The sequence below is a fragment of the Crinia signifera genome, chromosome 3 (assembly GCF_055691185.1).
Source record: "Crinia signifera chromosome 3, ASM5569118v1, whole genome shotgun sequence".
In the NCBI taxonomy this organism is placed as follows: domain Eukaryota; kingdom Metazoa; phylum Chordata; class Amphibia; order Anura; family Myobatrachidae; genus Crinia; species Crinia signifera.
The window spans coordinates 170178200-170322378 of record NC_139219.1 but is presented as its reverse complement, the minus strand read 5'-3'; the positions used below and the strand labels follow the sequence as shown (position 1 = coordinate 170322378).

Here is a 144179-nt window from a genome sequence, read left to right as displayed (position 1 = left end):
TTCCAATACTTCACATAAAATTCTGTACTTATCTATATTTTTCCTTTATAACTATTCCCATCTTTATTTCCATTTCACTTGGATTTAATTATATATTCACTTCCAATTTTTTCATTTTTTCATTTTTCATTTTATTTTTATTTATTTTTATTTTTATTTTTATTCTTATTTTATTTTATTTTTATATTTATTTTTATTTATTTTTATTTATTTTCATTTACATTTTTTATCCATTTTTTTGAGTGACACCTTGAAGATAAAGAACCCATGAGGTTCCCACCAAACACTATGACGACACATCCGTCAATTAACTTCCTGTTTTATCATTAAAGTTTGAATAAAAAAGCGGAACTTTTAAATAGCCTGCATCCTTGAAAAAGTGCCCGTGCGGCATGAAACGCGTTGGAGCAGATACACAAGCCCTCCTGCCTGTCACATCTGAAGTACCCTGCAGCAGAAGATCGTGGAAGCTGTGCCGGGACGCCGGCGAAGAACTGAACCCGACAGCCGCTTCCCCGCTGCCATACGGGAGAAGGTAACAAAAGCCGCGACGTATCATCGCAGCCTCCGTGCTGTACCGCCGGCTGTAGTTAGTGACTACAGGATCAGGGGCAACTCCACTTAACCAAAAAGGAGTGTAAACATTGGTAAAATCCATAACTTTTAACGCACAATTCTTTACAGGTGTTCACTCGCATTTTTATTTTTATTTTCATTTTTATTTTTATTTATTTTTATTTTTATTTTTTATTTTTATTTTATTTATATTTATATTTTTATTTATATTTTATTTTAGTTTCAATCATTGTCTATATTCCTAATTTTCTCTATTTACATTTCTATCTGCACTTACTTGTAAAGTGCACGCAACATAGAGCGCTCCAATACTTTTACTATTACAACCTGATATATAGCGGAGCTGCCAATACAATTACGAGCGCGGTCCACATCTCATTTTTACGTAACCCTGATATATATATCATAAATGGACAGATTTACAAAGGCTGACTGTCTTTCTCCAGCTGCTCTTTCTATTAATGATAGAAAATGGCTGAACTGTCATGGGCAATATTTCTTTATCTTATTTATTTATTTTTTTACAGTTTCTTATATAGCGCAGCATATTCTGTTGCGCTTTACAATTGGAAACACCAGTGATTAAACAAACTGGGTAGAAACAAACCGACATAGAGGTAGGAGGGCCCTGCTCGCAAGCTTACAAAATTTACAGTTTCTTTATATAGCGCAGCATATTCCATTGCACTTTACAATCGGAAACAGTGATAAAATAAACTGGGTAGTAACAAATCGACATAGAGGTAGGAGGGCCCTGCTCGCAAGCTTACAATCTATATTTAACACCAAAGCAGGGAACAAAAACACTGTAAAAATAACGCACATTATTACTTATTTGTCTTTCAGTTTCCGTGGGTGTTACTTGTGTACATTCACGGCTCCCATCACATGCCATATGTAGTGGCATGCGATGCGATGCGATTTTACCGTGTTTTTATGCATTTTTGTTAAAAATCGCATGCGATCGCATCGTATGCGATGGCATGAGATCGTATGCGATCTGATGCGATGCGATGTCATTTTTCACTGAAATTATGGACATCAGTTGAAATCATGTAAAATGCACCCCAAATGTCATTTTTCACACTGTACCACCCCCACTATCAACGCCAACCCGAAGCGTAGCAAGCGGATACCTTCACAGGTATCCGTGTCCCCTCGCGGGCTTCACAGGTATCCGTGTCCCCTCGCGGGCTTCACAGGTATCCGCGTCCCCTCGCGGGGCTCGCTGCGCTCGCCACGCTTTGGGCTCGGTGGCTCGCTGCGCTCGCCACACTTTCTATTCTCAACTCCACGCCGACGTGGATAGTGGGGGTATGAAAAGATCGTAGGACGCGTACCGCCGCCCCTCGCGGGCTCGCTGCGCTCGCCACGCTTCGGGTTGGCGTTGATAGTGGGGGTGGTACAGTGTGAAAAATGACATTTGGGGTGCATTTTACATGATTTCAACTCATGTCCATAATTTCAGTGAAAAATGACATTGCATCGCATCAGATCGCATTTGCCTGAAGGACCTTATACACCGTATACGATGCCCATCGTGGGAGCCGTGATTGTACAGAAGTACCCCGTGGGTTATTTTCCAGTTGTGCGATCCTCATGCTTTCTGGCCATAAAATAGTGTGTGTCTTACAAGGTGTTCTATTGCTCATTAGACTATAACTAAAATTGTTTGCTGAGGGTAATAAGGCATGCATTGTTTCACTGTATACCCTATTGCATTGTTTGCATAGTTTTAACGACATTGCACAAGACACACATTTGTGATACTAAAGACAAGTCTATGGATCCTGCAATCTTGGAGTCTGACACTTGGTGGCGTTGTGAAGCACAAGGAGGTCCTTCAGGCAAATGAAAGGAAAACCTATTTGCTGAACATTAGCACTGTGATTTACTCACATATGCGATTAGCCCATAGCATCCAATGAGCTTGTAGTTATCATGTATCTAATATAGTCTATAGAATTATAGATGGACACTGATTTGCTGCAATGGGCAACTTCTCCACCTGTCTTCTATAAAGGGTTGATCTCCCGCATATTCTCTATTACCAACAGTTTGGCATGGAAGACAAACTCCCATGTCATCAATAGGTTTAACCACACACCCACTCTGAAGGGGCTATTACTTTGATTATGGTAGCCTTACCAGTAATGTGACTATAATTGCATTCTTACCTGATGACTGAGCCACCGAGCTCCAAAATGTTGTATCACTAGCACATGGATTAAACAATGCAAAGTTTTTTTTCTGCAAGTACAAACATCACTGACGTCTCCCGTCGGCTTCGTGGTACTAGGCGCCGCTGGAGGCACACTTTTTACACCTGAGTGACACAAAGAATATACATAAACAATTTTTTTTGTGTCACTCAGGTGTAAAAAGTGCGCCTCCAGCGACGCCTAGTACCATGAAGCCGACGGGAGACGTCAGTGATGCTGAGGAGAGTGACGTCATCGCGACTCCAGGGAATGGCGTGGCAGAGATCGCACAGCATGGTGGAGGTGGTAAATGCATTTAAATGTTGTTTGTCTATCATACAAGTGTATGATAAAATTCCCGAAACGTTGCCCACTAGACCAGACTAAGGTCTCTTTATTTGGATGTCTGAGAGTGCCGGGTGCGGGGATCATTGTCCCACCAGCGGGTTGTATACTATTATTTGGCAGTCAGAGTACCGTATCACCCACGGCGTTGTATATATATATATATATATATATATATATACATGACAATATCGTCCTGATATTGAAACGTTGTCCTAATAAAAGCTACTTTTTACTTCAATGATTCTGGCTGGAGTGCTGCACACCAAGAGTTTCTATATCGCTATTTGCCAGTGCGGGCTCCACAGACGATTGGCTACGGAGGCAGTGCTTGGCAGTTTGTACATATATATTAGATCAATTTTCATAGGTGCTGCGGCACTCCAAATTAGAGCTTATATAACTGCGGTGCCCTCCGTGAAGTACACCTGCCGACTGCAGGTGCTTTATGCAGAGATGTGTGGACGGTGACACTCAGTGTAAAACAGCAAATAATGACCAGGAGACCTTGGATTAGGAATCCGACGTTTCAAACCCCAGTGGGTTTTTTATCATCTCTCCATAAAGCACCTGCAGTCGGCATGTGTACTTCACGGAGGGCACCGCAGTTATATAAGATCTAATTTGGAGTGCCGCACCTATGAAAATTGATACATTGGTTCAGGGGTTTTTTGCCTGAATTACTGGAGGGCACCCACAGCTGATTAATTGGAACATATTTAAGACTTTCATTCTGCATGATCGACCATTTCCCTCTGCACTAACATTTGGTGATCGTGATACACAGTTGGTGGCTTTGCTCTCACCAGTACACCCATGGAAGCTCCTAGCATGGGTGTTCCGTCCTTTACTGCTGATCTTGCAGCTTCAGCTCAGCCTAGAGTGGAATTGATGCACGGAGCGGTTTTTAGCTTCTCCGACACGGATTATGAGAAATTACTTTTCAAAGAAGATGTGGAGGCTGGACAGCCAATACCTGACAACTTGCAACTTTATCATGAATTATTAAATTTAAAACGCAGAGAAACTGATTATTTTTACCAAGGCTTGACATTATCCGATTACATCAGGGACAAAAAGATCCCCAGGGGTTTTCGCATAAAGAATGTGCCCACCCTGGTTCGATACAGTATCCCATTTTGCCGAACCTGGACCTCAATCCTCAACAATTCTCAAGTGCAGTTTCGACTTGATGCTATTATTAATCGAGGAGGTTACAAGAGAACTCTCAGTAACAAAGGGAAAAATTGCAGCCTTCGAGAATATTCATGTACCTAAACTGTCCAGCGACTCCAGCACTAACTGGATGGAAAAGATGACGTTACAAATGGACAAATACAAAAAGGATCTAATAGCTTACAACAAGGGTGTCCAAACTTTTTGCGACCAGGGCCTAGATTTGGTGAGGTGAAAATGTGTGGGGGCCGACCATTCAGCTTGTCATTCTTTGAATCATTAATCACATCAGAATGGTCCCCCACTCTGCCCCCATTCACTTTATGTCCCCCAGCGTGCCCCCATTCACTGTATGTCCCCCAGCCTGCCCCTTCACTGTATATTCCCCAGCCTGCCCCCATTCACTGTATGTCCTCCACTCTGCCCCCTTCACATTATATTCCCCTGCCAGACCATCCTTCTCTGTATGTTCCCCAGCTTGCCCCTCCTTCACTGTATGCCCCCATTCATTGTATGTTCCCCACTTTGCACCCGTTCACTCTGTCCTGTAGCTTGCCCCCCCTTCTCTGAATGTCCAGGGGTTGGACGCACACTCACCCGAAAGCTGCCAAACGCATCTCACTGTGGCAGCCGGCACCTCCTCACTGCTGAAGACAGAAAGGTAAAGGCGTGCTCGCCGGGACCCCACCTTTAGTGTCCTGCACTGTGCATCTTGCATCTGATGCTCCACCTGCTTCTAGCTGGAGGCTGCGGGCCACTTGAAATGACGGCACGGGCCGCAATTGGCCCCCGGGCCGGACTTTGAACATGCCTGGCTTACAAGAAGAACAAGAAAGACCGCGTTAACAATGATTATGACAAACATTTAGTTTACCCATGGCTCACAGGTGGCGACACTGTACCACGTTCATATAGACGAAGGAAATTCCAACATTTTCAACACAATATCCGCTACACGGAATCCTCCAGGGAGGAGGGGTCCTCCGCTAGTGAATTTAAGGGTTCAAAAAACCCCCGCAGTCGCATCCCAGGGGGGGGGGGGGGGGGCGTACCCGCAATCAATTGGCCTGTGGGAAAAAAACCTACACCCCTCGTGGGGGCCAAAACAAAAGGACGCAAAAGAAAACAGAAACCACCTGTCAACAAGAAATAAAAGAGCCGATCTTCAATTTGTCCTTTACCCTTTAAGAAGGGTACTTCTTAAAGGGTTGAAGGTACTTATGTAATATCTGGACTCCCGTTTTTCTTATGAGACCGCGTCCCCTCGCGGGGCTCGCTGCGCTCACCATGCTTCGGGCACGGTGGCTCGCTGCGCTCGCCACACTATATAAAATCAACTCCATGCGTAGTTGGATAGTAGGGGTATGAAAAAATGGGGTGCATTTAACATGGGAGTCCAGATAATACATAAGGGTACTTATGTAGTATCTGGGCTGCCGATTTTTTGATTGTATGCCTTAAGTTAAGGCATACAATCAGATGCGATGCGATGCGATATCGCATCGCATCGCATCGCATCGCATCCGATATCGGATGCGATGACCCGATTTTTCCATAGGAATCAATGTTAAAATGATTCCTATGGAAAAATGGGTCCTTTTCATACCCCTACTATCCAAGTGGGCATGGAGTTGGATATAAACCTGTGGCGAGCGTAGCGAGCCACCGAGCCCGAAGCGTGGCGAGCGAAGCGAGCCCCGCGAGGGGACGGTATTCGTCCCCTCGCGGGGCTCGCTTCGCTCGCCACGCTTCGGGCTCGGTGGCTCGCTACGCTCGCCACAGGTTTATATCCAACTCCATGCCCACTTGGATAGTAGGGGTATGAAAAGGACCCATTTTTCCCATTGAATTCCATGTTAAAATGGACTCAGTCCATTTTAACATTGATTCCTATGGAAAAATCGGGTCATCGCATCGCATCGCATCGAATCGCATGGTCGCATGCGATGCGATGCGATCTCCCGATCCGACCCGATTTAGAAATCGGCAGCCCAGATACTACATAAGTACCTACATAAGTACCGGGTTGAATTTCGGGTTGGGATCATTTGGTCTACAGCATTATGGTCGACAGTCGTTAGGTCGACACCATTAGGTCGACATGGGTCTAGGTTGACATGGGAAAAGGTCGACATGGTTCTAGGTCGAAAGGTCATTAGTTCGACAGGTCGTTAGTTCGACAGGTCATTAGTTTGACAATGTCTAGGTCGACAGTCAAAAGGTCGACATCCGGTTTTTCACTGTTTTTTTTAACAATGTCAACACAGTTGACATGGACACAGTTTAAAGTGCAGCACACTTTAAAAGTGCGCTCGCGATGCGTCGGGCACGGTGCCTCGCTACACTCGGCACACTATTTTATTCTCCCACCATGCCCTAGTGGATGGTACGGCATGAAATACCGACTGACGGCACATGTTGGCTCAAAAAACAATGAAAAACTGGACATTTTGACTCCCAAACTAGACAATGTCGAACTAATGACCTGTCGAACTAACGACCTGTTGAACTAATAACCATTCAACCTTTTCCCATGTCGACCTAGACCCATGTCGACCTTTTCCCATATCAACCTAATGGTGTCAACCTAATGACTGTCAACCATAATGCTGTAGACCAAATGACCGCATCCCTGAATTTCATCCCAACCAACAAAGCGGATTATTTTCAAATCAAGGTCGAACAATTTAAACTTAACCGTAAGGTCTCTTGTACCTTGATAAAAAACCCACTGGGGTTTGAAACGTCGGATTCCTAATCCAAGGTCTCCTGGTCATTATTTGCTGTTTTACACCGAGTGCCGCCGTCCACACATCTCTATTTATATTAGATGCATATCTAATAATAACAGTTGTTCTATTTTAAATAGACATTAAGTATGGTTTACAGATGGATATAAGCTTATCGAACACCAGAGATGCTGCCAGGCCAAATACCCCCCGGACGTCAATTCCCCTCGCAACCATACAAGGGGATGAGTCACTAGGACACATCCCCTGGCATGTCTCCTCAGTAGGAGAAATAATTTAATGTCACCACGTATTGAATGATTTCTCTGGGCTTCGCAAATAAAATTCAGTGGAAACTGAATTTTAGTTGCCAGTGCCGGGACGAAGACAGGGCGGGCGGCTGACGTCCTGTGATGTCAGCCGCCCGCCCCCGGCACACATCACCCCTTCCACGTAGCCATGGGAATGCCTAGCATTTTCATTGGATGTCCACCCCGATCCCTACTGACGGTTCAGCGACTGTCATTGCCAAAGGGGACCAACACATGCTCCATGCAGATGCACAATCCCACAACCATCGGGTCCAAACTCGTTATTAGCAGTAATCAAATTAATGTGATAATTCCCCTTACACAATGAAAGGTTTTGTTCTAAATACATGGAGTAGGACCTACTTTTACTTACTATAAGGTCTATGTACTAAGTCTTAAATCAATATGAAGGAAGTAGAAGGAAATAAAGTACCATCCAATCAACTCTTAAGATTAATTTTTTAAAGTCTGTAATATGGAAATTAGGAACTGATTGGCTGGAACTTTGGGACATATGTACTGAGCCTTTAAGAATGATAAAGTGGAGAAAGATATAAAGTAGCAACCAATCAGATCCTAGCTGTAATTGTTTCAAAAACAGCCAGTAACATGGCAGTTAGGATCTGATTGGTCTTGTACTTTATCTTTCTTCTGGATCACTCTCCAATGCCCCTCTTTATCTCCTTCAACTTTATCTCTCTGGGAGGCTTAGTAAATGCATCCAAATGTGATGTAGACATGCAATAAGGTTGTAGCAAAAGAGTAGTCAGAATAGCTAATGTCACTTAAAAGTCACATAGGGCCTTATTCTGGTTGGTGCGGCCGGGCCGTACGCGTACGGCCCGGGGTTTTTAATGATCTGCGCATGCGTACATTCGCTAATGCGCAGGCGCGAACACTCCACAACGCTTACGGACGGGTCTCTACGTGCGAAAAAACCTATACGCGAGTGTACGGGCATTGGGGGCGGCATAGGGGCGTGATGAGGGGAGCGGCCGAAATAATGAGGGAAAATGGGCGTAAATATGGGCGTACACGGGGGTGTGCACCAAAAATGAGCGGTGCTACTACCGCACGATCGACTAAAGCACCGTTCATTTCGGACACAAAACAGGCGGCCGCCAACCGCCAGCTCAAACCACCCCTACAGATACCGCATGCCAGCGTGCGCCTGGGTTAGCTAATTTACGCTGATTACTACCAAACACATACACCTGAATGTAATAACCAATGCTGCAGTCTATTAAGTCCAAACCATGATTTCACTACCTGCAAGCCACACACAGCACTCAAACACATTGGAAGCTTATCTTTCTATACTTCTCTACATTTAAAGGTTTGTTTAATTTAAGGTAAGAATCTTTTTAAGACCTGCTTATATATGCTAAGGTAGGTATTTGTTAAACAGTTATACACATTCACTACGTGCTTTCATAGACTTTACACAGTAGCACACTCAATCTACACAAGTCGACATGTGTCAACGTGTTCACTCTAATACAAACATAGGTTTTGTATTTATGATACAATAACATAAACCACATCTAACACCTACAAAGGATGTTTCAGCAATGTTTTAAGCCCATGGCCACTATTTTGCACATTAATTAATTCAATCAATTAATTAATTTTCATAATTATAGTTGAAAGGCAAGATTTGCCGGTCCATATATGTGAAGGGTATGTCAGCGTACACGGACGTACGCTCACTCTCACGAGCGGTGACATAAGCTGACTTTTCTATTGAAAACAATAGGGACCCGTCCGTGCAAGCTGGCGTACGCTCAGATAGCCGCAAGAAGTCGGTAGGAAGACGGCCGAGAGACGTCCGTAAACGGTGGTGTACGCTCAATTGTACGCCAGTTGTCGGAGTGTAAGGGCTGGCCCGTCCGTGTACGTTGGCGTACGCTCAATTGTACGCCACTCCCTTTTGCCGATGTTTCTGGCCGTACGAATGCGGCTGAGTTGTGGGTGGACTTAACCCCAACGGCCGCGTATGGATAGCGTACGTTAATAGCGAACGTACGCACGTTTGGCCGCTACGATCAGAATAACCTCCATAGAGTGTACAAAATCAGCATGCAAATGGAGAGCTGAGTCAAATACAGGATTACCCAAATCAGGAGAACAAACATTGGAGTGCTGGGGACTAAGGAAATGACCTAATACAGAGAGAGGCTCAAATAGACTGATTCATTTATGATGTCTATGGTCACAAGACCTCAAGTATAAAAAAAACTAAATGCAGTGTGATCCCGCATAGAGATGAGCAGGATCCTAGCCAATAAATGTTCGGAATGGGGAAGACATGAGTAGCTGTTAATGAAGAGCAGAGGATTGTGCTCATTAGCCGATTCTTAACTCCATTCTTAAAGCACCACCAACAGGTCATATTTTATGGATTTTTGTCATCAAACACTGGTGAGTTACACTGTCAGTAATTATCCTACCTGCTCCCACAGACAGAAATACTCAAAACGTGACCTGTTGGGAAAACTTCAGGTTGAGTTTAGGGGCCTTATTCAGATTTCATCGGTACTGCGCGCATTCGTACGCAGTACCGATGTTGTGCGTCTGCGCAGGCGTGTTTCTGGGCATGTGCAGGCGCATGGTGCGTGCACCCACGGCGACCTTTTGGGTCGCTGGGTGCACGCACCCATGTCAGCGAGGGGGGGGGGGCGGAGATGGGCAGGGAGCGCCGGGCTGCCCCATTACTATATGGGAACGCCCAGCGTTCCATGGGCGTTTCCATGAGAACGCTGGGCGTTCTCATGGTAATGAGGCAGTGACGCTGTCACGGTCGGCCGCAGCAGCACACGGCGGGTTCGATACTCATCCCTCCGTGCCCGCCGCCGCCTGTCCGTTCTGGGCCTCCGGAGCGGGTCTCTTGCTGGTTCCAGGTCTGTTGGGAAGTGTGGCTTACAGGGGCGGTTTCCTGTGAGTGCTAGGGGAGTTCAGACTGGGGCGGCACCGGGAGGCCGGCGCCGCCATCTTGGATGTGGGCAAAATGCAGATTGGACGCCAGGTTAAAGGTTTCCTCCTTCTCTGCCCTAATTAACCAATGACAGCCGCCCACTATGTATTTAGGGGATCTGTCTTGGTGAACTGGTGTCAGTGCAAAGGTTTCCTAGCCTTGTGCAGTTGGAGACTCCTGGCTTACTCCTGTCTTCTGCAGCCTACTCTTCAGTCCTCCCTGTTTACTGACTCCAGGATCCCTGACCTCTCGCTGCCTTCCAGGGCATCACCTGTGGATCTCGTGGAGATTACCCGTGGGGCTCTTGCCTACTGTGGACCCTGCCGGCTTCTGTTGCACCGTCTTCCGGGATTTACAGCTCCTTAAAGTCATCCAGTCACAGTCCTCTCCATAAACTCCGGCTCCATCGTTCATTTCTTCCAGTGTGTTTTTCGTGAGTGATACAAGAATTATTGTATTTATTATTATTCTCCAAAGACTTTGCTCAGAGACAGTATTGGGACTTTTTCTTATTTGCCTTATGTCAAGCCATTATTGAATAAGAAGATTTGATTTCCTTTATGAACCCGTCTATAATAAAACCAGCTCGCTTTAACCCTAACTCGTCTGGTCCTAAAGTAATTCCTGTGCACCACACGATCCAAACTAGTCCTCCATCTGTGACAGTTTGCACTGACCCAATGGAATCGAGTGGTGGCCAGGGGTTACCAGCAGACCTTCTTCAAAGGATCGTAGGACGTCTGGAACAATTAGAGTCTTCTCAACGGCAGGTGACTCAATTCCTGCAGACCCTTACACCCCCCCAGCCGGCAGCACCTGTCTCTCCAGCTGCATCCACAGCAGCCGCTCTTGCCTCTTCCGTGGCCGGGCCTCCGCCTGTGAGCACGTCAAGTCATCTTCATCTGCCCACACCTAATAAGTTCGATGGGTCACCAAAGGCCTGCAGAGGATTCCTTAACCAGTGCGACGTCCACTTCACCCTCCAGTCCTCCAGCTTCCCCACACCCAAATCACAAGTCGCCTACATTGTTTCCCTTCTGACCGGACCAGCCCTAGATTGGGTGTCACCTTTATGGGAGAGATCCGACCCATTGTTATCCGACTACTCAGGATTCATCTCCACATTTCGCCGAATCTTTGATGAGCCTGGGAGAGTATCGTCAGCAGCATCCGAAATCCTGAGGGTGCGCCAGGGTAACCGTCCCGTAAGTCAGTATGTAATACAATTTCAGACTCTGGCCTCTGAGCTAAGCTGGAATGAAGAGGCGCTCCTATCAGCCTTCTGGAACGGCCTGTCTGGTCGACTGAAGGACGAGCACGCTACCCGTGATACTCCCACCACCTTGGATGAGCTAATATCCCTCTGCAATAAGGTAGATCTACGGCTCCAAGAACGGCAGATGGAGAGAAGTCGATCAGATCGCCTCAGATTTCGTCCCTCCTCCAGTACACCGGCACCAAAACCAACCTTGTCTCCTGGCCTTCCGCCAGAGGAGCCCATGCAAGTAAACCGGTTCCGACTATCTCCTAAAGAGAGAGCTAGCCGAAGAAAGGAGAACCTGTGTCTGTATTGTGGGTCCCCGGCTCACTTAATCTCTTCCTGCCCTCGGCGGCCGGGAAATGATCTGTCCTAATCGGCAAAGGAGAGGCCAGGTTGGGAGTATTAAGTACCTCTCCTACTACATCAGAGTCCATAATCCTCGTCCAGCTCACACTTCCTGAAGGCACGGTTCCTGTAAAGGCACTACTTGACTTGGGCTGCGGGCAACTTCCTTTCGGCCAAATTTATTGCTCAGTATCCTCTTCCAGTTTTTCCCTTGGAACAACCATTATTCTTAACAGCAGTTGACGGCAGCCGGATTCCCCAGGGACAGATTACCCACCAAACGGGTTCGCTATCCCTTCAAATAGGACTTCTTCATAAAGAGACTACAGAATTTCTCGTTATTCCAAAATTTTCCCATGTCCTTGTATTAGGAATGCCATGGCTAATCAAGCATAATCCACGTATCCACTGGGGTACCATGGAGATCGAGTGCTGGGGTACCAATTGTTTTGCCTCCTGCCTTCCTCAAGTTTTGCCACTCCACCAGACCCGGTCAGATGACCCCATCGCTTCGTTGCATCCACAGTATTCGTCTTTCAGAGATGTCTTTAGTAAGGGAGGCGCGGACGCTCTCCCCCCTCATCGCAGTTGGGACTGCCCCATCGAGCTAATTCCCGGGAAGACTCCTCCCAGGGGCCGTACCTACCCCTTATCCATTCCAGAGACTGAAGCGATGTCTACATATATCCGAGAGAACCTACAAAAAGGCTTCATTCGTCCTTCCACCTCTCCTGCCGGTGCGGGGTTCTTTTTTGTAAAAAAAAAAGATGGCTCCTTACGGCCCTGCATCGACTACCGTGGGTTGAATGACATCACGATTAAAAATCGCTACCCCCTTCCTCTTATCACCGAGCTGTTCGACAAAGTCAAGGGGGCAGTAGTCTTCACCAAACTGGACCTACGCGTGGCCTACAACCTCATCCGGATCCGTTCGGGGGATGAATGGAAGACAGCCTTCAATACCCGTGACGGGCATTATGAATACCTGGTGATGCCCTTCGGGTTATGCAATGCGCCCGCTGTCTTCCAACAGTTTGTCAATGACATATTCCGGGACATGCTGTATCATTCGCTTGTAGTCTACCTCGACGACATCCTCATTTTTTCTTCTGATCTTTCTTCTCACCAACAGACGGTCAAGGAAGTCCTCTCTCGACTTCGAAAAAATCATCTTTTTTGCAAGCTTGAAAAATGTGTGTTCGAGGTGTCTACAATCCCTTTTTTAGGCCATATTCTTTCTAGCACAGGCATCGAGATGGACCCCATCAAAGTCAAAGCCGTCCAAGACTGGACCATGCCAACCACCCTGAAGGGAATTCAACGATTTTTAGGCTTCTCCAATTATTATCGTCGCTTCATTCGGGACTTCTCCTCCATTGCCGCTCCTCTCACAGCTCTCACTCGGAAAGGTGCAGATCCCGCTCACTGGCCTCCTGCCGCAGTTCAGTCTTTTCAACTTCTAAAGCATGCATTCACCACCGCACCCATTCTTCTTCAACCAGATACCACCAAGCCTTTTTTTTTAGAAGTCGATGCTTCCGCTGATGGAGTTGGAGCTATTCTTTCCCAGAGAGGGGAGAGTCAGGAACTTTCTCCATGTGCATACTTCTCTAAAAAATTCCTTCCCGCAGAAAGAAACTACCCAATTGGAGAGCAAGAACTTTTAGCTATTAAACTGGCCTTTGAGGAATGGCGGTATCTCCTTGAGGGGGCACAGCATCGAGTCACAGTATATTCTGATCATAAAAATCTCTCTTTTTTACGTAATGTACAGTGTCTTACCTCCCGACAGGCTCGCTGGTCTATGTTTTTTGAGCGCTTCAATTTTCAAATCATTTATCGCCCCGGTGCTCAAAACCAGAAGGCAGATGCGCTGTCCCGATCATTCGATTCCTCTACAGCAGATTCCCCTCGGTGTCAGGCAATACTAAACCCAACCGTCTTCGCCCAAACCAATGTCACCCCCATACCACCTCCGGGAAAGACTTTCGTTCCTGCAGAATTGCGAGAGAAGATCCTGACATGGGCTCACTCTATACGCCTCCGAGGTCATCCAGGTACTCAAAAGACACTTTCTTTTCTTCAGCGATCCTACTGGTGGCCATCCATGCGAGTAGACGTCTGCAATTACATCTCTTCTTGTCCTCAGTGTGCACAGCATAAAACATCCAGAACAGCTCCAACAGGTCCTCTGCGCCCACTACCCATTCCGAGACGTCCTTGGACACATCTGTCCATGGATTTCATTTCAGAGCTGCCACCTTCCAAGGGACATACAGTGATATGGGTGGTGGTCGATCGCTTTTCGAAAATGGCCCACTTCATTCCTCTAAAGTCGCTTCCATCGGCCCTAGTATTGGCCCAACTTTTTATTCTTCACATCTTCAAGTTACATGGTCTTCCTACAGAGATAGTATCAGACCGAGGAGTGCAATTCATCGCCAAATTCTGGAGGTCCTTGTGTTCTTCCCTACAAATCAAATTAAAGTTTTCTTCTGCCTACCACCCACAAACCAATGGACAGACTGAACGAGTCAATCAAGACTTGGAGGCCTTCCTCCGCTTGTACATCTCTTCTGCACAAGATGATTGGGTAGACCTGCTCCCATGGGCAGAATTTGCTCACAATGACTCTTACCATTCCTCTACTGGAATCACCCCCTTCTTTACTGTCTTTGGTCAACATCCTCGTGCTCCGGAGTTCGCAAGTCTCCCTGCAGTAGAAGTTCCAGCTGCAGACTCCTTCCTACATCAGTCTTCAAAGATCTGGTCTGGCGTTCATCAGTCCCTTCGAAAGGCCTCTATCCGCTATAAAAAGTTTGCTGATAAGAGAAGGAAAGCAGCCCCTCGCTTAAAGGTCGGAGATCTAGTCTGGTTGTCCTCCCGTAACCTCCGGCTTCGATTACCTTCCATGAAACTGGCCCCGTGCTTCATTGGTCCCTTCCCGATTATCCGAGTCATCAATCCTGTAGCATATAAACTGAAATTACCATCTTCTATGAAGATCTCCAACTCTTTTCATGTTTCTCTTTTAAAGCCTCTACGACTGAATCCCTACCATCCTAAACCACCCAAGACACCCCCAGTCTCTACTGAGAAAGATGCGGAGTTTGAGGTAAAAAAGGTTCTGGACTGTCGCAGTCATCGAGGTCGTTTACAGTATCTAGTGGAATGGTCCGGATATGGTCCAGAGGAGAATTCCTGGGTTGACTCCATCGATCTACATGCTCCAAGCCTGGTCAGACAGTTCCTCCGGAAGAATCCTCTCAAGACTCGAAGGTACCTTGCTGGCACCCAAAAAGGGGGGGGTACTGTCACGGTCGGCCGCAGCAGCACACGGCGGGTTCGATACTCATCCCTCCGTGCCCGCCGCCGCCTGTCCGTTCTGGGCCTCCGGAACGGGTCTCTTGCTGGTTCCAGGTCTGTTGGGAAGTGTGGCTTACAGGGGCGGTTTCCTGTGAGTGCTAGGGGAGTTCAGACTGGGGCGGCACTGGGAGGCCGGCGCCGCCATCTTGGATGTGGGCAAAATGCAGATTGGACGCCAGGTTAAAGGTTTCCTCCTTCTCTGCCCTAATTAACCAATGACAGCCGCCCACTATGTATTTAGGGGATCTGTCTTGGTGAACTGGTGTCAGTGCAAAGGTTTCCTAGCCTTGTGCAGTTGGAGACTCCTGGCTTACTCCTGTCTTCTGCAGCCTACTCTTCAGTCCTCCCTGTTTACTGACTCCAGGATCCCTGACCTCTCGCTGCCTTCCAGGGCATCACCTGTGGATCTCGTGGAGATTACCCGTGGGGCTCTTGCCTACTGTGGACCCTGCTGGCTTCTGTTGCACCGTCTTCCGGGATTTACAGCTCCTTAAAGTCATCCAGTCGCAGTCCTCTCCATAAACTCCGGCTCCATCGTTCATTTCTTCCAGTGTGTTTTTCGTGAGTGATACAAGAATTATTGTATTTATTATTATTCTCCAAAGACTTTGCTCAGAGACAGTATTGGGACTTTTTCTTATTTGCCTTATGTCAAGCCATTATTGAATAAGAAGATTTGATTTCCTTTATGAACCCGTCTATAATAAAACCAGCTCGCTTTAACCCTAACTCGTCTGGTCCTAAAGTAATTCCTGTGCACCACACGATCCAAACTAGTCCTCCATCTGTGACAGACGCGGGTGTGTGGGCCGGGTAGCTGACATCACCGGATGTCAGCTGCCCGCCCATATCACGACAGCGTGCACGCTAAACTAAGTAACTCAGAAGTCACTTATATAAGCGTGCACGCTAAACATCATTCGACGGTCACCGACCATCAAATGATGTGGGCGGACACCCCAGCAAAGCGAATGGATGTTTATGCAAAACATCCATTCGCTGCTGTGCGGACGAAGCCGCACTTTGCTGGGGCGGCAGGGGGGGGGGGGGGCGTGCGTTCGCCGGGCGGGGTTTGCGAATCAACCTGAATAACCCCCTAAGAACCACTGTTCTACAAGAAATTCAGTCGATTCAAGCAATACATATATATATATATATATATATATATATATATATATATACACATAAACCACTTTGACCAAGGGTAATGACAACACTTTGATAGTTAAATGTAAAAGATAAAAATCTAAATAAAAATAAAGGCTTAATACTTATTTAAAGTTATTAAAGAAATTATTGCTCCAATTGTTATTAATGGACAAACATAGCACAGGGGGCATCAGTGGCCACCCTATAATACATGGGTATGTTACAACCCTAACATACAGAGAACATTAAAAGTGTGTGACCACCATAAAGAGAACATTGGTGAGTGATATACGGTATATAACAGAGAACATCGGTGAGTGACATATAGCACAGAGAACATTGGTGAGTGATGTATATCACAGAGAACATCGGTGAGTGATGTATATATAACACAGAGAACATTGGTGAGTGACATATAATGTAGCACAGAGAACATTGGTGAGTGATGTATATATAACACAGAGAACATCGGTGAGTGACATATAACACAGAGAACATCGGTGAGTGACATATAACACAGAGAACATTGGTGAGTGATGTATATATAACACAGAGCTAATGATGTGTTCTCTTCCCCCAGTCAAATGAAATGGAGCTTTGCCATGGCTGATCTGCCTAATAACCACCACTTCCACAGCAGGGATGCTTATCAATGGGTGAAAACCATCAATGGTTTCATGCCATACCTAGGAATCCAGAAATAGTTGTGCAGTGCAGTACAGTAAGTGAGGAATAGGCATATGTTGCTTTCCCTCCCATCCCTCTGACACTGCACATCAGGATTGAAGTTGTATTTGCAGCTTCCCCTAGATACCCCCCTCTATCCAACACTCACATACCCCCTAACTGCACCCCTGGTAGGAAGACAATGCAGAAAAGTACACAGCATTTAATAGGGGTTCAGATTAATGCATAAAACGGTGGCATTAAATGTACCTCTATATGAAATTAAGGGTTTTTTGTATCCAACTTGTTTAAATGTATTATTTCATTATGATTTTATTTAAGCCTTGGATACATGCTGAAATAATTGGCTTTGTGTAATTTTTCAATAAAAATTAGCTTTTCAATAGAAGTTGATATTCAGAAAACATAATTTAAGCTATTTTCATTTTACTCCCCTTTCTTGGAATAACTCCAGATGAATAATATCTTCCCAAAACATCTGGACATAATTTCATAATAAGGGAGGTTTGTAGGAATTGTTTTTATCATAGTGATTCTAAAAAGAGATTACTGATATCATTATCATTATATGGCACATGCCTAAAAACGATAGAACCAGCGCTGCAACCATTATAGATGCAATATAATATATAAAACAATTTCTTTACATTTATATTAACTATAATCAAAGTGACAAGGCAAGGCTGTATATTTCATTGCTATGATTTAACAAAAGCTGCGTTTTCCACAGTGCTTTGTTCATCAATTATTATTTGCAACATAATGGGTGTTTTCAGGGGGGAACTTACAAATATTAAGTATACCCAAATGTTTGTACATTGGATCAGAGACATCTATTGCAGTTTTCTTTCTATAGCTGCATTTTATCTTCATTTACCAAGCTCATAACTAAATATAGCAGCTTACAGGCTACATATTGCATAAAGCTTCTGGGAGAGAGATTGAAAAGATCCCTCCCCAGCACTCATGACTCACTCTTTAATTATAATGATGGGTAAGACTATAAGGGAAGATTATACTGTAATGCATATATGTACACAAGTTATTTCTGCAGAATGGGATATTAGATGTGAAGACAACAGACTGCACAAGACTTTGGGGGAAATTTAATAAGATGGGAATAAGACTTCACATGTGATGTTGCTGTGGGCAACCAATCAGAGTCTATTTCTTATTTATTTAGCACCCTCTAGAAGATAGTAGACAAGATCTGATTGGTTGCCCATATCAACATCACATGTGAAGTCTTATTCCCATCTTAGTAAATTTCCCCCTATATCAGGGGTTCCCAATCTTTTTTGAATCACGGCACCCTAGAGTATTAGAATTTTTTCACGCCACCCCTAAGCCAAAAATAAAATAATTAGACTGGGTTTATATGTGATTCTTAAGGTCAGTTATGTGGTAAAGGACAGGATTTGCTTCTGTTTGTACACCATTTATGATTGGCAGCCACCAGCACTGGTTTTGCTCATAAATAATGAACCATTAATAATCCTGGACCACCAACCCAGGGCACCCCTGCATGTGTCCCGAGGCACCCCAGGGAGCCACGGCACACAGTTTGGGAACCACTGCCCTATATGTTAAATTCAAGGCATGTTCAGTGGGTTTAAAATCTCTCCTTGGCAAACACAAAATGATTGGTCCTTTCCAATCTGTCTGATAGACATTCTACCACGCCCATTTTACATAAAGTTTAATGCACATTTGATATCCAAAAATTGGTCTGTTGGGATGTATGAACATAATTTAATAACCCAAAATCTTCTATATGTTCAGATCCAGTAAAAATGATCTGCTGTCAAACTTCCACTTGATTTACTAATTGAATTTAATTTCCTCTCCTTAATTAATCAATTAATTCATCCTCAATCAATTATTTCTTTTAAAAAAAACCTGTGTCATAATTTAAAAATACAATTTGCTGAGCATTTCAGATGTTACAATCCAATTGGGTGTTTTGTTTGTGCACTATCCAGTTAATAAACTATTGTGCACTGTGATTGTTTTACATTTTCAGTTCTCCCAAGCTTTGTAAGAGCCACAGCTACAGGCTTGTAAATGTACCTGACTAAATAGATCACAAAAATGTTTGTTATGCCATTTGAGTCCAATTCTCAATAATGTCCTTTGTACCTTTGTAAAGGGATCAGATATCGTATGGTACCAATACAACTGCTTATTCCATGTCATCAGTGTTAAGCTAGGTACGTTTCGAGCATTACCAGGCTGAATAGCCAGATGATAACTGGATAGGTGTGTATGCAGGAGTATTTGAGCTCAAATGCTCCTTATACGGTAAACAATATAGCATGTGTGGTAATTTGTCCATAGACTACAATGGGCTACTGCATCTCAGAATAGCAGTAGCTGCGGGACCCGGTATCCTGAATTTGTTGCATTCCAGATATTGGTAAATCAAGAAACTTATGGGGGATATGGACACTGTATTTCGCACATAGTCAACTGAATATAGTAAAAATCGCAAGTGCACATAGTCAAAATCGTGTCTATGCGCTTCAAGGGGAAATCGCATAGTCAAAATCATCCATAGCCTATATCTCACCATGCGTATGCACCTTAAAGTTAATAGTATCAAGTAAAAACAGATAATAAAAAAGGTAGAATGACTTTTAAAACCCATAATGGAATATACTACTGTAGCAGATTTGACAGTGGTGCATACCAGAAGCACAATGGACCGTCATAAGGGAAGTGGAATCAGACAAGTGGTGATGGGCCAAGAAAGGTGAATTGTTCAGGGATGGCCATAGCAGACTAATGTAATCACAAATATTCTCATCAGACAGGTGGTGCGACCACCATATAAAGCATCCGCAAGTCAAATCTTGATGGGTTACCACTTGCAGCAGGCTATATTCATTTTAAAACAAGGCATTTTGATCTCTCAGTTTGTATTCTTCATAAGAATGTATCTCGCTATTACTGGTTGAATCAACAGGCCATTCTATTCTTCTGAGATATCAATGGATTGCAATCCAAAACTCACACATTGATTGGGTCAGTGGGCAAATTACCTCCTGGGAAAAAAAGTTGTTCTCAAAGTTGTTTGTTTATGCCAGTTTGTGTTACAGGGACTCCTGAAACAAAACTTTCTCCACAATACTCTTCACTTATAGATCAGTTCAGCAAATAGTCAGCTGAAGTCCTGCTGTCACTCAGAGTATGACTGTATGGTGGATATAATTGCAGGTTTCAAATTACTTAAGGGATGACTGATTTTATTATCGCCTCCTGAGTTCCAAGCATTATCACTGAAAGTATGTCGAAAGGTTTTATTCAACCTTCAAAATCTCCCCTAGAAGCTGGTCTGTGCTTATTCTGAAGAAGGAAGGGGAACTTCGACCCATTGTGGATTACAGGGGTCTACCGTCTACACAACATTACTGTAAAAGAAAAAAACAGTACCCGGTTTAAAGGGATTATAAACCAGATGCACTAAACTTGAAAAAGTGATACAGTGGAGAGTGATAAAAAAACAACCAATCGCTCCTACCTGTCATTTGTCAAACAAAGACATGGCAGGTAGGAGCTGATTGACTGGCTGTTTATCATTCTCCATTTTATCATTTTTGAAGCTTAGTGCATCTGGTCCAGTGTGTTAAGTCTACACTTACAGTATCACTGAGTTAAATTAAAGCAAGCTTTTTTTTTTTTATGAAATTGACAATAGAAAGGCTTACTATCTTGTCCAGATAAAAGAGGGGAATGACTGGAAGACTGTGTTCAGTGTGAACAATGATTATTATGATTACCTGGTAATGCCATTTGTTCTGAGCAATGCTCTAGCAGTGGTCTGAGGTTCTTTAAATGAAGCTTGGAGTGAATTTTTAAACACATTTGTTTATATTTTATTCAAAATTGCAAGCATGATTTCAGTTTTGCAAAATCATTAATTAAAGATTATAAATTGCAAACAAGTGACATATTGTGAGACATTTTTGGGTCACAAGGCTTTACTATGGACCAGTCTAAACTGCAACCAATATAGTATTGGATTCAGTCAACTCATTTGAAGACATTACAGATACTGTATTTGCTATTTATCATAGAATATTTAGCCATGGATTACGTAGACTAGTTTCCCCTGTGAATGTTTTGACTAGGAAAGGAGCTGATCATTCAAATTGGGCCCTAGAAGAGGTTAAATCTTTCTCAAAAATAAGCATTTGGCATGGCCCCAGCATTGATTCATCCAAACCTGGGAAGTATTTTTATGTCAAAGTAGATTCCCCTGAAGTAGAGGTAGGTGCAATTTGGTCAGTAATTGATCTAAAGCAGCAGTTCTCAGACTGTGGTTCCTGACCCCAATGTGAGTCCTGACCATCTCAGCATTGGGGTCACGGCTCCATGTTGCTGACAGTCAGGCTGATGACTTCTCTGATCTATTTGAGCAGGGAAAAGGGGGTTTGGGGATGTAGTTCTGCACAAGAGTATTGGTTGGGTATTTGCTGATGTCCCCAGTTTCTAATTGCTGTGTTGGAATTGCAATTGATACATATGTGGGGGTGCTGCCAAAGACACAGGATCGACATATATATTAAATAAAACCAATGTTAATTGCTACATATGCATGGACTCCATTACGTAAAACACGAAATTTTACTTGTGCATACTCTTAAACTGCAGTTGTCTGTAATACCGGCTGGTGCGGCTTGTACGTCTGTCCAAGTGACTATAATAAAGCAAAGTGCATGTAACGACAAACGCACAAAATCTTACTGTGCAGGAGTGATTGTAACCCAATAGAGGGACCTGACTACATACACACTGTCAGATCACCCATACAGTTTCTCCAGCAACAGTACCCAACAGTGATACACCTTGAGGGAGTACGATCTAGGATAAATTGGAATCCAATAGAGGGACCTGACTATATACACATTGTCAGATCACCCATACAATTTCTCCAATGACAGTACCCAATTGCAATACATATTGAAGGGATACGGCTAAATATATCACTTATTTTAGTGACAACCAAGAGGAGGAATCTCACGCCACGACCCACTAGTATAGGACACACACACAGCACGTGCATCATTTTAATAATTGTTCATTGTTTTTGTTAGTCATGTATGTAGCTCATATTTCACCTTAATGGCCTTCTTTTTATTGATATCATTAAAAGTAAATTTTTAAAACATTTACTATTCTTCTTCAGTGCGCCAGCAAAAAAGACAATCCTTTTCTGTCCTTTCTTTGGACTTCTCTGATCTTTCAGTCAATGATCCAAGGAGTCTGAAAATCCATTGAATTATTTGTTTCACAGACTCCTACGATAATGTTGTGACTCCCCAATACTTGTCATGCATGTGCAGTCTGCTGACCACACATATGGTGACCAGTATGCAGGAACTTGCTGGAGTCCTATAATAATTTTTATTGTGTGGGTCCCAGAGCAAAATAGTTTGAGAACCTCTCAAGCTGCAAATCCCTCCAGGCGTGAACCAGTATAAATGTTCTTGAGCATCCTCTAATCTTGAGAGAATGGAAAATGAAGGGCTGCAAGCGAAGAAATAAAACATCAACCAACTTATTTTATTCTAATAAAATGGTACAAATGTTGCCATGTTCAATAAAATCATGTTCAATAAAGAATGTAGGACATTTCTGACACACTAGTAACAAAATCACAGAAACACTTTTTACAGAGACTGGTCAGAAATGAGGAGATAAGAAAAAGCGGAGAGCACTTCAGCGAGATCACAGGGACACAGAACAGTGAGCGGTGAGCCAGACTCTCAAAAAACATTGAATACTCCTCTATTTCTTTGGATGTTGATTTTACATACATATATATATATATATATATATATATATATATATATATATATAAGCTCATAGTTCCGGCAGCACTGTTCAAACGATTGTATCTTGCTCCGGTGCCTCCACATCCTGATTTGCAGAATGGACCATACATAACACCAGGGGTTAAAGTGAGGGGGAACGGGGTGGAACTGAGTTCCAACACCTCTAATGGAGAGGAGGAACATTTTTCATCTCCACGTTGGCCCTACACAGTAATTCTCACAGAAAAGCATTCTAGTTTGCAGGGGGGATGCCAAAAACACTACCACTGGCCCTGTGTCTGCCTAATGGGAGTAGGTGAGGGGGTGTAAATAGGTGGCATAGAGAAATAAGTTCCCCCACCTCTGCATGACCACTTTAAGCCCTGCATAACACCATAAGAGTTGCAGTCAGAGACCAATAACATGCATGAAGTCAAGTGCCAGTTTCAACATTTCATTTCACAAATGAAAACTTCATCAGGATACAAATACATATAAAACTCAAGCTCACCTTATACCCCACCAATGTGTTGAAGGCACGAAATCCCCACTGCGGTCAGTGGGACGCCGTTCCATGACGTCATTATGCCCGGCTGGTGCTTGTCGGTCCATGCGCCCGGGCACATAGGCATGATGATGATGTGTCTCCCTGACGACAAAACAACAACAAAAACAGAGTGATCAAAGAAATAGAAAGTAGTATCATAACATACCAGCATAGAAATACAGAATGTATTAATTATATTCAGCCTATATTGTACCTTCAGCTCAAGAGGACATTAAGGAATACCGGGAATATACTTCAAAGAGTAATTTGGGGGGGCGTGGTCTGACCACGGAAGGAGCAGGTAGCCTAGTCTTGCAGCTGCTGCAGGTTTTATCCTAAAAAACCTGCCCACAGCCCTCTCAAACAGCCTGGACTTACCCTCCCTCGCACATCCAGCCGGCGGGGACGCTCCGGATCCAAGCGGCACGAACAGCGGTGATTGGGGACGCCTCTACCACCCTCCCGTGATTGAGGCCTACTCTAAGCTCCAAGCCGCGGCCTCAATTTCTGCGGGTACCCGGCGGCGGAGCTCCGGAGCCGGATCGCGGCAGTTCGGGGCGCCGGGACCCCTGGAGACCCCAGAAACGGGGGCACAGCGATAAGCGGACCTCCCCCTGACCCAGCGCTACCCAAGGGGACCTAGGTGAGTGACCTGGAAGCCCCCACAGAGCGGAGGAGCCCCACTTCTCCTCTCCATTATACAAGCGGCGGCCATCTTGGACCAGCTATTACAGCCGCAGCAGCACAGAACACATTCCCCACTGAGACCCCACAGTGCCTGGCAACCATCAGGGGTTATCCTCAAGTGCAGGACCCCACACAGCACAGTTTTGCCCCAGCTGCCCCTCACCCCAGGGACCCAGTGGGGGACATACTCATAGCGGGTGCAATTTGCGGTTGGTGGCCAGTGCTGGCACGGCCACCCCATCTGGTCCCTCGCTATACAGCAACCCTCCTACTACACTGTCCCCTAAGTCCCCCACTTCCTCAAAAATGACACCTTGTATGCTCTAGGGGATGCTGACACTCACCACCACTCCGCTATGATTTGTATCTAAACCGCGGTGGCAGTATGCCAGCGGACCTACTCTAACCTAACGACAGCTTAGCGTGTACCTGCATTTGAGCCTTCTTCAAGTCAAATCACCCCGTCAACCGCCCCTTAACTTGCGGCAACCATGCCCCCTAAAAAAGTGAAGGATACAAGTGGCGTCACCCCAGTTAGCTTTTTTAAATCCTCATCTCAATCGCCTAATCCAAAGCAGGCTGCAAACAAAGGTTCCTGTACGCCTACTTTATCAGCACACAGCGCACCTTTCGAGCCTAACATGGCGGGCAACAGTCAACAACCATCAGTAGGGGACGATGCCCCCCTTACATTGGGACTGATGAAACAACTATTAGCCTCATTTAAAACAGAAATATCCGCGGACTTTAAATCTGCTCTCCAATCCTGCCAGCAAGATATAGAGGCGGTCGGACGCCGCACGGACCACATCGAGAACAAGTTGGATGAAGTGGTCAAATCCCACAACGAACTTCTCGCCCTCCACGAAGGAGTCCAGGATGAAGTGAGGGCACTTCAATCCAAGATTTGCAACATGGAGGACAGATCGAGACGCAACAACGTCAAAATAAGAGGCATCCCTGAATCTGTCCCCAACTCAGACCTAACGCAATATGTTACAGATGTGTTCTCCAAACTGATGCCAACCACACAGATCGCAGACTTTCTTTTAGATCGCATTCATCGCATCCCAAAAGCCCGGAACGCCCCCCAAGATGCTCCGCGTGACACGCTTATGCGCCTCCACTATTTCCACATCAAGGACTCATTGCTCAGATCCGCTAGACCATCCAGCCACTCCACTTCAGCCCTTGGAGACCTCCAGATCTTTGGCGATCTGTCCGCAGGTACCCTGTCTCTACGCAGGTCGTTTGCCCCGGTGACAAAGGCCCTCAGAGAAGCGGACATTCCATACAGGTGGGGTTATCCCACAAAATTACTCATTCGGAGAAATGGTTCTACATTTGTTGCCTCTACACCCTCTGAGGGCTTACAGCTTCTGGCTTCCTGGAAACCTGAGGTGGGCCCCGCGAGGAGCCCTGAAGATCTGCGCCTCACCCAAGACTGGTCAGTGGCAGGCAGACCCAATTAGCATTACGTCATGCCCTGAGGCTTGACCCTGTTCCTCAACTACAATGGATCCCTACTATAGAATAGCCTATTATGTTCTATGACTAACTATGTTCTCTTTCTAACAGTTTGTCTTGACTCAAGTTGTGTGATTTGAAATTGATTGGGACCTTTACGGCCCAGTTGGCTTATATGCTACCGCTCAGTTTTGTTTAGTTTAATATTGTTAATATTGTTATACAGTAACTTCTGACGAGTCCTGTGTCGTGGCCCTCCTATAGAATAGAGTAAGATCTTAATGCCTACGGTTATCCGCTATGGTTCAAACACTATAATGGCAGCAGCCCCTCCTCCCCCGGCCCTCGGGGACGGTGGGGACCACGACGCAGGACCGTCTTTCCGCCCTTTTTATGTCTCATCTCCTTCCCATTGCTCCCACAGGAGTGTTGGTGATGTTAGCTACCCCTTCACGCCCCTATTGTGTCACCTAAGTTGGTGGCCCTCTATAGCCCCTCTATGGAGCTAATTTACCCCTGTCAACCCTCCCCCTCCTATTGTTTACTTGGCTCCTTTTTTCACATCCCCCTTATTTTATTTTATTTACCTTTAAAAAGCACACAGTTGTTCTACTTTTACATGATGAGATTAGGCTGTGAAGTAACATGCCTTCCCCACCGATTAAATGGTTAAACTTCTATCACTGAACGTTAAAGGCCTTAACTCGCCTAACAAGAGACAGGTGGCCCTGAAGTACTTTAGCAAACAGAAAGCCCATATTGTCGCTCTCCAAGAAACCCACTTCCTCCAATCATCCCCTCCCCAATTCTCCAGCCCCTTCTATCCCCACAGCTACCAATCCAACGGGCCTAATAAGAAAGCGGGTGTCGCCCTTCTGATCTCCAGGTCCTGTGACTTTGTATTGGAACAACAGTTCACTGATCGGGAGGGCAGATACCTCATTGTCACCGGGAAACTAAACAGTAAACAAGTAACATTAGCAGTCCTCTATGCCCCTAATTCCAAGCAACTCCCTTTCTTAAGGAAATTCTGTACCACTCTCTCAACATGTCGGAAGGGGCTGCTTATGATTTTGGGAGACTTTAACCTAGTAGTTGACCCCTCTATTGACAAAACTGTAAAACTCAATAAGCATGGTATCCGCACAGAGCCCACCCAGTCCTCCGCTTTCCGGAGAATAATACACGAATACGATCTCTACGATGTATGGAGAGCCAAAAACCCTAATGTAAGAGATTATACCTTCTTTTCCCCAGTCCATGGTACTTACTCCCGCATTGACTTAGTTTTTTCTGACAAATGGGCCCTACAATTGATTACTAAAGCTTCCATTCTGCCTGTAACATGGTCCGATCACGCCACATTATGCATACATTGGAATTTGTCCTCTGCCCAGCCCCCCCCCCAGCACCTGGCGCCTTGGCGAGTATCTTTTGCTAGATATGGAGGCACAACAGATTATCTCCGAGTCCCTTTCTCAATACCTAGAAACCAACTCACCAGATGACACGTCACAATTTAATTTCTGGTGCGCGTTAAAAGCAGTTGTCCGGGGATCCGCGATTCAGGCGGCGGCCCGCATACGCAAGAGAGCAGCTACTCACCAGTTAAATGTAGAAACCCGAATGGCAGATATGGAGGCAAGACACAAAATGTCCCCCTCTGATTCTAAGATTTATAAGGACCTACTGCGGGTTAGGGAAGAATGGAATGTCATAGCTTTACAGGAAGTGCATAGATCCCTATCCAAACTGAAACAGAAATTCTATATACAAGGTGACAGAGCGGGCAGACTCCTTGCCAGAAAGCTAAGAGGGAAACTAGCCAAAGACCGAATACGATCAATCACAGACAGCAGAGGCTATAAGGTGTCTAACCCAGCGGATATAGCTAATGCCTTTGCTGAATATTATTCTACCCTATACAACCTGAAGGCAGACCCAGCAACCCCACAGCCCGCAACTTCCGCTATAGATCAATTCCTTGCCCAGATTAATCTCCCTTCCCTCAGCATGAATGCCCTCCACACACTTTCCCAGCCCTGGTCAGTGGAGGAGATCAACTCTGTTATTAAGTCACTCCCGGCCGAAAAAGCCCCCGGCCCAGATGGCTACACCAACAAATTTTACTCCCGTTTTAAAGATACCCTTTCCCCTATTCTGGCCCAAATGTTTAATGAAGCATCCACGTTGGGCAGCTTTCCAAAAGAAATGCTTGAAGCTAGGATAGTCGCTTTCCCTAAACCAGGAAAGAACCCCGCCATTATAACCACTTATCGACCCATAGCATTGCTCAATTCGGATGTTAAAATTTATGCTAAATTGATAGCCAACAGACTTAATCCCCTGCTCCACACCCTCATTAATCAGGACCAAGTGGGGTTCGTGCAAGGCAGACAGTCACCAGATAACACTAGGAGAATAATCGATTTAGTCGAGGCCTTCTCGGGGTCGGGCGAACAGCTGCTGCTGCTGTCCTTAGATGCTGAGAAGGCCTTTGACAGGCTACATTGGGGCTATCTACATGCAGTACTTAGTAAATTCGGTATAACGGGACGCGCCTTGACATCCATATCTGCCTTATATTCTTCCCCATCAGCCAGAGTATTTGTAAGCGGTCTACTGTCCTCCCCCTTTGGAATCTCCAATGGTACTCGCCAAGGCTGCCCCCTGTCTCCCTTAGTGTTTGCTCTGGCAATTGAACCACTTGCCGAAACCATAAGATCCTCAAATTCCGTTAAGGGCCCGGAGCTATCGGGCGTGACGTATAAAATATGTTTATTTGCAGACGACGTCTTACTCTCCCTCATTGACCCAGAGTACTCCCTGCCTAATCTTCATAAGATCCTGGATGAATATTCCGCTGTATCATATTACAAATTAAATGGATCCAAAACTGAGGCTCTCCCCATAAACTACCACCATGATCACCTACAATCACTAAGAACTAAGTATCAATACTCCTGGCAAACCAGTAGTCTTAAATACTTGGGAATTCACATTACCCCTTCAACTAGGGATCTAATACAGGCTAACTATGCCCCGCTCCTCCATAAGATCTCATTGATGTCAACCGATTGGATGATGTTGCACATTTCTTGGCTAGGCAGAATCGCGGCTCTGAAAATGATGATACTACCTAAAATTTTATACCTATTTAGAACCATTCCCCTCCTGGTTCCTATGTCCCTGTTAAATAAATTCCAATCTGCTTTTACTAAATACATTTGGAAAGGCGCTAAACCCAGATTGGCCCGGAGGATTCTATCACTCTCAAAACGGGAAGGGGGGGTGGCTTACCCTGACCTGCATAACTACCAAATCGCTAGTATCCTCTCTCAAATAGGTGCTTGGTTTGCGACAGAAGACCCTAAAGTGTGGGTGTCCCTGGAACGTAACCTAATGTCCTCTTGTCCACTCACAGACTGTCTGTGGCTTCCCATTTCAGTAGATATTCGCTCCCTGACACCAAGTTCTTCTATCATACACACTCGCAAGGCATGGCTGGAGGTGGCAAAATTAGCCCCAGATATAACACTACCTTGTTCCCAGCTGTCGCTCCCAGCCATAGCCTCCCAGATACCAAACCTCTCCTTCACCACATGGGACACTCAGGGGGTCTCAACACTCGCGGAGGCTACGTCCTCGGGAACTTTATTAACATTTGCACAACTCCAATCCCAATTCTCCCTCTCCCATAGGGACTTCTACAAGTTCTTGCAGCTCAGACATTGGTTGTTTACAGTAACCACAGCTCCCCATGTCGTACCCACACTCCCCCGGTATATTCTGAATAAATTGACATGCGTGGGCAGTAGGGGTGGTATCACCTGGTGGTATAACTTACTGATGGCGCCATCGAGCTTCAAAAAATACCCATCCTTGATAAAATGGGAACAGGACTTGAAGGAATTCATTAGTGAAGAAGAGTGGCACCAAATCTTTCAAATCTGTTTTAAATTGTCTAAATGTATTACACACTCCGAACAATTCTATAAACTACTTCATCGTATGTATATGACTCCTGCTTTACTACATAAATTCAGTCCAGCTAACTCGAATCTCTGCTGGCGAAACTGTGGCCACGTAGGCTCCCTATTCCACATATTCTGGGAATGCCCATGCATCTCGGGATTCTGGGCCGCGGTTTTCGCACTTGTCTCAAAGGTATTGAAAACACCCATCCCCCCGGCCCCGAAAGTTGCTATATTCCATTCGATAGGTGGGCTCACCAACAACGATAGATATATTATGGGCCATATTCTAATCACCTCTAAGATCCTAATTGCGCAATGCTGGCGCTCCACCAGAATCCCAACAATCCCTCAAATAGAACAAGCGGTCCAGTATCACTGTGAATACGAGACCGCAGGAGTACGCTACTCTTCCGCGACTACCAACCCATTAATCAAATGGCTTAGCTGGACTGAATACTGGACCTCTAAAACTTGACAGGCCACGATAGATCCCACACTGTGATGATTATCTATGCGCTGTTCTCCCCCAACAGCTTACTCTATGTATGTATAGTACTGTTTTTGAATAATCCCTATAGTGATAGAAATATTGAACTGTCTCAGAACGTCTGTTTCAATGTGTGCCCCCCTTTTTATTTTATTTTTATTTTCCCTCTCCCCCCAATACATGTACTTCCCTACCCCCCTGCAATTTAATGTGTAAAACTAATAAAAATTAATCTTAAAAAAAAAAAGAGTAATTTGGAAAATAAATACTAATTAACTCCGACATTATGTATATAAGCCTACGAAAAAGAAGTTTAATCAATAAATAGTATAAACAACCAAAACTTAAGAAAACATAAAAATGTTAAGAAAAATAAGATGAAAAAGTACTTATAAAAATGTAATATTATAATCGTACTGCAAGCTATGCCATAAGTATAAATATAAGTACTAAGGACTATGAAGTATAATTAAAAGCAGGCTAAGATGGACCAATCTGGTCCATCGTGCGATAACGTAAACTTGATAAATTGTGTCATGCCTGAACAAAATGCTGAGCAACCAGTTGAAAGCAGAAAACTGGAGCAGCGCACAAATTTTGAAAGAGCAATATAAAAAAGGTGAATTATAGATTGGGCGATCTTTAACAAATTTTTAACAAAACATAAAAAAGTATAAAAACAATGTGGATGAATATGCATGGGTTAAAAAGAATAATGGGCATGGGCACCCCAATGAGATTTCATTACTACCGGAGAGTCCATTCCTATAGTACTCCAAATGGAACTGTGCAACATAGGCTGGAATAGTTACCACCCTTAGCAGGAAAGCAGGGAATCAGTTTGGGGATCCCAGATATACAAAAGTTGTGTCGGAAGTGGGTCAGCTGTGTGTTACTGCCACTTGGTATTCAGCCTCCAGATGATGGGAATGTGCAACCTGCACAGCATCAGGGGTCTGTTGGATAAGCAGCCGTCAATACGGTGTCCATCCAAGATGACTTGGGTTATTCAGCGGAGGAGGAGGCAATTGGCAGGTGTTTCACCCATGGGGAAGGGAATGGGTGTAATTTTCAAACAATAATTTACCTTATACAGCAGCTAAGATGTCTCCATTTGTTTGTGTCAATGGATTACATGCATGTGCTTCATCATTTTCTTTACTTCCCAATTCAAAACCTTATGATATCAGAAAGACCAACGGCCAAATGTATTAAGATGTGATTTTTTTGTGATACTAACAAATTTAAAATGTTGGACTTTCAGCTAACAAATGCACCTGTAATAGTGCAACTTTTTCCAAAATGTATAAATTGATTGCTGGTGATTTTCTTAGTAACGGGAATGTGCCATTTTTTCGGCAAGGTGAGTTTTTTTAGTACAGCGAAACTGCAGGTTTCTTTTTTGTCAAATAAAAAAAAACAGCATGGGTCCCATCCACCCCACAAGCATAATTAGCCCGGGGCTCTTTGAGCAGGTCCTGGTTGCAGAAATAAGGAGGACAAAAAGGATTAAGGGTCCCCGTAGTTCCAAAGCCAGCACTGAGCTCTTGGGCTGGTCCTGGTTCCAAAAATATGGGGGAAAAAAGGAGTAGGGCTCCCTCATATTTTGGAAACCAGCCCCAGGATCCAACTGCCAGCAGGGTATTGCTACAGCCAAGGGACACTTTTAACACAAGTTCCCACGGCCAAAGCATTATTGCTTTGACTAGTCAGCCCAGGGTCGCTGGGGCAGTGGGGGCCCCCTCAAATGAAAGGGATCCCCCAGGCCACTCCCGGCCAGGGCTGAAGCCCGGGGCTATCCCTGGCGACCCCTAGGCCATGGATGTCAGATTAATAGTATTTTTGGTGTAAAAGATAAATAAATAGCATTGGGTTCGGCTGTGGAACTAAAAGTCCTAGCAAGCCTCCCTCGACATGGAGGGATTTAGTGAACCACAAGTCCTTGCATGCAGGGCATTAAAAGGCCCACTGAGACTTGTAGTCCCACTGCTAAATTTAATTCTAAAATAAAATAAAAAGACACAAACACCGTTGAAAGTATATTTTTTAACATACATGCACACCCACATGCATACATACATACAAACAAACATACATACATACATTACATACTTACATAGGGTCCCCCATAGGTCGGTCATCTGGCCCAGTAGAACCTACTGTATATGGACATGTGGGGAAACAAATTTACTCACCTAGTTCTGGTGTAGATCGGACCTCTTGGGTCCAAAGTAGGCATCTGCATCCACAGGTTAAAAATAACAAAACAAATAATACGAACCAGCTGACTAAGAAGCAGCATGTATATTTACATGTGCATAGAAGGGAGTTTAATATGGCAAATCAATCTGACCACAAAGTTAATTGGGGTCACATTGTGGTCTCCTTCATTTAACTTTGCAGTTAGGCTGAATTGCCAGTTCCCATTATAGGAGCCCATGTTAAACTCATAAAATATGCTCCTTTGCTGGGAACCACAATAGGAGCCTGTGTTAATTTCCTAACATGAGCTTCTATGAGAGGCAAACAGCTTATCAGGTGCGTCGATCCTCTGGAGCTGGCACCTGATATGCTGAGGGGAGTCCCATTGACTGACATCAGTGGTATTCCCCTCAGTATTGGGGAGGAGCTGCATGTGTAAACACACATGCAGCTACTCAGTTTGTTGGATTCAGGTTACTTTAGACCCAACAGACACTGATCTACAATGGAACTAGGTAAGCATCATTCTTTTCCCACAGGTACATTTGTGATTCTGAAAAAAAAAAAAACAATTATGGCAAGAGATTTAGGCACTTGAGTGAGTTATTTCTAGAGAGCAGCGTCTAGGGGAAGGGGTAGTCAATCCCTTCAATGATAAATGGACAAGGAATATGTGTAGAAGCGCAAGTAGCAGCAGTAAGAACCAAATAATAGTGGGATTGTCTGTATTAAAAAAAATAATCACAATTTATTAATCTACATTAAGACACAAATAAAAATGTACACACAATAAAATAAAAATAATCAATAAAACTCGTTAGCTGTAGTTTTGGGACAAGATGACGTGGGAGTAGATATATAGTTTTGTATGGCCACTGTTGCTGCTGCCCTACTCCGCGGGCCTGAGAAGCATGTGATGAGCTCCACCAATCAGAGCTCAGCACAAGCCTCTCAGCCTCTGACATCTTGTTCATCTTGTTCAAAGTCACATGGGACTTAGGACATTTTTCTGGTTGACTCGCATAGCTGAGAATTTCACAGCTTTGCGAGTCCACCAAATTCCGCCCCCCTCGCATGCAACGATCCCCCACAGGCATGCAAATGGAGGTTTTGCATAAACATCCATTTGCAGCCTTGCGTGCGGGGACAAAATCATTTGATGGTCGCCAACCACTAAATGATTTTGCAAGAGCTTGCAGATCTAAGACACCTCAATGGTGTCCTAGATCTGTGAGCACCATGTGCAGGAAGGGGGCGGGCAGCTTACATCCGCTGACGTCAGCTGCCCACCTCCCGCTTGTGCGCCATGGGCACATTAGCATGGGAATGCCCAGCATTTTCATAGGAACGCCCATGAAATGCTGGGCATTTCCATGGGTGCAGCCTGTTACCGCCACCCCACACCCCTATCCCGTACTCAGGGACGGCAACATAATTCTTGGGGCCCCATACACTGATATCCTCCCCCCACCCCCTATGCTGGAACATAAACTGGAAGTACCCTGTGCCCATTACTGGATTGCTGCGGAGGAGGGAGGGAGGGAGGGTTAGATTGGGATGGAAAACTAGCCTGAGAAATTTTTGGGAAGCAGCCCTATTTCTGCAGCCTGGGGTACAGACCCCCTTAGCCCCCCTCCTTTGCAACTAATTGGAATCACCCCATAGAGATGTGGACTTGTTTTGTACAGGTTGAGTATCCCTTATCCAAAATGCTCGGGACCAGGAGAATTTTGGATAATGGATTATTTCGTATTTTGGAATATTTACATTTTTCAGTGATGTATTTTGTGGTATCTTGCATTGATGCTGTATAAACACATCAACCACATGAAATACACACAAATGTATTTTATTTGTGCATAAAACAAGGTTTCAAAACAGGAAACAAAATTTGTGTACAATCTCAGGCACTGACTTTGAATGCCAAGTAATAATTATCTTGCACATATTTAGTGCCAGCTACATATCATGTCCTCAGTAGTGCTGTTACAGATGTCACCAGTAAGTTTTTAGCAAAAAAAAATTAAAATTCTCACTTTCTGGAATGTATGGTTTTCGGAATAATTTGGATAACGGATATTCGGATAAGGGATACTCAACCTGTATTAGCTATTTAGTTAAAATCCCAAATTATATTTTGTGTGCTAGAAATGTATGATTTGATAAGATTTAGGGTGCCCCTATTTTACATTTTTATGGTGCATACATACTTTTCTATGCCAGTGATGTGCAGATTTCTCACTAGGCACAAAAGGCACGGGTGGCATCTGCTGGGGGTGGCACACCAGTTACTGGTTCTGTATGTCCGCCACCTCCCACAGCATCTTCTTTGCTTTTTACCTGGTGGGTAGCAGCTTTTAAGCTCTTTTGCCTGACCACCGCCCATCCAGGGCATTCATATTGTCTTCTGAGCTCTTCACATTTTGTATGGCTGTCAACCACCCAGGACTTCTAAGGCGGCTTGAATCTTCAGTAGCTTTTCATTGCTTCTCCTCCGCCATTGGACTGCCTCTCTGGCATTGTGCTGGGTAATTTTTACCGATATAAAGGGGCGGAGTGGTGACAGAGCCCTGCTTGGTTTGCTGTAATGCCACAATGAAGCAATCATGACTCCCTACATCATTGCTCCTGGCCCCCTTATATTTGCTAATATTAGCCAGTCTGATGGCAGAGGAGTAGCAATGAATTTCTCCAGAAGATACAAGGTGCAGGGAAAGACCCAGATTGGCGGCAGCCATGCAAAAGAGTTTAAAGGCCGCTGCCCACTGGTTGAAGAGCTCAGAGGGTGTCATGGAAGTCCTGGATGGGTGGTAGCCATGCAAAAGAGCTCAAAGGCATCTGCACCCCAGATGAAGGATGCAGAAAACCACAATGTAGTCCTGGGGGAGGCGCCGTCCACCTCATCTCTCTCTCTCTCTGGGAGGGTTTCATGGGTGCCGAGGGGCAGCCTGCCTCTTAAATCCACCACCTTTGCATAATGCCCATATATGTGTGTGTGTGTAAATCTGGCTCTGATATTAGTCAGTGCTTCCCTAGTCATTTATATCACCACTGTCCAATGATGGTGTATGTGTAGTTTACCGATTCTCCCCCTACTATGTGCTCGGCTTTAATGCGTGCACATCTGAATCAGGTTTGACCTGGATGTATTAGCTTTCTGGGATGAACCTGGCCTGTGATCAGAGAACTAGGGGCCACTGTCTAACAGCTCAATTGTTCCTACTCTTAAAGAAGACATAAAATTATATAATAAGCATACAGTACATACTACAGATCTCTCACCAATACCACATTATTTTCAAGTGGTCTCAAGCTTTACTATACAGGAATGATTTTCTTTTCTAGTACATCAGCGGAGACACAGCATACAGAATCATGTACAGTGTTAAGATTGTCTAGAACAGGATAGATGGAACATCATATATTTATTTCCATGAAAAGACTCCAACAAAAATATGCTTCTGAGATCAAAAGTTATTCTTTCTTTATTGTAGTTGTTCAACCATCTACAACACAGAAACATTGCTTCTTATTTCAGACCCACCCAATTACGGCTTTCAGACAAGCCATGTGAACAGGGGCTAGAGAACTGCCTTTACAAAAGGACATTATTTCAGTTTGAAGACATGACTCCTATTTAAAACATAATCCTGATTACCCTCTTAGTCAATTATTTTGTAACATCCAGTGGTAGAATAGAGCAGGAGATAGCTCAATCTTCACAGCTGCTTATTTGACACAAAGGAGAGAGAGTTAAAAAGCCCCCAAGCTTCTTATAGTGTTTCACTTCATGTGGTAAAGTACCCTCTCCACAAACAGTTTCCTGCCTATAACCGCTAATGTACTCCCAATTAAAACATCCAATCGCAAATGCTAACAGAATTTTGCACAGCAAATTAATCTGAAATGCTCCTCGGAGTTCTATTGATGAAAATAGTGTTTCAGGTTGCCCTAGTATAAATCGTAACGGTGCCCTGAAACCTTTTCAGTCTGATTGTTGTACAGATAAATCAGTCTCCATGAGACACATAAATGATGCAGTGTCTTTTAAAATTAAGTCCTTCAATAATTCCACACTGGTGTCTTTAAGGGCTCATTCTTCAGGACACAGAAGGCGTGATTTTTTTTTTAGCAAATTGAACACAAATCATTGATCTATATAGCGCACATCATCTCTCTCTCTATATATATATATTTGTCTAGTTTCAATTTGTGTTTCCGAAACACTGCCATCGGTTGGCAGCGAGTGAAACTACATCTCTTTCTCTCTCACACAAGTACAAACACAAAGGCAACCACAAGGTAGCAGATTAGCTTTAGAAGCATTTGCTTTGAGCAGGTTTACTAGTTTTATACATAACAGTCTATAGAGGAATGTAATGGCCATCCCACTGTGTACCTGTGTGAACATGTATACATGAAAGGGGATGCATTTATAACATAATTATATATTTGTGTACTAAATATCATTCAAAAATAAAGCTATGAATCGCCCAGGATGGTACATTTCCCAGTAATCCTTCTTTCTGTACATAGCATGGGATAAAGACCTTATACATAGGGGGATACAAATTGACCGGAAGAGCCATTGTGCCATGATTTCACAATGTTCTACCAGCTTAGATATTAGTGAAACGCAGTATAAACTGTTCACCAGGTGGTATAGATGCCTCACTTTGCTTCATAAGTGCTACCCTTCTGTGTTGGATGTTGGAGATGTGGTGGGGAAAGAGGCACCCTAATGCATATCTGGTGGGATTGTCCCCGCATGACCCCATTCTGGAGTAAAAGTAGTGGGGTACACTGTTCCAATGGGCCTTATCTCTGGCTCCTTTCACATTCTAATCTCCTTGTGACTAGATACAAGAACTCCCTTTTAAAACATCTATGCAATGCGTCCAGAGCAGTGGTACCTGTGCACTGGCGTTCTGTGAGAGCACCCACGATATAGGAATGGTGTCAGAGAGTGGATTTCTACATGCATATGGAAGACATCTACTTTACTGCTCTAGAAAAACATTCCACATATGCCTCCACCTGGTTACCGTGGCTTGAATTTGAATCCACAACAGAATACATTGCCCTAAATCCACTTCATCGCACATGATGTAAGCTCTAATGAGAATTACACAATTCTAGCCACTTGTTTTAACATATCAACCATCCTGCCTGTACCCTGTCCCTTGTTTTCCCCTCCTCCCCCCCCCCCCCACCTCCTATACTTGTGTTTATTATTGCTATAACTTGTTGGTTTTGCAATATATACTGTCTCCTGTTTGTTTTTTATTTCATAAGTGCGAGACGAATAATCATATTGCTTACTATCTTATTTTTGTGATGTGTGACATATATGCACTTTTGTTATATTTGTTACTTGAAAACTTTAAAATAAAGAATCTATAAATAAAAATAAAGCTATACAATGGAAAATGCTTACCGAGGTTTTGATGTATGAGACAGCCACAAAGGCCAACTGTCAGACTGGCCTTCAGTAGGACAGACTCATCACAAGGAACTGAGCATGGTACCCGATCACATATGGAATTGTACAGCTGATTTTACATTTATGGTGTGTACAAACAGTACAATCCAGCATGAGATTTTTACTATATAGTAAAAATCGCATCAATATCGCATGCTGATCGCACAGGTTTTTTACCTTGCGATCCCGATGCGCGCTCCCAGAAACCCAGATAGATAGGGCAGCAATGACTATATAGCCCAGATCTGTACTATAGAGTCAAAATCGCATGCATGTCGGGAGGCTTGCCTTGCGATTTGATCCGATGTAATCTGATCACATCAGGATCGAATAGCAAGCCTAATCGGCCCTGTGCACACACCATTACAGATCAAACAGTAAGTGTTCACTCCTTTGGACTCCATTGAACACACTTTGGGGTTGGAGCATGTCTCTGACTATACATTCAAATATTTGTTATTGTTTTGCCTCAATAACAGAGTGTGCCAATTGAATTGGGAAGAATCTGCCATCAAGAAGACAGTGAGAGATACTTACAGCTTTAAATCCCTACTCTCAAAGTTATAATAAGTAGCCTAGAATTACACAGTGACCTACAATTTCTAGCTTTTTTATTCTTTATATTATTGTAATATGATTATAATACTACTTTACTTGTATCATGTGCTAAAAAGGGCAGATAATAACTTTAATAGTATAGTCCCCAAGTTTGTGGACTTGAAGAATATTTATATATATATCTTTCTAATTTCAATAAGCATAGTAATAAACTTTTGAGTCACATGTACATAAGTCATAACGGCTACAAATGTATTTTTTCTTCCTAGTCTATACTGTGTGTGTGTGCATTGCAATCAACAACATGCAATACCATCATCATTTATAACTGCATCATGTATAGATGCATTACTGAAAATGAATATTTAATATTTTAATTAGTCTTATGTATTTAGGGATATTTCCTTTATCTTTGTTAGTAAAACATCTGAATTATCTTTATACAGTTTATACATACGGTTTACATTTATCAGATGGTTTAAGAAACCATGCTGGAATTAAGCCAATTAGCTTAAGTCTTCTATATTGCCATGTAAATCATTTGAGTTATAAAATTACAACCCTGATCCTACCAACGTTTATACGATGCAGTACATTGGTATGTGTATAGAAGTATGCACATTTAGCAGGTGCACGACTTATGAAGATTGCTGCTGGATCATGGGAATCTGTGACTAATACGATGACCATGGAAGTTTGTGGGAAAATATCATCTTTTAGATGCATATCCGGATAGAAGAAATTCTGGGCAATACCCTAGACAGTGTTTTAGTTGCCATTTCTAAACAACTCTTTCTCATAGGACAATGGTATACCATCGTTGGTGGCGTTGAGGATGGGGAGGGCAGAGCATGTGCTCTGGGTGCCGTGACATTCCTGGTAGACTGGGGGGTGTTGTTGCTCATCCCTGACAATGGCCATATGCTACCGCCGGCCACCTTTTTCCTTCTCGAGTTCAGAAGCAGCCGGCGTATATACTTCACATGGGAAGGGTGGTGGCCTTTAAGATCTTTTGCATGACTGCCGCCAGGGCCGGACTGGGACCAAAAATCAGCCCTGGCATTTTGAGCACACTGGCCCACCTGCTGGGGTTGTGTGGCCTAATGGAAAGAAGGCATGGCATTACAAAGGGGCGTGGTATTACACATTATACTACACACCGTAATGCCCATTACACATTATGACACACACTGTAATGCCCATTACATATAAGGCTACACAATTTGAGCCTCCTCCCGGGTTGATCTTGAAGGCGCCCATGTGCGCTGGCTCCACAAAGGTGTTCTGCGCCAGACTCAGCTCTCTCTCCTGCATCTCCACTGAGGCTGCCACTGCCACCACTGCATGATGGTGGTGGTGATGGTGGTGCCGGCCAAATGTGCCCACACCCAGGGCGAGGAACTGCAGGCCAGTGTCCAGCAGCATCTGTGACAGGTGTGCGGCTCCCGCAGGTGTGCGGCAAGTCGGGCACTGGGGCTGCTCACATACAGGGTGTATGTACTCCGGGTAACCCGCACACCACTATACGGACAGGTCGGCCATGGTCACACTCTGCCCGGTGCTGCGGGGTCCTGCTCTCTCTCCTCCTGAGATTCTTGGTCGGGGCACTGGGCTGAGATCCCCCCAGCTGAAGGATCGGGCGGCAGATGCTCCTCTTCTTCTTTCTTTAAGTTGCTGCTGCGGATGGTGGGAGGAGGGGGTTGGCAGGGGGATAACACATATAAGAGCTGCTGCAGGAGCAGGACATGCAGCTACTGAGCAGGGGGGGTCCCGGTCATCGGTGTGCAGTGCTCTGCTCTCGGTGGGTCGGGCTGTGTTATGTCAGGAGCTCCGATGGTTTGTGTGTGTGTGTTGTGTAATAACATTAACAGGGCTTGTACTATGTTTGGTCCATAACTTATAAATAAGCTTACTCATACAGTGTTAGGGGCCTGTGTAGTAATATTCGTGGCAGAGCCTGTGATAATTAATAGTCTATCTTGTATGTTATGGATGCTTACATAGTTATATCTACTATGTTTTAAAACATTCTGCACAGCAGTAATTTGCAAGAAACATTGTCCCATCCTGGTAAAAAAACAAAAAAAAACAAGTGGCTCCTCCAAAGTTTTTAACACTATAGGGGCGCATTTATCATTGTATAGCGATGCCGGCGTGATGACACCGCCGGGCATCGCATTACGGTATCATCTGATACCACCTGGATGTATCAATTTGAGGGCGCAGGGACAGGGCTCCGAAAGGAGCCCGTCCCTGCGAAGCCCTGACCCGGAAGCCGGGGGGTCTGCGCATGCGCGGTTATGCACTGACCCCCGCCGACCCCTATGACCGCACTGCCCCGCTCGGCAGTGCGATGTGTAGCTTATCAGAATGGCGATAGCCCAGGGGTGCGATGCTGGGCTTCCAGATGTTGATACATGGGGCAGCTTCGCATCCCCCATAGAAACCTATGGGGGATGCGTCCGGCGGCGCTGCAGGGGGGAATCGCAGCAGGGATCGGAGATTCCTGCTGCGGTCCCCTTTAATACATTTCAGTGATACATAATATTTGCGGTTAACCCCCGAAAACGGGTGTTTTCGGGGATTTAGCCGCAAATGTTACTTGATAAATGGGCCCCTATACATGCACACAGGAGAACAACTACAAAAGCTTTCTCCTTGGAAAATACATTCCTAGGGATAAAGCAGAAGATGGTGTCAGCCTCTGGGGCTGAGCTCCAAAAAACGATGCCTTTTGGAGCTTTGTTGAATGGGTCAGGCCTCAGTCCCCACTATGAATAATGGAGACTTCTTATTATAATAATGTCCTACATGAGCACAGTGCTTATGAAAGGAACATCAGCTCTGGAAAGCCCTATGTACTATGATGTATACTGTGCTGTGATGCTATTTGATTTGGAAGTCACTAGCTCTGTGACAGATCACTGTACAGCAGTTAAGTCTTCTGACAAGTTTTGTACTAGGACCCAGAGAATTGATATTACTTGCAAGCTGCAGAGACACCACAAACTGGTGCTGGCACTAAAAGGGTTAATACTTAGATATTTATTTGTTAGTAGTGAGTATGAAAACTGGCTCTTCCTCTTCTCCAAGGTACACAGATATTTTGTACATGACATTGCACCTGGGTTGGCCAGTACTCATCAATCATTTGTGATGCAGCCTTCCTGTTAAAGAAACAGTAGAAGAATAAAAATCATACAACATTAGAGAAACACATATGTCATATACAGATTACCAGGTTATAGCTGGGGACAATCCCAATGTCTTACAATGTCTAGTTTATGTATTACACAGGAGCCCTGCTTGGTGCAGTATATATGGAATCACCTGCAGATCCAGTCTAATTATTATCTGTGGTTTGGGGTTCAATAAACATTACTATTACTGAAGTTCAGCTCATAGACTTTCACTACACTGCAACGCATATCTATAAGAATAATGACTAGGTACAGAAGGTAAATGTGGTTGTAGTGATGCGGGTTATTTGTGCAGTGTGAAAGGTGTATTAGTCTATTGCAATTTGCAATTTACCATCAGTTGCAATATTAATAAAAAAAAAAAGTTTGATGCTCTTTCTGAGGACAATATCACCACAAAAGTAAAGAAGATGGTACTCACTCTAAATGTGGGATAGTGGTAACGGGCGCTTTTCAAGTCAAAAGGCCCATACACAGTGGGCGAATTTCAGCTGAAAGCAGCTCAGTTTTGTCTTTGGGCATCATTCAGCTTAGAAGATGCCTAGTGTGTACGGGGCAGCGATGAGTGCTGATCGCTGATGTGCGCTCCCACATCATCGCTGGCACCGCCACTCATCTGCTGGTATTATTGCCGGGAATAACTGCATGCATTCATTTAAGAGGCTCTCTCAGACTTCTGCTCTTACTCTTGGGAGCCTGATGTGCCCTCCCCATCAGCAGCCACGCAGGTGGTACTGGCAGTGTCAGGCAGTACACATCGAGTCCCACCCCAATGCTGCTCACCTCCTACCAGCCTCTGCTGGTGTAAAATGAAGTCTTCAAATGATGTAGCTGGTCCCTACAATGTAGCCTAGGCATGCTGACACTTGGCCATATCTATAATACTGATGGATATAAGTCATTTTGCCAGCTGCAGGCAGACTTCCAGATCCCCAATACACATCTTTTTAGATATGTTCAGCTCCGCCAGGAGGAATTGGTAGATAAAAGTACAAGATGCTATGTTTGTAACTTCTGTACTATTGCCAAAGTATGCATTGCTAGGACATGGATGGCTGCTATTGGCCCAATGCTCACTTCTTGGATGTCCTTGGTCAATGACACTATCACTCACGAAAAATATACAAAGTTGTCTAGAAATGGGGAATGGAGGCTCCGTTTTTGGGGCAGGGCTGATTTCACTAAGCCCCGCCCCCATGACCAGAAGCCACATTAATTTGTGGGTCCGTGGATGGGGGGAGGGGCTAAATGACGCGGTTCGCATCATTTAGCCCCACCACCTCCCCGTGGACCCGCAAAATTCAGAAATTTATACCGCGGGGAAGGGCGGGAGCAGGAGCTGTGGCCACAATGTGGGAGACTTGCCCACCTTCCCGGGGGGCCGGGAGGGGGCGCCGATTTGCGGGACCCTCCCGGCCATTCCAGGAGGGTAGGCAAGTATGTCCGAACTTTTTGGTTGGTACTTTATCTCTGTCCACTTTATCTCTCTCCAAGGATAAGTATATCCCTTATGCTGCCCATACACTTATGCAATCAGATGCAATGGGACATCGCAATACGATGTCCCATCGCATCTGATCGCATCAAGTGGTGCCTAGTGCAGAACCCGATGTTGTATGCCATCTGTGATGGACATCGGGTGCTGCGGGGTACTACCTGGCTGGTGACCGAAACTGTCAGGTGGCGGGACTCAGCAGCGGCAGCATATGACTTTGAAATACTGGACGGCCCTCTAATTGGCCGAGGCCGCTGAGACTGAGAGCTCTCTCAGCCAATCAGCGGCCTCACATTCCGGCAGCCACTGATCTCTCTCTCTCTCTCTCAGCGGCCTCAGCCAATCAGAGGGCCGTCCAGTTTCTAAAGTCATCTGCTGCCTCCGCCAACTCCCGCCGCCTGAAAGCTCCACCGCTCCGTTCCCCAGCTCACGCTAAGGTACCGGCTCCCGCTCCTTGTCCGCCGCCGGATTCCGGTCCCCATCCCTGCCCCGCTCCCCATCCCTGCCCCGCTCCCGCAGCTGATTGCATTCGAGTACAGCAATGGAGTCATCTGCCGCCGGGCGACAGCCTTAAGGGGGGCACTGGCTCCATTGCCTCCTGATGTTCCAAGCCAGCAGGGACAGAGACTCTGCAGAAGCGCCACGGGCCCCAACACAAGTGTATCCGTAATTGTATGATGCAGCTGGGTCCCGGTCCCCGCTCATTAGGCATGAGCGGCGACCCAGCCAGCAGTGAGAGGGTCCCCGCCCCATGCATATCTAATGAGCGGAGACCAAGGCCAGAAGTTGTACTTTCCTGTCAGCCACTTGCAGCGTCCAGGGCTGTGTGGGGAAGATGTGGTCAGCAGCACTGTGCAGCGTGCACGGAGTGAGGCTGAGACGCCTGCTGATCCCCGTGCTGATGTGACTCCGGGTCTCACTTTCTGACTGTAGTCTCCTGGGCCCAGCAGTGGCTGTTTGCATGTCCAGGGCTGTGTTCGGGATGCTGCGGCCGGCACTGACTGCTCTGCCACTGCACTGAAATTTCGGAAATTTGTTCAGAAAATGGGCAAAACCATGTGCACTGCAGGTGGGGCAGATGTAACATGTATAGAGAGAGTTAGATTTGTTTGAGTTATTTTGTTTCTGTGCAGGGTAAATACTGGCTGCTTTATTTTTACACTGCAGTTTAGATTTCAGTTTCAGCACACCCCACCCAAATTGAATTCTCTTTGCACAGGTTACATCTGCCCCACCTGCCGTGCACATGGTTTTGCCCATTTTCCAAACCAAATTGTGCTGAGCTCAGATCTGAATAAGGGCCTTATTACAGTAAGTGGCTCAGGCTGCACAGGAATTGTTCAGATGCTGTACTATAGTTTTAGTGTTCCTGCACATTACAAGAGTCAATTAAAAACCTTTATTATGACACCTGTTTGCACAATGCTTAACAGTCTTTCAACTAAAAACTCAATGTAGGCATGATTCAGGTGGCTGTAGCAGCTCACATAGGTTACACAACAATCAGTTAAACAACCCTGTTGCCATAACTTTACCTTTCTACCAGTCCCAAATGTGTCTTTCCCTCCACCCATCTGTCTGTGCCCCTTCTCCTACACCCATCTGTCTGTGCCCCCTTCTACTCCACCCTTCCCCCTCCACCCATCTGCCTCCTTCCTCTTCACCTGTCCGTCTGTGCCCCCTTCTCCTTTACCTGTCAATCTGTGCCACCTTCCCCTCCACCTTTGCCCCTTCCCCTCCACCCGTTCGCCCCACCTGTCAGCCTGTGCTCCTTTCTCCTCCACCCATCCGCCTGTGATACCTTCTCCTCCACCCGTCCGCCTGTGCCCCCTTCCCCTCTACCCATCCACCTCGTTCCTCTACACCTGTGCCTCCTTAGCCTCCACATATCCACCTGTGCCCCCTTTATCTCCACCCGTCCCCCTTGCCCCCCTGTCCACCTATGCCCCTGAAACCTTCTCTTCCTCTCATATCAGTGACACCCTCTCTTCCTCTTTCTCTGTCCAATCCTCCCTGACACTCTCTCACTCCCATTTGCAGCCTTCTCTTTTGCACCTCCCTACCTCCTGAAACCCTTCCTCTGTCCCTCTGATGTCCTTTCTCTCTCATCCCTTTATCTCTCTTTCTCCCTGAAACCCCCTCTTTCTTTTCCTTCCCTATTTTTCCATGAAACCCTCTTTCTCTCTAACTCCCATCTGTGTCCTATTCTCCTAAGGGGAATTGTACTGACAAAGGATGAGGTAGGGGCCTTTCAAAATTTTGTATGGGGCCCACAAAGTTCTAGTTATGCCGGTGCGGCTAAGGCAGCAGAGAGCAAGAAGCCAGGCAAGCTGTCGGCATGATTAATTATTATGATTTTGTATTTATGTAGTAGGCTGTGATGTTATTGCAGGGGGGGGTGGGTGGGGGGGTATATCCAGGAGTGAGCATAGGGCAACAAATTGTTTAGGGCCGGCTCTGTGCATCATATTTAATAAAGTGGAGGTGGCTGGGGGGGGGGGGGCACACAAACAAAAATCTTGCCTCCACTGAAGTACAGTAACATCAGATAGTATGTGACATGGGATATTTTTGTTTGTAAAGTCCTTCATGCTGGTGCCCTGTTCCTGTGGGTAAAGCACACCTTAGGAACCTGAGCAACATCTATGCAATTACATAGATAGATAGATAGATAGATAGATAGATAGATAGATAGATAGATAGATAGACAGACAGACAGGCAGGGCTGGATTTGTGTCTAGGCCCGTGAGGCACCGGCCTCAGGGCGGCACCATTTAAGGGCGGCAGGCAGGCTGACATTCTGTTAAATAGCAGCATGGCACAGCGGGTGGGCAGCGGCGCGTGACGAGCGCCGCCACAGACATGAATTATCGCTACTCTTTACCTAGCACGGCGCCCATCGCGGGCATCGCGGCCATCAAATGCACTAAAAAGGCATTGAACAGTAAAATCGCGTCCAATCACACTTTTAACATTGATCCCTATGGGAAATCGCGGGCATCACGTCGCACCCGATTTTTTAGTGCATGCGATGGCCGCGATGCCCGCGATTTTTTACCCCCGATGACCGCGATGGACATCGTGGGCGCCGTGCTAGGTAAAGAGTACCGTATTATCATATGTTGGCGGCAGCGCCGCTCGTCACCCGCCACTGCCCACCCACTCTGCCATGCAAATTACATCACCGCTTAGTGGCTGGGTCTGACGGTCCCCCTGTGTATCCAAAAATGGCTCAGGCTCACTGCTGCTGGCGCCCGCCCATTGGCTACTCTACAAACACACAGTCTATTGGCTGCGTATCCAGCAGCTGAGCGGCACGCAGATCCTCCCTGCACTCAGTCAGTCACAGTGTGAGAGAGACTGACGGAGACACTGCTAATCACTGTACTAATAAGTGCCTCCCTCCGGGTCATCTGTACAGTGAGCAGCCCAGAGTGCTTAAAAAAATATATAAATAACAATGTTTATACATATATGATTACATTAAAATAGGGGGGGAGACACAAAAATGTTGTGCCTAGGGGTGGCCTGACCCCTAAATTCACCCCTGCAGACAGACAGACAGACAGACAGACAGACAGACAGACAGACAGACAGACAGACAGACAGACAGACAGATAGATAGATAGATAGATAGATAGATAGATGGATGGATGGATAGGGACCTGAGGAACATCTATGCAATTCAATTGCTGATTTGGGAGCTAATGTGCAGATCTCACCAATTTTAAGGTGGAGATAGATAGATAGATAGATAGATAGATAGATAGATAGATAGATAGATAGATAGATAGATAGAAAATATTTGTAATAAAAAATGAGGTACTTATGTAATATCTGGGCTCCCGTTTTTCTTATGAGACCGCGTCCCCTCGCCACGCTTCGGTCACGGTGGCTCGCTGCGCTCGCCACACTATATAAAATCAACTCCATGCGTAGTTGGATAGTAGGGGTATGAAAAAATGGGGTGCATTTAACATGGGAGCCCAGATAATACATAAGTACCAAAAATGATATTAGGCTTCAGAAAATATGTATCATAAAGAGAAGAGAAATAAATTATAAATAGGGATAAGTAATTTCTGACAATTAATTTTAATAGTTTCAAATATACTTCATATAAAATGAATTCATCCATGGATTTATAAATATTAGAACAGGCTCCCACTAGCACCAAGCATAGATGTGTCCAGTAGGTGTGGAGGCATGTGACTCTGGTCTTTCTCATAGATGTAAGGGGCTGCGCTGCCTGTAGGGAGGAAAGGCAATACACTGTAGCAGTGACTACAGTAGTATCCCTTCTCCTGCTGGACTTTCACCTGCTGCAGCACTGCAGGACAATGTATTATGCACATACTGTACTTGTAGTAACATACAGTTACATTCATGTATGGTATAACAGCATTGTAATATGTTTCGTTTATACGGTGCGTTGGCACATGATCTGCACATACCCATACATGTACATGTAGTATTGAGATCAATGCGGAGAAAAGCTGCTCATTCATGAGAGAGCTAATCCGCTATGTGTATCTTGAACTATTCACTCATGTTATAATGACCTCTCTGGTCCTAAACAACTCAGCTATCCATTCACAGTCTCCTCATCTTCTGGATTTCCCTTTTTGTAGAGCATGGAAGAATAAGGAATACACTGGGAAGAATGGACCCTCAGTACAGGGCAAACTGCAGGGTAGGAATTTCTCATGTCCCAGTTTGGGAAATCAGTGTTTATATATACAATTGATTAAAACAAACTGTAGGAAATAAAATAGATTGCTGCATGGGGTAATAAACATTACATTAATCCTATTAGCATCCTACACGTAACCAATTAACTTGTCCCAATCAGTACAAGCTTGTGATCCTCTGCGGTACTCCGTGTGGAGAACGCTAATGAAATCACTACTACTGATCATCTAATGACATTCATCTGTAGCATGGCTGCTCCTAGGCTGGGAGGGGGCAGTAACCTATGCAATAAGCACACCGAGATGGCTATTATACGGTCATGTACAAACAGATTAGCAAGACAATAAAGAGGCAGATGTTTAATGATGTCAATTATAAAAATGTATTGTGTGTATGTCCATTATTTTACACGATTGTAGTCTATATAAAATAGTTCTAATGAGAAGTATCCTTGACTGATTTAAGCCACATTGCACTGCATTATCATTATTATTATTATTATTATTAATAATAATAAGTAGTATTATTATTATTATCATTATTATTATTATTATTATTAAGTATTATTATTATTATTATTATTATTACATTACATTAATTCAAACTGTATTAAATGTAAACCTTATTGTAATCCTGGGACAGCGTTCTGGGTCCTGTGTGTAGCAGAACCGCACTGGTCAGGGATGGGCAAACACGCCTTGTTCCTTACACATTTCTGCACACAACAGTCTGACTTCTCCCAAGTAATGAGGGTAAAATATTCAAAGAGTTCATAATCTTCTCTGCATATCAATTACATCCCCTAATTGGCACACTAACATTTAGATTTGTTATTTGCATATGGTAGTTCAAATTAAATCTATTAAATGTATTAAGATAAATGATGATTGAATGTTTATTTAGATCGCAGGTTTATTATGAATACTATGTATATAAAAAAAAACTCAATGTTTCATTCATAAAATAAAAATATCTGTGTTCACATTTCTACCATTGAAGTTTTCATTTGTAACTAAACAATATGTAAAAAATATTGGGATAAACCCCGCGAAATTCACATTGACACATTGACATGATAGGTGTGTGTTTCTATAGAATATAGACACGACAGGTGAATATTAATCACATTTCAGAAAAATAAATACATTTGGAGAAAAACTCAAAATGAGTTAGAAGATGCCATTGTTACTGTAAAAGAACATTAAAGCAGCCAACACAATTGTCCTTAATTCCTTATTAACAGATGAACCATGTACAAGTGTAGGATTGCTGCCACTCTCCACTTCACTCACACTATATTTATCTATATAGAGTATTTATATGCTCTTATGTGGCAGATGTGACACGCAATGCACTCATTTCATCCATTTCCCTTGCGTTTTCTAACCACGAGAGTACATAATAAAAATAACAAATACAGCTGAACACAACTCTAATTAATCACTGCTTACTGATATATATATATATATATATATATATATATATATATATATATATTGATATTGACATATATATATATATATATATATATATATATATATATATATATATATAGATATAGATAGATAGATAGATAGATAGATAGATAGATAGATATAGTTTTCTTGCAGATATGTTGTCACTGTTAACTATGAGGCTTGACATTGTAGAAAAATAACTCACTGTAATTCACTACATTATAATCCTTCCTAAAAGACTTCGGGTCCGGCCAGTGTGGGTGTAAGGGGGTATGACGCCCACATACTGTCCTATGTACGTACTGATTCCGCATATGATACAGCCGTTTACTATCTATACACCCCTAGTTCCAAGTGTGTAGTTGTAGTGTGTAGTGTGTAGTTGTACAATATATCAGTCCATGCATAGTGTATGTGATGATCCAGATTTTTTTTACACAATTAGGAAGGAATAAACTTTCTAAATAATTACTAAATGTAATTGATTACAAAACATACTTCTCCGTTTGCCAATTCGTCTACACTAAACACATGTAGTTGTCTAATGTGGTGTAGACACGTTCCAAGCTCCGTGTCGTTGTACAAACCAACACAATCTTCTGGCGTTCTGTAATATAGGGTGCTGCTAATGGCCAGGACCTACCGAGATGTAGGTGTATACTGTACTAATACATTATGGCACCTGCTGGCAGCAATGTTCTATGCAAAGGGAACTTACTAAGTAAAGGGACCTTGGCGCTAATTACTATTGTGCCGAATACATTGTAAGGTATTGTTGTTTTTCACGAACAAGACTATTTATAATGAAGTCACGTTGTATTGTATGTGAGAGTATTGGTATATGTGGGCCTATCATTAGCTCCTACACGGCACTGAGTATAATAAGTACACTTTATAGAGTACTAGATACTGATATACACTATGCTGCCAGCAACAGCAATAAAGGGTTTATATAATGAGGTGACAATGCTTTCCCTGAGGGGGGGTACTGGTGACAACATACAGAACATGTACCTGTATGATGTCAGTGAGTGACAGCTGCGGGAATGCTGTATATATGGGAGGGGGTCAGGCACAGGATACACGTACGGATCTAATAGTGTTTCATCATCTGAATATAAAACTTCAGAGAAGTTTCCCTGCTGCTGGTGTGTATGAGAGGGTGGGGGGCTGTGCACGGTGCCCCTGTAATGTGCTTGGCACTGACTGTGGCAATGCACCATACACTAGCAGTACATGCAGCACAGGGGCTCTTTCCTATGTAAAGTGCAATACAGATACATTATAATGTGTATAGATATCATGCCACATAATGAACTGTGTCTGTAGGGGAATGGTATCAAGTTGAAGAAAGCACAATCAGTCTGCCAGTTAGAAGTAGTGAGAGCTATGGCAAACATAGTGGGCATATATAAGGGGTATGTATGGCGCCCTGGCACAGACAGTTACATAGTACCTGAGACATCATCAGACTTCCCATCGTGAGATGAGTGACCAGAGGGCAGCAGCAGGAAGATATAGATGGCCACAGCCCACAGCCCATTACTACTGTACCTGGCCGGCAGTGTGACAGCTCTCAGCCAGGTAGCGTGGTGCCTGGCCGCAGGCTTTCCTCTGGGAGGTCCATTCCTAGCATCGCCTCCCCGTGCTGGCCTGACGTCACGCTGCTCTGTGCCTGGGGAAGAGCAGGGGGCATTTGTCTCCTCCCCAGTGTCCTGTCACTTTCTCCTATCCCCATTTTATTCCAAAAGCTGCAGCCTGCGGCTCAAAGCACAAAGTCACTCAGAGCACTGAACTTCTGGAAGCCTGAGTCCTCTCCACAGAGCCGGCCATTGCCTACTGTGCCACTCTGCTCCTCCACCCACAGAGCTCAGTCCACCTGGACACCTGCAAGCCTGCTATCGGAAATAAATGCTATTTTTTATTTTTGCTGGCAGTGATTGGCATAATCGACAATTGTGTGATTCCCAGAAGCCAGTAAATTCTTTCATTCCTTTCCCCCCTTTCTGTTCTGGGATATCTGTAGACCGTAACAGAGAAAACTGTAAACTGTTACAAGTGGGGGGTTTCACCTGCGAAACTCCTTATTACTATTTTTCAACTAATCACCATTGAGGGAGGATGCTTGGATTGGCCCGGCGAGGAAAGCAGTGAGCTCTGGCGTGCACCTGTCACAGGACCTCATCAGGACCTTCTGCAGAGATCTGACAGCATGAGCAAACCTGCAGGATCAACAAGTGGGTAACAGAAATGCCTCCTGCTGTCTTCTGAGGATGATGTGTGTAGGACAAGTCACTGTGTACTGTACCCCCTGATCTGTAATATACTGTACGAGGGGCGGATCAGGTTATCAGAGTATATGGAGATGGCCAAAGTTACACTTTAGATAATCAGCTTCATACAGCCAACATTTCCTTATACTGTAGAATGTTACAAACTTAACGTACTTCTGTACATGTAGTTATAGGGTATAGACTAATAAGTTTGATACACACATTTGTTGTGACTTGTTATTTGTGTTGTTTTCTAAAGAACAAGCAAAGAGTCTAAAAACTGCTCACATAATCACTGAAAGCCGATTTACATTCAGTCTATTGCACACGGCATCACTAATTATGCCAAACAATCCCAGAATAAAAAAAAAAAAAAAAAAACTTTAAAGTCACATTCCTCTTAATCCTGAATGTAGGCATATTAGCACTGGCAAGTCTCTGTGTGCCTGATTGTTTATTGCAAATGTCGCTGCTAATCCTGTGCAAAGTGTATCTGGACACTGGTGGAAGTGAAATAAGGATTACATTGCTGACTTTCTTATAGCACTGAGATGCCTGGTAAAGCAATGTATTATATAATAATGCAATAGAAAAGTTACGCTGGTGTTTTAAATACCTTTCAAAAGATGAGTCATTAGGAATGAATCAGAAATGAAATGCTTCTTATTAATAATCCCTTATTTCATTTAGCAAATCAGTGACATAGCTAATTTGCTTTATATTACACACCGTAAGAGGACATCACTAGATTGTTCTCATTAATGTTATTGTCATTATACTACATTTTTATAGCACTGGCTATTATCTGATCTTATATTTAGTATTATTATAAATCAGTGTAATATTAATATATATATATATATATATATATATATATATATATATATATATATATATATATATATATATATATATAAAGTAGGCATATGCACTATAGGTCCTGTGACTATAATATTGAGAGGGGGACATCCTGCCACAAGCAGACCTGGCCAATCCATGTTCTCAGGAGAAAGTCAGGAAATGTATGCTGGTCTTTTCCCCCCAAGGCAAATACAATACGAGATGCTTTTATTGGTAGTAGTACGAAATCACATGCAGCAGAACAATATGCACACATTTTATTTTGATTTTATAATCTAGATAGATCGATAGATAAATAGATTAGATAGATCGATATATTAGATAGATAGATAGATAGATAGATAGATGCTTGCAAGTCTGTTGGGTTTCATTCCAATGATTATTAAATATTGTTCGGAAATAACTGGAACGCACACAGGTGCATTGAGTAATTAGTGAGGGCCATAGTACAGAGCCAGTGAGGCTGGCTGGCTGGATGGTGTATAGCTATGTGAACTGATCTCTGCTTGGGTGGTAATAAGAACCCAAACAGCAGTCCTTTAGACCCAGACTAACTTCTTTCAACAGCCCCTGATGGTAATTACAGTAATCTAAGCTGCCATATATCTTTAAGCAATTATAACACACAAAAAGTCTCCAAGCTCCCCCGCTGCGGGATGTTAAAAACGGTTTCCCAGTTCAATAAAAATCTGTTTTCTCTCGTTGCACTGTCAAGTCCAGACTGCCTGGAGGAAGAGATGTTGCTCAGACACAGGACCCCTCCAAGCCTAATTAATCTCTTGTCCCCATTAACTCTGTGTTTGTTTAACATTAATTATTATTATTATTATTATTATTAATAACACCTACATGTTGAATCCCAGGTTGCCAAGCACGGGTTGAATAACCTATCAGAGCCTGACAATTCTTACTGCAGCCACTGTGTAAGGGGATGACCTTTCTGTTATCTGTGACTGCTATGATCAGCATGGGCTGGGGTCAGTGCATGCTGTGTCTGTGGTAGGGTCCAGCCTGTGCTATGACGTCCCATGCCGTACAAGCAGTAATAATGCAGTGTGAGTGTGGGGTTCAGAAGGTGGAGTTTCTATCACTGGAAGTTAAGCCTGCAGGAGGGGGGTGAGTGCTCTCCCTGTTAGCATTGTGTGATACCAGAATTCCCATGCTACTCTTTTTGACGGGTCACTGGTGAATCAATAGGTAGGTGGCAAAAAGACCTTGTAATTACACATGAATATAAAGAAAACAAATCAGTTTCAGCTCTCGGTACATAATAGGTAGCCTAAATGTAAGCTAATACATAGGACTTGCCTATGATAAGTCTACATTTCTCTTAAACATTTATTACTGATATTAATGGTATGAAAGTTTCCATGAAGTAACTTCACAGCCCCCCTTCGCTCCCACCCAGGAGTAATCCCCCTTTTCCCTAGCCCTGTTGTATATAGCAGCTGTCGAGTTTCATTTAGTAGGAGTTGTGGCAGCTTGTGCTGGTTGGAGGCAGTCAAACGAAATTCAATGGGGAAATCATTAAGTTAACACTTTAGCTAATGTCTCCCTTATCTTACTTTGGGAATTGCCTTGTCACTGCCGGAGGGTACAGTCTCCTGCACTCCATCCCCCTGTGGAAAGATGCTCATCTGTAATGCTTGGCACTCCATCTTCGCAATGCCCCCTCTGCCTTCTTTGAGATACTGTGCACTGATAGGACACCTGTCTCTCAGACGAGCCTTGTGTGAGTACAACATGTCAGTGGCTTTATACAGTATGTACTACTTCACTTTACATGTGTGTCTGTATAATCTAGACATCACATAAATGCAAATGAAATATCCTACGAGTCACCCATTCATCTAAAATGTGTTTTAATCACTTGTATGTAAATGACTTGTCCTGATGAACATTACAACTTTACGAGGCTGCAATGCATCGTCTCACAAATGATCAGCAATTGACAGTTTTTACTTTATTGATTCCCAAAGTTCTATAAACATATATTGGCATAGAGATACAAATAAAAGTATCACATAAACACTGATGATAATAATAATAATAATAATAATAATAATAATAATGACATTAATGATGGCTTGTATCCAGTGCCAATGAAACAGCATATACTGCACCTGTTTTGGCTCATAGTAAGGCAAATGTGGTTGTTGTTTGGTTATTCACCTTCGTGTATCGTTATTACACGGGTGCAGATAGAGCACTATTATCATTTAGAATTATGTTTACTCGCAAATCCTGTGCAACTAGTTTTGTGGTTATTTACCCGTGTTTTCTGTACATAGAAAATTAAACACCTATTATTTTTAAATAGACGCCAGTCAAGCAAAATAAAAGTCCCACTGATTTGGCAATGCATTCATTTGTACATGTAATATTACAGTTCATTAAGATTCAGCAACTTCAACAAGTCCCCTCACTATGCTGCCTCTGCTGCTAATTGAATAATCATGATACTGTATGTGTTGTATTTGGCACAGAGAGCTGCGAATGGCTAGAAAGAGTAATGCGACCTATATTTTAAAAAATTAATATACATAAATATTTTTAATATTTAATTATTACATTTTTTGGGAGGGGGGCAATTATGCAATTCTTATACAAACGAGACAAAAGCTTCTCTGTACGAACACTTAACAACAGTTTTCAATGACAATATATCAATTCAAATCTTCAGAAAACATGAAACATTTATTACGTTTAATAGCTGAACATCATATTGGGCAGATGTGTGCTTTTTCCACAGATGAAGCTGCCACTCATTTTCTCCAAGTGGGAACATAATCTGCGATTTACATTTTTTGCGATAAAATTAGCAAAATAAAAGTGGGATTTGTGAAACTAGATATCCCTCTATAGGAGCATTATCAACTCTACCAAGGTTATTGCAATGTCAAATGTGTATGAATGATATAGTTTATATGAACAATCTGTATTTTTACACATCACCTATGTAGTCAAATGCGATAAGAATTTATATATAGGCAGAATATAACTGGTATACATACAGGTGGCACATTGGCAAGTGCTTCAGCGCTTACACATACTCTGAGTGGAGGTTGAATAGATACACTTTTTTTTCTGATGGGGGGGGGGGGGGGGGGCAAATAGTCAACCTTTGGAAACGGTCTATAGATTACTATATTAATATTAACAGATGTGTCAGTTGTATACAAAATGTAAAATTATATTTAGAAAATAACTTTCAAATTTGAGAACTTTGCAAAGTGTATATATTGGAATACACTGTAATCATTCAGATGCTGTTCAGTAGGAGCGAGGATCCCTCACAATATAGGTGGAGAGCGATTATATCGTGCGATATTAAGTACAAGCCAGTCTGCTCCTGGTATTCTTTTTCCCATCAAACACAGCCTGTAAAATGTAAGATAGAAGCTGATTAGAAAGTACTTTCTCAATGATTTCTCTCTCCATGCATTGATAAATAGCACCCAATAACAGCATCATTTCGTTCTTATATCCATTTTTAAAGCACTGCAACAAGTAGCATACAGATGTTCATAAGTACAGTATATCGTGCGACTGAAATAATCATTTTAATAATAAAAGACACATGGGGTGGATGTTCATAGAAATATAGTAGCATGCAGAAAAGAACCGCTCAACAAATGTTCCAGTTTAACCAGAACTAATTTGATATATTAGTATAGCAGAGTTCACCTTACACCACATCAGAATATTGTTTATGCTTAGCCCACATCGGCAGTAATATCGGCAGATGCAGTAGTGTAGCCAAGCCTGAGCATGATCTTATGAAGTGAATATGATGAGTTTTGGTAACCGTGGCTGAGGGAATATATTATAGCATAGTTTATCCATTACAGATAAGTGGCCAGAGCTGGTTCTTCCCCAGCTGGGCTTGCTGTACATGTGCTCAAACCGACTTTATCGCCCAGAACTCTGTGTGTGGCCAACTCGCACCTCAATAGTATTTCTACTTTTGTGGCAGTTGTAGGGTTTTACTTAAATATCAAACAAAACTACTCAAACCCTAGAAGTACAAATCACACACAATGATAGCATTGCACCTGAAGTCACATATGAAGTACAGACGTATTTGTAAATAAAGCCGATTTATTGTTTACGATCACTTTATAGGATTTCCTAGAGAAGCCTTTATAGTGATCAATCTGCTTCAATCAACTGTTTATAACAACACGGCAAATATATCGATCTGGACGATACGTATCAGCTGCACCAGAGCAGACATACAGTAAAGCCGACTTTCAACAAGCAAAGTCAGTGCAGCTGATGGGTTCCTACCTAGAGACCGCACTGGGGATTATTTACACTAACTCACTGCTGAAGTGTCAGTGTGCTAGGTCTCCATACCAAGCGATCATCAATAAGTCTAGCATCAAATATACATGATCTAGAACAGCATGCCAATCAAATGTCTCCTGTTTTACCTGACGCTCATAAGAATGATATAATAATGAGTGTATGGAAAGCTGTAAATACATATTTGCCCCAGGGTATTTTATTATGAATTTCCATAAAAGTGCAGAAAGATTATTACACATGCTGAAAAGTATATTTAATAACTATGACACCATATAATAGCATTTCCATTTTTCCCAAATGGGGTAACAATAAACAAACATCATAACAGTATAAATTAACAAGCAACATTATGCCAATAGAAAGTGAACTAAACGAAATAAATAACTAGTATCAACACTTAACACTCACAGTTAAATTAATTCATCGTAATAATCAAATAAATAATGGGGTTTTAGTTCATGAATTGATCAATGCATTTAAGCTTGCAGTCCATCACCAAGGGACCCCATTTCACTGCAAGTCCTACACTAACAACAAAACTGTAAGGGGCCCATTTATCAAGCAATATTTGCAGCTAAATCCTCGAAAACATCCGTTTTCAGGGGTTAACCGCAAATATTAAGTAACACTGAAATGTATTAAAGGGAGACCGCAGCAGGAATCTCTGATCCCTGCTGCGATCTCCCCTGCAGCGCCGCCGGCCGCATCCCCCATAGGTTTCTATGGGGGATGCGAAGCTGCCCGATGTATCAACATCGGGCAGCCCGGCATTGCACCCCTGGGCTATCGCCATTCTGATATGGCGATAGCCCATTGTAGCCTATAGCTACACAGTGCGGTGAGTGGGGTCACTGGGGGGGGGGGGTCAGCGCGTAACCACGCATGCGCTGACCCCCCTGCTTCCGGCTCTGGGTATCACAGGGACAGCCCTGTCCCTGCGCCCTCAAGCGTCATACATTATTATTATTATTATTATAATTTTATTTATAAGGCGCCACAAGTGTTTCGCAGCGCCGTACAAAGGAACAATACAGGGAGACAAAACTTGGCATAACATTGAATAAATAACAAAAATACAGTACAAATAAAGAGCACCACAGTTCAATACACATTACAGCTTAAATGTAAGTAGTGAGGACCCAATCAACATACAACTAGAGGCTTGAGGCCAATGATGGAGATGAGTATGAAGATGGTCACTGAGTGTTGGAGTAAAGGAGAGCTGTGAGTGAAATGTGAAGAGAAGTGGGCTTTGACAACAGGAGGGAAGAGGGCCCTACTCGGAGGAACTTACAATCTAGTAGGAAGGGGAGACAGACAGATTACAAGAGGTGCAAGCGAGGGGGTGGTGGTTAGATAGCAGGATGTAAACAGGCAAGGGGTCGGAGAACCAGCTGGTTTATGCAGTGGAAGGGTATGCTTTGATGAATAGGTGAGTTTTCAGTGCCCGTTTAAAGCTTTGCAAGGTCAGGGAGAGTCTAATGGAGCGAGGGAGTGCGTTCCACTGAAGGGGTGCAGCACGGGCAAAGTCCTGTACTCTAGCATGGGAAGCAGTGATCAGGGTGGAGGAGAGACGACAATCGTCAGCTGACCGTAGAGGGCGGGAGGGTGTATGAATGGAGATGAGGTTAGAGATATATGGAGCAATGGAATTAGAGATGGCCCTGTATGTGAGTGTGAGGTGTTTGAAGAGGATTCTGTAGGGGAATGGAAGCCAGTGCAGATTTTGTTGAAGGGGAGTAGCAGAATTAGAGCGGCGGGAGAGGAAGATAAGCCTGGCTGCAGCATTGAGGACAGATTGGAGAGGAGCTAGTTGGGATTGAGCGAGGCCGGTGAGAAGAGTATTACAGTAGTCAAGCCGTGAGATGACTAATGAGTGGATGATCAGCTTAGTTGCACTCTGTGAGAGAAAGGGCCTGATGCGAGCAATGTTGCGTAACTGGAACTGGCAAGAATGAGCCAGGGCTTGGATGTGGGGTGCAAAGGAGAGGGAGGAGTCTAGAGTGACACCCAGGCAGCGGAGTTGGGGAACAGGGGAGATGATGGTGTTGTTAACAGTGATAGAGATATTAGTAGGGGGCATAGCTCTGGGTGGGGGAAAGATAATAAGTTCGGTTTTGTCCATATTCAGCTTCAGAAATCGCTCAGACATCCAGGTAGAGATGGCAGCGAGGCAGTTGGAAACTTGAGAGAAAACAGTGGGGGACAGATCAGGAGAGGAGAGGTAGATTTGGGTGTCATCTGCATAGAGGTGATATTGGAAGCCAAAGGAGTTAATGAGTGCACCCAGAGAGGAGGTGTACAGAGTGAACAGAATGGGGCCAAGGACGGAACCCTGAGGGACCCCGACAGGAAGGATAGAAGGTGGTGAGGTAGAGCCAGAGGCAGAGACTGAGAAGGAACGGTTGAAGAGGTAAGAGGAAAACCAGTTGAAGACTGTGCCAGAGAGGCCAATGTTTTGGAGTGTGTGGAGGAGGAGAGGGTGATCCACAGTGTCAAAGGCAGCAGATAGGTCCAAAAGGATAAGCAGGGAGAAGTGACCCTTGGATTTGGCTGACAGCAGGTCATTGGTGACTTTCACTAGGGCAGTCTCAGTGGAATGAAGTGGGCGAAAGCCAGATTGAAGGGGATCTAGGATGGAGTGGTCAGACAGGTAGCTGGTGAGACGCCTTTAAACCAGCCGTTCTAGTATTTTAGAGGCAAATGGGAGAAGAGAGATAGGGCGGTAGCTTGTGGGAGATAAAGGGTCCAGGTTAGGTTTTTTAAGAATAGGCGAGACCAGAGCGTGTTTGAAGGGTGAGGGAAAGATGCCAGTAGAAAGAGATAGGTTAAAGAGGTGAGCAAGGTGGGAGCAGCCAGTGGGGGAGAGGAAACTGAGGAGACGGGAGGGGAGAGGGTCCAAGGGACAGGTAGAGGGGGGAGAGGATGAGATGAGGGAGTGGAATTCCTCAGCTGTAGTAGGGCAGAAGGATGACAGAGTGGGGTAGTTGGTAGGGGAGGATGATTGGGGTGGGTGGGCAGCAGAGGGGGTATGGAAGGAGATATCATGTCGGATTACCTCAATTTTAGAGAGGAAGAAGGAGGCAAAGTCAGAGGCAGTGAGGGATGAAGGGAGGAGGGGTGGTGCAGGGCGAAGTAGAGTGTTGAAAGTTTCAAAGAAACGTCGGGGATTGGATGGGATACATTCAGGTGATATGATCACATTTTACAATGTGATCCTGGGCGGTAATATTCTGCCCAGATCACATTGTAAATGTGATCTTGATAAATGTGCCCCTATGAGAGAAGTCCAGAAACAGAGTATTGTGTCCCTCCTGGAGAGAGTCATGTTGGGAGGTGTGTATATATATATATATATATATATATATATATATCAGGGTTCCCTACATGACCCTCTCCTTCAGGGAGAAAATGCTCTGTTCCTGGACTTCCCTGGTAATGTAGGATTGCCATCACTTGTGGTGAAACATCTTTCTTATCAATTACCTAGCTCCCCACAGGTGATACCAGGGAAGGTGATACCATACATTACCAGGGAAGTCCAGGGACAGAGCATTTTCTCCCTGAAGGAGAGGGTCAGGTAGGCAACCCTGATATATATAAAATTGTTTTTGTTTATAACCGACACATTGTGATTCTCTGGCTACCTGCATTCACGGGCGGCGCTAGCCACTCAGCAGCTCCTGCAGTGCAGGGAGGCGCCGAGCTGCAGTGACTGCCTCTCTGTACAGGGAGGTGGTGTACACGGGACGGAGCACACCCTGCGGGGCGCGCGCAGGGGGTGACGAGTGAACAGGCTGCGCTCCCTGGAACTCGGACTCCGCACTCACTCAGGAAGGAGAAGCTGGGCAGGCAGGGGGGAAGGGGAGCTGTGGGGGGCCGAGGATGAGACTTAGGAAGGATCAGTGGGTGCTGGAGGTCAGACCTAAGAGGTAGGAGGAGAAGGAGACCCCGGGCTGCAGTGACTGCCAGCTGGCAGGTAGGAGCTGCTCCAGCCATGGATGGGGTTGCCTGGGGATATATAATAGAGTATGTCACACTGCCATAGACTTCCTGGGGTCTAGCTCCAACATTGCACTGTAGAACCGTTAGACTGACCTAAGCATGAAATAATTAATAATTACAAAACATATTTAGCAGGCAGCCCACATAGATCAGGAGGTAACGCTCTGTAGGTAACCTCCTTGCTCTGCATTCAGAAAAGATTCCTTTTCTGAATGCAGAGCAAGGTGGTTACCTACAGAGAGTGTCCTGAATTTTTTTTTTTTACACGGATCGATACAACACCTCAGAAATCCATTTCCGATATAAACCAGCATTATTCCTCACTGGATTATACGCAAATTATATCCTTATAATGATGTGTTTTTATTATTGAATAATGAACAGCAAAGATTCTCATTAGGACCGGCTGTTCAGACATTATTCTGATTGGTTATTACCCCTGATGAAGTCTTAGAGACGAAACGCGTCGGGTTTTTTGTTGAAATAAAAAGACGATTCATCCTGAAATAGACTGTGCATAATCTTTGCGAATATTATTAACACTGAAAATAAGGAAATGTATTTCATATTGTATCTGTGATTTTTATCGTGATATAACATTGGGAGGTGCATTGTATGTTCTCAGTAGCGCACCCCAATTGCCCCCTTTTTTCTTCCATATATATATATTTATATATATATATATAAGCAGCGCTACTACTGTCGGTAAGTGTGGGCGTTATTTATAAGCCGCACTACTCCTGTGGGTATATGCAGAAGTACTCAGGGCATTACGTGTAGAATAATGTGTGTCATAATGTCATATGGTCATTATGGTGTGCAGCATATTGTGTAAGGGGCATCATGATGTATGGCATTAATGTGTAATGGGCATTACGGTGTGCTGCATACTGTGTTAGGGGCATCATGATGTGTAGCATAATATATAATGGGAATTACTGTAGGTGGAATAATGTGTAATAGGCATTACCGTGTTTAGCATTATGTGTTATGGGCATTACGGTGTTATTGGTACTTTTATATGGCCATGCCCATTCCCCATAAAGTCACACTCCTAAATTTTTGCCGCATGCCTTAGGCAAGCACTCTAATAATTTTCACTGTAGTGGTGGGGCAATCACCAATTGCCAAAGGGCACCATAATGACTAGTTACAGCACTGGTGCTGTGTAATGTGAATAAGATTATGCTACCATGTGGTGTCATTTGGAATGGGGTACTATTGTGTGGCCATGCGCTGTCCCTTTGTGACGTATGAGAGGGCGCAAATTTATAGTTTGCAGGAGGGCGCCGAACACCCTAGCACCCGGCCCTGCCTGCATTAATTAAGGCTATATCTCTTACTAATAGTTTTGTTTGTGAATCACAAGCTGCTGCTGCTGCTGCTGCTAACCAAATGGTTGTGTTCTGTCCTAAAACTTGCTGGTCAGACTGATTATTTGGGAATGCATGTTCGCTGTGCACAGTAATGAGTGGTCTATAGAAGCAGCAGACACACCTGGGGCAGGGCTATCAGTGACAGCTGGGGACCCACAGACTTGGGAAGGAGCCATTGTAATATCACATCTGCCCAAAAACAGCTTATCCTGCTTCAAACGAGATCTCTGCGATAAAGGAGTGTCAGAAGACCTATTTTTGGTCTCACTAATACCCCTTTCACATCGCGTCTAATTACTGGGTACAAGCCGGTTTCTTACCAGTTCAATTAGTAAGATGTGAAAGGGGTATTAGTGAGACGAAAATATAGCAACATGGCAACCCGAACCGGGTAAAAAGCAGAGTTCTTACTGGTTCATTGCCGTGTTGCTGTGCAGTGTGAACCAAACGACCCGTTTTCCCATTCACACTATGGAGGAGGCAGCGCTTGAAGCAGTGCCAGCTCTAAGTGCTCCCTCCTCCTCAGCCCCCGATGACACACCACACTGCGCAGCGCCCCCACATGATGTCATCGATCCGACAATATTGCCGGTTTGCTGATGCAGTGTGAACGAACCGTTAATGCAGGGTCGCACCGGGACTGAACCGTTTCAAAGTCCTGATGCGACCCTGCTTTTGCGATCTGAAAGGGGTATAATAAAAAAAATCATTTATACCAACTGTAATATATTTGCAGTGTCCCCCAAGGTGTATTCCTGCTTAAAGTAAAGCGGGTGCGGGGGGTGTGGCCTGCACCAGGTGTCACCAGTCAGTGGGGTGACACCAAAATCAGCCGCACCCGCCGCCGGTTCTGATCAGAGGGGAGAGAGAAGAGCGCATTGATCGTCTCTCCTTCCCCTCACTATCCTCCGCTGCCGCTTCAGAGAGGAGGGGAGGAGAGGGCTCAGCGCATATCTCCTTCCCCTTCACTGTGTCTATGAGTCTGTCCCTGTCAACCAATCAGAGCTTGCGGGATGGCTACTGATTGGCTGTGGGACCGCTGGCCAATCAGAGCTCACGGGCCGGCAGTCAACCAAGAGCCAGCCCGCGAGATATGATTGGCTGACAGGGACAGACTCATAGACACAGTGAGGGGGAAGGAGATATGCGCCTTGCACTGAGCACTCCCCTCCTCTTTGAAGTGGCGGCGGCAGAGGAGACACAGGACAGCAGGCCAGGGGGACACCAGACTGGGGTGAGAGCAGGAGGGGCGTGTACTGTACTCCCCCCCCCCCCAACAGCAGCAGCAGATGTAGATAGCAACAATGGTGAGTTGCGCTCTGCTGTTGGGGAATTCTGGCATTGTGGGGCATATGTGTTTCTGGCACTGTTGGGGCATATCTGGCACTGTGGGGGCATATCTGGCACTGTGGGGGCATAAGTGTATCTGGCACTGTGGGGGCATATGTTTATTTGGCACAGTGGGGGAATATCTGGCACTGTGGGCAGGGCTGGCAACAGAAATCTTGGGGCCCTGTACAATTATATTTCTGGGGCCCCCCACCTAATCCTAAATCCACACAACCCTCTTCTGTACGAGCCTCATTTAAACTTTCGCTGCTCCAGATCCTGCTTTCAGGTGCAGACTTCTCTCGTTCTTAGTCCTGTTGGCCTGGCTCCTGGCTGCTGCCTTCTGCTGGCCTGTCACTTTCACACAAAAAAACACAGAGCACTACAAGCAGGCACGGAACAGACGACCCGCACATGTGCTATAAAGTACAGGAGCCAGAGACTGAGGCTACAGTGCCAGTGGCGGGTATGGCGGTGCGCCTGCGGCCACAGGCCATGTGCACACACAGAGTAGATGGCTCTGAGCACCAAACGGCAGGGGGCATACACAGTAGACAGCAGTGGTACACAGTGAGTCAGTCAGACTCAGTCACACACAGATGGTGCACAGTAGATGTCCTGGCCGCGAGGGTCACTGAAAGGCCAGCGGCTGTGATGGGGCATGGAAGCTCTGGGGCCCTTGAGATTGCTGGGGCCCGTCACACTTGTCCCCCTTAACCCCCCTGTCGCCTGCCCTGACTGTGGGGGCATATCTGGCACTGTGGGGGCATATGTTTAATGGCGGGTTGACACGACACCATAAGTTACTACACCAGGTGACACCAACCCTAGTGACGCCACTGTTTCATCTACCACCAACATGTGATAGGTGGAAATCTGGATACAAGCCATTCTCCCAACCTGCCAATATCTATATACCCCCCTGTCTACCTAAACATGTTTTCATTCTCTTTTTGTTATTTAAACTCTGTCCACTGATTCCCCAACATAAGAGGTTGGTGTTGTTCATATAAATGATCCATACAACCTACTGATACTACCTACTGTTTATGAGACTTTTCATACTCCTTTATTATATACTACAAAAAAGTGGTAACAGGATACCTGGTATCTTTATTAGATTGCTGCTTAATGTGTTTGATTCACCATGCATTCTTGTAATTGGTTTGTTGAGTGAAACACTCCAGATTCACATTACAAATCTTTCCTAATATTTCCTCACACTATTAGTAGAAAGCTAGAATAACGGTTTTTAAAGTTGCTTCATCTTGATGAGTGGCTCTGTCATTTTGACTGAGATGACCCAGCTGCTTACATTACAACATTTAAGAGTTATCACTAGAGACAGGATTATATGCAACATAAAAAGCTTGAAATATGCATGCAAATATGCATGAAAAATACTTAAAATATGCATGAAAAGTGTTAAAATATGCTACATTAAATAATAAAAAAAAAAGTTATTTTGAACTTATTTATTTAAAAATCAGCATACAATTAGTTGCAAATAAACCTAAAAAATAGGCCCACAGCATCTGCAGATGTCTAGTGCTGTACACAGGATTTGTTTTCTTCCTGGCTGCTACAGCATACTGCAGCGTCCAGAGCTCTTCTTGCATCAACTACACGGACCCTCATCTCCAGCACCAATGGATCAAATGTCAGCATAGCTGTGAGGGCGGCTCAGTGGAAGGCTTCCTCCCTGCGCCGCATACTCACTGTGACACGGCATTCCCTCCGGGCCGCGTCCTCTGCTGCAGAAGTCTGTCTCTTATTGTAAAGTCCCAGGCCAGGGGCAGGCAAAGGTTCAGGAGCTTCGTAATGGCATCCACCTCGACTGACTTTTATCAACATATATTGGCAGCTTAGAGCAGTGTCAGACTTAGCGTACATCCAAGGTTCCCCACACTGCGCACATATTGCCCCAGCCTGCACACTCTACCACTACCTGGCCAGCAGCAGCAGGGCAAACCAGTGCTGTAATTCACAGGTGGGACGAGGACGGGGCCTAAAATATGCACCATCATTAGATTTTAAGTAAAATATGCAATAACCAGTGAGAATGGGAAAAATATGCAAATGCATATGCAAAAATGCAAATGCATATAATCCTGTCTCTAGTTATCACACTACATCTGTAGATGGAGGAGCAATCACTGATCGGAATCAGCACTGTACAATGGGCTTGGTTCTGTATCAGTTGCAGTTTTGTTAAAACAGCTAAACTGCAACTGCTTTTCTCTTGCATGCATGGGCAAGGCTGCCCTGCAGGAATAGTACTGGCCACCGTTGCAACAATCACCTGTGCTATGTCTGACTACTGCAAGGCAATACATTGTACAGTGCTGACTCATCAGGGTGATCTTGGAGCATTTCTCATGCATATGTTAAGATGTCAGTGACAGGAAGATAAAATACCTTTATATGTGTCGCTAGGTCATTCTTTTCACTGTTTTAGCAACTAGGTGACACCAAAACAATTCTGTAGGCCCCATACCATTTATAAACCATTTATTCCTATTTATTAAATACATATATAAAGTCAAATGCACCCTGACATTGGCAAAGGTTTGTACTTAAAATTTCCCACTGCGTTTAACCCAGGAGTTCAAGTAGTCTCTCGCATGCCTCCTGCAGTCTGTTAATTAATGCTCTTGCCGAGATGCCATCCTACTCTCTTTGGGCTCAAATCGACCAGGGTCAGACAGCGCTTGCGGTCCCCCGTGTGCCAAGCACTAATGGTTCCAAACTCATGTTACATAGGAGTGCAGTGTGCACATCTGCCACTGTCTCCTCCACTCTATTTTTGTATAGAGTTACCCCAGTGGGATAACATCAGTATTCATGGTTTACCCAGTGCATGCCATTCTGTTGAGTGTCAAAGTTGTGCGGTACTTTCTTTGAGTGTGACCCCATATTAACTGCATTACTGTTGTGTGGCTACAGCTAGAGACCACTGCTAGTGTATAGATAAAGGACTGATGTGAAGGTGTAACCTAAACTGTACCAAACTGAGTGTATGCAGAGACATTAATAAGTACAATTATAAGATGTTGTCCATATCTCAGCAGTTGACATATGTAGGATACCCCTGGATGACGCAGAGGTTTAAATTTCAATAATGCATAAAAATTGGGAATCCTATGCAATTACACTATCAATAGAGTAATGCTTTCCTGTATGAAACAAATGGTCAGAGCTTTGCTTAACTCATAAAGGACACCCAAAAGTCCTAATAAAAATGTTTACTATGTCACAGAGGGACAAAAGGCCTCTGAATGCAGAATGAAATACTCAGGTAGTGTGCAAAAGAAGACTGATAAAAGAAACGTCATCTTTAAATATTACAGACAGTTGCAGGAAGGATTGCTGGTGCATTGACTTGGGAGTGACAAGGCATTTCAGTCGTAGTTAGGAATGGTTTGCAGCACCGAACACGTGACCTATAACAGTCATGGTGATTGGAGACAAGGTTCTCACAGCCACAAATATCAGAACAACCACAATGTGCTTGATAATAAAAGGTGAAACAATAGTCACAGACATCGGTTGTTGTATTATTTGTACCATATTTGGAGCCCTACCTCATTGCCAAAAGTGTTACAGAAGACAAAGGATTAATGTTGGCACGTGTGTTGTGCACAATAAAGCAGGGACTGTGATAGCAATAGCAATTCGGTACCAGCAACTATGTATCCTAATATGGAGTGTTATTCAATTATGGTCTATGTATCAAGCCAATCTGAGATGTTGTGACACAGGTAATTGGGAAATCTGGCATATGATAATGTCTAGCAACTCCTCAATGGGATGTGGAGTAAAATTGCAGTAAATGATGCAGAGAGGCCAGCATGGGAGAGCTGTATAATAGTTAAACAAATTCAGCCTCTTCCCAAAGTCAGCAACCAGAGCTAAGGCACAGCTAACATTGGTGCATGCAAATTGAATTGGTCCGATAGAGGCAAAATCAATGAGTAAATTTTTATATTTCCTGACATTCAATGTTGATCTCACAAGAATTACACTAAAGGAAGTAATAAACAAAGTTGCTAACTACAAGATTTCAGTGGACACTCAAACAGGTCAGACATTGAAGATTTTGAGATCAGACACTAAAAATGTAGTTATCTTCTTGCAGAAATATGGCGTTGAGCAACAAGTAACCATTGCATATATGCCGCAACAAAATGGTGTTGTTGAGTGTTCCCACTGCAAAATTGTGGAGAAATTGTAGAATGTTGTATTAAACGAGCATAGAAAAGAGTTTTGTGATCCTACGCAATGCCTACCACGGTATATTTGCACCCACAGTAGATGTAAAAGTTTTAACACTGCTATAGGTGTGGTGTGGAAATAAGCCAAATGTCAATCATCTCAGAGTCTTTGGTTGCAGAGTGTATGCACACAAATGTAGGGAGAAGAGACATATTCTGGATTCCAAGTCAGTGGAGTGTATTATGCTTGGATATTACATATATAATTACAGACTATGGGACAATACAAATAAAAGGTCAATAAAGGTAATAGATGTGGTGATTTATGAATCAGCATTACCCAACCTGAAGCTGGATGGAACAAGACTGACAAACTTGTTATGCTAAATATACTTACAGTGCGGACATCCAATCACAGAGCTGAAGTTCTTTGAGAAACAATAAAGGAAAGTCCCCAGGAGATATTATGAGGGGTTTGCAATGATTGTTTTCTTTGAACCCTAAATTATCCAAGAGGTAAAGTCAGGCCAAAAATGGACTAGGATAAATACAAATGCGCAATAAATGGCATCAGTAGATGAACATGATATATGCACTGTTGTTTTCAGGTCAAGCACCACAAGACAGTCAGGAACAAGTGGATCTTTTGTAAAAGATAAATGATTGTAGACATAATCATTACCCGCTATCAAGCCCATTTTATTGCTAAATGATATACACAGAAATTCAGGACTGACTACAGGAAAACTTCTCACCTGTCACAGGGTACAGTCAGAGCTGCTATCAGGGAGAAATACCTGTCCCAGACATAAATCAGCTGCAGCAATCCCAGGATTTGAATCACACTCCAGAATCTATGGTTGGCAGGCACTTTCTGCAAGCAAAGCAGTGGCTAATGGGATATATTAGGGGAGGGGGTGTGACGTCTGCTCTGGCCTTGATTAGGCTGATTTAATCACAGCCGAGTAAGTCCCTGGCTACTCAGAGCCCGCAACCAGTGGTGACTAGTGGGGAAATCATTTGAGGGTGAGTGGCATACAAATGGATTTGGCCATATTCGTTTGGCTGCGATGACATTAGCAGCCGTACACATCTATTTGCACAGAGAGCACATTAATTTGCAAGGTGGGATTTCACTATAGCAGGATGGCCATTACCGGACCGCTGGCCGCTGAAAATTCTCTGCTGTGTGATCAGGTCTGAATCAGATTTATTTATTTATGAATCAGATATATAAATTATTTATTTATTATTATTATGTATTAGATGCCTGGATCAGTGGCGCAACAATAAATGATGCAAGCCCCCCCCCCCCCCCCCCTGCCGGGAACAGTTCTGCACCCTTCCCCCCCCCCCCCCCCCCACACCCCAGGAAATTTCGGGCCCCCATCCCTCCTCCCGCCCTGCCTTACCTCTCCGCGATGGCCTGCCACCGCATCTGACAGGGAGTCGGGACCCGGGACCCACAGATTTCTAGCCTGGTGCTGGTGAAAATGGCCCTTACAAAATTGCCTTTCCCTAACAGCAGACCATTTTTAAGGATGCTAGAGGAGGCCGCAGCCTCCTCTAGCATCCTCAAAAACTGTCTGCTTTAAGGGGACGGACATTTTGTAGGGATAATTTTCATAAGGAGCTAGCCAGGAGGAGCTCCGGACCAGGCTAGTAAATCTGCGGGTCCACTCCCGGCGCAGCAGATGCGGCGGCAGCGTAGCAACAGCTCTCACAGACCCCCTGAACCGGGCGCCCACACTTGGCCAGCACCTCCCTGCCGTCGCGTGGTCTGCAGCGCTATTGTTACGCCACTGGCCTGGATGTAGGACATTTGCTGAGATGACATTGCATGCTCTTTTCACTTACCCTGACAGAGACAGAATATTTTGTGTAGCCCAAGAAAAATCATAGCTAGTGTAATAGCGATTCAGGATAAATTGGCAGGGCCCTCATTAAAAACTTGCTAAAGAGGAAGCACACATTCTCACAGTACTGGCCATCCCCACATAGCACTGGTCACATGCTTAAATTGTGTAAATCTTGACCGTTAGGGTGCCTTGAGGATCGACTCGGAGAACCACTGGCCTAATAATTAAAAGCATGTTAATTCCATTTTCCCTTTATTTTTAAGTGTGGGGGGGGGGGGGGGGGAATAGTACTGAAAATGTTTTATTAATGTTTACCCCAAACCATGTACTCTTTGCAATATTCAAATACATTTGAGTTTCTTGGCTGGTATACATTTGCAGGATTATTTAAATTCATGAACACATATTATGGAGTATTAGGGATATTATATATTATATTAATGAGTCATGACACATTAATCTTAGAACACATACATACATACATACATACATACATACATACATACAAAGAAACTTAAATTACTGCATGCAAAAATTATGTATGTGTTCTAGGGTTAAGATGAGGTTCTAAGTGGATAATTTAATTTATAAATGTAAACATTTAAGAAACCTTGATCTAGGCAAGCTTATTAATAAGTTAGTGATAATGCATATCATATATATATATATATATATATATATATATATATATATATATATATATATATATATATATGTGTATATAGAATCCAGTACGGAGCAGCACTTCCTCAACAGGACATAATCAGCGGGGTGCCATCCAAGCCCTGCATTTGGCTAGGGTGACGGCCACTGGAGGGCGGCATTTCGCCACCCCCCCCCCCCCCCGTGCCCCGGGGGTACCTGTCCTGCGGCTGTGTATATAAAGCTTGCTGCGGCAGCGGGGGGTCCCTGCAGTCAAGAAATAACGAGCGCTATCCGCCTGGCTACGCGGAAGCGCTTCTGTTGTGGAAACACTGGCTGCACACTGATTGGCTGAGATTCAGCCAATCAGCGTGCGCCGTGCGGCCAGTGTTTTCGCAACAGAAGCGCTTCCGCGTAGCCAGGCGGATAGCACTCGTTATTTCTTGACTGCAGGGACCCCCCGCTGCCGCAAGCTTTATATACACAGCCGCAGGACAGGTACACCCCCCCCCCCCCGGCACCGGGGTGCCCCCACCCTGACTTGCCTGGGGCGCTCCGGTGCCTTGCACTGGCCCTACCTCCAGGGCTAACTAATACTTCCAGACGGCGGCACTCACCCAAATAAATTCTCACAGCAGTAGTAGTACTTTGTCACAGTGACTACTACTGCTGTGAGAATTTATTTGGGTGAGTGCCGCCGTCTGGAAGTATATATATATTCAGCCCGTCAGGGTGAATCAGCTCCACGGTCACTAGAAGCTGCAGTTATTGGTACTTAAAAGTCTGCCTATATGCGTGCTGCCCGTGGAAGAGGTAATATGGCCTTTTATCCATGCTTCACATGAAAATAAACCTGTGATATTTTTCATTCAATTGAGGTGCCGGTTCTATCATTGATGCTCTGCTGGGTACCTTGATATATGATTATACTATTGCAGTGGTGGCCAACCTGTGGCTCTTGAGCCTCATGCGGCTCTCCCCCTTGTAAAGTGCGGCTCCTGCTCCCACTGCTGCCCACCACCCACCGTCTGTCCCAGTCCCCCCTGCTGCCGGTTCCCTGAATCCCTTCTCCTTCTGAGGGGAGGAGAGCGCGCATTGCGCATCTCTCCTACCCCTTACTGTGCATCCTTGTGACTGGGCCGTCTGCCAATCAGAGCTCGTGGGCCAGCAGCCAATCAGGAACCGGCCAGCGACCTTTGATTGGTGGGCGGCCCAGTCACAGGGAAGTGAGGGGGAAGGAGACGCGCGGTGTGCTGTGCTCTCCTTCCATCGGTGACATGACAGGAGGACTGCAGGGGGACACCAGACTGTCCTCTCCCCGCCTGGCAGCAGCAGCAACAACGGTGAGTGCTGCTGCTGGGAAGTTTGCACTGTGGGGGCATAGCAGTTTGTGGCACTGTGGGGGCATAGCCATTTGTGGCACTGTGGGGGCATACCAGCTTTTTGGCACTGTGGGGGCATACCCGGCACCGTGTGGTGCATACCTGGGGGGGGGGGGGGGCATATGTGTATCTGGCACTATTGGGGGCATATGTATATATGGCACTGCACTATTGGAGGCATATTTGTATCACACCCACCCAAGGGGTCAAAATAGCCTTCGGCGCGCGCATGATGTCGGATCTTTAGCTTGACTACCGATATTTTTCGGCTCTTTACCTCTGACCGGTTGGCCACCCCTGTACTATTGCTTTTGACCTGGCACTCGACAGTCTAAGGAGTGGTGTGCGTTTCTCTCTGCAAGCACTATATATATATATATATATATATATATATATATATATATATATATATATATATATATATATATATATATATATATATGTCTAGTGTACTTGAGTTTGCTGGCAGAGAATGAAACTACATCACTTTCTCACACATGTACAAACACAGAAGGTAGCAGACTAGTTTTCGAAGTTTTTGCTTTGAGCGGGCTTACTAGTTCCTAAGGTTTGTACTCCAGGAAAGTAAAGGCTACAGAGGTAACAACCACAGCTCCACCATTTTGGTAAGTCACTGTATGTATACATCATAATCAATTGTATTACTGACATCACCTGTATAACTGTCTGCAGGTCGCATCTTGGACATTCCTTGTAAAGTATGCGGCGACCGCAGTTCTGGTAAACATTATGGAGTTTACGCATGTGATGGCTGTTCTGGGTTCTTCAAGAGAAGCATTCGGAGGAACAGGACTTATGTATGCAAGTCTGGAAATCAGGTCAGTACTGGTCATACCACCACAGTAGAAATGGATCATATTTCTAAGGCGGACAAGGTTATAAAATGAACTATTACTGGATCATTAAATAAAATAGATATATGTAGTATATGTATATTTCTAGTACAAATGTTTTGGCCAGGCCTGGAAAAGGAGGCACTATCTGAATTTACTTACAACAAATCAGGGCAACATAACAAAGCAATAAATCTAACTGGAACAATGACATTTTGTTTTTACAAATGTGGATGTTCATAAACATTTGCCCAAGCCCCTCGCAATTTACTATGATTACTTCCTTCGTCTTCATGTGCATTATATTAGACACTAGTTAAAAGCCTGTCAAAATGACAGACACCAGATATTGACAGACACCAAATATTTGGTAGTTACTAGTACATTTCAGGCTCACTGTACCATCACAAGCATCCAAGTGCAGCCCTGTAACCCTAGGCACATGCCTTGTGAGCCTAATGGGAAATTCAGCACTGTCCCTACCCCATCAACTTAACAAAGGCGTGGATGAGCGCTTACCTTCAGGTCTCAGTGGGAGACTTCACTTTTCCAAGCAGTCTGCTGCCGCAGGTTGCTCTCCCATCTTCTGTCCTAACTTTATAATCATCCATGGCTTATGGTCGATGTGCAATACTTTTGCCAATGATGTGGGAGTTTCCCTAGATCGATGGCACAGCATAACACGATCGTTTAAAAAAAATAAAATTCCCCAAGGTGCCAGGACACATAGCTCCAGTCCAACACCCGTGAAGCACTGCCCTAGGTTCTGATTGGCCCATGGGACAGTTAGTCAAAGAAATTGGATGACCATCCTTTGGTGAAACCATCGTGATCATCAGTTGCATAGTATGCTGCCATCGATGGCCACAAACACAATCAACACTGATGGTCCATCAATGGTGGCCGCATCAATAGCCATCCCTACTCTGTCTCTCTGTGTATTTACTGATGTATTACTAGGAGTAGGTTTGTGTGTGTAGGGAGTGGGGGGTAGGGGTCATGCTGAGAGTGTGTGTATGGAGCACCATAGGGTGCCCTCCAGTGGCCGCTGGCGACACTACAGTGGTCAGGAGTAGCATTAGGTTTTATGATATAAGATAGATTTACTAGGAATCTACTACTTCTACTGAGCAATTCAGTACACTAATTATTTAGATATGGGAGATCTTGTTCACTCTCTAGCTTGCCAAACAGGTCATTAAATGACTGCAACTAGTTGTCTATAGATGTTCAGATACAGTAATACCGGTGGACATCCTGCATGCAGTGATAACCTACTGACATGTTTGGCGGAAAAGGACAGAATGTGGCTTGTTGGAATGGGCACTAGTTACTATGCACCAGTTATCAGAACTGTTCTTTGCAGGGTATTGCTCAGTCACTTTGATAGCTATATAAGATGACATATTTATATTACAATCTGGCACATAAGTACCAGATTTATCAACATCTTGTGTAAAAGTTTAATTAGTGCAATATATAACATATACATATATATATATATATATATGTACTTAATATATAATATTCTAAGGTCTGTCCTGCCTCCAGCATGCATTCAGCTTGTGGGAGACGGGGTGTGCACCTCAATGGAAGTGAGGGGGAATAATCGGAGGTGGGGAGGGGAGGGGGGACAGAATATCCATGTAGAAATCAAAATCCTACAAGCTTATAAGACCTGTATTTAGTTACTTTGCATGGTGCTTTCCAGAGGACAAACTCCACAGCAATGCAGTAAAGGCCAAAGAAGAAAATAGTAACAGGCCTTGTATGCTGCAATATAAACCAAGTAGCTTTGAATCCTACCCGACAATGCAGGTATTACTAGGCACATAATCAATAATTAACTATTAGATAGCTTTTTATACCTGTATTGGGCATTAAGGGGGAAGAGTGACTATATATATATATATATATATATATATATATATATATATATATATATATATATATATATATATATATATATAATGGTAATGGGAAATAATGGTAATGGTAAATAAATGTAAATGGTACCAGTAAATAAGTGCAACATCATATGGACTTAGCTGCAAAGAGCCCACAGGTTGCAGAATTCTAACAGCCCTCTTCATTTGAATATAGTATATATATTCAAATGAAGAGGGCTGTTAGAATTCTGCAACCTGTGGGCTCTTTGCAGCTAAGTCCATATGATTTTGCACTTATTTACAAAATGTATCACTGTCCAATTTGATGATCACATGAGTGCAGGTCCGGATTAAGGGCCTAATGGGCCTCGAGCTGAAAATATTCAAGGTCCTATTATGAGAAATGGAGAAGGTGAGGACAATGCCATTTAGGCATGTAGAACCCATACACCATAAGTCCCAGTGTTTCTCTAAATAGTGTTATGGCCAAACATGTGACCAGCTGTTTTCTGCGGGGTGATCAAAATACTGACATGATGATGGGCCTTTTTTTATGTGGAGGCCAGGAGCTGCAGCTCCATCTGCCTCATTGTTAATCTGAGCCTGCATAAGTGGTTGAATAGACAGAACATGATCCAGCTGTGCAGCTGCTTTGGTCAAATGGCCAGAGGTGGCAGTTATTATTGTTTTAGCAAAAGTTCATGAATATGTTTCCTACTTATCCATACATAATATATACAGTACATTAGTGTTTATTCTAGCACCTGGACATTTCAAAACCCATGTAGTTCCTCTTTCCTGCCTGGGGTGTCGCTGCCTGCTTTGGTGCTTCTAGTACAGTCTGGTCTGTATTAAGATACATGCCACAATGTGATTAAAAGATTAAAACACCACAGCAGGGAGCAACACCCCAGGCAGGAAAGAGGAATTGCACAGGTTTTGAAACTTGCAGTATGCTAGAATGTACACTATATACATATCACTGATTTAAAGTTACCCGTTATGAAGCATTTAACCCGGGTGTAACCATTAAGCAATCCTTCGACTATCACTAGCACTCTTTCTGTGAGACCTACAATAAACAAGTCTTGCAGAAGCACCACAAGATGGTAAAGTTGCAGGGTTGGGGAACAGGACATGAGTGCTAGATGGAACTCTTTTGCTCTTTGCACATATTTTCCCTTATTTTATGCATATGGACTGTGGTGCTGACAGAATCAGGGTGAACTATGAATTTGAGGGTGGTAGATAAACAAGTCCTCTGGTATGCAAAATCTATGACAATTATGATAGTGTGAAGCATTACCTAGATCATGGGTCTTCAAACTGTGGCCCTCCAGATGTTGTGAAACTACAAATCCCAGCATGCCTTGCCACAGTTTTGCTATAAGGGAGTGTTAAAACTGTGGCAAGGCATGCTGGGATTTGTAGTTTCACAACATCTGGAGGGCCACAGTTTGAAGACCCATGACCTAGATGGTTAACAGGTACATTATCTAATGAGAACAATTGAAATGAGTTTTGGCTACTAAATTAACTCATCCCAAGCAATAGACATAGTAAATTTTAGGCACTGTCACTGACAGCGCCGGAGCGGTCGGCGCCATCTTCCCCGGCAGCAGCCGGACGCCCAGGGCAGAAGCGTCGGGCGTTGCTAGGCAACGACCCAAACTTCCGCCCTCCGCACAGCGCCTGACGTCATCAGCCGGGGGCAGCTATTTTGAATAAACAGCCGGCGTCTGCAGGGAACAGACTATTCACAGACGGTTATAGCTCTCAGTGCCCTGGTGTTTGTTAGAGTGTTCCTGGTTCCTGGTTCCTGGCAAAGCCTGTCAGCAGCATCCAGACTTTTAGTCCAGCCTTGTGCCTGTGCCCGCAGCTGCCCACAATGTCACCGCTGTCCGGTCTTTCCGTCTGGAGGGACTCCTGTACTGGTCTCCATTTCCATCATTTGAGATGTCAGGAGTTGCTATTCCTTGTATTCTTTGCACTTTTTTTGTGTCATCTCCTAGTGCATTGTTGTCACCTATTGAGCATTGTTGCTCCCCTGGGGCTCTGGGGGTACCCCACCTGTGTGGGTCATTAGTTAGTTTCCCCCCTTGCCATCTCTCCATCTTGCGGGACATGTTGTCCTACGTAAAACCTGGCAGCATTGGGGGCGGAGTCGGCATAACCAGCTCCGTCGAACACGGTTGTTATAGGAGACGTCTAGCACTGCACGCATCCGCCGACCACGGCTAGAGGCAACGGAGTTAGGGTTCTGGTTAGTGGCACTTCTCAGAGTCCTAACAGTAAAGTCCAAATGTGAAATTGCCTTTCTCACATTTATATCATTAACAATTTAGGGCAGTAGTTCCCAACCTCCGTCCTCAAGTACCCCCAACAGTTCACGTTTTCCAGGTCACCTGGCAGGTGCACAGGTGTGCTCATTACTCACTGACACATTTTAAAAGATCCACAGGTAGAGCTAATTATTTTTCTTGAGGAGACCTGTAAAATGTGAAATGTGGGAGTACTCGAGGACCCTGGTTGGGAACCACAAATTTAGGGAATGGGACATAGCTAGGGGATAGGTAAACTGTTCATCTGAAAAACTAAACTGCTCTGGTAAAATGAGAAGCAATATATTGCGCCATGGTATATAAAATAGCAAACATATTTCTCCTATAATCCTGCTTATGTCAAGTGCATTAATTTCTGTATTTGTAATACCTTCTTGATTTACCTTAACAACTTTTAGACTTTCTCACGACTACACAACAAACCTACATATCAAATTTTCACTCTACTCAAAAAGGCTTTAAGATCTGATTGTGAATTTACTAGTAGTTAAAATTATGAATATAAACAAACCTAAAGGCAATACATATACTGGGATAAACATTGCATAATACCATGCATAAAAGTGTTTTACAAAGCTCCTTGTCTTGTGCATCACCCAGAAGACATTGGTAAATGACCTGCAATAAGCTGTGTAATATATGTACTCTGAGCTGGGCTTTTTTTTTGCCTTTGCCGTGCTGTAAATTTGATACCTTTTTCTCATGTTTCAGGTACATTGAATGGGATATATAGTGAGATAAAAACATCATGATATGATTGTCAGCCTTGTTTCCACAAGTGGCCATACAAAAGGAGTAGCATAGTGAAAGCTATTATAATGACTCATTTACACACCCTTTTTTAAACAAATAATTATGGGTTTTTCAGAAATTTCCATGGAAAAAAAAAATATATATATGTATATATATATATATATATATATATATATATATATATATATATATATAGTGAAAATAGATGGAGTCACTCACCAGTCTTGCAATCAAACAGGTTTTTTTTAATCAGGCAGCATGGCAAACAGTGATGGGCATCGACGTTTCGGTCCGCCTCTGGGACCTTTTTCAAGATGTCATCTTGAAAAAGGTCCCAGAGGCGGACCGAAACGTCGATGCCCATCACTGTTTGCCATGCTGCCTGATTAAAAAAAACCTGTTTGATTGCAAGACTGGTGAGTGACTCCATCTATTTTCACTACATGCAGTAGCGACCTTCTAGCAAGTCTCACTACATCTGGAATGTCACCCCAGCAATTTATCATTTAAATGTGAGTGCCAGTAATATGGACTATATATATATATATATATAGACAGTAGACAGTAGAATCGGCCTGGCACTCTCCCTTTTGGGCAACTGCCCGGGTGCCTTCTGGAACCAAAAGATGCAGGAGAAGGAGACAGCAGCGGCACTCAAACGGGAACTTTTCAAGTAGTTTAATCACAGCAAATAACGGACCGACGTTTCGGGGATTACACGCCCCTTTGTCAAGGTGTAAAAAGCAATACAAACAAAGTGCACACAGTGTTTACCTTAAATAGGGTGAGAAGACAGGTGTCACGGCGTGCAGGGTCCGTCCCCCGGCACCAGCGTCAATACCGGAAGTGCAGAGGCGACGGAAGTCAAAGTGCGTCTGGAACTCAAAGTTAGAGTCGCTCCGTGGAGCGCAAGCCGGAAGGTAGTCATAGTTACCTGCACCGGTTGTCTAGGTGATCGCGTGTGCTAGGGGAATCTCAACCCTGGGCGCCGTGTCAATCTGAAAATGACATGTACAAAATAAACAAACATCGATATATATATATCGGCGAGTAGTCGGCACTCAGCTCCTTAGACAAATTTGGCCCCGTGCCATCAGCAGAGTCCGGCGTGCCGGACAAATAGATATGTGCTCGATCGTCCCCAGTGCCGCAGACGATTGAGCACATATATAGGTGATACACCTACCTGGCAGTTGGCTTCATTCTATAGTTAGCCAACTCTATTCAAAGCCCGAGAGTGCCGCCCACAGCACCGCACATCCAAATCCAACATTGGAGAGGGCACCCGGCGACATACAGATCTTCTACCCCGCGTACCTAGAGTGCCGAGCATCCAGACACCACACTCCAGGATTTGTAGTAAAAGTTAAAGATTTAATGTACTACGTTTTGGGCCCCTATCGTCAGGTTAACTGATGATGGGGGCTTGCATCCCAAAACATTGTACATTAAATCTTTCACTTTTACTACAAATTCTGGAGTGCAGTGTCTAGGACTACCCTTTGGATTTTCCATACTGCTCTTCTACTCATCTTTACAAAGGTACCCTTGATCCTGCTCTCCAATGTAGCAGGCTATAGCACTGGGTGCCCGCATAAAAAAATGATGATGTAGCATCAGCAGGGGAGGAAAGCAGCACTCCAGGCAACTTAACATACAAACTCTCAAGCCCAATATATGGTAAGCTAAACCATACATTGGGTAGAGAGTTTGTATGTAAGGTCACCTGGAGTGCTGCATACTTCCTCCACTGCTGCTATACATATATATATATATATATATATATATATATATATATTATATATATATATATATTTAAAATTGGTGAATAGGAAAAAGAGCAGTTACATTGAAAAGACAGCATTAACAATTCTAGAAAACAAAATGAGAATGTTGTTGCTTTCTTTTCAGATAATTTCCCCCCAAATACACATTGTACATTGAACATCACCAACGGCAACCCGCTCCTCTCACCCGGTCAACCAAATGCCTAATTCGCTTCAAAAATGCTCGCTACTCTATGGGTGTTGGGAGGATTTGCCGGGTGAATGCGCCTGTACTTAATTGAATTCCGCCCACTGTACTTGTATTGCAAAAGCTCTAATTTTATTACAAGCTGGCATACATCAGGCTACATACCAGCTTGTGCATGAGCTTTGGGGAATGCTCAGGGTGGTACAATAATACAACTGATGTTGGTACAGTATGAGGCATAATAGCCGTGAGGGGAAGCAGTTGTCTACTTGCACTGGACTGGTAGGAATTTAGAATGAAATAGAGAACATTACACATGTGATATGTCTTGTCACCTTGCTAACTGAATACTTAAACTAGTACAGGGGTCCTCAAACTATTTTGCTCTGGGACCCCATCAGACAACAAAAATAAATACAAGTTACTACAGAAGGCCATCACGTCACAGGTGTAGTCAGCACACAACACATACATGGCAGCATTATGGAGACAAAAAATGATGGGAGGAGTCTAAAATAACAGACAATTAAACAGATCTTTCGGACTCCTTGAATCACTGACTGAGATTAGAAACGTCATCAGCCTGATGGTCAGCAATATGGAGTAGCGACCCAATGCAGAGAAGGTCGGGACCCACTTTGGGGTCAGGACCCACAGTTTGAGAACCGCTGAACAACACTGCTCAAAAAAAATAGGGAACACTAACATAACACATCCTAGATCTGAATGAATATCCTTATTAAATACTTTGTTCTTTACATAGTTGAATGTGCTGGCAACAAAATCACACAAAAATTATCAATGGAAATCAATATTATTAACCCATGGAGGTCTCGATTTAGAGTCACACTCAAAATGAAAGTGGAAAAGCACACTACAGACTGATCCAACTTTGATGTAATTTCCTTAAAACAAGTCAAAATGAGGCTCAGTAGTGTGTGTGCGGGGCCGGCAACAGAAATCTTGGGGCCCTGTACACTGATATTTCTGGGGCCCCCCACATAATCTCAAACCCACACAACCCTCTTCTCTATGTAACAATAAATGTATTGCCAAATATTAGACACTGGAATACTAGAAAAGAGCCGGGGATGTCAGCGATTCCCTTCATCTTTTTGTCTGTGGCGACTGGGCTCACTAGCAGTCAGGGCACTAAGCTTGCGGCCATAGCTCTGCACAGCACATTTTATTAGAGGGTGCGCCATCAAACAAAAGGGTTGTGTCCAGCACCAACTATTGGGAGTGTCTAACATCGTCCAATGGGTGTGTCTACCATCATCTATTGGCACTCGCTACAATATAAAACATCTATCACCCGCACCATAATCTCCGGCCTATTTCAATTTTAATATTCTAATTACTCTGTGTAACAGTACATGCAAATAAAGTCACAACCATATATGGATGCCGCAGGTATGTAGTGATATGGCTCGCTTTAGGTGGGGACTGGGCTTCTCCAACTGACCCGTCGTGCTCTGCCTCAGTCTCCTGCTGTGACAAGAGGGCACTAGGCAGGGCCAGGGCAGGAGGCAGCCACAGCACAGTGAGGTTCAGGTTTCATAATGGGGCCGTGCATGCGCAGTAAGGTCCGTGCGCAGTGTAGCCAGGAGACAACCGACTCAGCCTCCAAGTGCTGAGCGGCTGCTGCACTGCATTCACAAACACTCACTCAGAGGTGGAACAAGTGAGGTGTGGGCCCAGGTGCAAAGGTATGGTTTGCCGCCCCCCCCCCCCCCCCCCAACCCACACAAAAAAAACTCATAGTGTCCATTACACATTATGCCAAACACAGCAATGCCCATTACGCCAAACACAGCAATGCCCATTAAGACGAACACAGCAATGCCCATTACACATTATGCCAAACACAGCAATGCCCATTACACATTATGCCAAACACAGCAATGCCCATAATGCCCCACAGAATGCCCCAGTAGTGCCAAAAACATAATGCCCCTGGTAAAGCAAAATTCATAATATCCCCCATAGGGCCACATACATAATGCCCCCCATAGTGCCACACACATAACACCCCCTGCAGTGCCACACACATAGCACCCCCCACAGTGCTACATACATAACGCCCCCATAGTGCCAAATCCATGATGCCCCCCATAGTGCCAAATCCATAATACCCCATAGTGCTACATCCATATTACCCCATAGTGCCACATCCATTCCATAATGCACCTGTTGCGGCCGGGTGGAGGAGGGCGGAGATCCTGCAGCAGGGGCGGGTGGAAGGGTGACCACGGAGATCCTATGGCGGGGCGGAGGGGACATGGAGCTCCCGCGACCAGGCGACAGGAGGACGTCATGTAGAATAGATCCCGCCGCAGCTGTACAGACGCAGCTCCCATGAGTCGTGACCAGTCGGACGTCATGGAGCTCATGCGGCCGTGCGGAGGGTGACGCTCCCACGGCCGGGCAGAGGCAGGGACAGAGCTGCTGGTGCTAAGCAATCTCTCCCTGCACACTGCACACAGTCCACAGATACTGGCGGGTGAGCACGCTCAGATGGCGCAGTACACAGGGTCACAGCTTACAGATGGGCCGCGGCCGGACTCTGGGGCCCTTCAGATCGTTGGGGCCCGTCACACATGTCCCCCTTGACCCCCCTGTCGCCGGCCCTGTGTGTGTGGCCTACACGAGCCTGTATGACCTCCCTACAATGCCTGGGTATGCTCCTGATGAGGTGATGGATGGTCTCCTGAGGGATCTCCTCCCAGACCTGGACTAAAGCATCCGCCAACTCCTGGACAGTCTGTGGTGCAATGTGGCATTGGTGGATGAAGCAAAACATGATATCCCAGATGTGCTCAATTGGATTCAGGGCTGGGGAATGTGCGGGCCAGTCCATAGCATCAATGCCTTCGTCTTGCAGGAACTGTTGACACACTCTAGCCACATGAGGGCTAACATTGTCTTGCATTAGGAGGAACCCAGGGCCAACTGCACAAATATATGGTCTCACAAGGGGTTTGAGGATCTCATCTCGGTACCTAATAACAGTCAGGCTACCTCTGGCAGGCACATGGAGGGCTGTGCGGCCCCCCAAAGAAATGCCATCCCACACCATTACTCACCCACTGCCAAACCGGTCATGCTGGAGGATGTTGCAGGCAGCAGAACGTTCTCCTTGGCGTCTCCAGACTCTGTCACATCTGTAACGTGCTCAGTGGGAACCTGCTTTCATCTGTGAAGAGCACAGGGTGCCAGTGTTGAATTTGCCAATCATGGTGTTCTCTGGCAAATGCTAAACATCTTGCATGGTGTTGGACTGTAAGCACAACCCCCAACTGTGGACATCAGGCCCTCATACCACCCTCATGGAGTCTGTTTCTGACCATTTGAGTAGACACATGCACATTTGTGGCCTGCTGGAGGTCATTTTGCAGGGAGGTAGCGATAATGCTGCTGGGTTGTTGCCCTCCTACGGCCTCCTCCACATCTCCTGATGACCTGGCCTGTCACCTGGTAGCGCCTCTATGCACTGGACACTACTCTGACAGACACAGCAAACCTTTTTGCCACAGCTCGCATTGATGTGCCATCCTGGATGAGCTGCACTACCTGAGCCACTTGTGTGGGTTGTAGACTTCGTCTCATGCTACCACTAGAGTGAAAGCACCGCCAGCTTTCAAAAGTGACCAAAACATCAGCCAGAAAGCATAGGAGCTGAGAAGTGGGCTGTGGTCACCACCTGCAGAACTTTATTGGGGGTGTCTTGCTAATTGCCTATACTTTCCACCTATTGTCTATTCCATTTGCACAACAGCATGTAAAATTGATTGTCAATCAGCGTTGCTTCCTAAGTGGACAGTTTGATTTAACAGAAATGTGATTGACTTGTAGTTACATTGTGTTGTTTAGGTGTTCCCTTTATTTTTTTGAGCAGTGTAAAGGGGTGCAAGTATGGCGGTACGGGGTGGTACGGCGTACCAGTAAAACATATTGTGCCGGTACCCCGTACCGCCATAACAAATACCCACTGAATTGCTTACTGCGCATGCGCGCATATATAAGTGTCGGGGGCGTGGCCTTTGCCTCCCGCCACAGTGTGGTAAGTAAAGCTGGGGGCGGGGCCTGCCAGGGATATGTCGCACATAGCCACCGCGGGGTTGTGCGTCAGCTATAGCAGTGAATGAGAGAGTGACCCAGCTCAGCTGCCAGGAGTTCAGCTTCTGTGAAGCTGACTCCGCCCACCGCTCTCCGTGCTATCAGCCCTACCTGCCCTCTGCTGTTCAAAGTTCCTGCTCCTCTGCCTGCTCCGTGCTTTAGCCCTGCCTGGCCAGCCCTCTGCCTGCTGAGGCAGCCACACTGTCAGTGTGGTCTCCGTGCTTCAGCCCTGCCCAGCTCTGCTGTTTCACTTCCTGCTCCTCTGCCTGCTGAGGGACAGCCTCCCTCCACCACACTGCCCGGGGCCTGTTCCATGCTCTTCCCAGGAAGGATCCAGAAATATGGGTGAGTGTTGTGTACTGGGAGAGCAGGTGTGTGTGTGATGTAATAGGGTGGGGGGGGGGGGTTTGCTGTGTATATTGTTTTATAGTGCTGTGTGTACTACTAGGTGTTATGGGGGGGTAGTTTGGTGCTATGTATACTAGGTGTAATATGCAGGGGCTTTGTATAATGTTGTTTGGTGCTATGTATACTATGTGTAATTTGGGGGGCTGGGTATAATGTAGTATTTTGCTGTGTATACTAGCTGTAATATGCAGGGGCTGTGTATAATGTTGCTTGGCACTGTGGGGGCATATCTGGCATTGGGGGCATACTTCGCACTATGGGGCATATGTGTGGCACTGTGGGGGCATATCTGGCATTGGGGGCATACTTCGCACTGTGGGGGCATGTGTGGCACTGTGGGGGCATATCTGGCATTGGGGGCATACTTCACACTGTGGGGGCATATGTGTGGCACTGTGGGGGCATATCTGGCATTGGGGGCATAACTAGCACTGTGGGGGCATATATGTGGCATTGTGGGGGCATATCTGGCACTGTGGGGGCATATGTGTGGCACTGTGGGGGCATATCTGGCACTGTGGGGCATATGTGTGGCACTGGGGGCATACCTAGCACTGTGGGGGGCATATCTGGCACTGGGGGCATAAAGTTTTGTCATGTAGCTACTCCCCCTCGTGTCACATGACCACGCCCATTTTTCACCACGCGCCTTCGGCGCGCAGCACAGTACCACTAAGACATTTTTTCTACTTGCACCACTGGCAGTGTATTATATCAGAATGATACCGACAAGCTTTAACAATTCAGAAATTGACCTACCTTAGAAATATACACAACCGTGTTAATAAACATTGGAGTCAACCTATGAGATTGGAGCCAAAGTGGGGCCAATAAGATTTCAACACAATTGTGAGGGGTATTCAGTCTGGGATTCCAACAGTAACTCAACAGCTGGTATTTAATGTTCTGGCTGTTGATTGTCGGAAAGTCCGCAGATCAGCAAAAACAGCCACAGATTGTCGAAAAACGGCCATAAATTCAACACTCGACGGCCGTTACCGACAAAACAGATCCGACTTTTAAAAAATTTGGATCTGACACCTTTCAATGCCATCGTTAATGGCAGCAATGAATAGATGAGTTTCGATATTTCCCCTGTCGGGAAATATCGTCACAGATTGAATACCCCTCTATGTGTGTAGAGTTAAATGCACCATGTGCTTAAGATGGACGTACCTATCGATATATTTAATTTCACTGAAATCATCTGATCAGTTTGATCTTTCCCAAGCTCTTTTCTAAATTAAAAGATACATCTGAAAACATATACCTACAGTGCACACAAATCGACATACAGTAGGCCACATGCCCTCACTGTACTTAGCCTATGTATGAGTGCCCGCCTTCACAGTGGCAAGTGGAGATTTATATGCCTCTACATAACTCATAGAAGTAAATGCATGAGCAGTGAAAAGTTGGCAATACCTACTCAGAAAACGGACTTGACCTCTGCAACAGTATCAAAATGTTTCTGACTTTTCAATAGTCAATTTTAGGCACAAGTCCTAATATACGTATCAGGAGTTATTACACTACAGTTTTGAACCCAGATGTAAAGTTTTAATTAAGCAAAATAATTGTTAATGGTATAAATGAGAATGTTCTAATGTTATAAATTTGTTCATTAGACTAATCGCGATAAATTCTGAAACTACTGAACCGATTGAAATGCAGTTTTCACCACTGTTTGCTATATTTTTATTCAGTTAAGCTTCATTAATTAGTACTTATTTGGACTAACATCTATACATTTAGGTCAAAGAGCTATAAATGGACATCTATATGTCAAGCAATGTGGTAATGTGGTACCACTAAGGCATCTATATTTTATATTGTACCATAAATCATTTTATGCTGTATAAATGTGAGCCGTCAGCACTGTTTTAAAGTAATTGTGCTTTGAATATACTTAGAGATGCACAAAAAAATGTATATAAGACAGGGCCGGATTAAGGGTGTTTGGGGGGGGGGGGGTGCTCAGGGGGCCGGCACCCCTGGGCCCCCCTCTATCTGGGGTAGCCCTGGGGTCAGCATGTATTTAAAAAAAAATCTTATCTGCCAATGATTAGTGAGCATCGGGAGCCAAGGCACACTGACTGCACAAGTGTGCAGTGCATTACTGGGAATTGACTAAGTCCACGGCAGCCTTCAGGAACTTCTTGAGCGGTCCCAGGAGTGCATGGCACGGGTGCGCCAGTGATGTCACCCGTGTGGCTAAAAAACTTGCGCAATGCACCCCTGGAACCGCTGAAGAAGATCCTGTAGGCCGCAGTCGACACCGGGGGATGCCATGGATGCCAGAGGACCAACGTATGTTTAATAAAACCTTAAAAATCCCTTATCCGAAATGCTTGTGGTCCCGAACATTTCGTATAAGGGATACTCAACCTTTAGTACATGCTAAAGTCATATTATTTGTGCACAATCCTGTATAATGAAAAGCTAATGCCGCTCCGAACATCTATTGAGGGAATTCAAGTGTTTTACTTGCTGGTGGCCACTAGATATCTGTATGTATGGCCACTAGATGGTGCCCGGTAGAGTAATTCAAGTGTTGCTCCATTTTGGCAGGCATTGGCGGTGACAATACTGTCAAATTTTTCTATCATGTTGACAGGCTGGAAACTAGTATGATATAATAAGGTAATGAAGCACAATATGCAAAAGACAGAATACATGTGAAAATCATATAAAGTAAAATTGACTAGAAATACCTGTTCTTGTAGTTAGGACATCTTCGTTCCCAACACCAAAATAAATTGTGGTACCACTGAGGCACAAAGGAATTGGAAGTAGCAATTCATTAAGTAATGCAATAACATTAATAATAACATATAATTTTGCAGCTCTTCTTTAGATCCCTGCTGTTTAAATAACCTGCCTCCGGCAAACTTGAATTCTACTACATATGTCCCATAGTCTTTGGAAAACTGACCCAAAAGGATGCAATGTAATGGGATTTTTTTAAAAGTTATTTGTACTATATAAAGAAGCAATAGGTTTCTACAAATAATAAACCAGCGGTGGAACAAGGTTCCCTTTCCCTAAGGTTCCACACATAAGCATAGTACTGGTTCTGGTTGATAGATCTACAATGTCTAGATAGACAATAAATAGGTTGACATCAAAAGGTTGACATGCAATTGGATCGACAGGGTGAAAAGGTCAACATGAAAAAGGTAGACAAATGAAAAGGTTGACATGAGTTTTTCCACAATATTTATTCATTTATTTAACTTTTTCATTCTTTACCACCCACGTCGAGTACAATGTGAAAGGTAAAGTGTGCCAAGGGTTGGCATAAACCCCACCTACCCCCTCCCCACCGCCTAAACCCTACTTCTTAATGCCTAACTCTAAACGCCCCCCCCCCCTCCTCGCAGCCACACCTTAGTTCCTAGCCTCCCAGTAGTTCCTAACCCTAATCTCTCTTCTCCAGTTGCACTCTAGCCTGCCACTCATACTTACTGTTAGGGCTGCTGGCTGTTGGTATTCTGACATCTACATCCTGATCCTTTCAAAGTTCCACTGCCTTCTGATGCCAGGATGCTGACCAAATTCCATATAACATTTGAAGTGAACACTGTATAAGTACATGTGTGTTCTCAAAAACTATAACACACACTCACACAGGGCCAGCCAGCGCCACCCGCTCAGCAGAGGTAGGCGCCGGGCAGGAGAGGCGCACTCCCAGTCCTGCATCCCTTGCTGTCCTGTCACTGTGCCCTCTGTGGCTGCTGCCGGGCGGCTTCTTGCTGTGCCTGTCATAAATACATGACAGGCAGCAGCATTGACAGCACAGAGCTCCCTCAGGCTCCTTAATCACCTGGTCATCAGCAGGGACAGAAATGGGGTGGGGCTATGCGGTGGAGGGGCGGGGCTACACAGAACAGAAGGGGCAGAGCTACAGGGAGAGCTTGTCTGATGAAAAAAGGAAGCAGGAAAGGATGAACTGCCAGCCTAAATTAGGTGAGTAACTTGTGGGCTGGCAACTGGTGTGGGCATATATATAGGCAGCGCCACTGCTGTCAGCAACTGGTGTGGCCATTATGTATAAGCAGCACTATTACCGTTGGCAACTGGTGTGGGCATATATACAGGCAGCACTACTACTGTCAGCAACTGGTGTGGGCATATGTTCAGGCAGCTCTACTGCCATCGGCAACTGGCATGGGCATATGCAGCGGCAGTGCTACTACAGTCGGCAACTGGTGTGGGCATACTGTATTTATAGGCAGCGCTACTACTGTCAGCAACTGGTGTGGACATACGTATAGGCAGCGCTACTACCGTCGTTTACTGTGGGAATCATGTATAAGCAGCGCTACTACTATCACCAACTGGTGTGGCCATTATGTATAAGCAGCGCTACTACTATCACCAACTGGTGTGGCCATTATGTATAAGCAGCGCTACTACTTTCGGCAACTGGTATGGCCATTATGTATAAGCAGTACTACTACTTGTGCCGGGCGCTACTACTTGGCAGGGCGCCGGGGGGCGGGCCGGGGCAGCCGACGGCACACTTGTGGGCGGTCCCGGACCGCCGACGCCACTAAAGTGGGCGGGCCGGGCCGCCGGCGTCACTAAAGTGGGTGGGGCCGCCGGCGTCACTAAAGTGGGTGGGCCCGGCCGCGCCGAAGATGCTGTCACCACAGGGGGAAGGTGCCTTGATGCCGGGGAAGCGCCGGGCATCGCCGTCCAAGGCGGCGCTGGGCTTCCCCGTGCAAGGAGTTGGGCAGGCACCAGGCTGTTTTAGCGGGGCGCTGCTAGAGGGGCAGGGCGCATTTTGCCCTTTAAAAAAGGGGCAGGGCGCAGCGCCCCACTAAAACAGCCTAGCGGGGACACTACTACTGTCGGCAACTGGTATAGCCATTATGTATAAGCAGCGCTACTACTTTCGGAAACTGGTATGGCCATTATGTATAAGCAGTGCTACTACTGTCGGCAACTGTGGGTATTTTATATAAGCAGCGATACCACTGTGGGCATGTGCAGGAGCACTTGGCCCACTATTATGTCATATGGGCATTATGGTGTGTGACATAATGTGTAATGGGCATTACAGTGTGCTGCATATTATGTAAGGGTCATCATGATGTGTGGCATAATGTATAACGTCATTACTGTGTATGGTGTAATGGGCATTATGGTGTGTGGCATAATGTGTAATTGGCATTACGGTGTTATTGGTACTTTTATATGGCCACGCCCCTTCCTCATGAAGCCACGCTCCTACATTTTTGGCGCGCGCCTTCGCGCGCACTTTTCCTGTTTTGCCTGTGGTGGAAAGGCAGTCACCAATTCCCTTTCTGGCACAAGGAACCAAAATGTCTAGTTAAGGCACTGCTGCTGTGTAATGTGAATAAGATTGTGCTACTGTGTGGTGGAATTTTAAATGGGAGTACTATTGTGTGGCCACACCCTTTCATTGTGAGACCATACGTCTTTCTTTCGGTGTACGTTGTACCTTTCTAAAGTATGGGAGGGTGCAAATTTATAGTTTGCAGGAGGGCGCCGAACACCCTAGCACCGGCCCTGCACTCACACATATATATTTATAATCTGGGTGTGTGATTGTGCTTTGGTAAATGCATGCTTTGCGGCCATTGGGAAATAATGCACGGTTATGTCATTTAGAAGGTCCAATTATGTTATTGGGATTTGAGTTGTCTTAACACACCATTTTATTTGTATATATGACTACTATTTTTTTATATAATATAATAGGAAATAAATAGTGGCACTTCGAGGAACTTTTTTCATATCAAGTGTAATATCAAAATGCAAAAATATGCACAACCAATGTTTTAGGGCTGGCACTCGCCTTTGTCAAGGTGAATGTGAATCAAAAAACATAAAACAGTGAATTGCCTTATATAAGATGTGATGGAAAAACCCTCATTCCCCACAGTCCAGTCTGGCCGGAACACCCATATATATAATTTATTGATTGATTTATAGTTTTTAAGGACATGATGCATTTTTTACATTTGTTGTCTCTGCAGGGTGGATGTCCAGTGGACAAGACACATAGAAATCAGTGCAGAGCATGTCGTCTGAAGAAATGTTTGGAAGTCAACATGAATAAAGATGGTAATTAACATACTCACTAAATGTCTGCTTCCCAGTAATAGGAAAATGTGATAATGTCTAGCCTAAATATACAATCATCTATTGTCGCTCATATTAGAAAAAGGGAAAAAAAACAATTATGAGATTTTCTTAGCAATCAGCGAGACAGTCATTTTTTTTTTTTTTTTACATAAGCAAAATCAAAAGCATTATGCTTAAGAACAGAAGCCTACATTAAAATGATTGACACCGTTCTGGTAAAATATAGATTAGTGTCGTTATTTAAAAAAAAAAAAAAAAGAAAGGAAAATCATAAGGAAGAAATGATCTCTCAAGGACACAGTATGAGGGAAGATTTTCGTGATTTTAACCTTTTAATGAACTCAAGTGTGTAAGAGCCTGTTCTTTGCATCCATTTGCCAAATGAGTTTGATTAATACTGAGATGATTACTTGATTGATTTCAGCTGTTCAACATGAAAGGGGACCAAGAACATCCACCATAAGGAAACAAGTGGCTCTGTATTTCAGAGGACATAAGGATGTCAATGGGACAACACCTCACTTTCCATCATCAGCGTTGCCTACACCTACCTTCTTTACCACTGTTAGTCAGCTGGAGCCACATAACCTAGAACTAGCAGCAGTATCCACCACCACTGAGCGACAGACCTTAATTGGACTGGCTCAGCCAACCCCAAAGGTAAGAGGAACTTTTTATATCATAAACCACCCTAGGGCAGTCACACCAGCTGACACTACTTATTACCACCTGATATGCACTAACAGAATAGATCCACCTAGGTTAGTTTAACTCAAACATTTGTAGATTGTAAGATCTTCCGAGCAGGGCCCTCTTCCCTCCTGTTGTTAAAGCCCTCTTCTCTTCACATATCACTCACAGCTCTCCTATACTCAAACACTCAGTGACCATCTTTGTCCGCATACTCATCTCCATCATTGGCCTCAAGCCACTTATAGTATGTTGATTGAGTCCTCACTACTTATATTTAAGCCGTAATATGTATTGAACTGTGGCGCTCTTTATTTGTACTCTATTTTTGTTATTTATTCAATGTTAAGCCAAGTTTTGTCTCCCTGTACTGTTCTTTTGTACGGCGCTGCAAAACACTTGTGGCGCCTTATAAATAAAATTATAATAATAATAAATGCCTTGCAAGACTTTTTACAAAAAAACAGATTGTTATGTTTAAGTACATCAGGCCAACATATGATTGGGAACATGGTCACATTAGACACACGTATCATGTCAATAGTGACCATGTGGATATTTGTCATCCCTATGTGGATTCTATATCAACATGATAGAATATTGTCCTAACCGGGATGCAGTTAAAATCCCGGCGGTCGGGATCCCGGCGTTCAGAATCCCGTCGCCGGAATCCCGACCGCCGAAATGCCGACCGCCGAAATGCCGACCGCCGAAATGCCGACACATTCTCCCTCCTGGGGTGTCCACGAGACCCCTGGAGGGAGAATAAATTAGTGTGCCGAGCGCAGCGAGGCACCGCGCCCGCTGCGTGGCGAGCGCAGCGAGCCCGCAAGGGGGGGGCGATCCACGTCCCCCCCTTGTCGGCATTTCGGCTGTCGGGATTCCGGCGTCGGGATTCTGAACGCCGGGATCCCGACCGCCGGGATTCAATACTGAATCCACCTAACCACCCTATTTGGTCAGTGGTCACTTACCTGTTCCCATCGGCACTGGCGTTTTCGTATCATCTGCCAGGTCTCAGCACTGCGGTGCTTCTAGTAAGCATTTCTCTACTTTCCCAAACCCTAAACATCGCCATTTTGAGAACGTTGACATTTCAGATGTTAACATTATGAACATGTTGAAACTGAGGACAAGGCGATGCATGTCGACATTTTGAACCGTGACGACATTCTTACATTAGCATTGTGTTGTCAACTTTATGAATATCAACATGGTTACTGTCAACCCTATGAGCGGATATCCCTAAATACTGTACATTGGTTTAACTTTCTGGCTTCCAGCTCTGTATTTATTTTCCTTTTAATAAAGGGATTATATCATATCAGCAGAACTGTAAAATTCTAATAAATCCATTAGTTACAGACCAAATGCTTTTAGTGTTCAAACAGCAAATTAACAATGGAAAGCCCTGTGTCCTCTGTTATTATTCAGATGGCTAATGCACTAGTACCTGGTGTTGCCAATCTGACAGTTTGCATGTGTTATTTCATCCTTCATTATACCTGGGCACCAGCTGCTGTACCTTTTTCCTTATATACCACCTGACTTAGCAACACATGAGGACCGTTGGCAGTAGTGCCCCTACCTCATTTGACCCTCGGTGCAGGAGAGTATATGGCCTGCACGCCTGAGGGCATGTCAGTCAAAAAAAGAAAAAGTGTGACCTTGCAGGTAGAGGGTGTAGCTTTACAAGGCAGTCCTCCATTATTGTACCTCAAGGAAAGGTGCGTCTCAGAGATGTGGGTTGCCCTCCGGCAATCTGTTCTGCAGGGCCAGCTTCTGCATTGTGCACATAAGGTTACAGTGCAGCACCCAGCTCTTGTTATTGAGGAGGAACCAGCACTTTAGTGTCACCCATCTGCGGGGGTCACCCGGGTGCGACCGCACCCCCATAGTAATGCCACTGACAGTGAGCTAGTTGCTCATGACAAAAGATGATGACAGTTGGTCAAGAGGTGACAATCATAGTTCAGGCAAATTTTATAAAAAGTGATAATATTGTTATCACGCACTGCTAATCCTAATTGGTGCTCCAACCAATCAGCTCCTTTCATGTGTTTGAAAAATGAAAATTAGTAGCTGATTGGAGCACCCATTTAAGATGAGTAATGAGTGATAACGAGAATATCACTGTCTGTTAAATCTGCCCCAATGAAGCAATGCAACAGTCCCTTAGTGGTAAATTGTAATCAATACAATCCTAAAAGTGCTATGGTTCTGATTTGCACTGTATTTGTATAAAATGCCCAATATCTACATACAAATCCGATGGTTGGGCATCTCTGCAGACTTCCTGGACCTGGCTGACCAGTGCTTTCAATTGGTCTAAGGTTGTTATTCAGACCTGATCGCATTTTGTAAGACACAATTACCGATACACTGTGTGTACAGATCGTAATGCGCACACACAAGACCATTGAGCCAAAAATTCTACGTCTTTTCTGACTGCAAGCCCTTGGGGGTGTAACAGCTGTTTTCTGGGAGTGTCAGGAGAAACGCAGGTGTGCACAGGCATTTTCAGGGAGGGTGTGATGTCAGCTCCAGCCTCGATTAGCCTGTTTCTATTGCACAGGAAGAGTAGGTTCTGGGTTATGTACACACTGGAAAAATCATTTGGTGGTTAGGGAGTTGTGAATAGATTTGCAGCTAAACACTGATCAGCGTGATTTCACAAAGCCATTAGCAGACTTGCAGTGGGCATGCAGCACATTGGCTATCTGATCACAGGGCTCTGTCTCCGGCCCTCAGCTTACTTGAGAGCCTGACACCAATCTTATGCAAGCATTAGTGTAAGAATATGTGGGGTGATTCAGCTTGGCTCCTATGTTCCTGAATTCGGCCCTCGGATCAATGGTGCGGCTCTGTGCATGTGTGATTATACGCACATGCAGGGCCGCTGTGCGAATGTCTTTGGCAACTATAACATTTGCCGAGGCGTTTGCATAGTGGGGGGTGGGCAGTGGGCAGACAGGGGGCTTGATCATGAGTACGCCCAGCATTTTTTTGGGCGTACCAAGAAAAACGGTGGGTGACATCACAGGACATCAGCGCTTGTCCCATTCTGACATTTCCGAGGTAAATTTAAGACATTTTTAATTGCGAATGCATAAAAATCATATGATGGTCGGCGTACACGGCACGCACACATACATTTTCATAGCAGAGTGTATATTCACTCAGTGGTGGGGAGGCAGGTGTTCATTTGGTTGGCGGGAGGCGTTAGCCCGCTTGCTAAGCAGCGAAAGACCGCTGCTTAGCGAATGTATCACATAATCATGTCATTAGGCCTTGCCCCCTCCACCGGACTACTGGCAAGTTCCCCGTTCTGCCCACTTGACTAGGAAGTGCACAGAATGCAGGAGGGGTGCACACTCTACCAGGGGTGCGGTGTACTACCACAAAGGATCCGGGAGAGTAGGTAAGTATAGTGTTACACTGTTATTTCTTTCTTAAGTCTCTAATATTTGTTCACTTAAGATACAAATGGAGAAACATTTGAAAGGAACATGGGGTTACGCAAGCCATCTGCCACATGTCCTACCCAGAGGCCAGGAAATCTCCATCCTCTGAAAAAGAGGCTGGCCTCCTCTTTCGCAACAGCAGTGGCATAATTACGTTTTGAGAAATTAAGGCCATCGCTGCCCCTAAACAGCATCACTGACAGTCTGATGCTGGAGTGTGGCCATTGTCAAAGAACCTATTCTTGCATGCATAGAATAGGTCCTGCACATGTGCAGATACCGATAATCGGTACTTTGATATGCACAATGCAACTCTGCCCACATCTGAATTAACCCCAATATTTTTGGAAAAAAAATACATTTGTAAAGCAAAAAATACAATAAAACTTTCTCATTTCAACATGTATAATGGATCAGTAGGATTGGTGGGAATAGACTCAGCATACCTTTCATGTCACAAGTGTTCATTGACACAGTAGTTAAAAGAGTAATATATAAATATTAAAGAGAACAGCAGTGGTAGTTCTTCGAACAAGCAATGGGTCGACAGGGTGAGAAAGATCCTAATTATTAACAATTTTGCCCTAAATGGAACTTAAGCCCCATACACACTAGAGGATATTGTAAAGGATATTGCTCAGAAAGAAACGTCTGGGCGATATCTTTCACTATATCCTCTAGTGTGTGCACTCAATATCATTAACGCTCGCTGTTAGCGATGATTGATGTCTGCTGAGCATGCAGCTCAACTGACTATCCAGCCACAGGACCTGCATGTTCAGTGGCTCCTGGTGATATCACTGAATTATATAGTTGACCAATATTGTTCAGTGAGTATGCACCCGCAGACCCTATCGTCTAGTGTGTTGGGGCCTTTACACTATGTGTCGAGATAGATTCTCCTATGCATTCAGTTTTAGAGACATGTGTCTGACTTCATTTATACATAATTTGCAATGTTAGTTGAATGTGTTTTGCAGAAACAACAAAAGAATAAAAAAAAAGCTGCAACATGGGGGGAAACGGCAGCTTTGTGGTTACTAGCCTCTAGTTTTAGCAATATCAGCAGTAAAACCTTATTTCCATTTTACAGTATCCACATGAAGTCAATGGAGCGCCACTGTACCTGTATGAAGTGGCCACAGAATCAGTTTGTGAATCTGCAGCCCGGCTTCTGTTCATGAGCATAAAATGGGCAAAGAGTGTGCCCGCTTTCTCTACTCTGTCCCTACAAGATCAGGTGAGTGGAGCACTTTAGTGTCCCCTATATGAGCAGTTTCTTTCCTTTCTTATTATACATTGTTTCACACAGACATAGATTTTAGAGAGCACACAGCTATGGGTACAGTGTAAAAAGGACAATGTGTTACTTGCAGATCTTTTTAGAGATACTTGCTTATTATTACCGTCATTTATAAACAACAGTACTACAGTATATGTTAGCGTTATTTTAGCTTGCTGGTTACATGAAAAACCCCATACCGTGTGTATATTATAGTATTTCTGTTCCCTACAGAACAGCTCAAGTGTTCGGTATAGCAAATAAAAAAATAAAAATTTTCTTCAATAAATGTTTCATTATAATATAAACATTAGCTTAGTACTCCAGGGTTGGAGCTTGTTTCGTTTTCCTAGGGTTAATAAGCATTTTAAGTAAATGGTAATGCTTTTTTTTCCTATGAATAAAGCGCCACCCAGTATTTACCTCACATCCAAAGTTATTACACAACATATAGTCATTTCCATACAGTGTCACTAATGCATACAAGTTATATTAATTATTTCTAAAATGCTATGCACCGATTTCTTCCTGTTTCTGGTACTGTGTACCACCGAATGCCATCAGAAAAAAAGTGTATAAAAAACTGTGTATAAATGAATGTATTTTCTAACTAATGTTAATTGGATATAAATGTTAGCCATTTTTTTTTTTTACATTTAGGGCCTGGTTGGTTTGCATAAGCAAACTCCTTCTTTAATGGACAAAACCATGTGCAATGCAGGTGGGGCAGATGTAACATGTGCAGAGAGAGTTACAGTACATTTGGGTGGGGTTTGTACTTCAAACTGATATCTATCTTGCAGTGTACAAATAAAACAGCCAGTATTTACCCAGCACAGGAACAAAATAATTCACCCAAATCTTACTCTCTCTGCACATGTTACATCTGCCCCACCTGCAGTGCACATGATTTTGTCCATTAAAGGAGTTTGCTTTTGCAAACCAACCAGAATCAGGCCCTTCATTTCAAAATATTATGCTAGCAGAAAGGGAAGTAGCTGCAGGCCGAGGCTTTATAGTAATTCAATAGGGTCTATTTAGTCATTTCAGATTATGCATTGAAAATGTATTAGAACATTATTATGTGTAGCGCAATGTTAATCCACATATAGATACTACAGTATACTATGCGTTAATCCTCTCTATGGGGCATATGCATCAACAATTGAAGAGGGATAAAGTAGAGAGAGAAATTACCATCCAATCAGCTCCTAACTGACATGTTACAGACTGACATTTAGGAGCTGGTTGGTACTTTATCTCAATTAACTTTATCACTCTGCACGCAACGATGCATGCTATCCTATAGATGACACCATAATAAACCATATATTTATAATGTATACATAACAGATGCATACGGACCGTGGTACAATTATCTGATGCCATTTCTCAGGTGTGTTTAAAAAATACATCTTATATTTTTATAATCAGTTTAGTTTTAGGAGGACTTGTCTGATCTATACAACCCAGTGTACTACAAGCCCCTCTATTCCAGGGTATCATTGACAAAGCATAATTAAGATAAAATATTCAGTTATGGAGAGTTCTAAAGAGCGTGCATGGGGCTTGTAATGTAGGAGCTGTACGTCTGGATGATGTGATTCTAAACCTACCATTCATATGTTGTTTGGCAGCTGATGCTCCTAGAAGACGCATGGCGGGAGCTATTTGTTCTGGGAATTGCACAATGGGCCATCCCGATTGATGCTAGCACACTACTGGCTGTATCTGGTAAGGACTGCTCAATTTAATGACTTTGTTGTAGAAATTAACATGAAAATACATTGCTGGGAATATGAACAACATGTGAAGAATAACAAGTCCCCTGTGAACAATGGACTATACCTGTCATTTATCAATCTATATTTAAATGCAAATAATGTTGTCTTGTATTCAAAACTGCTTGTACCGTCATTTAAATGCTAATCACTGTGTTTGTTATGAGCCAAAGGAGTGCTTTATTATCAGTTTCATAAAATCTACACAGATAGTTTATACCAGGCTGACAGATACATGTGATGCGACAGGGATCTGTTGGGGATTAGAAATGAAAGGTATGAAAATGAGACATTTAAAGATATGTTTTGATTTCAGGAATGAACAACGATAACACAGATTCTCAGAAGTTGAATAAAATCATAGCTGAAATCCAGGCATTACAGGAAGTGGTGGCAAGATTCCGGCAGCTTCGGCTAGACGCAACAGAGTTTGCCTGTCTCAAATGTATTGTCACTTTTAAGGCTGGTAAGTTAATTGTATGGAAAAAATATGAAAATTGGTTATACTTTGAGGGGGGGGGGGGGGGGGATTCAGTTAACCATTGTCATTTAATGCAGACTAATTGAAGCAGTGGGACTATGCACCAAGTCTAGAAAGTAGCCTATAGACTGCATTTAATGGGGATCAAAGAAATCCCTGATAATTAGCCTGTTTTCAGGTGCCGCGATTATGTTAACTGGTCCAGGAACTTACCCAGATTCTATGCTTTAATGCCCGATAACATGGAAATCTACAAGGCGAGAAAAATGGTCTCTAATTGGCTATTCCTGGTTATTCAAGTTGGAGATAACCATCCTTTTTCACATCTTGTAAATTACTGCATCTGTATTACCCCAGTACTGAAACACAATGGAAGATGAAATCATATTGCCTTCATTAAAACATTAAAGGAGGATTTGATTTGCCTTTTGTCACAATATAAAACAACTAATGTAACTGGGGGGGTAGATTTATTAAGCTCGGTGAAGTCATAAACTGTCTGGTTTGTTATCACCAGCCAATCAGCTTCTACCTGTGAAGTTACAGGCTTCGTTTGAAAAATGACAGATAGGAGTTGATTGGTCGGTGATAAAAACGAGACAGTTTATCACTTCACCGAGCTTAACACATCTACCCCTATGTTTTAAATTCTCTGTACAAATCCAGTGTAGAGTCTGAGCACTAATGTACATATACAGCGTCCATTTTTTCCAGCGATTTCCGCAGAGCTGCTGCCATTGTCGAAGGACTCTGGAAAAAATAGATGCAGTGTGGAACCCCCTGGACTTAGGAACCAGTGTACACCACATACACACTGCTTTCATTATAAATACACCACTGCCTGCAGGAACAAATGTATTGTTCTGTATTAGAATGCCCGTTTCCTCACTGTTGTTTGAATGGTCTACCGAAGGCATTACGGATAAACTTAATGCATTCTTGAGATAAAACACATTAATGATATTCTGGACTTTGGTGCATGTAATAGTAACAATACATTCATTCTGATGAGACACAGGCTTTAACAGTGGTAATAGAGCAGTGGTTCTCAACCTCCGTCCTCAGGGTCCCCAGACAGTGCACGTTTTCCCGGACACCAGCAGCTGCCCTCTGTATCACATTATAAAAATGCACAGGTGACCTGGAAAACAAACTGTGTGGGGGTCCCAAGGACCAAGGTTGAGAACCACTGTAATAGAGGATTAAGTATTAATGAAAATGTCATAGCAAAGCTGGACACACACTATAAGATTATTTGCCCAACCTTTCTGGTTAGAACCAAAATCTGGCAATGTATGAGAGCAAATAACAATTGAAAATTTGATCCCAAAACTGGAAAACAGACAAAAATTATTGTTTAGACACATTGGTTAAATCCATTTGATTTAACCAATTTAAATCAACCTTTTCTGTAAAACTTCCAGTTTTTGGGAGGAAATGGTTAATTGGTAATGTATGGGACTAAATTACAGAGTTGTACTGTGTAATTCCCTCTTTAGGCTATAAATGTTCCTAGTGTATGTAGCCATATGTTGTTCTGGTATATGTAACTTACCCCAATCTTCTGAGAAACACTGAGAAGTAACCTGGTAGTAAAGCAGATAGAATTGTAAAATCCTTACACACCGTGCCTAACGGGTGCCGGATGGCTGACCAACTGCTAAAAGTCCAACAGATAGGCAGCGGCTATTTTCCCTCGTGGGGGTCCACAACCCCCATTGGGGGAGAATAAAATAGGTGGTGAGTGAAGCGAACTACTGTGCCTGCAGCATGGAGAGCCCGCAAGGGGCTTTGTTACGCTCCCCCCGCTGTCTGAGTTTCCGCAGTCGGGCTAATGACTGTCGGTGTGTTATACCACACCCATGCCTAACACTGGAAGATAAACAGGTCCGGTATATTCAATGCGGGCAGGGGTAAGGGGGTTTGTACTGCAAGGATAGCCTTTATTGGCAAGGAAAAGCCATCCTCGTCGTCCAACTCCCCTTGCCATATTCACTGTTTTGTAAATTGAATAGCCGCTGCATTTTGTGGCAAGCTCCGTCATTTTAATGGGCACACTCGCTGTTTCCACCTCGCTGAAAAGAACCAGCAAGGTGGAAACGGCAAGTGAAGGGGAGGCAGTTGAATACTCTGACAGCGAGCTATCGGCACTGCTTGCTGTCAGAGCATTGAATACACACCAAAGTGTTAGCCATGCCTGGTTTATTAAGCTGTGCCTTACAATATACCCATACACTTATCTGCAGTACAGTATTGAATCAATTGCATTAATGTCTACATGGTCTTTTTATGTTAATATATTAGATCCAATTCAAGTGAAGTCCCTCTTGTTTACTGCTATGCTAGAAACCATGGCTTGCTATGTAATTGGGTACTTGTGGACAATCACGGCTCCCACGATGTGCATCGTATGGTAAAAAAATCGCATGCGATTGCATGCGATTTTTAACAGAAATGCATCCAAATGCATTGAAATTTGTATAAAACATGTTCAATGGCCCCCAAATGTCATTTTTCAGGCTGTACCACCCCCACTATCAACGTGAACCCAAAGCGTGGCGAGCGGCGGTGGTACGCGTCCTACGACCTTTTCATTCCCCCACTATCCACGTCGGCGTGGAGTTGAGAATAGAAAGTGTGGCAAGCGCAGCGAGCCACCGAGCCCGAAGCGTGGCGAGCGCCGCGAGGGGACACTGATACCTTCACAGGTATACGCGTCCCCACGCGGGCTTCACAGGTGTCCGCATCCCCTCGCCACACTTTCTATTCTCAACTCCACACAGACGTGGATAGAGGGGGTATGAAAAGGTTGTAGGACGCGTACCGCTGCGCTCGCCACGCTTCGGGTTCGCGTTGATAGTGGGGGTGGTACAGCCTGAAAAATGACATTTGGGGGCCATTGAACATGTTTGATACAAATTTCAATGCATTTGGATGCATTTCTGTTAAAAATCGCATGCGGTTTTTGAAAAAATGCCAAAATTCGTATCCAATCGCATGCCACTACATATGGCATGCGATGGGAGCCGTGATAATCCACAAGTACCTGTAATTGTAAAAGTGCATTTTATTTCTTCCAAAGGTGCATTTTTTTTTCTTTTAAAAATGCCACATTTAAAAAAAAAAAGAAAAAAGGATTTATTGGCATTAGCTATAGCTACATATTCAGCCAAATTATCCTGAACTTAGTAAATAAATGTAAACATCAGATTTTATACCTAAACACACTGTTGATGTGTTTTATCTTATGCTTCATCACATACTGACATGCTGTTGGAATTTTTGCAGTACCTACGCACAGTGGCTCTGAGCTGAGAAGTTTCAGGAACGCTGCGGCCATTGCAGCCCTACAAGATGAGGCTCAGCTGACTCTCAACAGTTACATACACACTAGGTAACTATAACACTTTCATTTGATCATCCTCCCAGGAAAACCTTAAGCTTCCATATCAAAACCAATTTTGTATGTTCTGCTTCAAAAGAACATGCATTTGATACCCCCTCCCTAGACTTAATTTCTGAATATGGAGACCATTAATATTTTACCTCTTCTAAAGTGTACATTTTAACACCCATATTCAATCTATGCTTATACTTATTTGGCATTAGAACATTAGATGTGTGTTTATGTCCTTTACAAGAGAAACACGTTAGTAAAAGCTCAGTAATTAAACTGTTAATTCCCCAACATCTACTATTTAGAGGTGGTGGTACTCCTATTGACATTCTGAAACTACGGATAAAGGATAATTTGAATAAGGGATACTTACCCTGTAATATAATATATATATATATATATATATATATATATATATATATATATATATATATATATAAACAAGTTATATGGGTGCGTTAACAACTGTAGTCCGTTTGTTAAAAAGGAACAGTCTTCCTTATTGTTCCTTGCATACACTAGTCCTCTATTTTATTCATGGACTGCAGCTCCCCTCTGGTTGATCTCGATTCCCGCGGGGTCCTTACAACATCATCATCTAAATCACAAATGGAGGGGGCGCCTGATAGTGCAATATCATTTTATTTAAAAAACCTTAAAAATGTATGCAATGATGGTGCCCATACCGAAGTCCACCTCCGTTGTGGGCTGGCTACCACAATATACAAATATCCACCACTGGCAGAACTGAAGACACTTGTGCAAGGATGTCACTGACGGAACCTCAAAGCTGCCCGGCAGGCAGAGATTCTCCCGGACTCCAATGGCTCAGTGTCTGACAGCACATGGTCAGGCTGCTCCATCCACAGCAGTGCAGGATGTGTTACACAGGCCACACCCTACACGTTTCATCATAGGACTTAGTCAGTGGGGGTTTATGCAAAGTCCTGTCAGTGCCATGCTTGGAACCTGCTGTTTGGGGGCTTATTGAAATTTAGCAAAGGATATTGATCCAGTTGGTGAAATCATATTACATACTATATTATAGCCATATTAAATAATTTAATCTGGGTTTCTGAATTCTCTTCAGAAGTGGAAGGGGCATGAATATATAATTTGCTAATGATAATGCCATATAAGAGCACCATGCCTCTGTTAGAGTAAACTAGGCAACTAAAAATAAAGTTGACCAACTTTTTAGGTAATTGTACAAAGACCTAATTGCAGGAGTGAATGTATGGCATTATTATATCTCAAACCTGTCCCACATCATAGTAGTTACCCTATACCTATTGCCCAATTATACAGACAGTATCACTAACCACCACATACTACAGGCCACATTAATGACCACCATATACTGCACACACACTTGAACTCCTAAGTACATCTATATCATAAAATAAAAAACAACCTTAAACCTAATAAAATAATTAACCCCTTAAAACCCCTTTATTCTTAAGGTGTGTACACACTGGCCATTATATTGATGGACCATCTGCCAGTGTTTACCCACAATATACCTGTGAACGGCTGTGATACACAGCTGATGCCCAACACTGTATACCTAAAGATAAATTAGCGTATAGCTTTGGGTGCACCACTGCTGCAGGAGCTGCCAGTGATTGACAGTTTACTTGGCAGGTGCATGCAAATATGCCTGCCCAGTTTTATTGTCAATCATGATGGATCATGCAGTGCGTATGGAGAACACGCTGCCCGATCCTTATGTAGTTAGATCTCTAGATCAATTGATCTGCAGATATATTTAATAGTGTGTACCTAGCTTTAGTATTATTTACCATAAATTATATCTAACCTCTCCTCATCCACTGTACCCTAGACCAGAGGTTTCCAAACACAGTACTCTAGGCAGGCACCACAATGGTCCAAGTTTATGGAAATATCCATGCTTGGCCACAGGTGACATTTATTACCTCAATCCATTTGATTTAAGCATCTGTGTTGACCCATGAATATATGTAAAACCAGGACTGATGGGGTACCTTGAGGGCAGCATTTGGGAACCTCTGATGAATCTGTTCCTCTCCTTCTGTAGCCACACAGCAGTACCCTGGCAGCTGGGGGTCTTGAGGATTATGCTGCTGTTAGTGAGCTGGAGGATGGGCCATGCATAGACAAGGTGGAGAGGGGACAAAAAGCATACTATTGGCAAGTATGGCCCATGGGAGGGGTTAATTGGACCTGGGTTTGTTAGAGGGGCCTGGCTTGGGTCATCTATTAAGGTGGTCTACCAGTGCAGCTGCCTTTACCCCATGTACACCTGTGAGGAGGAGAAAACAGAGTAGGGAGTGTGTGCACTCAAAAGAAAGTTACTCCCCATAGGTGACAGCTGCTGTGGGACTGTTCCTGCCTCTTACTGATCACATTCACTTCTACCACCTCTGTAGTACTGAGACAGGGAGGACCGATGCACATGCCCCTGGGCTCCATGCTTATTCCTCCACTAGGGTACATAATGCACCTGGAGTACTGGAAGAGGTCAGTTAGCACACTCCAGGGCTGGCGGCTACAGGTGATTGCCTTCCATTGTCTCCTGTATTTATGCCCCTCTGTCCCGCTTTTCTCAGAAACACAAATTAAATAAATAGCTCCACTTGTTGATCTTTAAGCAAATAACAAAAACACCTGTGCAATACATAAGAGGTCTGTAAATCATGCACAGGAGTTCCTGTAATAACACATCATAGACACGTTAGGACAGTAGATCCTTGTTTTGTTCTCACTTTTAAAGCAATTGTTCTCTCAAGTGCTGCACTGACCAGATATCGTTCTAGTTCCACCACCATCTGTTTTCAGTTATGAGGGCTATACACACACATATGATGCTATTCAAGCCTCATTTCCTCATGACGGCACCATAGAGCAGGGTTGATCTTTTTCTGTGTCACAGTGGCCATCTTGGTCAAGTGGCCTTGGTCTCCAGCCACATGTGGTAACTTAGGGAATTCCCTTTTCTATATGAACTTTTTCTATACATGTCATCTAAATGTTAAAATACATTGAAATCTAAAACATGTGAATAACCTATTCCTTGTATAATTATCAATTATTTAATTCATCCAACAGATACCCTACGCAACCCTGTCGTTTTGGGAAACTTCTACTGCTTTTACCAGCTTTACGTTCTATAAGTCCATCCACAATAGAGGAAGTGTTCTTCAAGAAAACCATTGGCAATGTGCCAATCACAAGGCTTCTATCGGATATGTATAAATCCAGTGATATCTAGAGTGTGACCCAACCCTCAAAAGTTCACTTTTGAAGACTACCACAGACACACTGCAGAGGAATAAAGACTTAATGAGAATTATTGTGGAAAGTTAATATTTTTTTTTTTTTTAAACAGCCATCATATTGATGTGCACTCTATAAAACTAAACTGACCCACACCAAGTGCGAAGAGCCATTTTGCCTGGCAAATCCAGTGGGAGAGGACACCAGCCATGGACATTTAAGATTACCAACAACAAAAACATGTACATACAAGAAACAGACTCTTCTCCCCCGAACAGTAAAATGCCATTGTAATATAGAACATTGCTCTTTTTCCCATAGCCACAGAAACAAGTCATAGCAATGAGTTTTAATATTATGGACCAATTTGCACAGGGTTGTTCAATAACAGGAATGGTCTTGGACAGTAACTATGGCCAAATTAATTTCTCTCAATTCTCATGTAGCCAAAGAATACGTCCAAGAACCAATACTTACCAGCATAATGACAAGCCCTTTAGTTGTTTACTCACACATTTACACAAATATGGCCATATTGACCAATTGTTTTTAGTTTAACACCATTTGGCTAATAAGGGGCAAGGCAAGAATGCTTGACAGGCATTCAAGAGATTTATTCTGCGCAGACTACTTCATTTATTCTCCCTCCCCAATGTTTGGCATCATGTAGACTATGTAGTGTCATTTTGGTCAAATTCCCAAAACTAGTTGACTGCATAGTAGCACATTTACAACAGTTTATGGTGGGGACCCATTAGCAATTTTCCACAGCAGTAAACCCAAGTATATTTTCTGCATTATTTTCCCACATTGAGCATTTTTCAATGGTGATTTTGAGGTATAACAAGAATAGAAAAAACAACCATAACAGCAAGATACCTCCATTACAAACAAATATATACACTGTCTGTGACAGGTTACAGTCATATTTAAAGATAAAATGACCTGTGATGTTTACATGCTGGGTTTGATCACTATCAGGAGTCACTGACTACAGATTACTAGAGAAAAATCAGTGGTACAATAGCCTTCCGTTTAATAGAGCTCTATGTAAACAAATTCCATTTCCAGATTTAAATTGCCAACACTGGGGCAGATGTATTAAGCCTGGAGAAGTGATAACACATCAGCCTTTGAACTTCTAGCTGTTTTTCAAAAGATAGCTGGTTGGCTGGTATGTTATCGCCTTCCACTTTATCACCACTTTCACCAGGATGAATACATCTGCCCCTATATGCCCAAATTGTATCCATTGCATATATAGACTGGTGGCAGTTAATGTATTTGCTGCAACAATATCCAAGAGTAATCTGTTTATCATAACAGGACAAACTAGAGGCTGGCTGCTTTTTTGACTCAGTGATGTCAACTAAAAAAATTATAGTCTAGCTACTCAGGAATATTGGTTTAGTCCGTAATGGCTATCCATACTCTTAAGTTGGCAATAATTCAAAAGTAGCAAAGCATAATGGGACATCGCAAACAAGTTGACAAACTGTAAATTCATATTTTCATAGACCAAGGCCTTTCAATGATAATATGCAAGAAAACAAAGACGGTGAGTATTGAGTATTTTAATCAAGGGCAAATGTGTCTTGGCAATGAAAGGAAAAATGTATAGACTGGACTAGTAATCCATACACCTGTGTAGAGGACTGCTTTATTGTAAATGCTCATATGAATATAAAACATGCACCAATTCAGCGAGCTCTCAGTTAAACTTTATTTAGCTTCAGGTTAATAGCTGCTTTATGTTCTAAGTTTTCGGTGTGATTAGAGTCTAGCACTAAGAAAAATAAAATAAAATCAGCACTTCAACCATTATAGGCAGTAAAATATTTCTTGTACAGTGTCCTAATTGTGAATTTAAAGTTGTGCTCATTTCTTTACAGAGAATAAAATATATTGAATTTAAAACATTGTTATTATTTATGAACATCTTTTATACGACTTCAATGTAAGCTGAATCTAAATGAACCAGGGGTGACAGATTTTAGCATTGCTACAACGAGTGTGGATCGTATTATCGACCACACTTAGGTCGACAGTCATTAGGTCAACACCGTTGGGTCAACATGCAGTAAGGTCGACAGGGTTCTAGATCAACATGGATGAAAGTCGACAGGGGATTAGGTCAACATGGGTTATGTCGACAGGTCACAAGGTCAACATGTTTTTTTTTCCCCACTGTTTTGTTACCCGAATGTCTTCACGAACACTGTTTAAAAAGTCAACCGCAGCTGCTCGCATATCGCATAGCGCACATGCCGGCACAGGTCGGCTAAAACACAGTGAAAAACCCCATATTGACATAACCCATGTCGACCTTGTGCCCTGTCAACCTTCCACCATGTCGACCCAACGGTGTCCTAAGTATGGTCGATAATACGACTGTATCCCGCTGCAACCCAGTTCCATGGTTTAGATTTCTACCAGGTCAATATTTGTGATGTATTTGTATGCTTGTCCTTATTGAATATTTTTCTCTAGTGTATAGGACGCTTAAATAAGGTGTAAAAAATAAATGATTCAACATATGAGCAATTTCCACCCAGCACATGTCAGGTCTCATCTATTGTACATCTGCTGCTCTGTACCACCCCGCTCCCAATCAGTCTCTACCATGTCCTCTGCTCCAGTCTGTCCACATACATACTTAACCATGTTTTACAAGGAGTGCTCCTCCTCCTAGGTTTTTCCCCATCTCCCTTTGGGGCATGCGCCCATTCTCCCACTGCACATGCGCCTATGGGAGATGTATCACTCATGCAATGGACTTTAGCCCAAACTATAGTTCGCATCACCAAGCCCCTGCTCCTTAAGTTACCATATTTACCCTTGTGTCAGGTCTTCTGTGCCATTTCTCTTGCACTGGAAGCTGTTGAGACATACCGTCTACAAGGACTATATAAATATTTAGATTATATATTAGTAAAAAAAAAACGGATTTTCCCCACATAAAACTGCATATTTAGTTTTTTTGTTCCAAGCAACTAGAGTCCTTCCAGAAATATAGCACTAGACATTGTTTGATAAGACACAAAATGCACAATGGAATTTGTAGTTTTAATTCATAAGCCAAGTAAGCATAACAAAAGCACAAAAACAGCCAGGATGAAGCAGGTAAGTCGCTTCATACTAGGTGTATCAGTATGCCAGCTGTCAGGTAAGGGAGAGAAGAGAAGGGGAACACACTTTCCAGGAGCCATATTAACCCCTTCCTGACAGAGCCAGTTTTTGCGTTCCTGACAGAGCCCTTTTTTTCAAATCTGACATGTCTCACTTAAGTGGGGATAACTTTTTTTTGCTTTTACTTATCCCAGTGATTTTGAGATTGTTTTTTCGTGACACATTGTACTTCAAATTAGTGGTAAATTTGGGTCGATACAGTCTGTGTTTTTTTGTGAAAAATACCAAAATATCGTGAAAAAATGGAAAATTTAGCGATTTGCAAAATGTTAAATTTTCTGCTTGTGAGACAAATAATCTTACCACTCAAAATAGTGAATAACTAACATAGACCATATGTCTACTTTATGTTGACATCATTATTTCAACTTCCTTTTAATTTTTTGGGACACTAGGAGGCTTACAATATGAATAGCAAATTCTCAAATTTTCAAGAAAATTTCAAACACTGATTTTTTTAGGGACCAGTTTAGTTCTGATGTGACTTTGAGGGACTTGTATGTGAGACACCCCCATAAATGATACCATTTCAAAAACTGCACCCCTCACAGTATTCAAAACAGCATTTTGGAAGTTTGTTAACCCTTTAGGTGTTTCACAGGAATTAAAACAAAGTGTAGGTGAAATTTCAAAATTTCTTTTTTTTTGCAGATTTGCAATTTTAATACATTTTTCTAAGGAACACAGTACATTTTACTAGAGAAATGTGACTGAAAATTGATTCCCCCAATTCTTTTGTTTTCATAAATATCCTACATGTGGCCCTAGTGTGCACGGTGACCAAACCACAGGCTTCATAATAGAAGGAGCACCTACTTGATTTTGGAGCCTCCTTTTTATGAGATTATTTTTTAGGCACCATGTAGGTTTCTAGGCACCATAAGATGCTAAAAGTTAGGAACCCCCCCACAAGTGACCCCATTTTGCAAACTACACCCCTCAGGGAATTCATCTAGGGGTATAGTGTACATTTCAAACCCCCAGGGGTTTCACCAATTGTGGTACAACTGGGCAGTGAAAATGAAAAATTATTTTTTTTACACAAAAATACAGTTCTGGCTCCAAATTTGTCATTTTCAGAAGGTATGAAGGAGACAAAGCACCCCAAAATCTGTGCCCCAATTTCTCCCGAGTACGGCAATGCCTCACATGTGACCAAAAAATACCAGTTGGGTGCATGGCAGGACTCAGAAGGGAAGGAGTGATTTTTGGATTTTGCAGCTCAGATTCTGGTGGAATTTTGGTGGGTGCTATGTCGCATTAGCAAGACCCCCCAAGCACCAATACAGTGGAACCCCCCCACAAGTGACCCCATTTTGCAAAGTACACCCCTCAGGGAATTCATCTAGGGGTATAGTGTACATTTCAAACCCCCAGGGGTTTCACCAATTTTGATACAAGTGGGCAGTGAAAATGAAAAATTACATTTTTTTTACACAAAAATGCAGTTCTGGCTCAAAATTTTTCATTTTCAGAAGGTATGAAGGAGAAAAAGCACCCCAAAATCTGTGCCCCAATTTCTCCCGAGTACGGCAATGCCTCACATGTGACCAAAAAATACCAGTTGGGTGCATGGCAGGACTCAGAAGGGAAGGAGTGATTTTTGGATTTTGCAGCACAGATTCTGGTGGAATGAATGGTGGGTGCTATGTTGCACCAATACAGTGGAACCCCCCCACAAGTCACCCCATTTTGCAAAGTACACCCCTCAGGGAATTCATCTAGGGGTATAGTGTACATTTCAAACCCCCAGGGGTTTCACCAATTTTGATACAAGTGGGCAGTGAAAATGAAAAATTACATTTTTTTACACAAAAATGCAGTTCTGGCTCAAAATTTTTCATTTTCAGAAGGTATGAAGGAGAAAAAGCACCCCAAAATATGTGCCCCAATTTCTCCCGAGTACGGAAATGCCTCACATGTGACCAAAAAATACCAGTTGGGTGCATGGCAGGACTCAGAACGGAAGGAGTGATTTTTGGATTTTGCGGCTCAGATTCTGGTGGAATTTTGGTGGGTGCTATGTCGCATTAGCAAGACCCCCCAAGCACCAATACAGTGGAACCCCCCCACAAGTCACCCCATTTTGAAAACTACACCCCTCAGGGAATTCATCTAGGGGTATAGTGTACATTTCAAACCCCCAGGGGTTTCACCAATTTTGATACAAGTGGGCAGTGAAAATGAAAAATTACATTTTTTACACAAAAATGCAGTTCTGGCTCGAAATTTTTCATTTTCAGAAGGTATGAAGGAGAAAAAGCACCCCAAAATCTGTGCCCCAATTTCTCCCGAGTACGGCAATGCCTCACATGTGACCAAAAAATACCAGTTGGGTGCATGGCAGGACTCAGAACGGAAGGAGTGATTTTTGGATTTTGCAGCTCAGATTCTGGTGGAATTTTGGTGGGTGCTATGTCGCATTAGCAAGACCCCCCAAGCACCAATACAGTGGAACCCCCCCACAAGTCACCCCATTTTGAAAACTACACCCCTCAGGGAATTCATCTAGGGGTATAGTGTACATTTCAAACCCCCAGGGGTTTCACCAATTTTGATACAAGTGGGCAGTGAAAATGAAAAATTACATTTTTTTACACAAAAATGCAGTTCTGGCTCAAAATTTTTCATTTTCAGAAGGTATGAAGGAGACAAATCACCCCAAAATCTGTGCCCCAATTTCTCCCGAGTACGGCAATGCCTCACATGTGACCAAAAAATACCATTTGGGTGCATGGCAGGACTCAGAAGGGAAGGAGTGATTTTTGGATTTTGCAGCTCAGATTCTGGTGGAATTTTGGTGGGTGCTATGTCGCATTAGCAAGACCCCCCAAGCACCAATACAGTGGAACCCCCCCACAAGTGACCCCATTTTGCAAACTACACCCCTCAGGGAATTCATCTAGGGGTATAGTGTACATTTCAAACCCCCAGGGGTTTCACCAATTTTGATACAAGTGGGCAGTGAAAATGAAAAATTACATTTTTTTACACAAAAATGCAGTTCTGGCTCAAAATTTTTCATTTTCAGAAGGTATGAAGGAGAAAAAGCACCCCAAAATCTGTGCCCCAATTTCTCCCGAGTACGGAAATGCCTCACATGTGACCAAAAAATACCATTTGGGCGCATGGCAGGACTCAGAAGGGAAGGAGTGATTTTTGGATTTTGCAGCTCAGATTCTGGTGGAATTTTGGTGGGTGCTATGTCGCATTAGCAAGACCCCCCAAGCACCAATACAGTGGAACCCCCCCACAAGTGACCCCATTTTGCAAACTACACCCCTCAGGGAATTCATCTAGGGGTATAGTGTACATTTAAAACCCCCAGGGGTTTCACCAATTTTGATACAAGTGGGCAGTGAAAATGAAAAATTACATTTTTTACACAAAAATGCAGTTCTGGCTCAAAATTTTTCATTTTCAGAAGGTATGAAGGAGAAAAAGCACCCCAAAATCTGTGCCCCAATTTCTCCCGAGTACGGCAATGCCTCACATGTGACCAAAAAATACCAGTTGGGTGCATGGCAGGACTCAGAAGGGAAGGAGTGATTTTTGGATTTTGCAGCACAGATTCTGGTGGAATGAATGGTGGGTGCTATGTTGCACCAATACAGTGGAACCCCCCCACAAGTCACCCCATTTTGCAAACTACACCCCTCAGGGAATTCATCTTGGGGTATAGTGTACATTTCAAACCCCCAGGGGTTTCACCAATTTTGATACAAGTGGGCAGTGAAAATGAAAAATTACATTTTTTTACACAAAAATGCAGTTCTGGCTCAAAATTTTTCATTTTCAGAAGGAATGAAGGAGACAAAGCACCCCAAAATCTGTGCCCCAATTTCTCCCGAGTACGGCAATGCCTCATGTGTGACCAAAAAGTGGCAGGACTCAGAAGGGAAGGAGTGATATTTGGATTTTGCAGCAGAAATTCTGGTGGAATGATGGTGGGTGCTATGTCGCATTAGCAAGACCCCCAAAGCACCAATACAGTGGAACCCCCCCACAAGTGACCCCATTTTGCAAACTACACCCCTCAGGGAATTCATCTAGGGGTATAGTGTACATTTCAAACCCCCAGGGGTTTCACCAATTTTGATAAAACTGGGCAGTGAACATGAAAAATTACATTTTTTTACACAAAAATGCAGTTCTGGCTCAAAATTTTTCATTTTCACAAGGAATGAAGGAGACAAAGCACCCCAAAATCTGTGCCCCAATTTCTCCCGAGTACGGCAATGCCTCACATGTGACCAAAAAATACCAGTTGGGTGCATGGCAGGACTCAGAAGGGAAGGAGTGATTTTTGGATTTTGCGGCTCAGATTCTGGTGGAATGAATGGTGGGTGCTATGTGGCATTAGCAAGACCCCCGAAGCACGGTGAAATTATGAACCTAATATTCCATAGATGTGTGGTATATTTTAAAACACTCCTTTATACATAGGCCGGGTTTGTCGGGGCAAGTGTCACACTGGAAAATAGTTTGCTTTCTTATTCCCTTTTTATAGCAAACTTTGCACCTTTTTTGTGTCCTGCCCTTTTTTCCAGTGGAGGGGATTTCATCAGGAAAATGCTGCCCTGGTACAATACGGGGGCCAGTACTAGAAGTACTGGGGCCCTCTGCCTGCTGGTTCCCAAATATTAGGCCCTTTATGACTTCCTCTTGAAAGTGCATAAATGTCCCCCTCTGGCCGGTAGAACGGAATAGCACGTAAGCGTTATACAGTGCCATCTGGATGATATACACGGCCACCTTCTTGTACCAGATTTTTGTTTTCCGCAGGGCACTGTACGGCTTCAGTACCTGATCTGAAAGATCCACTCCGCCCATGTACCTATTGTAATCCAGGATACAATTAGGTTTTGAGGTGTGGGTACTGGTACCTCGTACAGGGACGGAGGTGGTACTGTCTCCGTGAATTGTTGTCAGTATAAGGACATCCCTCTTGTCCTTATATTTGACCAACAACATATTTTCGTTGCATATTCCCCTGCTTTCACCCATTCTCATTACTTGGGCAATGTGCGTTTTTGGGAGGCCTCTTTGGTTCTTGCGCACAGTACCGCAAGCTGCTGTACCTCTTGAACCAAGGGCCTTAAACAGGGGGATGCTAGTGTAAAAGTTATCCACATAGAGGTGATAACCTTTATCCAGGAAGGGGTGCACTAAATCCCAGACAATTTTCCCACTAACACCTACGAGGGAGGGGGGGCATTCTGGCGGTTGAATTCTTGAATCCTTCCCTTCATAAACCCTAAACCTGTGGCTGTACCCTGAGGTGCTTTCACACAGTTTATACATTTTTATGCCATACCTTGCCCTCTTACTGGGAAGGTACTGGCGGAATTTAACCCTTCCTTTAAAATGTATAAGGGACTCGTCGATACAAATAAATTTTTCAGGGATGTACACCTCTTCAAATTTGGCACTGAAATGATCAATGACCGGCCTGACTTTGAATAGCCGGTCAAAGGTGGGATCATCTCTGGGTGGGCACTGTGCATTATCGGTGTAATGTATAAATTTAAGAATTGTCTCAAATCGAGTCCGGGGCATGGCCATACGGTAAAATGGAGTACTGTACAGAACATCTGTACTCCAATATTGCCTAATTTCTGGCTTTTTTACTATGCCCATATGAAACACCAGACCCCAAAACGTCATCATCTCTACTGCATCTACAGGGGTCCACCTAGCAAATGATGACGTGGGGTTTTGAGCAATAAACTGCTGGGCATATAAATTAGTTTGGTCCACCATTAAATTTATAAAATCATCAGAGAAAAATAATTTGAAAAAGTCAATTTCTCTGAGACCTGTGGAATCAAATTGGATTCCTGGCATGGCCAAAAACTCAGGAACCTGGGGCTCAAAATTGTCTGGTGGTGGGGTCCATACTAGATCAATTATTGGGGGGGGAATCTCAGCTGATCTACGGGGGCGTCTTTGAGGGGGTCCCTCATCACCAGAGGAGGAAGAGGAGCTTAAGACGAATCCTTCAAATTCCCCGCTTGCATCACTGCCTGTGTCAGAGTCAGAGGCAAGCATGGCATATGCCTCCTCCACTGAATACATTCTCCTGGATGACTGGGAGGACATTTGGGAGGACATTTGGGAGGACATTTGGGAGGACATTTGGGATGCCATTTTTATTTTTGTGTTACTGGTAGTGAAATGTTTCAACACGTGTATAGTGTAGGGGGGGGTACAAACTTTATTTCAACCCGGGGGATATGTAGTGTGTATGTAGTGCAGAAAAAAAAAAAATACTTTATACCAATAAAAAAAAAAAAAAAATGAAGGGGTTAAAAATAAAAAATTGAAGGGGTTAAAAAAAAAAAAAAAAAGGTCCTGCGCCAAAAATTGAGCACAGATGTTGGTCAGTAACGTCTGTCACTGAACAGCGCTCAAAGGCAACAGGAATCTGATCAAAAAAAAAAAAAAAATAGATCAACCCTGTGCCGAAAAAGCTGATCAGTGATGTACGTCACTGATCGGCGCACAGTGGCCACAGGACACCCACAAAATCAGTGTGTGTAAAAAAAAAATTAAAAAAAGACCCCACAGCACTCACAAAAAAAAAAAAGGTGATCAGTGATGCGACACTGATTACCAGTGAGGGACAGCAGGTGCACAACCTTTGGTGCAACTGACAGTGCAACTGGCAGCAACTGACAGGTATATATATAAAAAAAAAACCTCTGCGCCCCCAAAAAGTTGCTGATCAGCACAGATCTACTGATCAGCACAAAAGGGGGGGTAGCAGACACAAAATATACACTCTCTATCACTCTCTGTCACTATCTCTCTCTATCTCTCTATCTCTCACTATCTCTCACTATCTATCACTCTAGGACACTGCAGCAGCAGCACTGACAGTTATATGTATAAAAAAAAACCTGCACCCCCAAAAAGGGGGGGTAGCAGACACAAAATATACACTCTCTATCACTCTCTGTCACTATCTCTCTCTATCTCTCTATCTCTCACTATCTATCACTATCTATCACTCTATGACACTGCAGCAGCAGCACTGACAGTTATATATATATATAAAATAAAACCCCTGCACCCCCAAAAAGGGGGGGTAGCAGACACAAATCTCTCTATCTCTCTACCTCTCACTATCTATCACTATCTATCACTGTATGACACTGCAGCAGCAGCACTGACAGTTATTTATATATAGAAAACCCCTGCACCCCCAAAAAGGGGGGGTAGCAGACACAAAATATAGCTCTCTCTGTCACTATCTCTCTCTATCTCTCTCTATCTCTCTCTCTATCACACTGCAGCAGCAGCAGGAAGTCTCAGGAAGTCAGATCCAGGAAGCGTCCAGCACGCTACAAGCAGTGATAAGGTGATCAGGTAAGGTATTTGCAAGGATCAGGTAAGTATTAGCAAGGATCAGGTCGGTATTCACGGCAGGCAGGCACGGTGACCGTTCTGCACGCTATTCCAGACCGGAATGGCGTCTGCAGCGCAGTCACCGTCAGTTTAAATGTCGCGCCTTGGCTGTGATTGGTCCGTGGGTCCCACGGACCAATCACAGCCTTGGGGGCAGGTGGGGTGAGGGTGGGGTGAGGTGTCATCGTCACCGATGACCCCCTCATGCCCCCTGACGCCCGGCGGTGATTGACACCTGTGTTACCGAGCGTCCGATTCGCTGGTAACACAGGAAAACGCTGTGAATGGCTGTTCACACTGAACAGCCAATTACAGCGATCGCCGACGGGGGGGCGGCATCGCAGCCCCCCCTGGGCATGCAGGGACATGTCTGCTGTCAGGGACAGCAGACATCGTCCCTCTGTCACTGCGTCTCGAGACGCAGTGACAGTTTAAACTCATGACGTACATTTATGCCATGTGTCGGGAAGTACCTCCCGGCCATGACGTAAATGTACGTCAAATGTCGGGAAGGGGTTAAGAAGGTTAGTCAGAAGATGACCTTACAATTGTGCCGGATATCCTTATGTAAGCTGGGAGCACATCTCGCCACTCCGAGGCCCAGGTAACACCCAGTCTTTAATAAGGTCAGTCTTCTGTGGATACCCAAGGGTACCGATAAAGCACACCCCACAGAACAGCAAATACTTATGTTTAAACAGTCTGTCTGGTGAAATTCATTCATTTGGTTTGCTGCAACACTCACTAACATTTATATATATGGCAAATGTCAGCCAACTGCCCTCATGCTCAATTTACATGGTAAATGTATCCAATCTAAGAAGTCAGGACCCAGTTAGAATACAGATGGCAAAATACCACCGGTTTGTATGGGGGTTAGGGCTAGGCACTTGGAGATTTCAAGTTTACATATTTACCAGGAACTGGGATTTTTAAGGTTTTGTACCCAAACCCTAAGAACGGAATACATATGGGTGGCCGGTGGTAATAATAAAGATACAGGCATCCCGAAGGAGAGAATACCAACAGAGGATGATAAGTATAATTACCCTCCCAAGCCTCCCTTTAAACAGCCTAAGCCCCCATTTTAAGTGCCTAACCTTCCCCTCCAACCTAATATGAAATCCTCCGTTAGTGCCTAAACATCTGCCGCATGCTACCCCGTGCAGCATACTTACCGATCAGGATGCCTAATGTCAATATTCAGATGTGGGTATCCCGACCAGTTTGATATTCCGTTTTCTTCTGATGGCTGTCAGGATGCTGGTGTTGGATGCTGACTACATCTCCTAGGAACAGCTATATAAAATCTGAATGTAAAAAATCTTGTAAACCTAAGTACAACACAGACCACAATTGAATTTGCTAGACTAAATACAAAGTCATTGCGCAAAGTCATGTGTGAAAATAAATAGAACTACAAATGTAACTTTTTGCGTTTAAGAGGGTGAAACCTGACATTTATTTATCAATGGCTTATTTTGCATTAGAAAAAAGTGCTGTAAAATTAACCTGTGCAAAACAGCAAAATAAAGTCATTTACATGGAAAATGTAAATAAAACAAATAGAAAGCTCATATTTCCATACTTTTATTTTCAAAAAATTAGACGAGTCATATAAAGGTTTTTTATACTTGTATAAAGTAATTTCTTTGTAACATTTTTAATAAAGTCTTTTGCAAGCACTGAAGTATATTAATGTGTAGAGATTACACATTAAGATACAAAAGAACAGGGTAGCAGGTTTCAGCATAGTAAATTTTAATAGGACAATAACACAGCAGAAAAACTTTCATGAGATTCAAAGTTAGTGCTCGTTAGCTACCAAACTATTGCTAGACAGCTATGAATTAAACAGTAAGTGTGTAACTTAGGGCCCCATACACTAGTCCGACTTGCCCTAAGTACAAGTCAGACCAGTTTGCCCTTGAGCTCCCTCGGCAGGTCCCTGGGAGGCTCACTTACGATTTGGCACTTGATGTGCCATTTTCACATGTAAAAAAAAAAAAAAAAAAAAAAAAGCGATTTACCGATTTACTGCATGTAAAAAACTCCAGTGGCGCAGAGCATGTAGCGGCAGATGCCAGACGGGAAGCTCCTACTGAATATAAAAAAAAAAAAAGACTGGCTTGCCAGTTATTGGAGGAGAGAATTCTCTCAGCCAATCAGCGGCCTTCCAGTCTTTTCAAAATATCTATTTTTTAAAATTCAGCAGCCATTTCCCAACCCACCAGTCAGCATCTGCCGCTACATGCTCCGCGCCGCTGCCTGGACCTCTCCGTTCACGATGCCCGTACCCCGCCGCTACTCATAGGTGTGTGCCAGCGGTACTTTACCACTGGTACACACCTACGGATCAGACCAACACATCTTGGGTGCTAAAAAGCACCCGCGATGTGCCACTTATGGGTCCAACCCTATAGATTTTATGTGCAGCCCATCCGACCTCTTGTCTCCGATCGGATGCACACGGGACCGCACATCGGGTCGGAGGGGATCCGTCGGGATGGGGCGAAATCAGCCCAAATTGGATAAGTGTGGGAACCTTTAGATTTCTCAATGTAAAAAATAAAAAAACATCAATCCCACAAGTAGCATAACTGTCAAGGTGAAACGCTTTTGTGGCAAGAACAGAAAAAAGGCAACTACAGTGAGCAACAGTTACAATCAAACCAGTGATTAATGAAAAGTAACCTTGGTCCTCAAAACAAATACAAATTCATACAAATCCTCATCCGTAAAAAAGGCAGAAATTAGACCAGCCGCCACTTGAAAAATGACAAACTAGCTCTCAATAAGCTTCAGGAAACACAAGAAGAGAAGGGACATTCTACCGATAAACAGAGGACAAGAGAAATGACAGGCAAACACTGCAGAAGGTCTGACGTAAAAGGACTCAGAGAGGCTAATGACATGAAAGCTCCAAAATTCTTATTGTTACCAGCCTGTGAGAAATCCATAGAGTTAGGCTCTCTCTGGAAGACCTGAACACAACTGAATACAACTCAGTTAACACTACTATCATTCTATGGACCAAAAATTGCCTTCAATATTCAAGTTGAAACATGCAAACCTTTGTGAATGCATTACTGATCAAAGTTCAAATTTAAGATATTCAAGGACATCATAATAGTGCTAAATACACGTCCTATATACGATGGACTGGTCTGAATTTGGTTCAGGGAACATAAAGGTACAGTGCGAGATCATTACAGTTCAAATCATATGTTTTGGAGCCACAAAGCACCTTGCGATTAAGTGTATTTAATTATTTACTTTCGCAGCAAGTGGGCTGGATCCCAGAGTGGAAAGAAACAGCAACGATTTAAATGTAATATAGTAGTTAGTATGTTACTTATTACAGAAAATGGTAACATGCTGACGATATTCATAAAATAATTTTTAGAGTCATAAAATGTCACTTCTTTTCCAGTGGTTAAGCATGTCTTATTTTGGACGGTGTGTAGTTCTTGTCTATGATTTCATCCTGTAAAAACATGTGGAGGCACCGTTCATTCTGTGCCAAAGGGTGGCCGGCAACTCTGAAAGTGAAAAAAAAAAAGGAAAAAATGATAAAAAAAGGGAACTTGCACCCAGGAATAAAGCCGTGATCGCTGTATTGGTTCATTTCAGCAGAAATTCCTTTTCAATTGGCATTGCCTACTACTGCTAAAAGAAGGGAGCTTGTTTCAATGTGTAAGGTTCCATATGTTAAAAATGAATTATCCAAAAAGGTTAAGATGTTTCACATGAAACCAGTACCTATTCACAGTGACGTAAAGGATCAAGCCGACTATTAAATAAACTGGCTACATTCGCACCACTTAAGATAATACGACAATCTGCAATCAAAGCAAATTATCATCCAAGCTTTGTGAGCTGCATTGTTCCAGCAATAGGGCATATGTTGTACCGCGCGATCGATGGTATAACATGTAGCTATTTGTTTCAGCACCACCAATTTCAGAGGCAATCTGCATACATTAAGAGTGTAAGGTCAAAGATATGGTGCAAGGAGTAAGCTGTGCATCTCCACAACACAAACCTCTTCACACATTACAGCATAATATACTGGTACGACAGAAGATGCAGAGGATCACACTTACTTGTTTATAAATTGTTCGAGCCCTTGCTTTCTTTCCTCTATGAAAGAGTCATCAAAGATTCCTTCATCTCCTCTGAATGGAAGCTGACGAAAGAGAGCCTTCCCAGGTAAAGCTGGTACAACCACCTAGACCAAGCACACAGAATCCCCACCAGCATTTTAAACAACATTTTCTGAATAGATTGACGTGATCTAAACATTTAACTGTACATATCTGGCTACATTCTATTACAGTTTGTAATCCAAATAGTGTTGACAGTGCCTATGCTTTTCACAGGAACAATAATACTGAGTAGTATCACCGACACATCGGTATTAGATGAGGTTATTACTGCCCCATGAGTCTAAAGCAGGGGTGGCCAACCGGTAAGAGGTAAAGAGCCGAAAAATATCGGTAGTCAAGCTAAAGAGCCAACATCATGCGCGCGCCAAAGGCGCATACGCCAAAAAAAGGGGCGTAGTCTATATTGACCCCTTGGGTGGGTGTGATACAAATATGCCTCCAATAGTGCAGTGCCATATATACATATGCCCCCAATAGTGCCAGATACACATATGCCCCCCATGGTGCCAGGTATGCACCACACGGTTCCGGGTATGCCCCCACAGTGCCAAAAAGCTGGTATGCCCCCACAGTGCCACAAACTGCTATGCCCCCACAGTGCAAATTTCCCAGCAGCAGCACTCACCGTTGTTGCTGCTGCTGCCAGGCGGGATGAGGACAGTCTGGCGTCCCCCTGCAGTCCTCCTGTCATGTCACCGATGGGAGGAGAGCACAGCACACCGCGCGTCTCCTTCCCCCTCACTTCCCTGTGACTGGGCCGCCCACCAATCAAAGCTCTCTGGCCGGCTCCTGATTGGCTGCTGGCCCACGAGCTCTGATTGGCGGACGGCCCAGTCACAAGGATGCACAGTAAGGGGTAGGAGAGATGCGCGATGCGTGCTCTCCTCCCCTCAGAAGGAGAAGGGATTCAGGGAACCGGCAGCAGGAGGGACTGGGACAGACGGTGGGCGGCGGGCAGCAGGAGCCGCACTTTACAAGGGGGAGAGCCGCATGAGGCTCAAGAGCCACAGGTTGGCCACCACTGGTCTAAAGGCTCCCATACACTATGAGTTCTCCTATGGGAGAAGTCACATTCAATTCCCCTTCAGCTGTCTGGGCGTATGAACTTGGGGTCTGTCCTCCTCCCGGCGGATGGGAACAGGATCTCATGCAATACATTGCATGCAGAAGGGCTGCATGCAATCCTGTTCCCTGCCGCCTGGAGGGGGTCCGACCTCAAGATCATACCCGCAGCACATATGATCTCCAGGGCTGATCTGATTCGTATGGTGCCGCACATCGGACAAATGCTATTTTGGCCAATTTCACTGGACGATCCTCCAGAATCAGGTGAAATCAGGTCCAAATCGCATAGTGTATGGGGGCCTTACAGGTGCACACAGACAATATTTTAAGCGATATGCGCAATAACGATGATAGTCAACAAAATTTTAATGCATACTGTAATGTGTATGCACCATATCATTAATGATGCACGCATGTTGTCTGTACATGCAGCTCAATCTGAGGATATGTCCGGCCACTTCAGATTTCTCCATTTTACCTGCCTCTTAACCCCTTCAGTGGTAATCCAAAGAATATTCCGGGCTGTGGCTCAGTGCTCAGTCTGGCAAGCCCGGAAAATTCTCGCTATTGCCATGGTTTAGAGCCGGGCTGCGCTGCTGAGTTAATCGCTGAACTCACGCAGCTTCAGCGCTATCCGGCTCCCTCTCCACCGCCGTGCCTCCTCCTCACCCCGACCCCCTGGGGTCAGTGATATCAATGCTGAAAAATGGGGGGAAAAAAAGCAAAACCACAAAAATTCAGAAGCAATATTTAGCCAGCATTCCAGCAGCAGTTTGCCAGCCAGGCCCAAAAGTATATTGTAATGAAGACATTTTAAATAACAGACCTAAAAATTATGCAAATTTATCTTACCTTACTTTCCCTTTCAAGCTCACTTCTTAGCCACTCAAAGTCACTGTATCTTCTGCGGACACAAGACTCTTTCAATTTAAAAATGGGAAGGTTTGTCTATGAAAACAAAAACATGAGATATGATGGTATACATTTTACAGAACTTAAAAAATGAGCTAGATACAAATAGCAAAACATTAGAAAACTATATAAAATGTATTCACTGCAGATGTATTAAGCCTGGAAAAGTGATAAGTGTTAAGGGGAAGGTTATAATGCACCAGTCAATGAGCTGTTTAAAAAAAGTGTCAGTTAGGGGTTGATTGGCTGGTGCAATATCACCTTCCACTTTATCAGGCTTACCACATCTGCCCCAATGTGCTTTATGACTGATACACCTAACAAGATAAATATGTTGTATACGTACAGAGCTATCCCTACAAATGAATAGTTAAACGAGAGAAGTGCAAGACAAATATTGGTACTACAGTAGGTGATGTGAACATCGTTTTATATATGGAACAGCAGCACTCATTTGCCTGCAAAACTCTCTGGGGTTCTGAAGAATGACCTTGTAGGAGTCGTTGTTGTTACAGACTATCTGGTTCCTTAACGGTACAATAATGAGGCGTTGGTTGTTACAGACTAGTCTGTTCTCTGTAACAAGGGCCAGTCATGAAGTAAACATGAACTGTTCCTCTCTAGGCGCCGGTCCGAAGGGGGGTACCCTGACCTCTTCGATTGCCTCCTGAGCTCCAGCCTCTGTATGCCAGTTACTTACAGTGTATAAGCAGTGTTCGGAATATATAACACTAGCCGGTATTACCAGCACAGCAAACTCTTAGATGGCATTTTTGCCATCCCAGGAATTACAGTGAATGGATTTGGCTGCTTTGCGGTCACAGGACCATGTGAAAGCACCCGATCAGCTCTAGCATTTACTGATATTCTGGAGATTGCAAAAAGCCATCCAGGAGTTTGCGGTGTCTGTCAATACCAGCTAGTGTGAAATAGGCCTTAAGGTGCACTAGTGAATGGTTGTCAGGAGATGCCTTCTTCAATTCATATCAACTAAAAGGTGAAGAGCAGCAGATCTGCATGCGAGAGTGAAAAATATCAGCTGTAGTTATTGATCGGTTGACTCATTTTTTATTGAAACCTCTCACATGTTGCTGATCTTTCTGTGCTAAACTTTGGCCTTTGTCGCCTATTCCTAAATGAAACAATTATAGTGCAACACAATTATAGTGCAGGAGTTCCCAAACTCTTTTGAATCATGGCACACTAGAGCATCAAAATATTTTCATGGCACCCCTAGGCCAAATGCTTATCGAGAAATTCAGAAAAAAAAATATTAAATTAAGTACATTGTGTTTATATGTCACAGTTATCTGGTGAGGGACAGGATTTGCTTCTGTTTGCCCACATATATTATGATTGGCAGCCACCAGCACTGGTTTTGCCTGTTACATTGACCATAAATAATGTGAATTGATCCTGGTCCACCAACCCTAGGCACCCCTGCAAGTGTCCTGAGGCACCCAGTTTGGGAACCACTGCACTAGTGCAATATGGTGTATTGTAACCACTAGCCTTAAGAAAATGTCTGCTTTACCAATACCTTTGTTAAGTAATTTATGTATGGGTGTGTGTGTGGGGGGGCCTCAGTAATCAGTAACATGGCACTGACTATACCCACACAAAACTGCTCCCTGCTCCTCACAATAGGCCTGTGATCATTTTCAGCCCCAGGCCCATATAACCCGTAATCCAGCTTTGACTGTTGTGGTGTTCATGGCGAAAGGAAGGAGGAATCCATTTTGCCTATAAACACCTGCCCCTTTTTGAACAGATGCTTTATCTTCTGGTACAGCCTGTTATAGACAAATTCATAGCCAAGCCATTTTCTCTTCATTTCTTAATAATCAAATTCAAAAGTACTATGAGGAGTATTACAGTTAATTATATTTCAAATAACCCTTTCAATTTCATTAGAAGGAATCTATATATAGATATATATATAGAGATATATATAGAGATATATATATATATATATATATATATATATATATATATATATATATATATATATATATATATATATATATATATAGATAGATAGATAGATATAGTTATATATACATATACACACACACAATAAAAACTTAATAAAAATAACCCCAGCAAAGCTCCGGTAAAAAAAAAAAACCTCTGACTGATCTAGGAGTTTGTGACACTTCAAACTAACTTATTTGAGTCTGTGCACAATTTAAGCATTCCAATCAATTATCTGAAGAAAAAAAAAATGACTAAAGCTAAGGGGAAGAACATCTGATCAAGATCCATTTGAAGTAAATTAAACCAGTAATACAATATAAGAAACAAAAGTAAATGGATTCAAATTATAAGACATTTTGAAGGAGTTATTACATTTCCCAGCATTTAAGATGAGACTCGGAACCAGCACACCTCTTTATTAAGGGAGAAATCAAACTTGCACTTAAAAGAAATGCTTTATACAAAAATGCATAAGGGGTCACCAAGACCAGAGGATAAATCAGGTGTTATGAATGGTATCAGGTCTATCTGGTTACATCTTTATTAGCTTTTTACCCGACTTCAACTCCATACATTTAGAGTTAAGGCAGGGTGGTTTCTGCAGGTGATATTTTGCATTTCAAATTCACTCCTCTCAAATTACTTTACAAGAGGGGATTAGCTGCTCTCTTCTAGTGACCCTGGAAAGATCAAGCTTGTGAAAATGGTTTAGAAGAATTTTCGTACACATGGTACGGAAGTCTATAAAGTTAATCTTTGAAATAACAGATCAAGTTTACATGTACAATACACAGGGTAAAAAGTGCCAATTCATCTCATTTTACCATGCATTTTCCTCATTCTGAACTTTTGACATAATCATGGTGTAAAGAAAAAAATAAAAACTATTTATGAATCAAAAGGACATGAATATAATGGTTTGGGATGGTGGGGTTGGGAATAATAGTGCTTTTTAAAGCATGAAAATTTCCAGCTATATAGGTTTACATGGGGTAGAAAAATGGGTTAAATAAGAATGCGTGTGTATTTAAACATTACAAAGAGTCTCACTCTTCCATGGTCATGAACAGTGAATGTTTCAGTTAATGACCAAAATAATATCTACCTCAAACTATTTCTCAATAAATTATAGCAGGTTACATTTATATAAAAAAAGTTATATATACTGGTAAATGCAATTAAGCATACCTAATAACAAGAGACAGGATTATATGCATTTGCATATTTTGCCCATTCTCACTTGTTATTGCATATTTTACCTAAAATCTAGTGATGGTGCATATTTTAGGACCCACCACCTTTCCACCCACGAATCACAGCACCGATTTGCCCTCCTGCTGGCCAGGTACTGGTAGTGTGTGAAGGCCGGGCCAATATGTGCGCAGTGTGGGGGACATTGCTCTAGACTGCCAATCTATTTTAATAAAAGTCAGTCTGGGCGGGTTATGCCACAAAGCTCCTGAACCTTTGCCTGCCCCTGGCCTGGGACTTTGCGCCAAGAGAGAGACTTCTGCAGCAGAGGAGGTGGGCGGAATGATTGTGACATCACGCGACGCGTGGAAAGGTGTGGTATGACCACATTCACAGTCAGTGTTTATACTGCATGCAATGTAAAACATCCCAAAAATTCCAGAAATGCTAAAAACTTGGGTAGCACAGTAGCACGCACAATGATTAGCATTACTGCCCAACAGTACTGAAACCAGGGGTTTGATTCCATCCCGAGTTATAGCTGGGTAAATACTAGGCAATGTGTGTAACCAGCAGCATTGCATGTGGGAGGAGCCGGTATCAGCAATTGCATATACACTGGCCAATGCGAGCAACAACAGAGGATGCAGGGCCGACTAAGGAGGTCACCGATGGCGTGTGGGATCATGCAGTCGGCAACATAGCGGGTGCACACTAGGCTATGTGATACATATATCAGTCCAATTGAAATTGCTCTATAATGATTTTTAAATGTGCATATATTCCAGTTTCAGATAACGTAAAACTATTAACACTAATTTGCAAGTTCAAAAAAAAAAAAAACTTTCCTATCAATGCAACCCAAAAATGTCCCAAATCATTTCAAACATTAGTTTTTAGAGTAAATGACATGCTTATAGGTTCTATGTTCTTATTCAAAACCTTTACATTCTTCTTTGGGAAGGTGTCCCTGGGGCTGTAAATGTTGGCATCCCAGCACTCAGGATGCTGGCAGCCTGGATAACTGTCCCAGAATCACAACAGACTGGCACCGGAATCCAAACACAGCTCACAATGCCGACACCAGAATCTCAAATGTAAGTATGTCGGGTAGGGGTGTTCTCTGGGTTAGGTTTAGGCACTAAGTGGGTATAGTTATGATTAGGCTGCAGGTAGGGACAGGGGTTAGTAGACTCACCATTCGGGTGTCAGGATCTTGGCCATCAGCATGCCACTGTTGGTCTTCTGGCAGTAAGCATGGTAGGCGCCAGGATCACGTACCCAACTGCAGCCGGGAGAACTGCACCCTGTCATTTTACTATTAAAATAGGGATATTTCCAAACCTTTTCACCTAATTTCAAATGTAATCTTTTTTTGATTCACATCAAGCCATAGGTTTTATTAGAACATTCAAGCATAATATAAGAGCAAATTTATCAAAACTTGGGCCAGTTGTACTAAGCGTGAAAAGTGATAAAGGGGAAGGATAAGCAACCATCAGCTCCTAACTGTGATGTAAGAGACTGGGTTTAAAAATATGACAGTTATGAGTTAATTGGTTGATGGTTTTCCACTCTCTATTTTATCATCACTTTTCAAGGCTTAGTCCATCTCGCCCGTTATGGCACCGCAAATGGCTCCCTAGGAACTCTGCACTCAGCCATATGTAACCCTGTGTTTCCCCTGCCTTGTACATTTCACAGCAATCTATATCTGTACGGTCTCTGCTTATCTGTTGCCTGCTACGGCAACCAGTGGCGCCGCCGATTGCTGCCTAGGGCTATGGGCGGTTATATGTTCCCTGGGTGATAACTGTACTGTCTCTGCTTGTATTGTTACCTGCCTGACTGGCATATCATCTAGCGTGTACGCACTATGGGCCTGATTAAGTTCTGATAGTTTATCTGCAAATCTGCAATAAATGCAAGTAGATAGCCTCCACCCAGAGTGAAAACCTATGAGTGAATTGCAAAAATTCACGCTTAATCATGCCATATATCATTAATGACCGCCCCCTCGTTGTCTGTACATGCAGCCCAATCCTGACTATAATCGGGAACAGCAGCATGTTAAGCCCAGTGTCAGGCTGAATAAATGATAAAGTAAAGAGAGATAAATCAACTAATTAGCATCTGTCACTTTACAGGCTGTAATTGCAAAATGACAGCAGGAGCAGACTGGTTGGTAGTTTAATACTCTCGAAGGTTTAGTACATTACCTCTCAGTGTCTAAGGATTATGGGCCAGATGTATCAAGCTTTAAAAAGTGATAAAACGGAGAGTGATAAACAGCCAACCAATCAGATCCTACATGCCATGTCACAGGCTGGGTTTGAAAAATGGCAGGTAGAAGCTGATTGGCTGGTTGTTTATCACTCTTCATTTTATCACTTTTTGAAGCTTGATACATCTGGCCCTATATGTTTTTGCAGCTGTGCTAAAACAGCTAAAGAAATGGAAAAATTGAGCCACTGTCCATTATGGATGTAGATAATTTGAATAAGGGAAGGATTCAATGGCTTGCAATTGTTCACCTAGCCAAATTTGAACGACACCGCTGCACTTTACTGCAGCAGGCTCCCACTCAAAAGTGCATCTTACCCCATACAGTGACAAGCACTTGTGAGTCAAAACGGGTGAAAATTGAACAGAGAAAGAATGCAAATTGTTCTTTACAGTGGGTTTGTAAAGGCCCCCATACACTACTGCCATTTCTCAGTACAACCCCCCGCCAGCTTACTGGGAGGCAGGATCGCATACCGCCTTTTGCATACGATATATCGCATGCAATCTCTGCCAAGGCTGCAGAGCAGACAAATATTGAGTGCAGCACTTAAAATCTAGGGGCTCCGAACCGATGCGCATCACCGATGGATCGGATGTGAAACACAAGCAATTCAAAATTTATCATCCGATTTATCGTCCAGGTGCGTGGAAATTGGGGAAATCACAAAGTATATGGGGGCCTTAAGTTTATCAATGTTTCTATTCCTCGAAATCATTGATGAACCCTGCATATATTAAAAAAATTTTTTGCCTCAGTCATATCATAGCAAATTAATCTGTTTTGCAAAAGATGAATCTTATATGGCATCAGAGCCAGAACAATAAGAGATAAAAAAAATCATTTACATCTAGGATAACACCCACAAATATTAGTATCATGGGGCGTTAACATGTTGGGCAGTATGCAATAAGGCGGATTCGACCATTTTATATGGAAAATGTGTTTTATTTTCATGCTCGAAGGCAAATCTTTTTACTGAAAAAGTGATTCACCCTATTCAACGTGCACTATTCACCGACTGCGAACAGTGAATGACAAACAATTCGCTGTCTGATAGTCGCCGCAGCGAATTCGCTGCGGTTTTTCAATGTGATTCGCCGTGAGTGTATTCAATGATCAGATGGCGAATTACTTTCTAAGTGATTTTCGCCGTGTGTCACCATGTAGCAATCGCCATCTTTTTATGGTGAACTCAACTGTGATCTATTAAAATAAAGGTTATTTTTTATTATTATTTCGTGTCAAAAAAAAATAAAAAATGAATATATATATTCATTTATATATGTCCCCGGGAGCCCTCCTTCTCCCGCACAAGTGTCCGGCTCAGACAGGGAGGCTTCCATCTACCTGCCTGCCGCCGTCCCCTGCGGTTAAGAATCGCCGTCAGGAGCAGCAAGACCCTGCGGCGTTGATTAGGGCAACAGGGAATGCTCCAGCCCTACGGAACATGGCGACTGTGCAGCGAATCCTAAACAGGATTCGCTGCACATCGCGATAATTCTCATTGAATACTGCCCGTTAAATTTGCAATCATATCATTACATAGTGACCTGGTAAAATAGGTCACATTACATTTAAAAGCTAACCGGTTACTGAAAAACAAACAAACCCCTACTTCTGGCAGAATGCTTTAATACTGGCAATGCCATACAGGATCCAGTGTGGGAACATAAAACGGCATAGGAACAATACAACAAGGATTACAGCTACTTGCTATCAGATTTTCTGAAGTCCTCTTCATAGAAGGCCTGTTAGAACATTCTTTGTTTTGTTAAGGTGCATGACCAACTTACCATTTATTCTACTGCATAAGATGCTGCTTGATTTAGCTTTAAAGTCATACATAGTGGCTCATAATATACAAACAAACTGCTCTCTCTAGCTTTTATATAGTATTAAGAATTTGTAGCTGTAAATTACATGTCCCCAATATCCTTCCCACCCCTTTACAGAAAGGAAAACAGGGGTAAAGACACTAGAAATTAGAAGAGAGTCAAGTACCACTTTATATTGTCGCTAGCTGCTTTTTAGAAGCCAATGAACATAATGAATTATACTGCGGGACTTCTTTCATCCTGTTTTACTAGTCAGACATAAACATAAAGCTGCCTTGTTGCCATGGAGCCTACTTTTATGCTGCCATTTCAAGTAGGCCAAGGTAGCCTTGATACAGCTGGGTTTACATTTCCATTAAAATAGTTGTTTGAAAGTTTAAAAAGAATCTATTCACTTTGGCTTACTGTTTATTGCTTATGTTAATATCCAATTAACTTTCAAAAGGGCATCTCAATGCTGTGAGCATCAGAAGTGAGCTTGGGAAAACAAACAGAGAGAGGTGGAATATGCGAAGCAAGCAGCAGTGTTATAGCTGTGCAGCCTAACTACAGCATTCACTGAAAATGCTGTGCAAAGAAAACATTGGGTGTGCAACAGCAGGACTGAAAGCAAGTATAGTACCTGCACTCAATATACATGTGATGTAAATGGTAAAACAGGCAGATGGAAAAGGTAAACAGACTGGACACGTGCACTTTTTTTCCCCCCTTCTTACCTTGGCATACATACACTTATTTTGAACAAGTTGTTAAGGTTATCACTTAAAAAATATATATAACCAGACAATTCAACAGCAGGAGTGGCCAAACCTGTCCTCAAGATCTACCAATGGTGCATGTTTTCCAGGCAACCTGTGGATCTATAGTAGGGATGAATGCAGCAGGTTTTAAAATGTGACAGTTAGTAATGACCACAGCTATGTACCAGCTATTTAACCTGGAAAACGTGGACCGTTGGTAGATTTCGAGGACCGGTTTGGCCACTCCTGTTCTACAATAAAGGTCCATACACACTGGGCGACTATGCCCAGCATGTGTGGACAGCGACTGCGGGCATTGCTGCGAGGAAAGCGCTCATCTGCTGGTATAACCTGCAGATGAACGGATTTCCCGGCGATGTTGCAGGAGCGCGCAGCAGCGCTCATCGCCGGGTCATACACACTGGGCGGCTTTGAGCTGAAAGCCGCTCAAACCTGCTGTTTTGAGCGACTTTCAGCTCAAAACCGCCCAGTGTGTATGGGCCTTAAGCATTGCAACTATCAAATATCAATGACTGAATTCCTACACTGTTGATTATGCTTCCAAGCTCTTTAATAAGTCATTTATTTTGTAATGCACAATTTCTAAAGCTAATGAATAATCTTAAAACCTTTTAAGTATATGTGTGTACAGGTAAGTTGTTACAGAGATGAAGGAGTCTATATACCAATCTTTGGAGAGAGATAACGTACCAACTGGTCCGAACTTTATCTCAGTCTACTTTTGGCTCTCCCAAGGCCTAGCAAATAGTGCCTAAAGTATAAAATGCAGTATACAGAAAAGTTTACATATCTAGAGTAGCTTTTGCCCAATCTGTGACACCATACTGCATGGCCATAATTACAATGCCTATTTGATGCAATAGCCACTTCTGTTCGATATGTAAATTTTGCACGTTTAAAAAACAAAAATTGGTACTTGTGAGTTATCCGGGCGCCCGATTTTTGGTCGTATAGGCATCGCGTCGCATCGCATGGCATCGTATGTTAACCAAATGGCACGCGATGCGACGCGACGAGATCACCACCCGAACCCGATTTCGCATCGCGTCGCATCGTATGTTAACCAAATGGCATGCGATGCGACGCGACGAGATCACCACCCAAACCCGATTTTACATCGGGTACCATGTAAAGTGATCACGTCGCATCGCATGTTAACCATATGGCATGCGATGCGATAGCACCCGATTTTAGCAGGGCAAAACCCCCTGAAAGTGTCACAAAAAGTGACACAATGTCAGTCCCATCCCCATTGTCAACGCCACTCCACTATCAACGTGAACCCGAAGCGTGGCGAGCGCAGCGAGCCCGCGAGGGGCGGCGGTACGCGTCCTCCGACCTTTTCATGCCCTACTATCCACTAGGGCGTGGAGTGAGAATAGAATAGTGTGGCGAGCGCAGCGAGCCACCGAGCCCGAAGCGTGGCGAGCGCAGCGAGCCCCGCGAGGGGACACGGATACCTTCACAGGGAAGCGCGTCCCTTCGCGGGCTTCCCAGGTGTCCACGTCGCCATGGACACCTGGGAAGCCCGCGAAGGGACGCGCTTCCCTGTGAAGGTATCCGTGTCCGCTCGCCACGCTTCGGGCTCGGTGGCTCGCTGCGCTCGCCACACTATTCTATTCTCACTCCACGCCCTAGTGGATAGTAGGGCATGAAAAGGTCGGAGGACGCGTACCGCTGCCCCTTGCGGGCTCGCTGCGCTCGCCACGCTTCGGGTTTACGTTGATAGTGGAGTGGCTGTGAGCATCCAATATCATTCATCAATATCATTCATACCTGACACATTAAGGACAACTGAATTTAAGGGAATAACTGTGTAATTAACATATTATGTAACAAATTAAGAAATAAATTATAATAACAATCAATCACAAAGCACACAATAATCAATCACCATCATTATTTATCGAGCAAAGTGAGCGCATGTAAAATGCGGGCAAATGCGCCGTCTCCTGCCAGGCACTTTCGCCACACAAACTCCTGCATGTAGGAATCAAGGTGATGGCGGGCTGTGCCCCGCTGGCGTTTGTTGCGCCATTTTGCACAACCCCACAGTCTCTCAATGTTCTGGGTGTGTGCACCAGTCTCTGGGTCTACAAAGTTGTACCGATGGTTGACCCTCAAGTGGCTGTAACCAGCCCGCTCCAGTTCAGGAGTTTTATAGGCGCGCCAGCAATCACTGACTATTGTGCTGCCAGGTGCCACGTGCTCCACAATTGCACTGAGGAGAGTTGGTGCATCTCGCTTGGCAACTGCTAGCATGAAACAGTCCCCTGTCTCCCGGCACACTCCTCCGAACACCCACTGCTGTGGGAGAACTCTGCCAACATTGGCTTGGCGTTTCACATACAGTGTCTCGTCCACCTCCACTATCTGCCCTGGTCCTCCAATCTGTCGTTGAGGCTGTGCCATCAAATCACATTGGCATGCCTCCCGCATCAATGCGTTATAAAATATGGTGCTTTTGTTGCATATTTTCAAGTTCTTAGTACAGAACTCTATTGAAGTGAGTTCATCACACCAGCAGTAGATGAAACGCAGGATCGTCATGAACGGCAGCCTGCACCCAGGGTAGAATAGCGAGGCCCGCAGACTCTGTTTCTTCCCGCAACTTTTAATGTAGCACCGCCATTTGCGCTCCTTTATAGACAGGCGCATAGGGTGGCCATTAGGACAAGTGGCTGTAGAAGGAAGCAGCCCTTTGTCCTGCAGGAATACTACGGTCTCTTCTTCAGTTTTAGGGAGGCTGAAGATACCATCCACCAAAGCCATTTTGGGACAGGTGTAAGGGGGCAGGTGTAAGGGGCCAAATGGGGCAATATTGGGGCAAATGTCCAAAAATTCACCTCACTAATACACCAAGACTGTAAATCACTTGCTCTCTCTGTAAATCACTTTCTCTCTCCTCTGGAAACTACCTCACACTGATTTTCTTCCAGATGTGGCAGAGGGCGGGTTTAAAAATGGGCGGGAAGTGTTAACATCGCGTCGCGTCGCATCCCATCGTATACCATATAATAAGCGTACGATGCGACGAGATACGACGCGATGGCAAATCGCGTCGTATGCTTATTATAATGGCATGCGATGACCACATCGGGCGCCCGGATAACTCACAAGTACCCAAAAATTGAACGCAATATGGACTTGGTGGTTGGAATGAATGCCGCAAAGTGAGTAACTGGCAGTGATGCAGACAGATGCAAGCCCCAATCAGGACAAGACACTTTGGAATGGTTTGTAAGACGTGAACTGGAAAATATTTGGGGGAGGGAAAGTACTTGGATACAGTATTATTATCTAGAAGTATTGCACTTGTTAAAGAGGTAGCACAGTGCTCAAAGCAAGAACTATTGGCAAATGACTCAATGCTCAGTTTAAAAATCGTATTTTGCTATTTCTACTTTGCTGTAATTAGAGTAAAAATGACTGCAAAATAAAATCTGAAGGAATAGTTAGGACGTAAGCTTTACAACATGTGATACAGTTTGGGAAACACCTTATCTTGATTAGGTAATATGCACAATTAGTGCAGAGATGCCATCTGTTTCGGTCACCTGGTAGGGTTATTCCTTTAGGGTTCTGCTTGGGTAAGGTTTCTTGGTTGCTGCTAGAATATCTACTAGTCTCATACTGTTATCTAGCTATTTCATTAGCCAATACCTAAACCACATATTGTAAGTTTAAAGTTTATGTAACATAGCTCATTGTTAATTATATTTACTTTCTAATTCTATCTGCATTATCTTCCCCTCACACTTCTTTCTGCAATCTGCCTTCAGAACCTGTTAAGGAACTCAAGGAAACTATTTAACCCCTTCCCGACATTGCCTTTTTTGTTAACTTTTTTATTTTTTTTCCTCCTCGCGTTCAAATAAGCGTAACTTTTTTAATTTTCCGGCTATATAGACACATGAGGGCTTTTTTTTGCGGGACAAGTTGTACTTTTTAATGGTACCATTTACTATACCGTATAATATTCTGGGGAATCAGGAAATAATTCAATGTGGGGTAAAAAGAAAAAAAAACGCAATTCCACAATTTTGCGCTGGTTACGTTTTTTTTGGAGTTCATAGTTCGTTTAAAATGATGGGTTATCTTATTTCTATGGGTCGTTACGATTCCGGTGATACCAAACTTAAATAGTTTTCGATACGTTTTACCACTAAAAAAAAAATAGAAAATTCTACGGTTTTTCTAATTTGCGTCGCGTCGCCATGTTCTGCGGCTTATAACTTTTTTATTTTTCCACCTACGGACCTGGGTGAGGGCTCATTTTTTGCGGGCTGAAGTGTACTTTTTAATTAATACCATTATGGGATATGGGCGACTTTTTGATCTCTTTTAGTTATTTTTTTGGGGGTAGGCGATGCGACCAAAAAAACGTAGTTTTGGCGCTGGGAACTTTTTTCCGTTTACGCCTTTAACCGTGCGGGATAACTAATGTTATATTTTAATAGATCGGACTTTTAGGAACGCGGCGATACCAAATATGTTTATTTTTTTTATTTTTTATTTATTTTTATTTGTGAAATGGGGAAAGGGGGGGTGATTTGAACTTTTAATATTTTTTTTTTTTTTTTTTTTAACTTTATTTATTTTTATTTTTTACTTTTACTACAAGGCCCCCTAGTGTACTTGACCACTAGGGGGCGCGATCGCCTGTACTAGGTTCAGCCATAGAGCTCTATGGCTGAACATAGTGATTTTCAGCACTTCCTATTACATCCTGCCTCAGGCAGGATGTAATAGGAATGCTGACACGGCCAGCACAGGGGTCTACATTAGACCCCTGGCTACCATGGCAACCGATCGGCACCCTCCGATCTCGCCGCGGGGGGCCGCGATCGGCGCCGGAGGGGGGCGCCCCCCCTCCGATCAGCTATTTAAGCACTGCGGGCGCTTTGCCCGTGGTGCTTAAAGGGTTAAACGGCCACGATCGGCGAACTCGCCGCTCGTGGCCGTGAGAGCAGGTGCCTGGCTGTAATATACAGCCATTACCTGCTCTCTTTCAAGCCAGCTCACTCCGTGAGCTGGCTTGATTCCCCCGCAACCGACATATGACGTAAATGTACGTCATATGTCGGGAAGGGGTTAAAGAGTAGCTAGAGACCATCCAAACTGGGCCGCTATTAACCAGCAGTCAAAACACGATAGCTAATCATAGACAATCTTGAGAATGTTATTCCAACTGCTTTTCCTAGGGAACATGACCATTCTAATAGTAGGTCTGACTGGCTCATTCTCCACTAACTCACAATGGGATATTAAGCTTTTCAGTCCTATAACCAGCAGTAAGCCCCATAAACACTAGAGAAGGGGTAGCCAAAGCCAGTCCTCGAGAGCTACCAACAGTTAACCTTTTCCAGGTCTCTTCATAGAATCAAGTGAAGTAATTAGCTCCACCTGTGGATCATTTATAATGTGTCAGTCAGTAATGAGTGCACCTGTGTACCGGCAAGGTGATCTAGAAAACGTGAACCGTTGGTAGCTCTCGAGGACTGGAGTTGGCTACCACTGCACTAGAGTATATTGTGAAAGATAGATATCGCTCAGAAATAGGCTTCTGAGTGATATCTTTCACAATATTGTGAAGTGTGTATACGAATATAGTTAGCTAATGACACGGGGGAGTGTGCATAATCATTGATGTCTGCTGAAAATGCAGGTCAATTTGGGAAAAATGCCAAACCCGCATATTCAGCGGGTCCCAGTGACGTCGCTGATTAATATAGTGTACCAATATCGTTCAGCGTGTATGCACAATATCAGGACCCGCGGCTGATAATTATATTGTCTGCAGCCACTATAACCTAAGGTGTATGGGCCTTTATGCAAGGTATTATGAATAAAGTGGTCACAAACTTTATGAATATGTTAAGATATTGACCATCCACTTTGATTAATATCACATTGAGGATTAGTGGAGACATGCAGACCAACAATTAGACCATGTGTAAGACTCTTTTAGAGGTGACTGGACATATAGGAATTTTCTCAAACTTCCATTTGTACTGTGGAGCTTTCTAATGCTGTGTACACACGGGGGCGATAGGGGCTGAAATCGCTGGAAATATGGTCGCAGGCGACCATATTGCCAGTGATGGGCGTGTGCCCTGGCGATAAATCGCCGGGTGCGCTCTCCCGTTTTCAGCCCCATTCTAATCTCTGGTCGCAGGAGCTTGCTCCTGCGACCAGCTGATTACCTCTGTGGCACCGCCTGGCAGAGGTTCCCTTTCATCAGCGACCATCTCTGGTCGCTGATGAAAAGGAGAAACTGAGCAATATATTGCTCAGCCATATATTGCTAGCAATATATGGCTGAGCAATATATCTCCCCCGTGTTTACGGGGCTTAAGAATGTTCTTACAATTTGGAGAGTATTCAATTAGCAGGTAATTGCCGGCACCTGGACACAGGTCCCCACAGACTACAGTTCAGTGAAGTGTAGTCAAAATCCACAAAATTGTCACGCTGAAAATTAAAAAAACAATGATTCTGCAATTTGTGCTATCCGTGCGAGCCCTGATTTTTCAGCATGGGAAAAAGCCAATTGAATAGCTTTTCCCCACACCACCTGGATTTTGTCAGCAATTAACAGCTAAATAGCCCTTAAGGTGCCCATACACGCACCGATCCTGGTGGTGCGATCTGTGCTCATCACACAGTACAAAAAGTATGTGCTGCACACACCTTTTTGTACTTGCCTTTCATCGCATTGCATGCACAAGGCATGCGATGCTATTTTAGCCCATAACGCACACCGGGATCGGTGCGTGTATGGGCACCTTTAGCCTTTCTTTTCTGTATATGAATGTTGGATTGGGAACACCATCTTGGTGCTTGCCACTCCTGTAATATTGTGTTCAGTGGTTCAATCTTGGTATATCATGGCATTCCTATAGCTTGTTTATTGTAATCATAATTGGTCATACTCTTTTACAGTAAAATTACCGAGATTTACAACTTTGTTTTAGTAATGGACGCTGAAACCATATACTTTGATTTTGGGCTACACTATTAATTAACTATTTTTTTTTCTAAAAGCATTCACTGTAATGCCCGGTACACACCAGGATGATGGTGCTCGTGAGCAGGTCGTCACAGGAATGTACGACCCGCTCACGAGGTGACAGCGCCGCCGACCCGCCATGAAAATGCGGCTGATGTGATCGCGATCTGATCACGACCCCCACCCACTGCAATAGTCGGTTCTGAGTACCTACCAGCAGCAGGAAGGATCTCAGAAAAGACCGACCAGCGGGGCCGCACATCGGATCGGGATCGCATCAAAAGGACACTGAAATGGCCCAAAACATGGACAATTTACATACAATCGGCCGAGATTGTATCTAAATTGACTTGTTTTGGGCCAGATCGTCCTGGTGTGTACCCCACATAAAGATTGGTAAACTTAATGATTGTCAGCAGCCGATGTTTACTATATCAACAGTGCCATGGGAGAACTAGTACAGAGACATCACCCACACCTGCTCCCTTACTGATGATATTGTCAGATTGACAGGGTGGGTTGCACAGGAAGAATAATGTGGCGTTATTGGTACAAGAACATATCGGCATATGATGGAGCCATATTGGACCCCATCACTGTGCCCTTACATTGAAGAAAAACATTGTCAAATAAAAAAAAAAAAATTATTCTTAAAAAGAATCACTTCGATAAGATGAACTCGATGGGTGGACAGCTAGATAGTTGGGGCTGGAAATTATAGTTTGCCTGACAGCCTCTATACCTTCATTGTGTTCAATGTTGATATATAAACTGGTGACATCAAGGGTCACCAGTATAAAGTTCAAAGATGGTTGACCAGGCCTAATGAGCTTGTTCCAAAAAAAAAAAAAAAAAAAAGGGTTGTGTTTTTCAAGTAGTAAGGGCTGCTCTGCATGACCGGCTGTAAAAAATAATCAACATATTGTGAAATGGGCTGGGTAATAGAACAAAGTGATGAAATGATAGGCCTCCCTGGAAAAATATAAAAATCTATGGTATCCTAGGGAATTCTTGAGTAAGAAATTTTGGTACTTGTTTCCTAGACGCTATATTAAAATTGTACAGTTTGGGTCTTAGGACCCGAAAATCTGGTCCCATCGCATCCCTTAATTAGTGGTATGCGATGGCATACGATGGGCGCCGTGCTAGGAAACAAGTACCGAAATTTTAAAGTACTTTCATCTATAAGCAAACCCAACTGTAGGATACCAACAATCTCTCTAAAAACTATCAGTAGGATAAACAATTGGCATGCATAGATCGTCCATCAAGAAAGCTCTACTTAAGGTTGAACTTAATACACCCCGTGGCTAGACATTTTGCTACTTGTGATCACACTTAAGGATTTTAAATTTATGCCCATCGAATATGAAGCGAGGTGGTAATAGGCATAAACAATTATTGAGACGTAAATGCTATTGGATATACGAATTGGACACACTTAGCCCTAGTGGCCTTAATGAGGAGTTTTCAAATTGCACCATTTATATGATTAGTGCATAGGCTATAGGTAGTGTGACCCCATTTAGAGGACAATTTACTTCTATGTTTTGTATATTTCCCCTTTTGCTTATATATTTTTTGTGTTTGTATTTGATTATGTTCTGGTTATTGGTGTCCTCCTTTAATTGCCGCTGTTATTTTACACAGAATGGTGTTTTGTTTGCTGTACGATGCCATGGTAACCGGGCTGTCTTGTATAGCGTGACAACTTTCCTTCCCCTGGCTGGGGACGTGGCGCAAGGGTTCCAGGTACGGCGTCATTTCCGCTGCGCCACACCCGGTGTTTAGGTCCCAGTTCATGGGGTGGAGTGAAGTACGACATGTGGTGAGTGCACGCCCTCCAATACAGGTGGGCTAATCATCCTTTTCTATTTAAGGGCTCAGTGTTCACATGCAATATTTATCTTAGATTAGCTAGGTGAGCTATAGATTATATTTGCAAGGCCTTTCTGGATATAACTGATTTTTCAATAAATTATATAACATGAGGTGTCATGGCCAGAAGCTCTGTAGTTACAGTCATAGGCAGCAAATACCCATTCTAAAAATAGAATTGTGGAATTTCTTTATGAAGAGTCATTGTTGTTCAGTAGTAAATTGGGATCTGATTCAGAGGGTGTCTGATGGTAAATCTGAAGTATTGGAGTAGAGTTTTGAAGATGTAATTCGCTCTGGAGATATAGGGGGGTATTCAATCTAGGATCACGGCTGTCGATCCCTGCCGACAGCCATGATCTTGGCCCATTTGCGGTCAGCCCGACAGCTGAACGACAGGCGGGATTCAATGTCCTGGCTGCCGATCGGCGCAAAGGGGGCGTGGCCGCGAAAACGGCTGTGGATTGTCGATCTGCGGCCGGGATCGCGACAATCCACAGCCGTTTTCGGCAGAAGGGGCCCGACAGCTTCTAAAGTCGGGCCCGTTCTGCCGTGATCCCGCTTCAATGCTGTCGCTAAAGACAGCATTGAATAGGGAGCCGCTGCTATTTCCCATGTCGGAAATAGCAGCTGCACATTGAATACCCCCCCCCCATAGAAATAGTTATTTTAGCAGAAAGAAGTAAACGTTTTAAGCGCTGCGGAATATGTATGCGCTATATAAAGAAACGGTTAATAATTACATTTCCACTTGTTCCTAGTGAAGTCTCCAAGGGACTCAGGACAGTAGGGCCCTTATTCTGGTTCACTCACAAAGGCAAATTCCTTCTCAAATGGACAAAACCATGTGCACTGCAGGGGGGCAGATGTGACATGTGGAGAGATAATTAGATTTGGGCGAGTTATTTTGTTTCTGTGCAGGGAAAATGCAGACTGCTTTATTTTTACACTGCAATATAGATCTCACTTTGAAGTAAAACCCCAACCAAATCTAATTCTCTCTTCACATGTTACATCTGCACCCCCCCCCCCCCCCCCCCATTTTATTATCACGATAAGCAAGTGCGACAAAGTATCCAAGATTCAGGAGTGTTGGAGGTGTTCATTTCCAGGTCAAATAATCTCCAAGGATATTTACGAAATGTTTTATAACCCTGATAGGCCATTTTAGTAAACAGAGTATTGTCATTCGGGCATAACTGGGTGAGCTGGTTATTGCAGGGCACTTAGAAGGTTTAGCAAAGAAAGGAAAAATGTAATGTAATGGAGGCTGATATAGCGCAAGTTATGCAATTCCTGAATGATGAGTTTGACAAACGTTATGCCATTTCAACCATTAGATTGTGTTACCATCACCGACCACCCCCCCTACCCCCCAATTGAAAGAAGGGAGGAACTACATATATTGGATCTGGTGACAGCAATATCCAATTGGAAAGAACAAGAGAGTTCAAAAGGACTAAACGTCTTTGCCATTCCAGTAGAAAGGTTGTGAGCCTATAAAGCAAACTATCGCAAGATTAATTAAAGAACGGATTATGTTTGTTACCGATAAGAGTAGTTGGGAAGTTCCAGAGAATATTCAGGCACACTCGACAATGTCAGTGTCCGTTTCACAGGCCAAGAAGGTGCACCTGTCAAATAAGGACATTTGTATGGCCGCCACATGGTCATCAGTGCATACTTTGGACTTTGCTAATGACCACAAATTCAGGTCTTGGTATAAATAAATGATTAAAGTAAGACTGCTAAATGTGTGGATTATGGTTGTCCCTGCCATGCAATATGCTTTGGTATATCCAACAGTAAGGGATGCCATGAAATGGGAAAAAAAAAAAAACGCATACTATACTATAATTCTTTGAAAATCCCCATGGCAGCCCATAAATTGCCTTCCCTGTGTTATTTCCAGGATCGTGTATATGAATACACTCAAAAAACAAGGGTGGAAGTAGAGTACAACTCTATACCTAGATTGGGCAGATCCAATAGGAAAAAAAAGCATCCTGTCTACATTGGGGGAATGGGATATTAACCCAAAATAAGGGCTGCCATGAACTATTTCAAAGAAACTGAATTATTGCAAGTATAAATAGGCTGTTTTTTTTATTTTTTTTTAGTATTATCTGTTTTAATCCTATTAGTTTTCCTCCTTCTGTTGGGATAAGATATAAATGGCAGAATAAATCATCCAGAGGGAGAGCATCCTGTAACCAGTCATCTAGGTGTGTACCTGATTTTGAAATAAACAGGTCTGTTTGCTCTTCCTTTCTAGAAGCCTCCAAATCTTGTTTTTGTGCTTGGTGTGAATGTGTTTTAGAATATTAATTTCGGTACTTGTTTCCTAGCACGGCGCCCATCGTGGTACATCGCATGCCTTAAGTTAAGGTACTTAAGGCATGCGATGGACCCGATTTTCTGTCTTTAACTGGCTCAATTGCCGGTAAAAAGACAATGCGATGCAACCGACGCGATCAACGTGATTTCCCCATAGGGAACAATGTTAAAGTGAAAATCAGGTTGATCGCGTCCGTCGCGGGCCATTATAATGGCCCACGATGCGATCAACCCGATTTCACATAGGTGACAATGTTAAATGGGCCAATATGGCCCATTTAACATTGAATATGTGTAAAAAGCATGTTTAATGCCCCCCCCCCCCCAATTTTAAACGCCACCCCGCTACTGACGCCAACCCGAAGCGTGGCGAGCGCAGTGAGCCCGCAAGGGGCGGCAGTACGCGTCCTCCGACCTTTTCATACCCCTACTATGCACGTCGGCGTGGAGTTGAGAATAGAAAGTGTGGCGAGCGCAGCGAGCCACCGAGCCCGAAGCATGGCGAGCCCCGCGAGGGTACGCGGATACCTGTGAAGCCCGCGATGGGCCACGATACCTGTGAAGGTATCCGCGTCCCCTCGCGGGGCTCACTCACCACGCTTCGGGCTCACCACACTTTCTATTCTCAACTCCACGCCGACGTGGATAGTAGGGGTATGAAAAGGTCGGAGGACGCGTACCGCTGCGCTCGCCACGCTTCGGGTTGGCGTCTATAGCGGGGTGGCGTTAAAATTGGGGGCCATTTCAAACATCAGGGGGGTTTCTATTACAATGGGGTGTTTTGGGTAATTTCACATTAAAATTAATGCAAAATCGCGTCGATCGCATCGCATGCGATTTGGTTGGCATGCGATGGACGCTATTTTTCCGACGCGATGCTCACAATCAAAATAGGTGGCGCCGTGCTAGGAAACAAGTACCATAATTTCCTCTTAACTGCTTCAACTCTACAGTGTAGTTAAAATTGGATACCTGTGTGTTGTTTAGTAATATAGTTTATATTATATGATATATTATTGTCAATACAACTTAAGGGGCATACACATGTGGTCATTTTCACTCCATTTCTAAGTGATCTGAGAAATGGAGAATTAATCCCTCTGTGCGTACAATCCCTGGCGACAGCGATGCGCATGATTGCAGGGCTTTGCATTTAGACAATAAGCAAAGCCCCATTCCGCACAGATCGCTCAGCACACATTACGGGGTGCATCGCTTGTGCTTAAGCACGTAGCTAATCCTCTCTGCACCCATCCCCCTTTGTGTACGGGGCTTTAGGAGTCAATTCTATTAGATTTGCCCCACCGATACAAGTTGGAGGGCTGCATACCAAAATGTGAGTCAGGGACTCTGCTGCAAAGGGAGGGAGGGAGGGAATGTAACGGGAAGAGATAGTTTCCTTGGAGGAAACTCCTATCATGCTGATCGAATAGATTTTCATATTTTTTGCAGTTGTACTTCCCACATGTATTAAGACACATACATGCACTGTGTTTATACAAACCAACGCTGCCCCCCCCCCCCCCCCCCCCCCTCTACCTGTGCTAGAGAGTGAATGCACAGAAAATAACTTAAATTAAGGTATATATGGCCAGTTGGATTCACATTCACAAGATAAAATTCAGCCCATGAACGCAATCATATAATGCTATTTCGACAACAAACAAAATTTGGAACACAGAACACTGAGAAAATGGAGTTTATAAACTTTTACTCTAGAACACTGTTTTCACAAACTGTGGGCACGACTCCATGCTGCTGATGCCTCTAATCTGTCCATCAGTGATCCAAGTAGTCTGAAGTAACAGACAATTCAACTGATTTTTCAGACTCCTCACATCACTGGCTTAGAGATCTGGGGATTCATCGGGCAGCACTGCCTCCACCCCAGTACTTTGCCTTTTCCTGTCCCAATGAGCAGCTACTGCTGGCATCACTGCCACATGCAGGTTACACTCCTGGCTGTCAGTAAGGGCACTCCCAGGTCCTGAGGCATTGGAGTGGCAGGAAATTTGCACATGAAACAGGCAGCCAGCACTTAAAAGTCAGTGAAGAATCTCTTGTAAATAAGTGCAGCAATAGGGGGTCAATAGCAGGTGTGACCATTCTGCGGTAACTTGCTGGGGTCCGGTTATAGTTTTAACTGTCTGATAGTTTCCAGAGGAAGAAAAAAAAAAAAGTTTGAGAACCCCTGCTATAAAATAATTACAATAACTTAGAAATTTGAGGAAGCACCTGAAAAACTAAATGCTATCAGTGTAGCAAGCGTAACTTACATGGCCCATGACAGCTGTATTGCCTAGTGCTACAGTATCTGGACACCATAAAGCCCCGTAAACACTAGGCGACTTTCATGTGAAAGCCAGTTTTCTCGTCTAAACGGGTTTCAGCATGAAAACCGCACAGTGTGTATGGGGCAGCGATGAATAGTGAACGCTACTGCGTGCTCCCGCATCGATGCTGGCCGACGCTCATCTGCTGGTATTGCTAGCAGATGAGCAACAGGGTGGACGCTTTCTTTAAGGTCCATACACACTGGCGACTATTCCCAGTGTGTATGGACAGCGATGATCACTATCATCGCTGGGGGGAAAGCCGCTCAGTGCATACACACTGAGCAGCTTTCCTCCTGCCCGGCGCTGTCAGTGGGGAGAGGACTGCTTTGCATAGCGCAGCGCTATGCAAAGCCGTCCTCAAAGCTGCTCATCTGCTGGTATAACCAGCAGCACTCTCCGCCAGGGCGTACACACTGGGCGGCTTTGAGCTGAAAGCCGCTCAAACATGCTGTTTTGAGCGACTTTCAGCTAAAAGTCACCCAGTGTGTATGGGCCTTTAGCGCCCTGCTATGGAAAGTCGTCCATCCCGGGACTGGTTGGGAAGGGGGGAACGCTCCTTGTGTATGCACGGTGCGTTTTTCAGCCCAGCTATTTTTCCCATCAATCGACCTTAAGGGAGCACAGCTGATGTGTCAGCTGCTGCATTAGGTTCTTTCAGAAATGACTGCTCGTGGGCACATTGCCCTGTTGCGGGATTCGCACAGCACGCGTGGGGGCCACCAGAGATTAAACAAAATCTATACACCCAGCCGGACAGGTCAGCAGCACCCGTAACATCTATGTAGAACACCCAAGACATGCAGCAGCTACTATGAACCCACCCTCCCCTGGCTCTGCCAGAGGATTCCAGCCCCATCCATGAGCCATGGTGGCGATCTACACGCCACAGTTCTTTTGGGGACACCTCTGGAAAGTCTCACCTTCAGCCGGACCTCGTAGGTAGTATAACGGGTCCGGCCCACTCCCACCGTGTGGGGGCTGCCCACCTCGATCTCCAGGAAATTGCTTGGGGGCCCGTACGCGTCATTCAGGTTCTGCGGCTTACTGTGCAGCCGGCGTGTGTCCACTACTGTCTCTGCCATGTTTCGCGGACTAGAACGAAGCGACCAACGGCCCAGGCGGAGCGAGTCCCGTTCCGACCCGCGACTGCCGGAAGTGGCGGCTGTGGTGGGTCAGGTGACAGGGGAGGAAGGCGCGCTCGCGAGCTGAAACCGAGGCCGCGCCTGCCCTTCTACAGGAGAGGAAATCTGATGGCGCGTGCGCGCGAGAGAGAGATCACGTGTTGCTTGTGAGACGTACCGGTCTGCGGCCAGTGCTGCACATAGTTGCCAAGTCAGCTTACAACAAACGGATATGGGCTTGTTATTTTTGTGAGCTGCTTATATTTTTTTTAGGATTGCTTGTTTTTGGGCTTATAATATTTTTTAGTAGTTTGTTTTGGGCTTGTTTAATTTTGGTCTTGGTGTTTTTTTTTCTTTTTGTAATTAGTCATTTAGCACAGAGATAAGGGACAAACACGTATGTAAAGGTGCCCACACAAGCACCAATCCTGGCGGTGCGATGCTATGCGAT

General features: G+C 43.9%; 2 protein-coding genes across 2 annotated transcripts; one reads left to right on the top strand and one right to left on the bottom strand.

Annotated features, from left to right (window-relative positions):
• Positions 1-50742: 50742 nt before the first annotated feature.
• Positions 50743-106139, top strand: NR2E1 (nuclear receptor subfamily 2 group E member 1). The gene is made up of 9 exons (XM_083176934.1): positions 50743-51424; positions 72133-72278; positions 89787-89874; positions 90320-90555; positions 95143-95289; positions 96969-97065; positions 97429-97578; positions 100882-100987; positions 104081-106139. The coding sequence occupies exons 1-9, from the start codon at positions 51400-51402 to the stop codon at positions 104241-104243; spliced, it is 1158 nt and encodes a 385-aa protein (XP_083033060.1). The 5' UTR covers positions 50743-51399; the 3' UTR covers positions 104244-106139.
• A 10282-nt stretch (positions 106140-116421) lies between these two features.
• On the bottom strand, positions 116422-143811 carry SNX3 (sorting nexin 3). The gene is made up of 4 exons (XM_083176933.1): positions 143528-143811; positions 120934-121029; positions 118954-119078; positions 116422-118389 (listed from the first exon to the last, which is right to left on the bottom strand). Exons 1-4 carry the CDS (start codon positions 143687-143689, stop codon positions 118284-118286), a joined length of 489 nt encoding a protein of 162 aa, XP_083033059.1. The 5' UTR covers positions 143690-143811; the 3' UTR covers positions 116422-118283.
• Positions 143812-144179: the final 368 nt, after the last annotated feature.

Bases quoted from the DNA above. Each gene is read 5' to 3' on its own strand.
- NR2E1 (XM_083176934.1), top strand. From the start codon at position 51,400: ATGAGCAAACCTGCAGGATCAACAA. The intron at 90,556-95,142 runs GTAAGAGGAACT...TCCATTTTACAG, and splicing joins TGGCTCAGCCAACCCCAAAG to TATCCACATGAAGTCAATGG. The intron at 97,066-97,428 runs GTAAGGACTGCT...TTTTGATTTCAG, and splicing joins CACACTACTGGCTGTATCTG to GAATGAACAACGATAACACA.
- SNX3 (XM_083176933.1), bottom strand. From the start codon at position 143,689: ATGGCAGAGACAGTAGTGGACACACGCCGGCTGCACAGTAAGCCGCAG. The intron at 119,079-120,933 runs GTAAGATAAATT...TGCTTGGTCTAG, and splicing joins AGCTTGAAAGGGAAAGTAAG to GTGGTTGTACCAGCTTTACC. The intron at 118,390-118,953 runs GTAAGTGTGATC...TTTCACTTTCAG, and splicing joins CTCGAACAATTTATAAACAA to AGTTGCCGGCCACCCTTTGG.